Below are 144179 nucleotides of genomic sequence, written 5' to 3'. Positions count from 1 at the left end.
AAAGTAGAGATCTAATACAACCAAGGGTAACACTTAACAAAGTAGAGATCTAATACAACAAAGGGTAACACTTAACAAAGTAGAGATCAAATACAACCAAGGGTAACACTTAACAAAGTAGAGATCTAATACAACAAAGGGTAACACTTAACAAAATAGAGATCTAATACAACCAAGGGTAACACTTAACAAAGTAGAAATCTAATACAACAAAGTAACACTTAACAAAGTAGAAATCTAATACAACCAAGGGTAACACTTAACAAATAGAAATCTAATACAACCAAGGGTAACACTTAACAAAGTAGAAATCTAATACAACCAAGGGTAACACTTAACAAAGTAGAGATCTAATACAACCACGAAGTAACACTTAACAAAGTAGAAATCTAATACAACAAAGGGTAACACTTAACAAAGTAGAAATCTAATACAACAAAGGGTAACACTTAACAAAGTAGAAATCTAATACAACCAAGGGTAACACTTAACAAAGTAGAGATCTAATACAACAAAGGGTAACACTTAACAAAGTAGAGATCTAATACAACAAGGGTAACACTTAACAAAGTAGAAATCTAATACAACCAAGGGTAACACTTAACAAAGTAGAGATCTAATACAACAAGGGTAACACTTAACAAAGTAGAGATCTAATACAACCAAGGGTAACACTTAACAAAGTAGAAATCTAATACAACAAAAAGTAACACTTAACAAAGTAGAGATCTAATACAACCAAGGGTAACACTTAACAAAGTAGAAATCTAATACAACCAAGGGTAACACTTAACAAAGTAGAAATCTAATACAACCAAGAGTAACACTTAACAAAGTAGAAATCTAATACAACCAAGGGTAACACTTAACAAAGTAGAAATCTAATACAACCAAGGGTAACAATTAACAAAGTAGAGATCTAATACAACCAAGGGTAACACTTAACAAAGTAGAGATCTAATACAACCAAGGGTAACACTTAACAAAGTAGAGATCTAATACAACAAAGGGTAACACTTAACAAAGTAGAGATCTAATACAACCAAGGGTAACACTTAACAAAGTAGAAATCTAATACAACAAAGAGTAACACTTAACAAAGTAGAGATCTAATACAACCAAGGGTAACACTTAACAAAGTAGAAATCTAATACAACCAAGGGTAACACTTAACAAAGTAGAAATCTAATACAACCAAGGGTAACACTTAACAAAGTGAAATCTAATACAACCAAGGGTAACACTTAACAAAGTAGAAATCTAATACAACAAAGGGTAACACTTAACAAAGTAGAAATCTAATACAACAAAGGGTAACACTTAACAAAGTAGAAATCTAATACAACAAAGGGTAACACTTAACAAAGTAGAAATCTAATACAACCAAGGGTAACACTTAACAAAGTAGAGAACTAATACAACAAAGGGTAACACTTAACAAAGTAGAGATCTAATACAACAAGGGTAACACTTAACAAAGTAGAAATCTAATACAACTAAGGGTAACACTTAACAAAGTAGAGATCTAATACAACCAAGGGTAACACTTAACAAAGTAGAAATCTAATACAACCAAGGGTAACACTTAACAAAGTAGAGATCTAATACAACCAAGGAGTAACACTTAACAAAGTAGAAATCTAATACAACAAAGGGTAACACTTAACAAAGTGAGATCTAATACAACCAAGGGTAACACTTAACACAGTAAAATCTAATACAACAAAGGGTAACACTTAACAAAGTAGAAATCTAATACAACAAAGGGTAACACTTAACAAAGTAGAAATCTAATACAACAAAGGGTAACACTTAACAAAGTAGAAATCTAATACAACAAAGGGTAACACTTAACAAAGTAGAGATCTAATACAACCAAGGAGTAACACTTAACAAAGTAGAAATCTAATACAACAAAGGGTAACACTTAACAAAGTAGAGATCTAATACAACCAAGGGTAACACTTAACACAGTAAAATCTAATACAACAAAGGGTAACACTTAACAAAGTATAAATCTAATACAACAAAGGGTAACACTTAACAAAGTAGAAATCTAATACAACAAAGGGTAACACTTAACAAAGTAGAAATCTAATACAACAAAGGGTAACACTTAACAAAGTAGAGATCTAATACAACCAAGGGTAACACTTAACAAAGTAGAAATCTAATACAACAAAGGGTAACACTTAACAAAGTGAAATCTAATACAACCAAGGGTAACACTTAACAAAGTAGAGATCTAATACAACCAAGGGTAACACTTAACAAAGTAGAAATCTAATACAACCAAGGGTAACACTTAACAAAGTAGAAATCTAATACAACAAAGGGGTAACACTTAACAAAGTAGAGATCTAATACAACAAAGGGTAACACTTAACAAAGTAGAAATCTAATACAACAAAGGGTAACACTTAACAAAGTAGAGATCTAATACAACAAAGGAGTAACACTTAACAAAGTAGAAATCTAATACAACAAAGGGTAACACTTAACAAAGTAGAGATCTAATACAACCAAGGGTAACACTTAACAAAGTAGAAATCTAATACAACCAAGGGTAACACTTAACAAAGTAGAGATCTAATACAACCAAGGGTAACACTTAACAAAGTAGAGATCTAATACAACCAAGGAGTAACACTTAACAAAGTAGAGATCTAATACAACAAAGGGTAACACTTAACAAAGTAGAAATCTAATACAACAAAGGGTAACACTTAACAAAGTAGAGATCTAATACAACAAGGGTAACACTTAACAAAGTAGAAATCTAATACAACAAAGGGTAACACTTAACAAAGTAGAGATCTAATACAACAAAGGAGTAACACTTAACAAAGTAGAAATCTAATACAACAAAGGGTAACACTTAACAAAGTAGAGATCTAATACAACCAAGGGTAACACTTAACAAAGTAGAAATCTAATACAACCAAGGGTAACACTTAACAAAGTAGAGATCTAATACAACCAAGGGTAACACTTAACAAAGTAGAGATCTAATACAACAAAGGGTAACACTTAACAAAGTAGAGATCTAATACAACCAAGGGTAACACTTAACAAAGTAGAGATCTAATACAACCAAGGAGTAACACTTAACAAAGTAGAGATCTAATACAACCACGAAGTAACACTTAACAAAGTAGAGATCTAATACAACAAAGGGTAACACTTAACAAAGTAGAGATCTAATACAACAAAGGGTAACACTTAACAAAGTAGAGATCTAATACAACCAAGGGTAACACTTAACAAAGTAGAAATCTAATACAACCAAGAAGTAACACTTAACAAAGTAGAGATCTAATACAACCAAGGGTAACACTTAACAAAGTAGAGATCTAATACAACAAAGGGTAACACTTAACAAAGTAGAAATCTAATACAACCAAGGGTAACACTTAACAAAGTAGAAATCTAATACAACCAAGGGTAACACTTAACAAAGTAGAGATCTAATACAACCAAGGGTAACACTTAACAAAGTAGAGATCTAATACAACCAAGGGTAACACTTAACAAAGTAGAGATCTAATACAACCAAGGGTAACACTTAACAAAGTAGAGATCTAATACAACAAAGGGTAACACTTAACAAAGTAGAGATCTAATACAACCAAGGGTAACACTTAACAAAGTAGAGATCTAATACAACCAAGGAGTAACACTTAACAAAGTAGAGATCTAATACAACAAAGGGTAACACTTAACAAAGTAGAGATCTAATACAACCAAGGGTAACACTTAACAAAGTAGAAATCTAATACAACCAAGGAGTAACACTTAACAAAGTAGAAATCTAATACAACCAAGGGTAACATTTAACAAAGTAGAGATCTAATACAACCACGAGTAACACTTAACAAAGTAGAGATCTAATACAACCAAGGAGTAACACTTAACAAAGTAGAGATCTAATACAACCAAGGGTAACACTTAACAAAGTGAAATCTAATACAACCAAGGGTAACACTTAACAAAGTAGAGATCTAATACAACCAAGGGTAACACTTAACAAAGTAGAAATCTAATACAACCAAGGGTAACACTTAACAAAGTAGAAATCTAATACAACCAAGGGTAACACTTAACAAAGTAGAAATCTAATACAACCAAGGAGTAACAGTTAACAAAGTAGAAATCTAATACAACCAAGGGTAACACTTAACAAAGTAGAGATCTAATACAACAAAGGGTAACACTTAACAAAGTAGAGATCTAATACAACCAAGGGTAACACTTAACAAAGTAGAAATCTAATACAACCAAGGGTAACACTTAACAAAGTAGAAATCTAATACAACCAAGGGTAACACTTAACAAAGTAGAGATCTAATACAACCAAGAAGTAACACTTAACAAAGTAGAGATCTAATACAACAAGGGTAACACATAACAAAGTAGAAATCTAATACAACCAAGGGTAACACTTAACAAAGTAGAGATCTAATACAACCAAGGGTAACACTTAACAAAGTAGAGATCTAATACAACCAAGGGTAACACTTAACAAAGTAGAGATCTAATACAACAAAGGGTAACACTTAACAAAGTAGAAATCTAATACAACCAAGGGTAACACTTAACAAAATAGAGATCTAATACAACCAAGGGTAACACTTAACAAAGTAGAGATCTAATACAACCAAGAAGTAACACTTAACAAAGTAGAGATCTAATACAACAAAGGGTAACACTTAACAAAGTAGAAATCTAATACAACCAAGGAGTAACACTTAACAAAGTAGAGATCTAATACAACCAAGGGTAACACTTAACAAAGTAGAGATCTAATACAACCAAGGGTAACACTTAACAAAGTAGAGATCTAATACAACAAGGAGTAACACTTAACAAAGTAGAGATCTAATACAACCAAGGGTAACACTTAACAAAGTAGAGATCTAATACAACCAAGAAGTAACACTTAACAAAGTAGAGATCTAATACAACAAAGGGTAACACTTAACAAAGTAGAAATCTAATACAACCAAGGGTAACACTTAACAAAGTAGAGATCTAATACAACCAAGGAGTAACACTTAACAAAGTAGAGATCTAATACAACCAAGAGTAACACTTAACAAAGTAGAGATCTAATACAACAAAGGGTAACACTTAACAAAGTAGAAATCTAATACAACCAAGGGTAACACTTAACAAAGTAGAGATCTAATACAACCAAGGAGTAACACTTAACAAAGTAGAGATCTAATACAACCAAGGAGTAACACTTAACAAAGTAGAGATCTAATACAACAAAGGGTAACACTTAACAAAGTAGAAATCTAATACAACCAAGGGTAACACTTAACAAAATAGAGATCTAATACAACCAAGGGTAACACTTAACAAAGTAGAGATCTAATACAACCAAGAAGTAACACTTAACAAAGTAGAGATCTAATACAACAAAGGGTAACACTTAACAAAGTAGAAATCTAATACAACCAAGGGTAACACTTAACAAAGTAGAGATCTAATACAACCAAGGGTAACACTTAACAAAGTAGAGATCTAATACAACCAAGGAGTAACACTTAACAAAGTAGAGATCTAATACAACAAGGGTAACACTTAACAAAGTAGAGATCTAATACAACCAAGGGTAACACTTAACAAAGTAGAGATCTAATACAACCAAGGAGTAACACTTAACAAAGTAGAGATCTAATACAACAAGGGTAACACTTAACAAAGTAGAAATCTAATACAACCAAGGGTAACACTTAACAAAGTAGAGATCTAATACAACCAAGGAGTAACACTTAACAAAGTAGAGATCTAATACAACCAAGGAGTAACACTTAACAAAGTAGAGATCTAATACAACAAAGGAGTAACACTTAACAAAGTAGAAATCTAATACAACCAAGGGTAACACTTAACAAAGTAGAGATCTAATACAACCAAGGGTAACACTTAACAAAGTAGAGATCTAATACAACCAAGGGTAACACTTAACAAAGTAGAGATCTAATACAACAAAGGGTAACACTTAACAAAGTAGAGATCTAATACAACCAAGGGTAACACTTAACAAAGTAGAGATCTAATACAACAAAGGGTAACACTTAACAAAATAGAGATCTAATACAACCAAGGGTAACACTTAACAAAGTAGAAATCTAATACAACAAAAGTAACACTTAACAAAGTAGAAATCTAATACAACCAAGGGTAACACTTAACAAAGTAGAAATCTAATACAACCAAGGGTAACACTTAACAAAGTAGAAATCTAATACAACCAAGGGTAACACTTAACAAAGTAGAGATCTAATACAACCACGAGTAACACTTAACAAAGTAGAAATCTAATACAACAAAGGGTAACACTTAACAAAGTAGAAATCTAATACAACAAAGGGTAACACTTAACAAAGTAGAAATCTAATACAACCAAGGGTAACACTTAACAAAGTAGAGATCTAATACAACAAAGGAATAACACTTAACAAAGTAGAGATCTAATACAACAAAGGGTAACACTTAACAAAGTAGAGATCTAATACAACCAAGGGTAACACTTAACAAAGTAGAAATCTAATACAACAAAAAGTAACACTTAACAAAGTAGAGATCTAATACAACCAAGGAGTAACACTTAACAAAGTAGAAATCTAATACAACCAAGGGTAACACTTAACAAAGTAGAAATCTAATACAACCAAGGAGTAACACTTAACAAAGTAGAAATCTAATACAACCAAGGGTAACACTTAACAAAGTAGAAATCTAATACAACCAAGGGTAACAATTAACAAAGTAGAGATCTAATACAACCAAGGGTAACACTTAACAAAGTAGAGATCTAATACAACCAAGGAGTAACACTTAACAAAGTAGAGATCTAATACAACAAAGGGTAACACTTAACAAAGTAGAGATCTAATACAACCAAGGGTAACACTTAACAAAGTAGAAATCTAATACAACAAAGGAGTAACACTTAACAAAGTAGAGATCTAATACAACCAAGGGTAACACTTAACAAAGTAGAAATCTAATACAACCAAGGGTAACACTTAACAAAGTAGAAATCTAATACAACCAAGGGTAACACTTAACAAAGTAGAAATCTAATACAACCAAGGGTAACACTTAACAAAGTAGAAATCTAATACAACAAAGGAGTAACACTTAACAAAGTAGAAATCTAATACAACAAAGGGTAACACTTAACAAAGTAGAAATCTAATACAACAAGGGTAACACTTAACAAAGTAGAAATCTAATACAACCAAGGGTAACACTTAACAAAGTAGAGATCTAATACAACAAAGGGTAACACTTAACAAAGTAGAGATCTAATACAACAAAGGGTAACACTTAACAAAGTAGAAATCTAATACAACTAAGGAGTAACACTTAACAAAGTAGAGATCTAATACAACCAAGGGTAACACTTAACAAAGTAGAAATCTAATACAACCAAGGGTAACACTTAACAAAGTAGAGATCTAATACAACCAAGAAGTAACACTTAACAAAGTGAAATCTAATACAACAAAGGGTAACACTTAACAAAGTAGAGATCTAATACAACCAAGGGTAACACTTAACACAGTAAAATCTAATACAACAAAGGGTAACACTTAACAAAGTAGAAATCTAATACAACAAAGGGTAACACTTAACAAAGTAGAAATCTAATACAACAAAGGGTAACACTTAACAAAGTAGAAATCTAATACAACAAAGGGTAACACTTAACAAAGTAGAGATCTAATACAACCAAAGTAACACTTAACAAAGTAGAAATCTAATACAACAAAGGGTAACACTTACCAAAGTAGAGATCTAATACAACCAAGGGTAACACTTAACACAGTAAAAATCTAATACAACAAAGGGTAACACTTAACAAAGTATAAATCTAATACAACAAAGGGTAACACTTAACAAAGTAGAAATCTAATACAACAAAGGGTAACACTTAACAAAGTAGAAATCTAATACAACAAAGGGTAACACTTAACAAAGTAGAAATCTAATACAACCAAGGGTAACACTTAACAAAGTAGAAATCTCAACCAAGGGTAACACTTAACAAAGTAGAAATCTAATACAACAAAGGGTAACACTTAACAAAGTAGAAATCTAATACAACAAAGGGTAACACTTAACAAAGTAGAAATCTAATACAACAAAGGGTAACACTTAACAAAGTAGAGATCTAATACAACAAAGGAGTAACACTTAACACAGTAGAAATCTAATACAACAAAAAAGTAACACTTAACAAAGTAGAGATCTAATACAACAAAGGAGTAACACTTAACAAAGTAGAGATCTAATACAACCAAGGAGTAACACTTAACAAAGTAGAGATCTAATACAACAAAGGGTAACACTTAACAAAGTAGAAATCTAATACAACAAAGGAGTAACACTTAACAAAGTAGAGATCTAATACAACAAAGGAGTAACACTTAACAAAGTAGAGATCTAATACAACCAAGGAGTAACACTTAACAAAGTAGAAATCTAATACAACCAAGGAGTAACACTTAACAAAGTAGAGATCTAATACAACAAAGGAGTAACACTTAACAAAGTAGAAATCTAATACAACAAAGGAGTAACACTTAACAAAGTAGAGATCTAATACAACCAAGGAGTAACACTTAACAAAGTAGAAATCTAATACAACCAAGGAGTAACACTTAACAAAGTAGAGATCTAATACAACCAAGGAGTAACACTTAACAAAGTAGAGATCTAATACAACAAAGGAGTAACACTTAACAAAGTAGAGATCTAATACAACCAAGGAGTAACACTTAACAAAGTAGAGATCTAATACAACCAAGGAGTAACACTTAACAAAGTAGAGATCTAATACAACCAAGGAGTAACACTTAACAAAGTAGAGATCTAATACAACAAAGGAGTAACACTTAACAAAGTAGAGATCTAATACAACAAAGGAGTAACACTTAACAAAGTAGAGATCTAATACAACCAAGGAGTAACACTTAACAAAGTAGAAATCTAATACAACCAAGGAGTAACACTTAACAAAGTAGAGATCTAATACAACCAAGGAGTAACACTTAACAAAGTAGAGATCTAATACAACAAAGGAGTAACACTTAACAAAGTAGAAATCTAATACAACCAAGGAGTAACACTTAACAAAGTAGAAATCTAATACAACCAAGGAGTAACACTTAACAAAGTAGAGATCTAATACAACCAAGGAGTAACACTTAACAAAGTAGAGATCTAATACAACCAAGGAGTAACACTTAACAAAGTAGAGATCTAATACAACCAAGGAGTAACACTTAACAAAGTAGAGATCTAATACAACCAAGGAGTAACACTTAACAAAGTAGAGATCTAATACAACCAAGGAGTAACACTTAACAAAGTAGAGATCTAATACAACCAAGGAGTAACACTTAACAAAGTAGAGATCTAATACAACAAGGGGTAACACTTAACAAAGTAGAGATCTAATACAACCAAGGAGTAACACTTAACAAAGTAGAAATCTAATACAACCAAGGAGTAACACTTAACAAAGTAGAAATCTAATACAACCAAGGAGTAACACTTAACAAAGTAGAGATCTAATACAACCAAGGAGTAACACTTAACAAAGTAGAGATCTAATACAACCAAGGGTAACACTTAACAAAGTAGAGATCTAATACAACCAAGGAGTAACACTTAACAAAGTAGAAATCTAATACAACAAAGGAGTAACACTTAACAAAGTAGAAATCTAATACAACAAAGGGTAACACTTAACAAAGTAGAAATCTAATACAACAAAGGGTAACACTTAACAAAGTAGAGATCTAATACAACCAAGGAGTAACACTTAACAAAGTAGAAATCTAATACAACAAAGGGTAACACTTAACAAAGTAGAGATCTAATACAACCAAGGGTAACACTTAACAAAGTAAAATCTAATACAACAAAGGGGTAACACTTAACAAAGTAGAAATCTAATACAACCAAGGAGTAACACTTAACAAAGTAGAAATCTAATACAACAAAGGAGTAACACTTAACAAAGTAGAAATCTAATACAACAAAGGAGTAACACTTAACAAAGTAGAAATCTAATACAACCAAGGAGTAACACTTAACAAAGTAGAAATCTACAACCAAGGAGTAACACTTAACAAAGTAGAAATCTAATACAACAAAGGAGTAACACTTAACAAAGTAGAAATCTAATACAACAAAGGAGTAACACTTAACAAAGTAGAAATCTAATACAACAAAGGAGTAACACTTAACAAAGTAGAGATCTAATACAACAAAGGAGTAACACTTAACAAAGTAGAAATCTAATACAACAAAGGAGTAACACTTAACAAAGTAGAGATCTAATACAACAAGGAGTAACACTTAACAAAGTAGAGATCTAATACAACCAAGGAGTAACACTTAACAAAGTAGAGATCTAATACAACAAGGAGTAACACTTAACAAAGTAGAAATCTAATACAACAAAGGAGTAACACTTAACAAAGTAGAGATCTAATACAACAAAGGAGTAACACTTAACAAAGTAGAGATCTAATACAACCAAGGAGTAACACTTAACAAAGTAGAAATCTAATACAACCAAGGAGTAACACTTAACAAAGTAGAGATCTAATACAACAAAGGAGTAACACTTAACAAAGTAGAAATCTAATACAACAAAGGAGTAACACTTAACAAAGTAGAGATCTAATACAACCAAGGAGTAACACTTAACAAAGTAGAAATCTAATACAACCAAGGAGTAACACTTAACAAAGTAGAGATCTAATACAACCAAGGAGTAACACTTAACAAAGTAGAGATCTAATACAACAAAGGAGTAACACTTAACAAAGTAGAGATCTAATACAACCAAGGAGTAACACTTAACAAAGTAGAGATCTAATACAACCAAGGAGTAACACTTAACAAAGTAGAGATCTAATACAACCAAGGAGTAACACTTAACAAAGTAGAGATCTAATACAACAAAGGAGTAACACTTAACAAAGTAGAGATCTAATACAACAAAGGAGTAACACTTAACAAAGTAGAGATCTAATACAACCAAGGAGTAACACTTAACAAAGTAGAAATCTAATACAACCAAGGAGTAACACTTAACAAAGTAGAGATCTAATACAACCAAGGAGTAACACTTAACAAAGTAGAGATCTAATACAACAAAGGAGTAACACTTAACAAAGTAGAAATCTAATACAACCAAGGAGTAACACTTAACAAAGTAGAAATCTAATACAACCAAGGAGTAACACTTAACAAAGTAGAGATCTAATACAACCAAGGAGTAACACTTAACAAAGTAGAGATCTAATACAACCAAGGAGTAACACTTAACAAAGTAGAGATCTAATACAACCAAGGAGTAACACTTAACAAAGTAGAGATCTAATACAACAAAGGAGTAACACTTAACAAAGTAGAGATCTAATACAACCAAGGAGTAACACTTAACAAAGTAGAGATCTAATACAACCAAGGAGTAACACTTAACAAAGTAGAGATCTAATACAACAAAGGAGTAACACTTAACAAAGTAGAGATCTAATACAACCAAGGAGTAACACTTAACAAAGTAGAAATCTAATACAACCAAGGAGTAACACTTAACAAAGTAGAAATCTAATACAACCAAGGAGTAACATTTAACAAAGTAGAGATCTAATACAACCAAGGAGTAACACTTAACAAAGTAGAGATCTAATACAACCAAGGAGTAACACTTAACAAAGTAGAGATCTAATACAACCAAGGAGTAACACTTAACAAAGTAGAAATCTAATACAACCAAGGAGTAACACTTAACAAAGTAGAGATCTAATACAACCAAGGAGTAACACTTAACAAAGTAGAAATCTAATACAACCAAGGAGTAACACTTAACACAGTAGAAATCTAATACAACCAAGGAGTAACACTTAACAAAGTAGAAATCTAATACAACCAAGGAGTAACACTTAACAAAGTAGAAATCTAATACAACCAAGGAGTAACACTTAACAAAGTAGAGATCTAATACAACAAAGGAGTAACACTTAACAAAGTAGAGATCTAATACAACCAAGGAGTAACACTTAACAAAGTAGAAATCTAATACAACCAAGGAGTAACACTTAACAAAGTAGAAATCTAATACAACCAAGGAGTAACACTTAACAAAGTAGAGATCTAATACAACCAAGGAGTAACACTTAACAAAGTAGAGATCTAATACAACAAAGGAGTAACACATAACAAAGTAGAAATCTAATACAACCAAGGAGTAACACTTAACAAAGTAGAGATCTAATACAACCAAGGAGTAACACTTAACAAAGTAGAGATCTAATACAACCAAGGAGTAACACTTAACAAAGTAGAGATCTAATACAACAAAGGAGTAACACATAACAAAGTAGAAATCTAATACAACCAAGGAGTAACACTTAACAAAGTAGAGATCTAATACAACCAAGGAGTAACACTTAACAAAGTAGAGATCTAATACAACCAAGGAGTAACACTTAACAAAGTAGAGATCTAATACAACAAAGGAGTAACACTTAACAAAGTAGAAATCTAATACAACCAAGGAGTAACACTTAACAAAGTAGAGATCTAATACAACCAAGGAGTAACACTTAACAAAGTAGAGATCTAATACAACCAAGGAGTAACACTTAACAAAGTAGAGATCTAATACAACAAAGGAGTAACACTTAACAAAGTAGAGATCTAATACAACCAAGGAGTAACACTTAACAAAGTAGAGATCTAATACAACCAAGAAGTAACACTTAACAAAGTAGAGATCTAATACAACAAAGGAGTAACACTTAACAAAGTAGAAATCTAATACAACCAAGGAGTAACACTTAACAAAGTAGAGATCTAATACAACCAAGGAGTAACACTTAACAAAGTAGAGATCTAATACAACCAAGGAGTAACACTTAACAAAGTAGAGATCTAATACAACAAAGGAGTAACACTTAACAAAGTAGAAATCTAATACAACCAAGGAGTAACACTTAACAAAGTAGAGATCTAATACAACCAAGGAGTAACACTTAACAAAGTAGAGATCTAATACAACCAAGGAGTAACACTTAACAAAGTAGAGATCTAATACAACAAAGGAGTAACACTTAACAAAGTAGAAATCTAATACAACCAAGGAGTAACACTTAACAAAGTAGAGATCTAATACAACCAAGGAGTAACACTTAACAAAGTAGAGATCTAATACAACCACGAAGTAACACTTAACAAAGTAGAGATCTAATACAACAAAGGAGTAACACATAACAAAGTAGAAATCTAATACAACCAAGGAGTAACACTTAACAAAGTAGAGATCTAATACAACCAAGGAGTAACACTTAACAAAGTAGAGATCTAATACAACCAAGGAGTAACACTTAACAAAGTAGAGATCTAATACAACAAAGGAGTAACACTTAACAAAGTAGAGATCTAATACAACCAAGGAGTAACACTTAACAAAGTAGAGATCTAATACAACCAAGGAGTAACACTTAACAAAGTAGAGATCTAATACAACAAAGGAGTAACACTTAACAAAGTAGAAATCTAATACAACCAAGGAGTAACACTTAACAAAGTAGAGATCTAATACAACCAAGGAGTAACACTTAACAAAGTAGAGATCTAATACAACCAAGGAGTAACACTTAACAAAGTAGAGATCTAATACAACAAAGGAGTAACACATAACAAAGTAGAAATCTAATACAACCAAGGAGTAACACTTAACAAAGTAGAGATCTAATACAACCAAGGAGTAACACTTAACAAAGTAGAGATCTAATACAACCAAGGAGTAACACTTAACAAAGTAGAGATCTAATACAACAAAGGAGTAACACTTAACAAAGTAGAGATCAAATACAACCAAGGAGTAACACTTAACAAAGTAGAGATCTAATACAACAAAGGAGTAACACTTAACAAAATAGAGATCAAATACAACCAAGGAGTAACACTTAACAAAGTAGAAATCTAATACAACAAAGAAGTAACACTTAACAAAGTAGAAATCTAATACAACCAAGGAGTAACACTTAACAAATAAGAAATCTAATACAACCAAGGAGTAACACTTAACAAAGTAGAAATCTAATACAACCAAGGAGTAACACTTAACAAAGTAGAGATCTAATACAACCACGAAGTAACACTTAACAAAGTAGAAATCTAATACAACAAAGGAGTAACACTTAACAAAGTAGAAATCTAATACAACAAAGGAGTAACACTTACCAAAGTAGAAATCTAATACAACCAAGGAGTAACACTTAACAAAGTAGAGATCTAATACAACAAAGGAATAACACTTAACAAAGTAGAGATCTAATACAACAAAGGAGTAACACTTAACAAAGTAGAAATCTAATACAACCAAGGAGTAACACTTAACAAAGTAGAGATCTAATACAACAAAGGAGTAACACTTAACAAAGTAGAGATCTAATACAACCAAGGAGTAACACTTAACAAAGTAGAAATCTAATACAACAAAGAAGTAACACTTAACAAAGTAGAGATCTAATACAACCAAGGAGTAACACTTAACAAAGTAGAAATCTAATACAACCAAGGAGTAACACTTAACAAAGTAGAAATCTAATACAACCAAGGAGTAACACTTAACAAAGTAGAAATCTAATACAACCAAGGAGTAACACTTAACAAAGTAGAAATCTAATACAACCAAGGAGTAACAATTAACAAAGTAGAGATGTAATACAACCAAGGAGTAACAATTAACAAACTAGAGATCTAATACAACCAAGGAGTAACACTTAACAAAGTAGAGATCTAATACAACAAAGGAGTAACACTTAACAAAGTAGAGATCTAATACAACCAAGGAGTAACACTTAACAAAGTAGAAATCTAATACAACAAAGAAGTAACACTTAACAAAGTAGAGATCTAATACAACCAAGGAGTAAGACTTAACAAAGTAGAAATCTAATACAACCAAGGAGTAACACTTAACAAAGTAGAAATCTAATACAACCAAGGAGTAACACTTAACAAAGTAGAAATCTAATACAACCAAGGAGTAACACTTAACAAAGTAGAAATCTAATACAACAAAGGAGTAACACTTAACAAAGTAGAAATCTAATACAACAAAGGAGTAACACTTAACAAAGTAGAAATCTAATACAACAAAGGAGTAACACTTAACAAAGTAGAAATCTAATACAACCAAGGAGTAACACTTAACAAAGTAGAGAACTAATACAACAAAGGAGTAACACTTAACAAAGTAGAGATCTAATACAACAAAGGAGTAACACTTAACAAAGTAGAAATCTAATACAACTAAGGAGTAACACTTGACAAAGTAGAGATCTAATACAACCAAGGAGTAACACTTAACAAAGTAGAAATCTAATACAACCAAGGAGTAACACTTAACAAACTAGAGATCTAATACAACCAAGAAGTAACACTTAACAAAGTAGAAATCTAATACAACAAAGGAGTAACACTTAACAAAGTAGAGATCTAATACAACCAAGGAGTAACACTTAACAAAGTAGAAATCTAATACAACAAAGGAGTAACACTTAACAAAGTAGAAATCTAATACAACAAAGGAGTAACACTTAACAAAGTAGAAATCTAATACAACAAAGGAGTAACACTTAAGAAAGTAGAAATCTAATACAACAAAGGAGTAACACTTAACAAAGTAGAGATCTAATACAACCAAGAAGTAACACTTAACAAAGTAGAAATCTAATACAACAAAGGAGTAACACTTAACAAAGTAGAGATCTAATACAACCAAGGAGTAACACTTAACACAGTAAAAATCTAATACAACAAAGGAGTAACACTTAACAAAGTATAAATCTAATACAACAAAGGAGTAACACTTAACAAAGTAGAAATCTAATACAACAAAGGAGTAACTCTTAACAAAGTAGAAATCTAATACAACAAAGGAGTAACACTTAACAAAGTAGAAATCTAATACAACCAAGGAGTAACACTTAACAAAGTAGAAATCTCAACCAAGGAGTAACACTTAACAAAGTAGAAATCTAATACAACAAAGGAGTAACACTTAACAAAGTAGAAATCTAATACAACAAAGGAGTAACACTTAACAAAGTAGAAATCTAATACAACAAAGGAGTAACACTTAACAAAGTAGAGATCTAATACAACAAAGGAGTAACACTTAACACAGTAGAAATCTAATACAACAAAAAAGTAACACTTAACAAAGTAGAGATCTAATACAACAAAGGAGTAACACTTAACAAAGTAGAGATCTAATACAACCAAGGAGTAACACTTAACAAAGTAGAGATCTAATACAACAAAGGAGTAACACTTAACAAAGTAGAAATCTAATACAACAAAGGAGTAACACTTAACAAAGTAGAGATCTAATACAACAAAGGAGTAACACTTAACAAAGTAGAGATCTAATACAACCAAGGAGTAACACTTAACAAAGTAGAAATCTAATACAACCAAGGAGTAACACTTAACAAAGTAGAGATCTAATACAACAAAGGAGTAACACTTAACAAAGTAGAGATCTAATACAACAAAGGAGTAACACTTAACAAAGTAGAAATCTAATACAACAAAGGAGTAACACTTAACAAAGTAGAAATCTAATACAACCAAGGAGTAACACTTAACAAAGTAGAGATCTAATACAACCAAGGAGTAACACTTAACAAAGTAGAAATCTAATACAACAAAGGAGTAACACTTAACAAAGTAGAGATCTAATACAACCAAGGAGTAACACTTAACAAAGTAGAAATCTAATACAACCAAGGAGTAACACTTAACAAAGTAGAAATCTAATACAACCAAGGAGTAACACTTAACAAAGTAGAAATCTAATACAACCAAGGAGTAACACTTAACAAAGTAGAGATCTAATACAACAAAGGAGTAACACTTAACAAAGTAGAGATCTAATACAACAAAGGAGTAACACTTAACAAAGTAGAAATCTAATACAACAAAGGAGTAACACTTAACAAAGTAGAAATCTAATACAACCAAGGAGTAACACTTAACAAAGTAGAGATCTAATACAACCAAGGAGTAACACTTAACAAAGTAGAAATCTAATACAACAAAGGAGTAACACTTAACAAAGTAGAGATCTAATACAACCAAGGAGTAACACTTAACAAAGTAGAAATCTAATACAACAAAGGAGTAACACTTAACAAAGTAGAAATCTAATACAACCAAGGAGTAACACTTAACAAAGTAGAAATCTAATACAACCAAGGAGTAACACTTAACAAAGTAGAGATCTAATACAACCAAGGAGTAACACTTAACAAAGTAGAGATCTAATACAACAAAGGAGTAACACTTAACAAAGTAGAAATCTAATACAACCAAGGAGTAACACTTAACAAAGTAGAGATCTAATACAACCAAGGAGTAACACTTAACAAAGTAGAGATCTAATACAACCAAGGAGTAACACTTAACAAAGTAGAGATCTAATACAACCAAGGAGTAACACTTAACAAAGTAGAGATCTAATACAACCAAGGAGTAACACTTAACAAAGTAGAGATCTAATACAACCAAGGAGTAACACTTAACAAAGTAGAAATCTAATACAACAAAGGAGTAACACTTAACAAAGTAGAGATCTAATACAACCAAGGAGTAACACTTAACAAAGTAGAGATCTAATACAACCAAGGAGTAACACTTAACAAAGTAGAAATCTAATACAACAAAGGAGTAACACTTAACAAAGTAGCAATCTAATACAACAAAGGAGTAACACTTAACAAAGTAGAAATCTAATACAACAAAGGAGTAACACTTAACAAAGTAGAGATCTAATACAACAAAGGAGTAACACTTAACACAGTAGAAATCTAATACAACAAAAAAGTAACACTTAACAAAGTAGAGATCTAATACAACAAAGGAGTAACACTTAACAAAGTAGAGATCTAATACAACCAAGGAGTAACACTTAACAAAGTAGAGATCTAATACAACAAAGGAGTAACACTTAACAAAGTAGAAATCTAATACAACAAAGGAGTAACACTTAACAAAGTAGAGATCTAATACAACAAAGGAGTAACACTTGACAAAGTAGAGATCTAATACAACCAAGGAGTAACACTTAACAAAGTAGAAATCTAATACAACCAAGGAGTAACACTTAACAAAGTAGAGAGCTAATACAACAAAGGAGTAACACTTAACAAAGTAGAGATCTAATACAACAAAGGAGTAACACTTAACAAAGTAGAAATCTAATACAACAAAGGAGTAACACTTAACAAAGTAGAAATCTAATACAACCAAGGAGTAACACTTAACAAAGTAGAGATCTAATACAACCAAGGAGTAACACTTAACACAGTAGAAATCTAATACAACAAAGGAGTAACACTTAACAAAGTAGAGATCTAATACAACCAAGGAGTAACACTTAACAAAGTAGAAATCTAATACAACCAAGGAGTAACACTTAACAAAGTAGAAATCTAATACAACCAAGGAGTAACACTTAACAAAGTAGAAATCTAATACAACCAAGGAGTAACACTTAACAAAGTAGAGATCTAATACAACAAACTAGTAACACTTAACAAAGTAGAGATCTAATACAACAAAGGAGTAACACTTAACAAAGTAGAAATCTAATACAACAAAGGAGTAACACTTAACAAAGTAGAAATCTAATACAACCAAGGAGTAACACTTAACAAAGTAGAGATCTAATACAACCAAGGAGTAACACTTAACACAGTAGAAATCTAATACAACAAAGGAGTAACACTTAACAAAGTAGAGATCTAATACAACCAAGGAGTAACACTTAACAAAGTAGAAATCTAATACAACAAAGGAGTAACACTTAACAAAGTAGAAATCTAATACAACCAAGGAGTATCACTTAACAAAGTAGAAATCTAATACAACCAAGGAGTAACACTTAACAAAGTAGAGATCTAATACAACCAAGGAGTAACACTTAACAAAGTAGAGATCTAATACAACAAAGGAGTAACACTTAACAAAGCAGAAATCTAATACAACCAAGGAGTAACACTTAACAAAGTAGAGATCTAATACAACTAAGGAGTAACACTTGACAAAGTAGAGATCTAATACAACCAAGGAGTAACACTTAACAAAGTAGAGATCTAATACAACCAAGGAGTAACACTTAACAAAGTAGAGATCTAATACAACCACGAAGTAACACTTAACAAAGTAGAGATCTAATACAACCAAGGAGTAACACTTAACAAAGTAGAAATCTAATACAACAAAGGAGTAACACTTAACAAAGTAGAGATCTAATACAACCAAGGAGTAACACTTAACAAAGTAGAGATCTAATACAACCAAGGAGTAACACTTAACAAAGTAGAAATCTAATACAACAAAGGAGTAACACTTAACAAAGTAGAGATCTAATACAACAAAGGAGTAACACTTAACAAAGTAGAAATCTAATACAACCAAGGAGTAACACTTAACAAAGTAGAAATCTAATACAACAAAGGAGTAACACTTAACAAAGTAGAGATCTAATACAACAAAGGAGTAACACTTAACAAAGTAGAAATCTAATACAACAAAGGAGTAACACTTAACAAAGTAGAGATCTAATACAACCAAGGAGTAACACTTAACAAAGTAGAAATCTAATACAACAAAGGAGTAACACTTAACAAAGTAGAAATCTAATACAACCAAGGAGTAACACTTAACAAAGTAGAGATCTAATACAACCAAGAAGTAACACTTAACACAGTAGAAATCTAATACAACAAAGGAGTAACACTTAACAAAGTTGAGATCTAATACAACCAAGGAGTAACACTTAACAAAGTAGAAATCTAATACAACCAAGGAGTAACACTTAACAAAGTAGAAATCTAATACAACCAAGGAGTAACACTTAACAAAGTAGAGATCTAATACAACCAAGGAGTAACACTTAACAAAGTAGAGATCTAATACAACCAAGAAGTAACACTTAACAAAGTAGAGATCTAATACAACCAAGGAGTAACACTTAACAAAGTAGAGATCTAATACAACCACGAAGTAACACTTAACAAAGTAGAGATCTAATACAACCAAGGAGTAACACTTAACAAAGTAGAAATCTAATACAACAAAGGAGTAACACTTAACAAAGTAGAGATCTAATACAACCAAGGAGTAACACTTAACAAAGTAGAGATCTAATACAACCAAGGAGTAACACGTAACATAGTAGAAATCTAATACAACAAAGGAGTAACACTTAACAAAGTAGAGATTTAATACAACAAAGGAGTAACACTTAACAAAGTAGAAATCTAATACAACAAAGGAGTAACACTTAACAAAGTAGAGATCTAATACAACAAAGGAGTAACACTTAACAAAGTAGAAATCTAATACAACAAAGGAGTAACACTTAACAAAGTAGAGATCTAATACAACAAAGGAGTAACACTTAACAAAGTAGAGATCTAATACAACCAAGGAGTAACACTTAACAAAGTAGAAATCTAATACAACCACGAAGTAACACTTAACAAAGTAGAGATCTAATACAACCAAGGAGTAACACTTAACAAAGTAGAGATCTAATACAACAAAGGAGTAACACTTAACAAAGTAGAAATCTAATACAACCAAGGAGTAACACTTAACAAAGTAGAAATCTAATACAACCAAGGAGTAACACTTAACAAAGTAGAGATCTAATACAACCAAGGAGTAACACTTAACAAAGTAGAGATCTAATACAACAAAGGAGTAACACTTAACAAAGTAGAGATCTAATACAACCAAGGAGTAACACTTAACAAAGTAGAGATCTAATACAACCACGAAGTAACACTTAACAAAGTAGAGATCTAATACAACAAAGGAGTAACACTTAACAAAGTAGAGATCTAATACAACCAAGGAGTAACACTTAACAAAGTAGAAATCTAATACAACCACGAAGTAACACTTAACAAAGTAGAAATCTAATACAACCAAGGAGTAACATTTAACAAAGTAGAGATCTAATACAACCACGAAGTAACACTTAACAAAGTAGAGATCTAATACAACCAAGGAGTAACACTTAACAAAGTAGAGATCTAATACAACCAAGGAGTAACACATAACAAAGTAGAAATCTAATACAACCAAGGAGTAACACTTAACAAAGTAGAGATCTAATACAACCAAGGAGTAACACTTCACAAAGTAGAAATCTAATACAACCAAGGAGTAACACTTAACACAGTAGAAATCTAATACAACAAAGGAGTAACACTTAACAAAGTTGAGATCTAATACAACCAAGGAGTAACACTTAACAAAGTAGAAATCTAATACAACCAAGGAGTAACACTTAACAAAGTAGAAATCTAATACAACCAAGGAGTAACACTTAACAAAGTAGAGATCTAATACAACCAAGGAGTAACACTTAACAAAGTAGAGATCTAATACAACCAAGGAGTAACACTTAACAAAGTAGAAATCTAATACAACCAAGGAGTAACACTTAACAAAGTAGAGATCTAATACAACTAAGGAGTAACACTTGACAAAGTAGAGATCTAATACAACCAAGGAGTAACACTTAACAAAGTAGAGATCTAATACAACCAAGGAGTAACACTTAACAAAGTAGAGATCTAATACAACCACGAAGTAACACTTAACAAAGTAGAGATCTAATACAACCAAGGAGTAACACTTAACAAAGTAGAAATCTAATACAACAAAGGAGTAACACTTAACAAAGTAGAGATCTAATACAACCAAGGAGTATCACTTAACAAAGTAGAGATCTAATACAACCAAGGAGTAACACTTAACATAGTAGAAATCTAATACAACAAAGGAGTAACACTTAACAAAGTAGAGATCTAATACAACAAAGGAGTAACACTTAACAAAGTAGAAATCTAATACAACCAAGGAGTAACACTTAACAAAGTAGAAATCTAATACAACAAAGGAGTAACACTTAACAAAGTAGAGATTTAATACAACAAAGGAGTAACACTTAACAAAGTAGAAATCTAATACAACAAAGGAGTAACACTTAACAAAGTAGAGATCTAACACAACAAAGGAGTAACACTTAACAAAGTAGAAATCTAATACAACAAAGGAGTAACACTTAACAAAGTAGAAATCTAATACAACCAAGGAGTAACACTTAACAAAGTAGAGATCTAATACAACCAAGGAGTAACACTTAACAAAGTAGAGATCTAATACAACCACGAAGTAACACTTAACAAAGTAGAGATTTAATACAACAAAGGAGTAACACTTAACAAAGTAGAAATCTAATACAACAAAGGAGTAACACTTAACAAAGTAGAGATCTAATACAACAAAGGAGTAACACTTAACAAAGTAGAAATCTAATACAACAAAGGAGTAACACTTAACAAAGTAGAGATCTAATACAACAAAGGAGTAACACTTAACAAAGTAGAAATCTAATACAACAAAGGAGTAACACTTAACAAAGTAGAGATCTAATACAACCAAGGAGTAACACTTAACAAAGTAGAAATCTAATACAACCAAGGAGTAACACTTAACAAAGTAGAGATCTAATACAACCAAGGAGTAACACTTAACAAAGTAGAGATCTAATACAACAAAGGAGCAACACTTAACAAAGTAGAGATCTAATACAACCAAGGAGTAACACTTAACAAAGTAGAGATCTAATACAACCACGAAGTAACACTTAACAAAGTAGAGATCTAATACAACCACGAAGTAACACTTAACAAAGTAGAGATCTAATACAACAAAGGAGTAACACTTAACAAAGTAGAGATCTAATACAACAAAGGAGTAACACTTAACAAAGTAGAGATCTAATACAACCAAGGAGTAACACTTAACAAAGTAGAAATCTAATACAACCACGAAGTAACACTTAACAAAGTAGAGATCTAATACAACCAAGGAGTAACACTTAACAAAGTAGAGATCTAATACAACAAAGGAGTAACACTTAACAAAGTAGAAATCTAATACAACCAAGGAGTAACACTTAACAAAGTAGAAATCTAATACAACCAAGGAGTAACACTTAACAAAGTAGAGATCTAATACAACCAAGGAGTAACACTTAACAAAGTAGAGATCTAATACAACCAAGGAGTAACACTTAACAAAGTAGAGATCTAATACAACCAAGGAGTAACACTTAACAAAGTAGAGATCTAATACAACAAAGGAGTAACACTTAACAAAGTAGAGATCTAATACAACCAAGGAGTAACACTTAACAAAGTAGAGATCTAATACAACCACGAAGTAACACTTAACAAAGTAGAGATCTAATACAACAAAGGAGTAACACTTAACAAAGTAGAGATCTAATACAACCAAGGAGTAACACTTAACAAAGTAGAAATCTAATACAACCAAGGAGTAACACTTAACAAAGTAGAAATCTAATACAACCAAGGAGTAACATTTAACAAAGTAGAGATCTAATACAACCACGAAGTAACACTTAACAAAGTAGAGATCTAATACAACCAAGGAGTAACACTTAACAAAGTAGAGATCTAATACAACCAAGGAGTAACACTTAACAAAGTAGAAATCTAATACAACCAAGGAGTAACACTTAACAAAGTAGAGATCTAATACAACCAAGGAGTAACACTTCACAAAGTAGAAATCTAATACAACCAAGGAGTAACACTTAACACAGTAGAAATCTAATACAACCAAGGAGTAACACTTAACAAAGTAGAAATCTAATACAACCAAGGAGTAACACTTAACAAAGTAGAAATCTAATACAACCAAGGAGTAACACTTAACAAAGTAGAGATCTAATACAACAAAGGAGTAACACTTAACAAAGTAGAGATCTAATACAACCAAGGAGTAACACTTAACAAAGTAGAAATCTAATACAACCAAGGAGTAACACTTAACAAAGTAGAAATCTAATACAACCAAGGAGTAACACTTAACAAAGTAGAAATCTAATACAACCAAGGAGTAACACTTAACAAAGTAGAAATCTAATACAACCAAGGAGTAACACTTAACAAAGTAGAGATCTTATACAACCAAGGAGTAACACTTGACAAAGTATTACACTTTAATAGATATTTCTGATATAATCAACCTTCACATGTAATAACCATTAATCCTAATTATCTTAATAACGTGTCATACTACCCAGTCAAGAGGGTTCTACAATGGGTCATAACAACATTACAGGTGAAACTGTAGTTTCACGTATTATCTATATTGTTCTTATTTTAGTGATGCGTGTATTAAACCCACAAAAGTACTCGATGGATGTATAACAATGAAACATTTCTCACATTGTTTTTAACTGGATCTACACAGGCTTCGTTTAAAGGATGCACATTATTATATTATCTTCAATTTCTCACATTGTTTTTAACTGGATCTACACAGGCTTCGCGTAAAGGATGCACATTATTATATTAACTTGAATTTCTCACATTGTTTTTAACTGGATCTACACAGGCTTCGCTTAAAGGATGCACATTATTATATTAACTTGAATTTCTCACACACCTGGTTCACTCTCTAACATTTTGGATTTTTCACACTGGCATCTTTATTTCTCATAAGTTATATAAACAGAACATACTGTAAACTCAAGAGAACAAGTTGTTTGATCTAATTCTGTTGGTAGCATACTGAAACGGAAAAGACGTGCACGTATGCCATAGTATGCAATAAACAGACATAGCAATTAATCATACATAAATATACTATTTTTTGTATTTAAGAAATGTTCTAAAAACGAGTGCTTAGAATTGTAATTGATTAAATGAATAAGAGAATTATCAAAATCAGACTAAAATTATTTTTAAAATAATTATTAACCAAAACAACAACACATTTTAGACAATACTCAGAACTGTTATTTAAGCACATTTCACTGACTCCAGAAGAACGTATTTATCACTGTGATAAGGAGCTCATATACCAGAAGAATGATTTTAACACTGCACTGCTCAGCTGATATATCAGAAGAATAATTTTAACACTGCACTGCTCAGCTGATATATCAGAAGAATGATTTTAATACTGTGCTACTGAGCTGATATGTCAAAAGAATTATTTTAACACTGTTCTACTGAGCTGATATATTAGAAGAATGATTTTAACACTGCACTGCTCAGCTGATATATCAGAAGAATGATTTTAATACTGTGCTACTAAGCTGATATGTCAAAAGAATTATTTTAACACTATTCTACTGAGCTGATATATTAGAAGAATGATTTTAACACTGCACTGCTGAGCTGATATGTCAAAAGAATTATTTTAACACTGTTCTACTGAGCTGATATATTAGAAGAATGATTTTAACACTGCACTGCTGAGCTGATATATACGAAGACTGATTTTAACGCTGTTCTACTGAACTGATATATCAGAAGAATGGTTTTAATGGTGTGCTACTGAGCTGATATAGCAGAAGAATGATTTTAACACTGTGCTACTGAGGTGATATATCAGAACAATTTTAACACTGTATTACTGAGCGGATATATCTACTTTAACAACCAAGTAAGTAAGTACTCAGGATTACTGCTGTCACTTTCAACTGTGATGGTTAATCCCACTTATCGTTGATAAAGACGTAGCCCAGAACATGGCGGTGTTGTTGCTAACTAGCTGTCTTTCTTTAAATCCATCAAATTAGGAACGACGAGCGCGAATCGCCCTCAAGTAAATTTAAATTAAAAACAACAACAGCGAACTATTGACGTTAATGTAGAACCTTCAATTATTTGTTGTTTTATACATTTTTGATCAGTATATTAAATGAAAGTTCTTCCTTGGTGACTCAGCAGCAATCTTGTAACACTAAAACAACTGGGATCAAAGCTTCTAAAACGTACAACAGAGGGCCCATTAGGTAGCTTTGTGCTTAAGGAAGCGGATAAAACCAGTTCAAAGACTGCTACATAAATAATATGGTCAATCCTGGTGGAATTTCTGGCACTCGTTTTTTTTTTTTTTCCTTCTTTTATTCAGTTCTGGTTTCCTCCATATTTGTACATGTTTCGGCTTCACTAACTTTTATTTTTCACGGAACTACTAACTACGTCACAAGTATTAACTAAGCCGCCAGAATCGAAATAGTAAGTAAAACATCGAATCACATTTCTTTTACCTAACTTGTTGTTTTAAATTTTAAAAAAAGCAACTTTTATTTTAAACTAAATTACATTAGAGGGCGTCCAGCTTTAGTGTATGTATTGCATAATGTTTTAAACTGAAAAATGAACTACATCTAATATATATAAGATGAAATTATAGCGGTTTTACAAGATGGAAGTAAAATATGTGCCTCGCTAAACCAAACACTTTAAAGCTTCAGAATATATTAATACAAAATACACACACTATGAGAGATGTAGTTACTTTGGTTTGTGTTTGTTTTCTTATAGCAAATCCATGGGCTATCTACAGAGCCCCACGGAGTGGAATCGAACTTCTGATTTTCTGATTTTAGTGTTGTAAATCCGTAGACATACCGCTGTACTTGCGGAGAACGAAGTTAATTTGGTTAAAATAATAACATATGACTAAAGCTATGTTTTATTAAACAATGATTAAACTTTGTGTTATTCTTAAAAAAAGTTCAGTATTTCTAAGAATCGTGTATCGACATCAAACGTTTAGAAGGTTGAGTAAGTTACATTAAAACTATCTTAAATACGTAAATAAGTTAGTAACGTGGAAGGCATACCTGTATGGAGATGGGATGGAACATAATTTCAGGACTACATTTTGGCATCCTTTGGCGTCTTATAGGTAATATAACGCCCTCAAAGATTGGTCGCTTTTGGGAAAGGCATGTAAGAACTGTTTCTGACACAGAGCATTCCTCCGCTCATATCAATAAGATATATCTTATCTTATTCTTATTGGAAAACAAAGGAATATCCAGAGAAAGGCAGAAAGAAGTAATGGAAAAATGTACGGTGTCTTGTAATAGGTGAGGATATACGTACACAATGGTCAGTGGAAAAAGTACGGTGTCTTGTAATAGGTGAGGATACACGAAGACAATGGTCAGTGGAAAATGTACGGTGTCTTGTAATAGGTGAGGATATACGAACACAATGGTCAGTGGAAAAAGTACGGTGTCTTATAATAGGTGAGGACATACAAAAACACAGGTCAGTAATAAAAACTGTCCACATGTTCTATGCAACAGTATAAGAATAATCAGGAGGGATCATTATCTGGGAAAGTGTGTGTTTTTCTTATATCAAAGCCACATCGGTCTATCTGCTGAGCCCACCGAGGGGAATCGAACCCTGATTTTAGAGTTTTAAGTCCGTCGACTTACTGTTGTACTAGCGGGGGTGTGGGAAAGCGACACAACCAATTTGCACAAAAAATTGTTTTGAACCATCGCATACCTCCAAGTATCTAAATAGTAGAAAGGGTACGTATGCTATTCCATAAGAAAACATATGGATCTTTTGCGACCGTACTGTTGAAGCTGTTTCTTAAAAAACTGTCATAATTGTAAAGTACGCGTATTATTGAAAGTATGCAGGGGAGGGAGGGTATACTTTGAACAAGAAAACCTTTCGAGGAGTCTATTGCAATTTAAATAGGCTCGGCGTGGCTGTGTGGGTTAAGGTATTCGACTCGTAATCCGAGGGTCGCGGGTTCGAATCCCGGTCGCACCAAACATGCTCGCCCTTTCAGCCGTGGAGGTGTTATAATGTGACGGTCAGTCCCACTATTCGTTGGTAAAAGAGTAGCCCAAGAGTTGGCGGTGGGTGGTGATGACTAGCTGCCTTCCCTCTAGTCTTACACTGCTAAATTAGGGACGGCTAGCGCGGATAGCCCTCGAGTAGCTTTGCGCGAAATTCAAAACAAACAAGCAAGCAATTTAAAATACGCTGCAGCGCATCAAGATGCAGGGCCGTTAGACAGGTTATGACTTGAACAGACATGGTGACGTAGTCTATAATGACATTGTGAGGCTTACAAAAATGTCATGAAATAACGTACTCCACACACTGTTGTACTAATTGCAATCGAAAACATACAACTGTTTTAAATATAGCGAATTAATTTCATCCCTAGTGTTTACGTAAATATTACGATGTACATGATGTTCCGTATCTCATTTTCGTATGTAAAACGTATGTGTCAAAATAACATATTATGTATACGGTGTTTCTGAAACACACATGTGAGAAAAGGGTGTAATATGAAGTGATAAGTTTCTTACCTATGAGAAAAAACACATACATATAGTGATATATTTATTCTTCAGTATAAAATGTTTATGGAAATAGTTTATAATAAGTTGGATACATATAGTGATTTGCTTTAATGTAGCAAGTGTATCAAAACATTTGTAAGATCATTCTTGAAAACAACAGCTAGTTTCATCACAATATTATTGTTTTACTTCAGAACTAAAATGTTCACATATTTTTTGCTTCAATCTGTACATAGTCTGTTCGAAATGTATTACCGAGTAGAGATTTCGACATATCTAATATGTTAATTAAAAATAACGCATTCATCATACAATGTTACATCCAGGTTGTTTCATTTGCATGCATAACATGCATATAAAATTATCGTGTTACGTGGTGATATAAATTTACTGTGTTAGGTGATTATATAAATTTAACAAACAAATTATATTCTCAGTTGATTAAGCACAAATGTTAAAAGTTAACACTTTTCATAATTTATGTTGTATTTACGACAGTTGCGGCGCTAAGGGGGGGGCTTGAGCCCCCAAACAATGAGCCAAGCCCCCCTCAGCCCCCCAATATTGTTACCTACATATTTTCATAAACAGATTATTTTTAATTTGTAATAATGAATTATTAATCAGAGTACAAGTTTCCAATGAAAACTGCATTGAAAACACAGTTCAAAATAGCACACCTTTCTGAAATGTACCTTGGTATTTACATTATTATAATTTACCAACTATACTTCATATTGATGGCATTTTGGGAAGCCCCTCCACAGTTTAACTCAGCCCCCCCCCCCCAAACGAAAATATCCTGACGCCGCCACTGATTTATGAATAGCTAAGCAGTTATGCGAACGAAGTCTGTTTATCTTGTTTAAACATTATAAACAACTCGGAACAGTTGCCTCTGACATGTTGACTTAAGCTTATCTTGAAATTATGTACCTTAAAGGGTGCTTATTTTGAACAGTAGCTTGTTTGTTTGCCTGTGTTTGTATTTCACGCAAAGCTACACAAGCTGTTCCTAAACTACCAGTGTAAAACTAGAGGGAAGGCAGCTAGTCATCACCACCCACCGCCAACTCTTGGGCTACTCTTTTACTAACGAATAGTGGGATTGATCGAAACCATATAACGCCCCCCACGGCTGAAAGGGCGAGCATGTTTGGCGTGACAGCGATTCGAACCCGCGACCCTCGGATTACGAGTCGAACGCCTTAACACGCTTGGCCATGCCGGGTTTGTACAGTAGCAGATCGAATTTTAACACTTTAACCAACAGCAAACATTTTAAGTTAACATTAATATGACATAAGAAAGCTCTAAAAAGTGTAGTTTCTCAACCAGTAGCGCGGTGGTATGTCTGCAGATTTAGAACGCGAGAAACCGGGTTTCGATAGCCGTGGTGAGCAGTGAACAGATAGCCCATTGTGTAGCTTTGTGCTTTACGTCAAAACAAACAAGTTCAACATTACATCGAATGATATTAGAGTTGGCTGTACAGTCTTTATCTGTCATACATCGTAAAAGGTAATAATATCACGTACACATAAAACATTTGATGCAGACTTACAAAAAATAAAATTAGTTTAGAGTAGAGATAAAAACAAACAATGGTTGGTATGGAAGGGTTTCTAGTTTGCTTTTGGAAAATTAAAATTCAATACGTTATAAGAACAGGGAACAACCGATTCTGGGCAAGTTGTTCGTATGTTTGTTTCGTGAATTACTGTTCTTCCCGGATAAATTACTTTTAAATGTAATTAAACAATTCAAAGCCGCTCAAACAATTCAAGGGTGCAGTGAACACAACCAAGAGCCTACAGGAAATACATTCGTGTTTTTAAAATAAAACTGTGAGCTAAAAAATAATACGGGAATTACGTAGTATATCGTGAAATGAAACTTTAACTTCGTAGTGACATCACGTTCATGGTCTATAATATTATCTCACGTGTTATAATTTTTTTCGGGCAAATCTCTGGTCTATTATGCTACTTGTGTTACGTATTACCATTTCAAATAACCGGAAATTTTAAATTTAATTTAGAAATCAGTTCAATATTAATGACCCCCTCAGCGGTACGTCTGCGGACTCACACCGCTAGAGGCCCTACATGGCCAGGTAGGTTAAGGCGTTCGACTCGTAATCTGAGGGTCGCGGGTTCGAATCCCCGTCGCACCAAATATGCTCGCCCTTTCAGCCGTGGGGGCGTGATTATATTACGGTCAATTCAACTAGTAGTTGGTAAGAGTAGCCCAAGAGTTGGCGGTGGGTGGTGATGACTAGCTGTCTTCCCTCTAGTCTTACACTGCTAAATTAGGGACGGCTAAAGCAGATAGCCCTGGTGTAGCTTTGCACGAAATTCACAAACAACTAAACACTCGAGAGTTAGTATAGAATATTCCAGATACCTTAGCGTTGTCACAATGACCGTGTTCTATGCTTTATTGTAGCGTGTATGACGTATTGTGAAGTACTGAGAAAAAGGGAAAGAATTTTCATGGGTTATTGTTTAACTTCCCACCAAGTGACGTTTTTCGTATTGTAAATTAAACAATCACTAGCGCATGTTAGTGAAGTTTAAACATTCGCCTGGAAAACAGTTTTCTTTAAAACGTGGCACTTTCGTGAGTAAAGATTTCGGTGGTATAAATGAATCAAGTGAACCTGTGTCTAAAGGTACTACCTATAGAAGGTGTTCACTTCTCTTTAACGAGGCCTAATAATTTTCACCAATTTACTTCAGATCATGATAGCATGAAATTTTAGTAAATTTCGATTTTTCACCAATACTTATATCTATACAAATGTTACAAGTTTCATATCGTTAGAAAAGTAAAAATGAGGTAGCATTGATCTAATTAGGTAGATACTTAAACACACGAGATAACACTGATCTAACTAGGCACATAATTAAACAGACATGAGGAAACAATAATCTAATTACACACACAATTAAAAACACATGAGGTACCATTGATCTAATTACGTACACAATTAAACACACGAGGTAACACTGATCTAACTAGGTACATAACACGAAGAAGTAAACGGAAAAGTCACACACACGCCTAGAAAACTAAGGCTTCAGGTTTCGTCCATCACCAACAGTGTAACAGTAACTGAAGCTATGCAAGGTTATCTTATAAAACTGTAAGAAATCATCTTACCTTATAAAACTGTAGAAGTTGTCTTACCTTATAAAACTGTAAGAAATCATATTACCTTATAAAACTGTAGAAGTTATCTTACCTTATAAAACTGTAGAAGTTGTCTTACCTTATAAAACTGTAGAAGTTGTCTTACCTTATAAAACTGTAAGAAATCATCTTACCTTATAAAACTGTAGAAGTTGTCTTACCTTATAAAACTGTAAGACGTCGTATTACCTTGTAAAACTACAGAAGTCATTTTACCATATAAAATAATAAGAAGTTATCTTATAAAACTGTAAGAAATCATCTTACCTTATAAAACTGTAAAGAATTATCTAATAAAACTGTAAAAATTCATCTTATCTTACAAAACTGTAAGAAGTCACCTTACCTTATAAAACTGTGAAAGTCATCTTACCTTGTAACACTGTAGAAGTCACCTTACCTTATAAAACTGTAAGAAGTCATCTTACCTTGTAACACTGTAGAAGTCACCTTACCTTATAAAACTGTAAGAAGTCATCTTACCTCATAAAACTATAAGAAGTCATGTTACTTTGTTAAACTTTGGCCTGGAACAGAACTTTTTTATGTATCCTCGAAACCAGTAAGTTGAAACAGATAAGAACGTGAAATCTGTATTCTGAGTTCACTTCACAAATGTCTACACTACTGTAAGAACGTTGTTAACCAAGTTAACGAATAGAGCACATTGGTCTACTCGAATCTCCAGGAAGACTGACATGTCTGAACTATAAGCTCCTAATAATAGGTGTACTTTGCGAGAAGGAAAGATTTCCTAAGCGACTGCTAACTGTTGCTTTACCACTGCGAATAGCTGAAATCCGGAGTCCTACTGCGGAGAACATCCGGAGTCGTGGTACACCTGTGGTTCCTGGTGTCTGGAATACGAGTCCGCGCATTTTCATCGATCGGCTAAATGTGTAAACCTTCCTTCCACCTATACCGCAGTAGCCTTTACTGCGAGTTCGGCTTCTGTCGTCGCGTGATCCGTGGCGTCTAGACAAATGTCTAGACTATTTCGTCGAATGTGACACCGCGCAGAAACAATAGATGCGGCTGCAGCGAAGCAAAACGTTATAGAAAATATGCTAAAAAGATGTTAGTACGATAATTTATGTAAACTAAGTATATTAAATATTAAAGCGTTCTGAACATGTCTTGTATGATATAGCCAAATTCAACAATAAGGCTAATATACACCAATCATAACTACTTCGTTATCACATAGAATATTTTTAATATAAACAACATTATCTGAATACTAATTTAATCTAACGATATTCATTTTCTTACTTATAATTATGGGAAAACTAAGGAACCAGGAAAACAGGGTTTCTATTTACTGCATAGATCAAGTTTTCATTTGATAACATGTACATATTTTTCAGTCTTTACGAATAGTCTTGGAAAATGATTCCGAAGACTGAAGGTCATCATATTTGGTTTTAGATACTCACTGTACTACTTCCTCCATTGTTACTAAAACACATATATTAATTAAAAACAAAAACACAGTGGAAAATGCTGTAAGCGTTTATAGAAGTGAAAATCTCGTGTATATAAATTGCTGTTACATTGTGAAAAAGTTAACAGAAAATGTGTACTACACGTACCGAGTAATAATTAGGTATGCGAGTTATGTACGCGTATAAAATATTAACAATTACTGTTATGTTCACGTTTCATGACAGTGTGTATCTGTTACTACAATTGATTTATGCAGTACGACAATGTACAGATGTCTTAACGAAATATTCTATTCGAAGTAAAATGCAAAGTCTTGACTCATGAAATACAATTTTAACGACTTTTAAACCTACGCAGAACTAAAAGCAAGGGTGTGGAGACCACGTAAGACAGGACTTACGAAAATCTGAGGCTGGAATTTGTAAGGAAGAATCGAATAAGTAAGTAAAAACGTAAGCTTAAGGTCAGCGCTTTGCAGAAGGAACAATCAACACATTAAACACCAAGATAACGTAAAAAAATGTGAGCTTTTTGCCCTATAGGAAGAAACAATTGTGTATGTGTGTAATATCGCGTAAGAGAAAGTGTAAAAGTATGAAATTAGTGCATGTACAGAAGGAAAACTAAGACTAGAATTAGCGTAAACACCAGAAGGTAGTGGTAAGAACTTGAAATTACTGCAAAGATCAGAAGGTAGGGTTAAAAACCCGGAATTAGTGTAAAAATCAGAAGATAATGGTGAAAACCTGGAATTAGTGCACACACTAGAAGATAGTGATGAAAACTAGAATTAACGTAAACACCACAAGGTAGTGATGTAAACTAGAATTAGTGCAAACATCAAAAGTTAGTGGTAAAAACCCAGAATTAGCGTTAACACCAGGAGATATTGGTAAAAACCTAGAATTAGTGTAAACACCAGAAGATAGTGGTAAAAACTGTTTTTGTAGAAAGAGGAGACCATGAGTGACGCATCAAGCAAAACTTGATTAGATAAATGTTTTAAGTCTTTATCTCCATAGTTCAATAAGATATTAATGCACATAATTAACCATTATCATGATTTTACTCTCGTCTTTATGTATTTACATAAACTCATTGATACTGAACCATTTCTCTCTTTTATATTACAATTTACTGTTATATTTTTATTATCCAGTTAAAACTTGATATTTTTCTTCAAACTGTGCCCCCTATACCGGTTGTTGTGCCCCCCATACCAGTTTTTGTGCCCCCCACACCGGTTGTTGAGTGATGAGACTGACGGGCTTTTAACATCAAAAATCAGGTTTTTGTGCCCTCGATGTGAAGAGCGTAGGTAGATGTTTATGTAGCTTTCTGTTTAACAACATCTTCAGATTCTGTTGTTTTTAGAATCTGTTTATGTAGCTTTCTGTTTAACAACATCTTCAGACTCTGTTGTTTTTAGAATCTGTTTATGTAGCTTTCTGTTTAACAACATCTTCAGATTCTGTTGTTTTAAGCATCTGTTTATGTAGCTTTCTGTTTAACAACATCTTCAGATTCTGTTGTTTTTAGAATCTGTTTATGTAGCTTTCTGTTTAACATCTTCAGATTCTGTCGTTTTTAGCATCTGTTTATGTAGCTTTCTGTTTAACAACATCTTCAGATTCTGTTGTTTTTAGCATCTGTTTATGTAGGTTTATGTTTAACAACATCTTCAGATTCTGTCGTTTTTTGTGATTCAGTTTCATTACTACCAAAAAATCTCACTATAAAAGACTAAATACGTTATATTGTGAGATTCCACTCATTAATCCACATGTACAAATAATTAAAAATGATTATTCAACTTCCTTTTATTTTGATAAACACTGATTAATACGACAGAAACCGTTCCTCATAATTGAGTATAATAATTAAATAATTATCTCGCATTTATAATCAGATCAGAATCAGAAGGTTCTGATCTTTAAATCAGTACTCGAATGGCCATTACTTCACAAAGGAAATTTGATAAACATGGTGAAAGAAGTGTACTTTATATCGGTACTCTTGAATACATTACATGCATTTAATTAATCAGTCACAAACCATTGTACAAACGATAAGTTTGTACAAAACAAACATTAAAAACAACCTCAAAACCAGCTTTAATACTAAGTAATGACGTGGATAATGTTTAATAGAATGAGCATGGTTGTAGGGGTATCTCTCGTCGGCTGGTATGGGTAGGGGTATCTCTCGGCGGCTGGTATGGGTAGGGGTATCTCTCGTCGGCTGTTATGGGTAGGGGTATCTCTCGACGGCTGGTATGGGGAGGGGTATCTCTCGACGGCTGGTATGGGTAGGGGTATCTCTCGTCGGCTGGTATGGGTAGGGGTATCTCTCGTCGGCTGGTATGGTGAGGGGTATCTCTCGACGGCTGGTATGGGGAGGGGTATCTCTCGTCGGCTGGTATGGGTAGGGGTATCTCTCGACGGCTGGTATGGGAGGGGTATCTCTCGACGGCTGGTATGGATAGGGGTATCTCTCGACGGCTGGTATGGGGAGGGGTATCTCTCGTCGGCTGGTATGGGTAGGGGTATCTCTCGACGGCTGGTATGGGTAGGGGTATCTCTCGTCGGCTGGTATGGGTAGGGGTATCTCTCGTCGGCTGGTATGGGGAGGGGTATCTCTCGGCGGCTGGTATGGGTATCTCTCGTTGGCTGGTATGGGTAGAGGTATCTCTCGTCGGCTGGTATGGTGAGGGGTATCTCTCGACGGCTGGTATGGGTAGGGGTATCTCGTCGGCTGGTATGGGTAGGGGTATCTCTCGACGGCTGGTATGGATAGGGGTATCTCTCGTCGGCTGGTATGGGTAGGGGTATCTCTCGTCGGCTGGTATGGTGAGGGGTATCTCTCGACGGCTGGTATGGGGAGGGGTATCTCTCGTCGGCTGGTATGGGTAGAGGTATCTCTCGTCGGCTGGTATGGTGAGGGGTATCTCTCGTCGGCTGGTATGGGTAGGGGTATCTCTCGGCGGCTGGTATGGGTAGGGGTATCTCTCGGCGGCTGGTATGGGTAGGGGTATCTCTCGACGGCTGGTATGGGGAGGGGTATCTCTCGACGGCTGGTATGGGTAGGGGTATCTCTCGTCGGCTGGTATGGGTAGGGGTATCTCTCGGCGGCTGGTATGGGTAGGGGTATCTCTCGTCGGCTGGTATGGCTATTAACACTTTTGCTAATAAAGCAGGAACAAAGTTTCAACCTGAAGATGATCTAAGAAGTTTGAATCATTGTTCTCTGCTTTATTAGTAAAAGTGTTAACACCCATACCAGCCACCCTGAGATACATTTTTACTTCAAGTGGGTTCCTCGTCATCACGAATGGCTGTAGATGTATCATTTCCTCCATGGAGAAAAAAATCAGTCAGTGGAGTCTCATTCTTAAAACTTCTATTGATTCCATTCAAACAATTTTATTAAGGGGAGGAAAACTTACATTTAATTTAAAAATAGAAACGGTGTCTTCCTCAGTATCCCCTCAATAGAAACGGTGTCTTCCTCAGTATCCCCTCAATAGCAATGGTATCTTCCTCAGTATCCCCTCAATAGAAATGGTATCTTCCTCAGTATCCCCTCAATAGAAACGGTGTCTTCCTTAGTTCCCCTCAATAGAAACGGTGTCTTCCTCAATATCCCCTCAATAGAAACGGTGTCTTCCTCAGTATCCCCTCAATAGAAATGGTATCTTCCTCAGTATCCCCTCAATAGAAACGGTGTCTTCCTCAGTATCCCCTCAATAGAAACGGTGTCTTCCTCAGTATCCCCTCAATAGAAACGGTGTCTTCCTTAGTTTCCCCTCAATAGAAACGGTGTCTTCCTCAGTATCCCCTCAATAGAAACGGTGTCTTCCTCAGTATCCCCTCAATTCTAATACTTCTTTCATTTCTTTTCCTTAGTGGCGGAGACGGAAGAATCGATCTGTGCCGTTTATTACTACTATTACACACAAAGATGGAAGTTCACAGATTTTATGTTGCTCGGGTTTCCCGGTGTAATCGCTACAATCATATTTACATTAAAGAAACTACCACTGGAAAAAGTATTCTGTTTTAGTGATTCGCAATGCCACAGTTCCTCAGTATTAAAAGGTAGTTTGTAACATCAAAAATACGTTCAGTGAGTTACGTTATTAAATAAATGATAATTTTACAGCGTGTCGTTTTTGTCATATAGTTTTAATAAAATTTAGTTCACAAAAATTCATACGTAGCATTTCAAGCAGTACAATAATTACAAACTACAAAAGACGTGAAATAATAAAACGGCCAGGTGGATGATTGGTTTGAGAAATAAGATAAATATATTAATAAACATCAACCATTCTAGGAACTCAGAGTTCGTATATGACATCTACAACACCTCTTTGACATATAATTATCTCACAACTCTTACAAAATGTTTGGCCAGGTGGTTAAGGCGTTCGACTTGTAATCAGAGGGTCGCGGGCTCGAATCCCCGTCACATCAATTATGCTCGCCTTTTCAGTCGTGGGAGCGTTATAATGTAACGGTCAATCCCACTATTCATTTAGTTAAATAGTTTTGTTTGTTTGTTTGATGAATTTTGCGCAAAGCTACTCGAGGGCTATCTGCGCTAGCCGTCCTTAATTTAGCAGTGTAATACTAGAGAGAAGGCAGTTAGTCATCACCACCCACCGCCAACTCTTGGGCTACTCTTTTACCAACGAATAGTGGGATTGATCGTCACACTATAACGCCCCCACGGCTGAAAGGGCGAGCATGTTTGGCGCGACGGGGATGCGAACCCGCGACCATCAGATTACGAGTCGCACGCCTTAACACGCTTGGCCATGCCAGGCCAGTTAAATAGTAGCCCAAGAGTTGGCGGTGGTTGGTGATGACAAGATGCCTTCCCTATAGTCTTACACTGCTAAATACGGACGGTTAGCGCAAATAACCCTCGAGCAGCTTTGCGCGAAATTTAAAACAAACCAAACAAACCTTACAAACAACACAAACTTACCCTTCCAAATCATGTCATTCCAGAGTTATTAAAGAAATTTGACATCAAGTAAAATAAAAGTAGAGGTGAACATAAGAAAATAAAATGTGTCATCGAAAATGGGAGAAATCAGATTAAAAAAATATTGTTTACTTTGATTTTGGAGCAACATTAGATCTTGAAATAAAGAACTAGGACAGAAGTTGCTGAACCCTAGATCTTGACCGATTTATTTTAAAGATTAAAGAGGCTCAGACTGTTGTTGGTAGACATCAAAATTGATTTTGTGTCTCACGGTATCAGAATAAATAAGACAAGAATGAATTAACGTAAGTTAAAAAACAAAGATTACCTCTGATACTCGCGAGCACATTTAATATAAGATATAAATAGTCGGTGTTAACAGTTGAATATGTGACACATATATCAGTAGCCTAACCGATGGATTGTAAACAACTCCCCACATAAAATCTTATGTAACTAGAAGCAAACATGATTTCAGTTACTATTTATTTATGTGGTATACAACATGATTTCATCTCAACGCTTATGTAATAACGTAATAGTAATATCCACAGTACAAGTCATTTTACTTGTGTCTAAGAATAGTGTCTAAGAACTTCCATAAGTAAGAACAGGCCCCACCAGCATTAATAAAAAGAAACATCTGTAGAGATGTCTGGAGATGTGCATGTATAATTTTATTTTTTATTTTATATAGCGATTACGATTACGTGTGTAGAACAATGTCTTATGCAGGCAATCTAGGATTATGGGATACTGCACATGAGAAATACCTAGATTTTCTACAAAGTATGGTGCTACATCATGAAGGCCAACAACTTCACAATGGACCACTAACATTCGTCAAGTAATATAATATGGTGTGGTATGAGGTACACCTTCTAATGATGTGTACTGACTTATAATTTCAAAGTAATTATGACTTCCTGTCTTGGATATCGACAACGATATGTATCAAACCATCTATTTCTGATAGCGATATCCTTATAACCCTCATAATCTCCTAACACGCCTGTTTCGTCTGCCATATGGTAACTATGTAAAGATTCATATTTTCCTGTGATAGACGAGAACGAAAACATAGTTTTTTCGTCAAACTCAACTGCAACGTATATCGTTCGTTTTATTACTGAATGTTCTTTAGTCCATATCTGTCGTCATCAATTTAACATTTAAACCTAATAATTTTGATCCAAAGCGTTAATGCTAGCTCCAGAATCCACCATAACTTTCACAAAGTTCTGTTATACCTCTGGGTACACTGTCGAAATAATTTTATCTTCGGTATACCTCAGTAAATATTCATCGGTATACCTCAGTAAATATTCGTAGAACAAAAAACCAAAAACGTATTAGATTTCCAATTGTGACATCATAACTGTTTGTCTCTCTGCATTAGATAACATCGGAATAAAAGCAGTGTAATTTCTTTATAGTTGTTGTGTTTCAACCTGGAAACTTCTGTAAGTCTGTAATCGTTAAAAAGTACGTAGCTTATGATGTTATAATACAAGTTTAGTCGTTTGATGTCAAACCCTGGAAAAACTGTAGTATTACTGTTAACAGAATGAAGACCAAGAAAACTGGAAAAACTGTAGTATTACTGTTAGCAGAATGAAGACCAAGAAAACTGGAAAAACTGTGGTATTACTGTTAACAGAATGAAGACCAAGAAAACTGGAAAAACTGTAGTATTACTGTTAACAGAATGAAGACCAAGGAAACTGGAAACACTGTAGTATTACTATTAACAGAATGAAAACCAAGGAAACTGGAAAAACTGTAGTATTACCGTTAACAGAATGAAGACGAAGAAAACTGGAAAAACTGTAGTATTACTGTTAACAGAATGAAGACCAAGAAAACTAGAAAAACTGTAGTATTAATTTTAGCAGAATGAAGACCAAGAAAACTGGAAAAACTGTGGTATTACTGTTAACAGAATGAAGACCAAGAAAACTGGAAAAACTGTAGTATTACTGTTAACAGAATGAAGACCAAGGAAACTGGAAACACTGTAGTATTACTGTTAACAGAATGAAAACCAAGGAAACTGGAAAAACTGTAGTATTACTGTTAACAGAATGAAGACCAAGGAAAGTGGAAAAACTGTAGTATTACTGTTAACAGAATGAAGACCAAGGAAACTAGAAAAACTGTAGTATTACTGTTAACAGAATGAAGACCAAGGAAACTGGAAAAACTGTAGTATTACTGTTAACAGAATGAAGACCAAGAAAACTGGAAAAACTGTAGTATTACTGTTAACATAATGAAGGCCAAGGAAACTGGAAATACTGTGGTATTACTGTTAACAGAATGAAGACCAAGGAAACTGGAAAAACTGTAGTATTACTGTTAACAGAATGAAGACCAAGAAAACTGGAAAAACTGTAGTATTACCGTTAACAGAATGAAGACGAAGAAAACTGGAAAAACTGTAGTATTACTGTTAACAGAATGAAGACCAAGAAAACTGGAAAAACTGTAGTATTACTGTTAACAGAATGAAGACCAAGAAAACTGGAAAAACTGTAGTATTACTGTTAACAGAATGAAGACCAAGGAAACTGGAAAAACTGTAGTATTACTGTTAACAGAATGAAGACCAAGAAAACTGGAAAAACTGTAGTATTACCGTTAACAGAATGAAGACGAAGAAAACTGGAAAAACTGTAGTATTACTGTTAACAGAATGAAGACCAAGAAAACTGGAAAAACTGTAGTATTACTGTTAACAGAATGAAGACCAAGAAACTGGAAAAACTGTAGTATTACTGTTAACAGAATGAAGACCAAGAAAACTGGAAAAACTGTAGTATTACTGTTAACAGAAAACCACTACCGATTTGGTTCTCTTGTTCTTCTTCTTTTGCTCTTTGTTATTTGTTATAGCATGAAGTTGTTCATTCAAGTTTTAAAATGAAATAACAAAACACTTTATCTTCTAAATATTTATAAACTCGTAACTTTATCATAAATTCCACCAATGATATTTAACAATTTGTGAACTTTGTGCTACAAACTATTTAAGGTAAACGCAAAGCTACAGAATGAGCTATCTATGATCTGCTCCCTCTCTCCCACGTGTATTGAAAACCCGGTTAATAGTGGTGTAAGTCCGAAGACATATTGCTGTGCCACTGGGGGCGTGTTACAAATACAGTCGAATTTCGTGCATATTTGAACATCCAGATATTTCTTCAGTTGTAGCTTACCTAAAGGATACTTTATATTCAAACAAATTTGAATATACAAATCAGCACGTCACGTGACAACCAAACCAAAGTAAAGTCGTGGTGGAACAGAATGTATCACAAGTACATTTTGATTTGGCTGTCGTTCTGTACGTAGTGTAACGCCACCGAAACTTTATCGACTTTATACTGTAATATATACTTACCGATGCAAAATATTCAGAAATTCATATAACAAGAATGTGTTGATATTCGGGACTTAAAACTTACAAGGACGAGGGAAAATGTCCTCCCTTTTTAATGGAGTTAAGGAATATAAATCAAACAAAAAAACTGCAACAACTGTAATAATGAATTATGGCGTCTTGTAACAGATGAGAATTTATAAACACAAACATTAGTGCCAAAGGCCTTTCAAAATCCGATGGACATGTTATACACCATAATCAAGGAAAATAATCATTTGGAAAAACGACACGAGTCACATACTGTACATATAAGTTGCTTTCACGACATATCCGCTTAACACACACATACCTCACAAACCTGAAAAATAAAATGTGTATTCATGCCCTTCCACACGAAAACATGCCGATCAAGACGTCTATTCATTTTGTAAAGTATTTGAATATGGAAGACCTGCAGGGAAGAATAATGCACTTTGGACCTGACAGCTGTACGAAGGAGCCTTTATGCACTGGAAACTATGCTGCAAAGCTGTTGTTAATATAACTCTTATACTATTAACGTTAATCTTATTGTTGGATTCGTTTTGTACAGCTCTGGTTTTAACTCTGTTATACTTCAAACAGTTAGAATAATCGTGTCATTATTTAATGGTTATCATTACGGGTATAAATTGTGCAGCGTTAGTAGTGGAGAACTGATAGAAATAAGAACCTAAATAAAAATAATAAAAGGATTATATTAAACTAAATAAAGGAGATAGAATGAAATAGGCCCTCTGAAGGTTAGTGAAGCAAAACTGCAGAATTATTTATAAAAAAAATGAAAAATATACTTTATGTATGAAAAAAAAAATTTAAGGATAAAGCCATCTAGATGTTTTATATGAAAAATTGTACTTTTGGGCCTACGTTTGTTTATATACTCATATATAATTATAAATTAGATGTTTGTGTTCAATCTTTAGAACATTATACAACTAACGAATACACATTTAATGATGATTTTTGAATTTGCTAGATAACTTAAAAATTCACAGTTCGGTAAGAATGTTTATTTTATGTGTTTTGACGTGTAAAATTTGTACACTGGTATTCCTTTAAAGAAAACTTTAAAGCTAATAGCTTATCTATTATATCAAAACGAGAATGCTACATGCTTCAGAAAGTATCAGGACTTGCACAAGTAATTATAATTTTTATTCAATACCAATATAATGGTCATATTGATGGAATCGAAATGAGATAAAAATTGGCACCATTTTTACCAACTTGTTTTTTTGCCGTTATGGAAAGAAAATAGTTGAAAAACTGTCCATTTAATTTTTACAGTACAATATTATCGTATATACGTTGATGATACACTTGTCATCCTTAACGAGTCTCTTCACGTATAAAACGTTTTCACAATTGTTTTAATAATGAACATAATAAAAATATAAGGTTTATTGTGGAACATCAAGAAAAACCCGAACTTGCTTTTTTTCATGCACTAATAGTCAATAACAATGATAGTCTTCAAGGTGAACTCCTTCACAAGAGATTTATATTTTCATTTTAACAATTGGACACAAGAGTGCGCTGTTTAAAATAAATATAAATAACGTAATAATAAATCGTGAACGTAAAATAGTTAGCACATATCAACATTTTGATAATATTAAAAGGTTTTTAATTCAAAACAGTTTTCGAAAAGGTATGTTTGACAGTACAATACACAATTATTAAGATAAAGCTTAAACAAGTACAATTTAACGTCCTAAAACAGATGGACTGAGCAAGGGTATTACTATTAGTGTTATAAGAGTTATGTTTGAATGAATGGAAGATAAGGTTTCCAATTCTATTCGTGTTGCACTTAAAAGCACTTTTGATACTTTGGGAGACTTTCTTCTAGCATTATTTTCTATAAATATTTATATTTTTAAATTAAAATAATGTACTGATAGTGAAATTTTTCACATATACTTAGGTCTTTTATTTATATAGAACAATATTATTACAATAATATTAATTCTTACTACAATGGAAAACATCCTTTCTTGTTTCTGCCTCTTTTATTACTATAGCGTATAATACAAAGCTCTACTCCAGTGACGGCGCTATGTCTGCGGACTTACAACGCTAGAAATCAGGTTTCGATACCTGTGGTGGATATAGCAAAGATAGTCCCTTATGTAGCTTTGTATTTATCTACAAACAAATAATGAATAATACTGACCGCATATTGCGTAAGATTAACACTCATTAAGCTCTGGTAACATGAATCCCCTGAGAAATAGAGCCAGAAAAGACCTTAATACAGATGTGTAAGAAGCAGACCTGTATACAATTTATTTGTTACCCAAACTTTAATTGCAGTTGAAACACAAATCATTGATGGCAACATATCTGTCTCTTGACAACTAAATTTACTTTAATTAAAATAGTATAAATATTCTTCATGTGGAATATATAACGTACAAATGCTTCAGCATACTAAACTTGACTCTCTAGTGTACGTATTGCCTGTAACACAGTCTAGTCTTCAGATTATTCCACAATGTGGAAGCACAACTGCGTTTGTGCGTATCTTAATTAAGATTTAACCAAATTATTTATCAATGTGCTATTTTTTATATGTAAAACAAACCAATGTATAAAAATGTTGCTTGAAACATGAATTATTAACATGGAACATCACAGTTATATTTAGAAATCATTTGCATAATTCCTCCCTCTACTTTTGAAGATATGGTGAAAATAATGCTATGCTCAAGCTTCCTACGTGATGTCTGCTGTCACGTTTGTTCACGCTTTATACAGCAACAGCTAACTGGAACAGAATACTTGTTAAACACATGCATTGTATAAGTTATCACTCAAAACAAATGCAAACGTGCACACGAGCTGAAACACTACAGGTTGTCTAAATGAATTAGAACGTATTTGGTAAAAATATAGCTACAAACAAGGTTAGAACTGTCATTTGATAAATATAACAATTATCAATGCTAAAGCAACACGTGAACTTTAGATGGTGGTAAGTTGGAAACTTTATGGAAGTGATACACAAGGCTTAGCTGGATACGGATTCAGCCTCTCAGATACGTTTCTAAAACTTTGACTAATAATTTAAATCTGATAATTGTTACGAATTATGAAGTAAAATAACCCGTAAGTGTGATGTTTAAGAATCAGAAACATATTTGAATTTATATTTATTTAAATTATATAAAACGTTCATTATTTAACTGTTTTAATGTAACAGCAACATCCTTGTAAAACACCCCCAAGTGGGTAATATGATAACAATACAAAAACTCCATTGTGAATTTTAAATATGTATGTTATACAACTGCGATTCTAGGAAGTAATAGAAGTTTCGCTTGGTTGTTGTTAAGCGCATAACTACACAATAGACTATATGTGCTCTCATTGCCAATGGTCATCTAATCCCGAATTCTAGCGTCATAAGACTGAAGACTTACTGCTAAGCTACGAGAAACAACTCAGTCTGTTTGTTTTTGAATAAAGCTACACGAGGACTATCTGCGCTAGTCGTCCCTAATTTAGCAGTGTAAGACCACAGGGAAGGCAGCCAGTCATTACCACCCACTGCAACTCGTGTAATACTCTTTTATCAATAAATAGTTGGATTGATCATCACTTTATAACGCCCTCACGGCTGAAAGAGCTAGCATGCTTAGTGTGACGAGGTGGGATTCGAACCCGCGACTCTCAGATTACAAGTTGAGTGCCCTAACTACCTGGCCGTGTCGGGCCGGACAGTTCAGGAATCTAAAATTAAAACCATTCCCATGTTTTGTTTTGGTACACTCCTAATACATTTTCAATATGAATACATAAGTGTATTTCTAAAAACTGTATACTTCAGTTTTGAGCTTTGTGTTCCCTGAAATATCACGGTGTTCTGTCCACACTAAACACAATAAACTCGTATCTGCTTTACATTGATGTATTTTTGCTTTAAAACAGTTTGGATACTACGGTCAATATAGAACACCTTAATTATTTTAACTAGAACATCAACCGATGTAAATAACACGATAAAATACATGAATGAAAATATATCACTAGTTAATTACATAAACGTAATAATGTAAAAACAAAAGCGCTTTAGGAATATAAAAAAATGTACTTTTGTTGCTGTTTTCCAGTTCAGCCTTAAATCAGGATAGAAAATTATTTACGTTTTGAAGCAAATAAACGCATCATTATATCATTACAGTTGAGAAGTCACGATAGAAACAGTTTAAAAAATCAAATCAATAGACCACGATCTTCTATAAACATGTGTAATTACCATTAATTTGTTATGTTAACTTACCTGATGTTGGTATTCTTCAGAATAAACGGTTTCTTATTGCAACTACTTTCAAAATAATCAAATTCTATTGGGTTTTTTTCTTATTAATCTTCAGTCTATAATGTAAATTTGTGGACTAGAACATGGACAATGTTTCACTGCAGTGTTACTGCATCGCAAGCTCTTCACATCTCGTAGGTCCACGTTCAACTAGCGCCTCCTGCTTGGTTGATGCTGTATATATGCAGCTTTTCTGCCAAACACAATAGACATAACAACATTAGTTTGTCACAGATTATTTGGCATGACATCAGCTAGGAGCCAGAACTATTATGCAGCGCCATCTGCTGACTAATATAAAATTTTCCATGAGTCATACTTTTAGTTTTAAGTTACCAAGTGACGTAACACTAATGCTGGGAAATACATTCTGAAGACGTTTCAGACGTGTTAAGATGTTTCTAACAAAGTGATGCTAATGCTGAATTAATGAATAACATGTCTTCAAAGCGTTTCATTTATTTTGTAGTTTGTAGAAAAGGTTCAGAATATATTATTTTAAAGCTATCTGCGACTCTATCTAGTCATTTGCACAAATCTTTCTTCTGTTCAAAGATGTTAGTCGCGTACAGAGTTAGATGGCCTTACAAAACAACTATAAACAAAAATATTAAAATATTTCAAATAATTGCGATAAGCAATACGAAAATAATCGAAACTTGTTTTTTAAACGACTTTATTTAGTCAGTAAGGTTTGAAGCTCTGAATTTATTTGGATATTATCAAACAAAGTGAATTATTCATTCATATAATGTTACCAGCACAAAGAAGAGAATGAAGGTTATTTTTAGTATAAACAACATATTTCATGTTGATTATAAGTCTCACCGTTTCACCTATTTTGTATTATAAGTATCGCCAAGGTGATGAGTTCTTAAAATCAGTCAAGTGCTCTGTTTTTAGCAACATGTAGAAAATTAATTGAAAATTATAGTAACATTTTAATAACATAATTTTTATTCTACAAGTGATGTCAGTTTCGAATCCCCGTCACACCAAACATGTTCGCCCTTTCAGGGCGTTATTATGTTACGGTCAATCTCACTATTCGTTGGTAAAATAGTAGACCAAGAGTTGGCGGTGGGTGGTAGTGACTAGCTGCCTTCCCTCTAGTCTTACACTGCTAAATTAGAGACGTCTAGCGCAGATAGCCCTCGTGTAGCTTTGAGCGAAATTCAAAAACAAACAAACAAACCGAAGCTAGTAATCAGAAAGAAAACTGGCATATGCAGCCACTAATGTGTTTTGGCTTTTTTTTCTTCACTATTTTGAAAATAAAATTGCCTAGCCTGTACCTACTTCAGTACTGAGTAAAGGAATTTATGTTTCAAGCTGGTACTATTACCGGAACTAATTTTAGCTGTTTATAGTTTTTATTATGTAACGGATTTACCGTTATATGTTTATTTTAATACCAACGCTTTTTTCGGTATAATTTTCTTTTTTCACGTGACGTATATATTCTGGACTTTATATAGCGCATGTACCGCCTGTTCTCGAAATTTGTAGAATATTCTTGAGAGTAAGAGTCAACACATTTTGTTTTACGAAAACGCGCCAAAAAATCGCGTGATTCGTATAAAAGCAGCTTAGTAGCCGAGAGACAGTAGAAATATAATATTATTGGATGGCTTCAGTCATTACACTATGGGCCTAGAAAGCTATAATTGTGATTAACGTCTATTTATGGGAAAACTACAGAATTTGACAATGAATGTTATAAATTTTGAACATTACAAACCGTTCAACTTCAGTGAATTACTTCAAACATTATGATTTCTCCAAGGACATTAACTATCTTCGCCGATAAAAGTCAGCGGTATGAGCTAACCAAGCTAGATAGCTTGAGCGGCATGTGTGTTTCTTACAGCAAAGCCACATTGGGCTATCTGCTGAGTCCACCAAAGGGAATTGAACCCCCAATATTGGCGTTGTAATACGCGGGATGTGACAATATTAACTCAGAATTAATTGGTTCGTTATGGTTTGTTTCTTTTGAATATCGCGAAAAGCTACACAAGGTTTATCTGCACTAGTCTTCCCTAATTTAGCAGTATAAGACCAGAGGAAAGACATCTAGTCATCAACACCCACTGTCAACTCTTGGCCGACTGTCTTACCAACGAATAGTGGGATTGGCCGTCACATTATATCGCCCCCACGGCTGAAAAGGCAAGCATGTTTGGTGTGACGGGGATTCGAACCCTCGACCCTCAAGTAACGAATCGAGTGCCTTAATCATCTGGATTGTCAATACAATATTTAGTCCTAGAACAGATATGAGAATCAGTATTGTCTGAAAACCCTTGTATACGAACCATCATTACATCTGTTTAACGTATATTTTATTATTTTTTCATAAAACAGTTCCACTTCACCCAGCTGATTACGTCTGTTTAACGTAGATTTTTTCCTTCTTTTCAAATACAGGTCTACTTCACCCAGCTGATTACGTCTGTTTAACATAGATTTTTCCTTTTTTTCAAATACAGGTCTACTTCACCCAGCTGATTACGTCTGTTTAACGTAGATTTTTTCTTTTTTCATAAAACAGGTCTACTTCACCCAGCTGATTACGTCTGTTTAACGTAGTCAGGTCCACTTCACCCAGCTGTTTAACGTAGATTTTTTCTTTTTTTTATAAAACAGGTCCACTTCACCCAGCTGATTACGTCTGTTTAACGTAGATTTTTTTCTTTTTTTCATAAAACAGGTCCACTTCACCCAGCTGCTTACGTCTGTTTAACGTAGATTTTTTTTTTTTTCATAAAACAGGTCCACTTCACCCAGCTGCTTACGTCTGTTTAACGTAGATTTTTTTTCATAAAACAGGTCCACTTCACCCAGCTGCTTACGTCTGTTTAACGTAGATTTTTTTTTTTCATAAAACAGTTCTACTTCACCCAGCTGATTACGTCTGTTTAACGTAGCTTACGTCTGTTTAACGTAGATTTTTTTGATTTTTTTCATAAAACAGTTCCACTTCACCCAGCTGATTACGTCTGTCTAACGTAGATTTTTTTATTTTTTCATAAAACAGTTCCACCTCACCCAGCTGATTACGTCTGTTTAACGTAGATTTTTTTTCATAAAACAGTTCTACTTCACCCAGCCGATTACGTCTGTTTAACGTAGATTTTTTCTTTTTTTCATAAAACAGGTCCACTTCACCCAGCTGCTTACGTCTGTTTAACGTAGATTTTTTTTCATAAAACAGTTCTACTTCACCCAGCTGATTACGTCTGTTTAACGTAGATTTTTTGATTTTTTTCATAAAACAGTTCCACCTCACCCAGCTGATTACGTCTGTTTAACGTATTTTTTTTATTTTTTCAAAAACAGGTCCACTTCAACCAGCTGATTACGTCTGTTTAACGTAGATTTTTTCTTTTTTTCATAAAACAGGTCCACTTCACCCAGCTGATTACGCCTGTTTATTTTTTATTTATTTTATTTTTGTAAATTTCATCCTTGGTTCTCTCTGAGAAAATCGTGGATTTTTAATATATACCTCTATATGTGCACCAGAAGATAAATCATGCTGTTATTATGAAGAAGAACCCCATTCTCTCTTATCTTTACGTGTCGTATATTTAAATAAAATTGAATTGTAGAGCTGTATTTGATCGATAGATGACAGGAGCTTCGCTAAAGATATCAATCGTAGATTAAACCTCTTACCAGTTGAATCGATGTAGAATGAAATACGTGAACACGAAATATAAAACAAAATGAGCAATCTTAATTAAAGCACTAAACATAAACACTGTCTGTGTTTTTGCTTGAATAATCACGACGAGCCATCTTATCTAAAGGAAATTGGTGGAACAGCATCATAGTTAAGCTATTTTCTTTCTTTATCTATTGAACACCCGAAGAAAGTGAAAGAAAACAAAAACAGAAAAACCTTATCGTGTTGTTTGAATGAACAATTTAGTCAGTAAGCCTATCTGGAAGTTTTGATAATCAGGTGAAATTAAATTGTGATTATTGTGTGTATATTACAACAATGGAACACTATTGCATCAGCCCAGTACATTTTAGGTTAGAAATGGAAAATTACTCACATCTTTAGTATTTGAATAATCCAAGTACTAGGAAATTCCAAGTTTTAATGTCTTCATCTAATAATCGCACCCTTTGGAAACTTGCAAAAGTTTCTATATGAATTATGAAGAAATTAATATAATTTCCGTGGCTTTTTTCAATGAAACTTAATCTCTGAATGCACTGATTTTGGTCACCTTTTACATAATATACAGAGGAAATTTCAATTTTGGTTTTAATTTTAAAAATCCTTATTTCCTATTAATTGTCCACTCTTATTATTCAGTTGATGTCAGTTTTGATGAACGATGTAAGTTACTATTACTTCACTTGATCGTGTGTGTATAAATAATTAATTTTCTGCTTTACAATTTTAATTTTAATCAATAACACTATTGTTATTTTAATTTGTTGCTACACGTTGTGGATTGATCGTTTTTTCATATTACTGGAGTTCACCATTGGATTTGTTTCGACGCTTAACTTGCCCGCATTACTTTTCACTTAAGTGGTAGAATAACCTAAATAATCAAATTCAACGTTTCACTTTACAATTACAGCTCCTTCAAGAGCGCTCCACTAAAACACAATTACAGAAAGCTTTCATCTTAGGGAACGAGTTACCTGCTCTAATTATATCAGAATACATTCATCATTACTCTAGCACGTCCCCCGCTAGTACTGCTGTAAGTCTACGGACTTACAACGCTAAAATCAGGGGTTCAATTTCCCCTCGGTGGACTTGGCAGGTAGCCCAGGGTGGCTTTGCTAAATAAAAACACACACACACATTGTAGCACTGAGATTTAAGTGTAGTATGTATGTACTGTACTAATTAACAAGAGAGAGTTGTTTATAACCGCAACACTTGAAAGTCTTTTAGGCAGTAGTACAATGGATTAGTCAACGAGACGTTTTATTTTTTATTTTTATTAGCTGTATATTTTGCACAAAAATACCAAGTGTAGGGCGCGGATAGATCCGGTTCAATTTTATTACTCATCAGTATATATACCAACCTACCCTCAAATTGACACTTTAAAACACAGGATTAGAGTTAATTAACTTATGAGACCTTGTGCATAGCGGCTCACAGAATTGCTTTGAGTTTATATATTATCAAGTACAAAGGTTTAGCTCCATTGTCTCTTGACAAGTTTGAGGTCTAGTTACAGCTAGGAGCTCAGAAGATCGAACATTTTTATTGATACATTTGATTACGCCCAGGGTATCATAGATTAATTTACTCTAATCTTGCCTAAAAGAATTTCAATTTGAGGGTAGATTGGTAGAGATTCTGATGAATAATGAAATCAAATCGGGTATACGAATGTCCTTGGCGTACAAAAATCTAGCTAATGAAAAAGGTAAGTCTCATAAATTAATTTAATCCTGCCTAAAATAATTTTAAGTGTTATCGCTATTGAAGATTCCTTCTTTTTAGATCTCAAATCGGCCAAGATATGACAATGTGAAAAAACTCGGAGCCCTTATATGAGCTATTATGCCACGGCTAAAAATTTATTAATATAATTCAGTGTATATACTTTTAATATAAGCTAAGCTACAAAACGTTGAAGTTTGTGGGCAATAGTGAACATACCAAGTCATGTCAGGCCTCTTTTTCTGAAGCTAAGGTAGCTCCCAAAACTGCCACATCGTCTATTACTTGTTTTAATATAAAGACTAACACTAACTCTTTAATTCATAGTAATAAGTGGTAATATAAATGGTGCTACTGATGCATATTTTTTAGTACTGAGACATGTCTTGAGCAAATTAAATCCGCTTATAACTACAAAATACTTTTAATCGTGTTTTATAAGTCTATTATTTTTATCTCAATGAAATAATGAAGAATAATGACGTTAGGCTACCTTCTAACCGTTCAAGGATATGTGAAGCCTAATTGAGAGGTGGATGTTGGTTTATCTTGGTAACTATTAAATAATAATTCCTGTCAGGTTATGGTTCTGAATAAGGGAAAAACGCTACATCTGAAACGTTGACTCTTAATGGTTGTTTTGTTTTTATGAGTGTATTAAAAATCTTAATACTACAACTCAGAATTCTTGTTTTTATGACATTTCAAATTTTACGTCTATTGATTTGACAAAGATACACAAATATTAAATTAAATCCTATTCTTTGTTTAGCCTATAAGTATAATCACAAAACGTAAAGTGTTGGCTTACCATTAGATCTAACTGTTGAGGATTTTGTTTGTTTTGTTATTACGTCTGTCGTAAGATATTAGTATTGAGCCTACTGTATCTTTCAGCCCGACATTGCTTATTCAGTTCCTTATCGTAAGGTATGTTAATTTTAGGCCTAAAGTTACTTTACTATGAACATGCAGTTATTCTTAATATATTTAGGTCAAATGTTTAGTAATTTCAACAAACAAATTATAGCATTACTATTTAAGGCTAGCATATTTTACTGTTCTTAGTGTAATATTTTAATAGCACTTATTGGTTTATTAATCAACTTTTACCTGGACTCTTAACACTAATAACAGAAAACAATAGAAAACTTAGTTTTGCTTAAACTTACTTAACAACTCAAGTTTAAAGTTGAAATTAAAATAATGGTAGCAATATGAACAGTACAATAAAAGTACAAGGCTTATTAACAACAATAACAAAAGTAATACCGCAAGACAAGCCTTTTTTCGGTATGTGGGAGGAGAGGTTGTCAGAAGAGACTCTTGGAATCGTGGATTGCCTCTGGTATACATAGGATAAAAATACATAAGCTGTAAAAAGATAAGTTATACCTATCCAGTTGATGTTATAAACACTTTTATGATCTAACAGTGATTTTTTTTATGTATTTACACTTACTATGATATTACAATTATTATTATTAATTTGGTAAACAAAAACCATGTTTCATTTAATTTATAGCTGAAATCCTTTTTTCTTTCCTAATAACTTGTAGCAAGCGAGGTATATAATCAGATGTATATTGTCGTAGTTGTAAACAATTTTTATGACAGAGAAAAAGGGCTCTTTAGTGCATAAGAGCAGTAAGGCAGGGGCTTGAGGCCATGCAACCCTTATCCTCATTCGTTCCTGAATAATGGGAGGTATTTTCGCCTTATAGCTTCATATGAGACATATGGTCCCATTGTTTAAAAACGTAAGTTACGTTTATTTTAACATAATGAGACAGTACTTTGAAATTTAACTAACTTAGGTTAGTGCTAACGGTGTTTTTATAAAGTACGCTCAACTTATTTCTAACTTGATAATTCATAGGGGGTGAAGCTGCGGAGGAATTAATTACAATTCGACAAAATGAAAAATACTCTACTTCAGGGGGGGTGTACATGAAAAATACCCCTGTACACCACGTGATTTCAACACTGTCCACAGATAAGTGTGTGTGCATTATTTGAAGTGCTTGATTTTCCCAAGAAAAGTCTCAGTATCCAACGGTATACTAAATGCCATATTACACACATATAACTAGTAAAGTTTTATGACTAGTGTGACCGAAATGTGAATCTTGTTTCACCTTCTGTTGCTACAACAAATCACGCTCCGCACTATTCAAATACGCCATAGTCGTTTAGGAGTTGGCTGAGGGTGCTGTTGACTAGTTGGATTCAATCTAGTCTATTAGTTCAAACTTAAGGAATACTTTGCGCATGTAGCTTTTGTGTGGTTTTATGGGTAAAATCCGAAAACAAACAAAAGCTTCATTTCATGCTTAATTTAGTGCTGTGAAATCAGACAAATAGAATAACTTCATAACAAATTTGTTTATAAATTTGATTCGTCATGAACTTAAAATAATTGAACGAATTTAATCCATTATTTTACAAAATTCATGACTGTTTCATACGATTCCAAAAGCAATTCCACAAAATAAAATTATATTCTTTAACATATGAAAATTCTTATTTTATGGAGCATAATTATATGGAAGGAATCGAACATTTGTCCCTCCTCTTTCAAACCCGAGGTAAACAGACCACAGATTGTGTAGTTTTATGCCTCACAATAAAATACAGATATCACTACAAAAATAATTTCAGTCATTTCTCATGAATAGGCCCGGCATGGCCAGGTAGCTTAAGGCGTTCGACTCGTAATCTGAAGGTCGTTGTTTGAATCCCTGTCGCACAAAACATGCTTGCCCTTTAAGTCGTGGGGGCGTTATAAAGTGACGGTCAATCACACTATTCGTTGATAAAAGAGTAGCCCAAGAGTTGGTGGTGGGTGGTGATGACTAGCTGCCTTCCCTCTAGCCTTACACTGCTAAATTAGGGACGACTAGCGCAGATAGCCCTCGTGTAGCTTTGCGCAAAATTCCAAAACAAACAACCAATTCTCATGAATATTATACTGTTTATGAAAATAATAATTTAAAATCACAACAGTTATACTAAATTAAAATTAATAAATAAGTATATTTATGTAAATTATTTCTTATTAAAATACTAAATATTTATCGAGACATGCTATCTCCCTGTGAAATTATGCAATAACATCAGCTGATTTATAACGGCTTGACTCATAGTATATTCCACTCTTACTAATTTATAAATTGAACGAGTCTAACCTACTGACAGTCATGACAGCCAAAAAATACCGAACTTATTTACTATTGAAGGCACGGTAACATAGTTTGTGCCAGGAACGTATTTAAGTGGGAAGCCACACAGCGAGTTGTCTGTGATTTGCCCACCACGAATATTAAAATTCGGTTTTTAGTTTACTAGTAAATAATCTACGTTTAGTATTAAGTAATTATAATATTAGTACAAGTTCATTTCATGTAATATTTAAATGTTACGTGTGTTAAGTATTTTTTCTGAAATGAATATTTTTATATTAATTAATTACGTGATTTCCCTTTTGTATAGTGCTTATTAAAATATCAGAAGTTGACTCGGACGAACTCGAGGAAGGTAATGAACTTCCGAAAGTTGGCGCTAGTTTGTCTTACAAACAATTAAAATCCAAAGTGTTATTGAATTTATACACAAATATATTTGTATAAAAGAAAAGTGCTTCTTGAGTATTGCCTTTTTTATTTTTAAAATGTTACTCACATATTTTGAAAACAAGCATATAAGCTAATTAAATTCTCTAATTAATTTTTATAGTACCAATTCCTAGGCCTAATGAACTATGGACGTTTTATATCGTAGTGAATAAATTAATATTATTTAATATATACCACCTAAAACTTATCTAAGGCTTACGAGTGCAAATTAGAGACTTTTTTTTCAGTTTTCGTGTTTGGTAATATGTAAAATGTCTAGGATCAAAGGTGTATTTTTTGTATGGAAACGGGCAGAGGTACCGAATATTTCCATATGATAACATATTTCAGTTATGTTGTCACAGTAGCATTAACTTTACTAATAACACTATAATTAAATACAATTAAGAAAGTAACACACAGTAGATTATATGTTACCTACTGGCAAAAATAATACATTGAAGCAATTATTATAATATATAGGATTAAGTACTTAGAATACACACATAAATGATTATTTTGAAACGATACCATTACCTGGATTTGCTAAAACACAACGAAAAACATAACGTGAAATACATTTTACAAATAACCTCTGCATAGGCTTCTTAAAGGCTTGGCATGGCCAAGCGTGTTAAGGCGTGCAACTCATAACCTGAGGGCCGCGGGTTCGCATCCCCGTCGCGCCAAACATGCTCGCCCTCCCAGCCGTGGGTGCGTTATAATGGGACGGTCACTCCCACTATTCGTTGGTAAAAGAGTAGCCCAAGAGTTGGTGGTGGGTGGTGATGACTAGCTGCCTTCTCTCTAGTTTTACACTACTAAATTAGGGACGGCTAGCACAGATAGCCCTCGAGTAGCTTTGTGCGAAATTAAAACAAACAAACAAAGCTTCTTAAAATTTTCGAAAGACAATTTATGACCCATATCAAAGTCATTATTAATAAGGTGTTATATATCAACACATTATTTATTTCTTGTTTCGGTGTGATGAAACGTAATGTGTACTATGTTTTAAACCAATCAAATATTATGTTACCACATAATATCTTTAATATGCCAACACAGGAATAGTAATGTATAAATATGTTTTCGTTATTAGTCTCTTGTTTATAAATTATTTTGGGGTATTAGTCCTTTTCTGCCAACTCCTCTCCCCCTGATGTTAAATATCTGAAAAGTACATTTGTAAAGTTTTACTGATGTGTTTCTAGGTGAAATTATTATTATTATTAGAAATATAACATTCATAATTATGAATTATTTTAATAAAACTCTTCATCATCATCATCTATTATTTAAGTCGCTGAACGAAAAAAATGACGTCATCAGAAGCAAGAGAATCAGTTCCATTTTTAAGTTGAAAGGTAAGCATGACTGCACGTGTCGCATTTAATATACACTGACTGCACGTGTCGCATTTAATATACACTGACTGCTCGATTTACTCACGATGTAAGCAATTTGACCCATTCCGTCACCAACGTCTATGATTCTGTCTTATTTATCATTTGACCAATTCCGTCACCAGCGTCCATGATTCTGTCTTATTTATCATTTGACCAATTCCGTCACCAGCGTCCATGATTCTGTCTTATTTATCATTTGACCAATTCCGTCACCAGCGTCTATGATTCTGTCTTATTTAATGAGAACATTACAAAATTTGCCCCTTCAGAAAATCACTTATCTCATGTTCAGATAATGCTGTTAGAAAATGAATTGTGTATACAGAATGACTGGAAGTATTTAATGTTGTTTGTTAAGTCCTTGTGCTGATGGTAGAATATAAAAATATGAAGGAAATCACAAAGGATATTTGATGCCGTTTGCTTTGTTTCGGTAGTCTACAGCTACTAGATGTTTCGAAATGGTTAAAAGAGTTTGGGTACTTGGATATTTTTAAAAGGACAATAATCATCTAGGATATACCCAAACGATATGTCTATAATATTCACACTATGCTGCGCTTATTCACTCTAACATACCCCCCCCTACCCGCTGGAACAGCGGTAAATCTTCGGATTTATAACGCTAAAATCAGGGGTTCGACTCCCCTCGGTGGACAAGCAGATAGCCTGATGTGGCTTTGCTGTAAGATAACATACCCACATATTCTAACGGAAAAGAGTTCCTCCAGACATCTTTCTCAGTTATAATAATTATTATATGTGAACAATTCACTTTAATCAATCCTTTATTATGTTAGAACTCTTTGTAATTCATACGTCTCAAAGAAATAGCTATAATCGAACAAGACATCATTAAACATGTTGTTCATGTAACACCGATTCCACCTAACAAAAATGACAAATTAATGTACAAGTAAATGATAAATATCATTATATCAAATGTAAGCATGTATATATAACTTAATCATGTTAAAAAGTTGGCATTTATCTTTTAATATATGTAAATCACACGATGCATGACGTAAGACCTGTGGAGCTTTAACGTATCCTTTTAATGCATATTATTGTAGATAAAACAGTGAATTTTATTTTCTACAGGGAACACTGATGTTTGTGGTACCCTGTAACTCAGCAGCATGTCTAAGATCTTACAACGCTACAAACTGGGTTTCGATATCCGCGGTGAGCACAGTACAGTTAGCCCATTGTGTAGCTTTGTGCTTCACAGTAAAATAATCAAAGTAAAGTTTGGTTCATGTTACATGTTTTACGATTTAAGTGTTATCCAGATGAAGGGCAAACAACCATCTTATGCGGTTACTCTTAACCGAATTTCGAGATTGTCTATCACAGATATAAACTTTCTCACGGTTAAAAGTGTGCATCTATAGAGACATATCACTGCTTGAATTACAACCCTTATGATGCGAGACCCAAAAACCCGCACACTAATAACTGGGTCACACCATTTGACTCGGAATGTCTGGCTTTGATAAATAACGTGCCATTTTATCATCTCGAACTTTAGACTTACGAAGGTGAGAGAAATGAACTCGAGGAACGTCATGGTTTTGGAAGTGCCCTTCTTACAAGAGATATTACATCAACGGTAAAAGGAAAGGAGAAGGAACTTATCTCTTCGTAAATGGTGCGCGCTATATCGGTAAATGGAAGATGGGGAAGAAACATGGAAAAGGGCTGTTTATATTTCCAGATGGCCTCAGGTACGAAGGTAAGGGTAATCCGTAATAAAAATTAAGGTTAGGAATAGAGAAATATAACTTTTATAGTTAATACGTGGAAAAGGGATGTTTATATTTCCAGATGGCCTCAGGTACGAAGGTAAGGGTAATAAAAATTAAGGTTAGGAATATAGAAAAAGAAAAGAAATATAACTTTTATAGTTAATATACCGTAGTAAAGAGTTCCAGTCATGATTGTCCACAAAGAAAAAAAACAAACCCTATAGTCTTACTCATAAGTGTTTTCTCCAAATATGTATACAGTATCAACGATTTTTATACGTCTAGGAACTGTAGTTAGACGCGTATTTAAGTCATTACGGAAATCAGTGTAATAAAATACAGAAACAATAATATTGTAAGGATATTCATATACTGTTTTACACATCTGAGTTCCTTATTTATTTGTAACAAAATACTTCAAACACTCGTAGCCAAACATTATGGTAATAATTAATAAAACAATAATTTCATACAGAAACATTTTATTTTTATATGAAATGCATTTTTTAACACTTTTACAATCAAGCTGACCGCAAATGTGTATCTGTATTTTGTGTTTTTGTTAAAGCTGATAAGGTATTTAATTGACGCCATGCCTAATATTGAATTACTGACCAGAGGGAGCCACGGCATAGCCAGGTGGTTAGGGCGCTTGACTTGTAATTCGAGGATCGCAGGTTTGAATCCCCGTCACACGAAACATGTTCGCCCTTTTAGCCGTGGGGAGTGTTATAATGTTACGATCAATCCCACTTTTCGTCGATAAAAGTGTATATCAAAAGCTGGCAGTTTGTGGTGATAACTAGTCGCTTTCTCTCTAGTCTTACACTGCTGACTTAGGAACGGCTAGTGCAGATGGCCCTCGTGTAGCTTTGCGCGACATTCAAAAGCAAACTGACCAGAGGGATAGCGTATCCTTTCATCCATTATACAATATTACGGACTAATTTTGAATCTTATAATACAATCAAGTATTAAAGTGCCTTGAATATTTTGTAGTGTATGTGATGATCTACCACAGAACCGTCCAGTGCCTCCTCTCCAGATATGAACCACCCAATGGTTTTTCTGTTTTGTCGAATTTTCTTCATACTTCTAGAACTCATTAGCTCTGAATATAAGATTGAATTCATATCTAATAATTAAGAATTAAGTTTAAAGACAACTTGATGACATATGTTGTTACATTCTGCTATTACATGTGTCTAACAAGTATACACTTTAACTGTTCCTTTGTTAGTCTGAAGATGACCTAACAAGGTCGAAATTTTGTTCTCTGCTTTAATTTAATCAGTTTTAATACCCATATCGACGCCTTGAGATACATAATTGTTACTATGTTGTCAGATTTTCTGTTTTTAATTCAATTGTTAAAGTAAAAAAAATGAAATTGTTTATAAGTGTGCACAGCATGTTTTGATTTCATTATTATACATTCATTATAAAGATTCTTTTCATTTATTAGTTCAGTCGATGTATATATGACTAATTTTACTCTGACCGGAAGTTAGTATTAATTTCCTTTAACGTGAGGTTCTTTCTCCTCAACTAAGCAATTATGAATTTTTTTGTACATATGTGAATATTTAGGTGAGTGTCATGAAGACAATGTTACGGTGTGTATACTTACTTTAATGGCGACGTATATAAAGGCGAGTGGAAGAACCATGAAAGAAGTGGTCCTGGTGTCTATATTTAGAATGCTGGTGGATTGGTACTTCGGGGAACTTGGATTGAAGGGCAAATTTCTAATTATGTCAAGCTTAGTTATTCCAACTGACGTTTTTTGGGTAAAATTAAGGAGGGCGTGATAAGGTTTAACTCGTAATGGATTTCATTCTGGGCCCTGCATGACCACGTGGTTGTAACGGTCAACTTGGGTCAAAAGGGGCTTGCCCTTTCAGCCTTGTGGGCATTATAATGTTATCCGTCAATCACACAATTCGTTGGTAAGAGTAACCCAACGCTTGATGGTAGGTGGTGATGAATAGCTGTGTTCCCGCTAGTCTTACACTGCTAAATTATAAACGACCAGCGCAGATAACCCTCGTATAGCTTTATGCGAAGTTCAAAACAAACAAGTCAGGTAAGAGTTATATAAAGCTCAAATTAACGTAATCCGAAAATAATTTAATTTCTAAAACACTAAATAGCAGTGTTCGTACAGCGAAATGATCACAAACCAGTTGTAAACATTTATCACACATGTACAATGTTATCATTAACAAAAGGTTATACGTCGTCAATACACTTGTCCTTCTGTGGCTGGATCTACTCGCATCACGTAAATACTTATATTATATAACTTTAATAATATTTATCCAAAATGAGTATTAATATGTAGTTTAGTTCAAATGAATACTTTCATATCTAATGAAATTGTTGTTTCAAAATTTAATTGGACTTTATAGTTCAGTTTAATGTGATGAGGATTGTTTTTTCTTTTTTTGAATTTCGCGCAAAGCTACACGAGGGCTATCTGCGCTAGTCGTCCCCAATTTAGCAGTGTAAGACTAGAGGAAAGACAACTAGTCATCACCACCCACCACCAACTCTTGGGCTACTCTTTTACCAACGAATAGTGGGATTGGCCGAACATTATTACGCCCCCACAACTGAAAGGGTGAGCATGTTTGGTGTGTGCAATAAGGAAACAGAAATATAGACAACTACAGGTTGATAATTACTTTTGTGTCCAAATACTTTATTGTGCTGAATCTGTGATGTTTCTGTAGCAAACTTCATAACCTTGAGGGCCCCCTAGTGGCACAGTAGTATGTCTGTGGACTTACAACGCTAAAATCCAAGTTTCAATGTCCGTGGTGGGCAGAGCACAGATAGCCCATTGTGTAGCTTTGTGCTTAACTTCAAATAACAACAAGCATAACCTTGAAAAAATACTTAAATGTCTATAGTCTAAAGAATAGTTATGAAAGAAGTAGAAATAATTCTTTTTTCTGTTAAAGGAATAAATAATTACTGATAAGATGTACTGAGTTTAGTTAAGAAACGTTGTTGAGTGATTATATAATTATTTCATTTGGTAAAGAAGGTATACTGTAAACATTATGCATTACAGGCCAGTATCCGACATGGTTTGACCCGGCATAGCCAGGTGGGTTAAGGTGTTTGACTCGTAATCTGAGGGCAACGGGCTCGAATCCCGGTCGCAACAAACACGCTTGTTCTTTCAGCCGTGGGGGCGTTATAACGTTACGGTCAATCCCATTATTCGTTGGTAAAAGAATAGTCTAAGAGTTGACGGTGATTGGTGATAACTAGCTGCCTTCCCTCTAGTCTTTCACTGCTAAATTCGGGACGGCTAGCACAGATAGCCCTCGTGTAGCTTTCCGCAAAATTAAACAACAACAAACAAACCAACATGGTTTTATAAACAAATACCAATTACGGTAAAGGAACGTTGAATATAACCCAATAGTTATCAATGTAATCTAGTATAGAAATGGTACGAATTATCGGGCGGTGTATACGTATAGTTTCTACGTTTTTATTATATTAGTTATGTGTGTGTGTGTGTGTGTGTGTGTGTGTGTGTTTCCGATAGTTCATCGGAAGAGGGAAATATATTTTTGATCCACAAGACAGCTCAGACTGGAAGCTGTCGATTCTTATCATATGATCAGAAGGATAACCCAGAAGTTGCAAAGCCTGCATGGATACCTGAGCAGCTAATTTCTCGTGTTGATAGTGATATGGTGTTTCTTTATGATCTCAAGGATAGAAACAACCTGAGCTAATAGAGAGAGAATTTGAAAATAAGGATTGTGATTGTACTGAAAAAGTCGACAGTATTGACCTCACGAGGTTGAATGAAACAACTGCGCACGAGACGTATTTGGAAGATCCAAGTGTTGGCTGGACTTTAAGTGACAAATCCGAAAGTTTAAAATGTTAAGAACGGTAAGTATTTATAAAGTGTTTTCTTCTAATGATACTGAGGGAATTTTCTCAAGTTTCGCGCTGTGTTTTTCATGTTATTATTGGTTTAGTTTCGAGATGTTTAAACTTTTGCTTGAAAACTTAAATTGTCATTTATACTGTTTAAGTTTTATGTTTTTCTGTGTATTTTTCCAGTAAAGTACTGTTAAAGATTGTTATGGCGTGACGACACGTTTTATAAACAAATAGAATTTCTTCAAAATCGGGGAAAATGGTATTTTAAAGCATTTTAATAAACATGCGAGTCAGTTAGATTTTCCAAGATAGATGTGAGATTGCATGTTTAAACAGAAGTCCATGTGTTTTAAGATTACTAATATTTCGACGAAGTAATACTCAGGCTAATTAGTTTCCTTACGTTAACTTTTCTTCTTTTTTGGTTATAATTTTGTAAACCTCCACGATAAAGTAATTAATAAAGTAGAAATAAAACTACCTTTTTTGTTATACACAATCTGACACAAACCATTCAAGTGCTGACTTTATATCAAATCATCATTCAACATATATAATGACAGCAGTTATTGGTGAAGTTAGTTGAATAGTATTTATATTACTAAATATTTTATTATGTTTATTTCAGTTTCTGTTTTGGTTTCTGAAATGAGATGTTTTTTAACTAGATCTTTTTAACAATGTAAAATTCACGTGTTTTTTTGGGGGTTTTTTTTACCCTAAAACTTCACATACGTTTTGAGATTCATCTGTATGTTAAACTATGGTAACATATAATGTGTGTTTAAATTTGTTAATAAAGTAACCTTCATAAATAATTTCATTATTTTCGCAAAAATACCAAAATAGGAATATTCCTGTAAGTTGTAAAAGTTTTTTTTTTTTTTTTTTTTTAATAAGTATTATGAGGAAATATATAAGATGTGTCTATGTCCGTTGTTATCAACTGACGAGAATTATTTTTGGTTTATCTGTTGGGTTTCGGTACAAGTCAGTATGTAGAACGCCAAATTTTAGTTTTAGGGTTACATTCCAATAAACTTCTTTGGGTAGTCAAGTAGTCTATAGTAAAGTTAATAGAACTGTGGAAGTTGTTGGCATGTCTATAAAAGGACAGTAAAACGGATAAACTTAAATACTTGACGGCCCGGCATGGCCAGGTGGTTAAGGGGCTCGGCTTGTAATCCGAGGGTCGCGGGTCGGAATTCCCGTCACACGAAACATGTTCGCCCTTTTAGCCGTGGGGGGTGTTATAATGTGACGGTCAATCCCACTATTGGTTGGTAAAATAGTAGACCAAGAGTTGGCGGTTTGTGGTGATAACTAGTCGCTTTCTCTCTAGTCTTGCACTGCTAAATTAGGGACGGCTAGCGCAGATAGCCCTTGTGTAGCTTTGCGTGAAATTCAAAAAACAAACAAACTATTCTGTTTAACATTACTTTTAAAAACTTATTGCTAAGCTATTGTTTACCTTTTTCTTGTTTAGCAAGAGAACATTGTCACCTTCAGTTGCTTTCTTCAGAATTCTTTTTTGCAATTGATACACATTCATCAATGGTATAACAACTAGAGTTTTACATAATAAAGCTGTCACCCTCCAAACACTATATCACATTCAATTAAGCACTTGGATTAAAGAAGGCGTGTTCTGATAATAAGAACTGTGACCATCACATTAATTCTGTGGAACATCCTATGACTGGAAGAAGTTATAAACAACACCATCACCCAACAAGTTTAGAACGCTAACAACATATCACGTACATCTGCCCTGAAACAATCACCCAAAATCAATTATTCTCGTGTTCCACTGGTTATTACCTGTCATCCAAAACTGAAAAACCTACCTCGGATACTAAAGAAACACTTTTATCTCCTTCAACTTAATGATCGATTAAAATTTATTTTTACCGAAGTTCCTGTCGTTTCTTTTAGAAATAATAAAACTAAAATCACACTTATTTCACGCTAAAATAAACTGTAAGCAGACACCAGGTGGAAATCAACCTTACAATAGCAAGTGATGTCAAAATTGTAAGTTCATGCAGGAAACAGATATATTTTTCGATAAAGACAACCAAAAACAGTTTCAAATCACTAATTCCATAAACTGATACACGAAAAATGTTATTTACTTAATCCAATGTATAAAATGTGATTTTCAGTGTATATGTCAAACCTAAACAACCATACCAAACGGGAAAGTTTTATTAACCATAAATCAACAACATAAACAAACTAAACACTTTAACATGCCTGGACCTCGCTTGAAGACATTAAACTTATGGGTATAGACATCTAAGAGAGACAGCTTATTGGATAGTTCTACTAAATACTGTAACACCAATGAGGTTGTTGACTTTCGGAAGTCTCTGAATATATTTCCAAAACTAAATTCATGATTCAACTTACTTAACGTTATTAATATTATCCATCCTAACAAATCTCTCTCTATATATATTGGCTTGACTATCTATATGTTCAGCTACATTATTATTTTCTATAGATACCACCGCCTTTTGTCATTTAATTTAATATTATTTATATTGTTTATATCGATTTTATCTTTATATAAATTAGTTAATTATTATAACTATTATAAACTTTACACACCCCTTTAGCCCCCCCAGTGGCTCAGCGTTATGTCTGTGGACTTACGACGCTAAAATCCGGGTTTCGATATCCGTGGTGGGCAGAGCACAGATAGCCCATTGTGTAGCTTTGTGTTTAATTCAAAAAAACAACACACCCCTTTGACACAAAACTAAACCTGACACAAACAGCTCTAGGTTATGATTGGCTAGTTCTCAATACTAACTTGTACTGAACATCCGGTTTACGTGACATCCAAATCTACGCATTTCATGACACTCATTAAACATCACCCTTTATTATTCTGAAGAACAGTCAACTATTCGAAAAAGCTAGAGTTTTGAGTCTCGTTTTGCAAATATTACAACTTTGATGTTCTGTGTGCTGACTACTTAACTTGTATTAATCTGTTTCACACTCGCAACAAATATTTATTGATAGTACAGGTCGTTATACAATCAGTAGCTAGTGAGGTTCGCCTTATTTCTGTATATTGTTATAGTAGATTACAAATGTTCACGCATCTTTTCGGGCCTGAAGAGAGGGGGCTACAGTTTTGGTGCCCTGGGAATCATGGGATAAAGAATAATGCATTCTCATTTTCATAATATACTTCAGGAAGTATTGCAGTACTGCAGGAAATCGCTTTGCCTCAAAAATGTAAATTCTCAACACATTTGGCTTCCGCCCACCAGAAAAAAAAAAATTCATACGCCCATGAATGTACCACGAATTTATGGGGCGTCGAGATGTCGGCGCCCCTGCATCTTATGATAGTGGTATTTACTGTAATGGGTTCTTTTTTGTGTAACTTGTCAGTCAGAACCACCAAATATCAAAGAATGTTTGTCAAACATTTAACTTCCATGAATCAAACAATATATCCTTCGAAGCTTATACAAATCAATTATAACATTTATCTAATTGTTTCATCAAATTGTGCTTTATAATGCTTACTTAATATAATTGTAGCTAGAATAATATATACTGAGAAACACAACAAATTATGATTTGTTGTTTTTGTATCTATGCTTTATTTACCGTAAATACTTTAAACATAAGTATAAACAGTAATTTACCCAAACCTAATGTTAGAATATCGTAGAATTTATCAATATAAAATGACATGATAAAACATTTACTACCATGTTTAAAGATAGTTGTGGATAATTCTTTTGGTGTTGTTAGTAATCGGGTGACATGGAAAAGAACAATTCATAAGATAAGTTTATCGACAAACCGATAGTTTAAAAACCACTAATTTAGAAACAACGCTGATAAAACCTTAAAATACGTTTTGTCTGTTACAGCTGTTAAGGGCACAGCATGGCCCGATGGTTAGGGCGCTCGACTCGTGATGTGACGGTCATTCACACTTTTCATTGGAGAAGAGTAGGTCAAGAGTTGGCGGTGGACGGTGATGAGTAGTTACCTTCCCTCTAGTCTTACACTGCTAAATTAGTGAGAGTTAGCGCAGACAACCCTCGTGTAGCTTTGCGCTAAATTCAAAACAAATAAAGAATACAGCTTTTAAAACATTTCTTATGTTTCAGATAGCTCTATACAGAATTTACTGGTTAAGAGTTTGCTGCTAAAACTAAGTGCTAACATCCATCCTATATGTGAGTTTCAGCTAAAAAAGTTAGTGTCACAACGATATATATATGTGACTGTGTAAAGTGTAATAAAACTTTACGATAATTTGAAGGTATATATGCCAATTCAAATATGTATACTATTTATAACACACAAGGAGAAAAACTTTTGAAACAACTCAGAATATATCACATCCCTAGTTATTTGACAAAAATTAATATATTAAGTTATAAAAAGTTTTATTATAACGCTTGATTCCAGACTAGCAAGAAATATTACTTAAAAATCAAAGTATGTCATTTTAATTTTATACTGGGCATTTCCTTACAGATTTTTGCAAATTTAAATATAGCATACTAGATCTTATAGACTTATAACACTTCCTTGAAAAACATGAGGTGTATGCTTCACATATAAAGATTTATTCTTGCCTCTATAATAACAAATACATTAAACCATCTAATTAAAACAATACATCGTGAGAACTCGTTATGCATTCAAAAAGTTATATATGAAATATCTATACATGTGGATAATAATTACTCAATAGAAACAAATATAAATTTTCAAACAAGCCGTGATGTTGTCCATTACCGATTCTTAACGGGAAAGCATTGTTGAATTTCAGTGCAACTAATCTAATACACATGTAATAATTTTTAAGTTAATCTTTGTTTATTGTAATACGACAATCCAGACTCAAAACACAACGTTATGGTCCCCAGAAGATATCCACACAGAAGTAAAACAAAAGCCATTCCGAAATCTTCAACAAACAGTGGTAGTTGTTCGTTAGTACCAGCACAATAACCAGTCAAGTGTGTTTCTGTAGATTGGAGAAATTTGCGATTCCAAAAGTCAATAAGCCCCATTCTTCTTAACCAGTCCACACTGAAAATAAAGTGACAAGTGTGAACTATAGAAATAGTTATATGTTAGTTGAATAAACAATTACATTTCATTAGTCAATACACTTCTCCTAATGAAGTTAACACTTACTTAAACGATAAGTTTCCAAATTACATTGAAGTTATATTAACTACACGGTCAATATAACTTGTTCCCAATTTATAAAATCAATCAACAACTACTTCGCTGTTATGGACATACAAACATAACTTTAACAACTGACTTCGTTTTTTTTCACAAAAGCTTACATTACACAATGTATGATATTATTATAACCTATAAATGTGTTATGTGGAATGTACACCTATCTCACAGAAGACAATAAGCTATTTCCTGGTGTTTGTAGATATATAAATATGATATTTTCTGATTATTATACTGATAACGGTTGTAAGTATCTAATTAGTGTGGTTAGTTTTACTTACTTGTGTTCAATTATTTAGTGGGTTCACTTTTCTCCCCGACTTTGTATGTTTCTTCACACTTTTAAGGTAATAAAATCATAACACTAAGATGGATAATGTATGGATATCAGATAATACTGTTCCTTCCTGCAGGCGTACGAATGAAACGGTGTACAGTGGTACCTCGGTTCTCGAACGTAATCCGTTCAAGAAGGCTGTTCGAAAACCGAATCAATTTTTCCCATAAGAAATACTGAAAATTAAATTAATCCGTTACAGACCTCCAAAAATTACGCATTGTGAAGCATTTTGAGTAAAAATATTGCTTATTTATACCTGTGTAATAATGCTTACATGTCAACCACAAAAACTATAAACACAATAAAAAAACAATAAATGAAAATGTAACTGCACTTTACCTGTGCTGAGGAGAGCTGATGACGTAAGTGAAAGGTGGTAAGAAACGTGGAGTGTAGGATGGTTATTATTGTTTGGAAGGGGAGTCACCTTCCATAAAAACGTCAGGTAACTCTCCTTCTGGGGTTCTTTCTCTTTTCTGTCTTTTTTCACCGCTTCAACCTGCTTGAGACTCACTGGACCTATTTCTCACTAAAAACTTGTTTAATGAGGTTTGTTTCTGCCTGCATTTTAAAATGTTTCTGAAGTAAGACATGACATTGTCATTGAAAAGGTTTATGCTGCAGTTTGCTACAACTTTGTCAGGGTGAAATTTTCCCACAAAACTTTGTAACTCTCCCCATTTTCCACATATTTCCTTGATTAGTGAACTAGGAACATCCTCCCTTCCTTCCTCCTCATCTGAAGACACTTCCTCAGTTGCCTTCTGTTGCTGGTCTTGGAGTTCTTCCGTGGTGAGCTCAGTGTTGTGGTCTTCCACCAACTACCCCACATCATGACCATTCACATTCAAGCCCATACACTTGCCTAGTGAAACAATATACTCGACAACAGACTCAGCCTCAAAGCCTTCAAAGTCTCTATCTGCTACTGAGTCTGGCCACAATTTCTTCCAGGCTGAGTTCATGGTCCTGAAAGACACTTCCCTCCAGGCTTTGGCTATGATCCTCAAGCAGTGGAGGATATTAAAGTGATTTTTCCAGAACTCTCTGACGGTTAACTTTGTGTCAGAGGTCACTTCAAAGCACCTTTTAAACAGTGCTTTGGTGTAGAGTTTCTTAAAGTTCGATATGACCTGCTGGTCCATGGGCTGATTAAGAGGAGTCGTGTTAGGGAACAAGAGCTTCACCGTAATAAAACTGTACTCCCCCTCCAAGTCTGGTGGGTGAACAGGTGCATTGTCCATCACAAGAAGGTCCTTGAGTGGCAACTGTTTTTCCGTGAGATAATTCTTTACACTTGGGTCAAACACTTTATGGACCCACTCTATAAAAAAAAAAAAAAAAAAAATTCCTGGCTACCCATGCTTTACTATTAGCCCTCTACATGACATTTAGTTTACTTTTCAGGACATTATTTTTCTTAAAAACCCTCGGGTTCTCAGAATGGTACACAAGCAAAGACTTAAGTTTTAAGTCCTCACTTGCATTACTACATAATAGAGTTAGCCTATCCTTCATTGGCTTGTGTCCCAGCAGTGACTTCTCCTCCTTGGTGATGTAGGTCCTCTTTGGCATTTTCTTCCAAAAGAGGCCTGTCTAATTACAGTTGAACACTTGTTGAGGAATAAATCCCTCAGATTCTACATAGTCCTTAAATTCCCTAACAAATTTATCAGCAGGGTCTTTGTTAGAACTGGCATCCTTCTCACTATGTATGCCATTTCTCTTCCTAAATTTTTCACTCCACCCCCTACTAGCCTTAAAGGCATCACTTGTATCAGCACTCGTTCCAGGGGTGTTTTTCAGGAGGTCAGCATGCAACTGCTTTGCTTTCTTACAAATGATGGTCTCAGAATTGCTATCATCAGCTAACTGTTTTTCGTTTACCCAAACCAACAGTTCTTCTACCTCTTCCATTGTTCGTGATCTTTGTTTCCTAAGCACTGTCACTACTTTTGCAACATCAGCTCCTTTGATGACCTCTTTATTTTTCAGTATGGTGCAGACTGTAGACTTCACCATACCAAACTGTGTACCAAGGTCAGACACGTGAACACCACTCCCATACTTAGCTATGAGATCTTTTTTAACCTCTATTGTGGCTCTAACAACTTTTCTTTTTGGTTTGCTGCTTTCATTATCCTTCTTTAACCCCATGGTGGCTTATTTAATCAGAATATTTAGAAAAACAACAACAAAAAAAGTAAAACGAGAACGTTCACATCAGATTTTAGCGGCGGTGTGGACTGAGCGACAGGTGCGGGTAAAATGTTTTGGGTAAGATTGGCGTGGGCCGAAAATGGTCGAAGGGTCGCTCGAGTCATCATTCGGGTTATTTCGGGGGTTCAGGCCACGACAGCTTGGTTCGGGAACCGAGCTTATGTTCGAAAACTGAATTGTTCGAAAAGGGAGTCATTCGAGAACCGAGGTACCACTGTATATTTATTTCATTCGAATAGTTTTTGTACTGGGCCAGGTGGTCAAGGTACTGGACTTGCAATCCGAGGTTCGCGGATTCGAATCCCTATCGCAACAAACATGCTCGCCTTTTCAGCCGTGGGGGCGTTATAATGTTACGGTCAATCCCATTATTTGTTGGTAAGGAGTAGCCCAAGAGTTGGTGGTGGGTGGTAATGACTAGCTGCCTTCCCTCTAGCCTTACACTACTAAATTAGGGACGGCTAGCACTGATAGCTCTCGAGTAGCTTTGTGCGAAATTCCAAAACAAGCAAACAAAATCTAGTGTTACACTACTAAATTAGGGCGGCTAGCGCAGATAGCCCTCGTGTAGCTTTGTGCGAAATTCAAAAAACAAACTTTTTATACTCTTTCGTTGTAAAAAGCATGTTTGAAGGAAGTTAAATTTTCAGGTACGTCTAACACTAAAGCCTAGATAAGTCTAACGCTAAAGTCTAGAAACGTCTAATACTGAGGTCTAGATACGTCTAACACTAAGGTCTTTCACCTTTAAGTGATATGAGTTACGGTATTAAATGAAATGAATACAAAGCTATCCGCTACATCTGAAAACAAAATAGTTATTCTGATAAACAATACATGTTATCACTCAAGAAATGGTTCATTGGATATAACTTAGTTTCCCGACTGGCCATAATACGATCAGCTTGAAACTGGTCATAATACGAGATTTCATATTGGCCATGAACATATAAGTTTCATATCACAAATTACAATTGTTTTATGCATTTGAAAGAAAATCGTACTTTTAGAAGTAACTTTCAATATTTTCTAATATTTATTTACAGTCTGTATCATAACATGTTTCGGAATACTTTCCGAGTAAGAATAATACAAACACGTACTTTCTAAGTAAGAATAATACAAACACGTACTTTCTAAGTAAGAATAATACAAACACGTACTTTCTAAGTAAGAATTATACAAACACGTACTTTCTAAGTAAGAATTATACAAACCCTTCACTTAATGGGTATGTCAGAAAACTCCCTTTATGCAATCCAAAGCTCTGAAAATCCAACAGTATATTCTCTGAGGCAATATGGAAAATGGAACAAGTCTGTTTTTCTTTGTCTTTGGGATTCGAGATGAGGTTTAACCAATGGCGTAATCCCACCAGAATATGTCCCTGTTTGACTTTCTCCAAATATTCGTCATTTTGTAACCGAGAATCAATTTTACTCTGTTTATTTCGCTTCCAAACATCTCTGAAAGTTGTGACGTTGGTTGTCTGTTTTAAATATAAAAATATATATTTCTAATTCAGAAAAATATTCGCAAAACAGGCATTTAAGAAATATAAAACATGTATTGTATTAAATTAACTGTTAGTATTTATTTGTTGATTTAATTTAAAACCATATTCGAAGGATATCTGCGTTAGCCGTCCCTAATTTTGAAGTAACAGACTACAGGGTTAGCAAACGTTCAATGCTACCAATCACTAACTCTTAGACTAACAGTTTGTTTGTTTGTTTTTGGAATTTCGCACAAAACTACTCGAGGGCTATCTGTGCTAGCCGTCCCTAATTTTGCAGTGTAAGACTAGAGGGAAGGCAGCTAGTCATCACCACCCACCGCCAACTCTTGGGCTACTCTTTTACCAACGAATAGTGGGATTGACCTCACATTATACGCCCCCACGGCTGGGAGGGCGAGCATGTTTAGCGCGACGCGGGTGCGAACCCGCGACCCTCGGATTACGAGTCGCACGCCTTACGCGCTTGGCCATGCCAGGCCCTAGACTAACAGACAACAGGGTTACCAAACGTTTAATGCTACCAATCTCTAACTTTTAGACTAACAGGCTACAGGGTTGACAAACGTTCAATGCTACCAATCTCTAACTCTTAGACTAACAGACTACAGAGAGCGCACCTCCCACCACCACTTCTTTCGCTACCTCTTCCTACATAGTTACCCTGACCATTGCACAGTGTATACCACGTTTTAGGTATATACATATTGACTTCTTGAAGCTTGTGCAACACTTCGGATGATTTAATAATGAATACTGAATACTTGTGTATAATTAATGATACAGATATTTTAATGCATGTTTACTTACCGACATAAAGTTAAACGTAGGAGAACCGGGAATGGCCAGGATCCCTAGCGTTGGTTTCATAAGAACTTGTTTCATGTTGTCTAACGGAGATTCTATCTTCTTGATGCTCAAAAACGCAAGTATGTTTCCACTGTACAAACACAGGATGACAATGCACACCAACCACCAACTGGCAAGAATAATTCTGGTCACGTTCCTCTTTGGTGTAGAGGGAGACCCTGTATATTAATAAATTTTTTAATCTTATATGTTCGAAAGAGTTGTAGGCTGATAAACAATGGGGGAACATAATTTTGGTGTTGTTGTAGACGACTAATATTAGAATAAAAAGTTTAATTCGGTGCTTTATGGATACATTTATACAAATAATTAGCCTGACTTGATGTTATGCAGGGATTCAAAATCAATAAGGATTTATTTGGTACTGTGCAAGTGCTGCATATAGTATTCTCATACACGTTGGTATCACAGTGATTATGGGAAAGCTTGGTGTTACTATATATTAATAATCTCATTGAGTTAATGTTACAGAAGGCTCTGTAAAAGAAAAGAAAAATTGCTGAATTACAGAAGTTTATTACGTTATATATAGACGGATTTGGAGACTTACCGCGTGGCTACTCTCAATATTGCTACGACTAGTCATGCTCTACCTGACGACCGAGCATCTTGTTGATATTCCTGCAGCGTAAGTGTAATTGCAAAAACACTTCGTCGTAAGACTGTCATGGACTTATTCAATTGGAAATATTCTAATTTTCTTTGAAAATCAATCTTAGTTACAGAGTATCAGCCTTTATCGGCTTTCTCAGATTGTGTAGATTTTAAATATAAAGTCTCATTTGAAAGTATCGTGATTACAATATCAGACAGGAACAAAATCTGAAAATTTGCAGGGAAGGTGGGAGCGAATACTTAGGCAATGTACTGTATCATTGCAATATACATGTTTTTATCTGGTTTGCTAACTTGCAAATAAAAATATTTTCAAAATACCACATTCAGCCCTCTGTAACGACAGAGTATGTAGTAATAAACATTGAAACATATTATATGGATCATCTTCATACCTGTAAACATACTAATATATATATATATATATATAAGGCAGAATCTAAATTTTATTTAACAAATTGATTTATTATTATGAAAGAACTGTATCTGAAAATCATTTTGATGTTAGATAACAACTCATGTATCACTAAACGTGTAAATTTGGTAACTAGAGGATATGGTGTCTTATTAGATCCATGCTTTGTGTTGTTTGAAAGAATAACTGTTTTAAAAAGGCGGTATGTCTTTGATGTCCACTGAATTCTGCGTGTCAGTAAATGTTTGTTTTCTCTAAATAAACAAGGAAGACAGACTGTAAACCGAAATGCTAAAGTGCACACCTATGATTCGGATTGTATTTTTACTACTTTCTACTTTTTATATTTGATGTTGACGTATCCAGTTTTTTGTATGTTACCGAGAATATTATTAAAAATTACATTCCACAAGTAGATTCAAAGTGTTAGTACTCTCTGTATAGTTTCATACTAATATGTATAAGCAACATTTATATGCAAAAACAGCTCGTTTGGGCTGAGAAAACACTTTTACATAGAAGAGCGAACAACGTTTCGACCTTCTTCGGTCCTCGTCAGGAAGAAGGTCGAAACGTTGTTCGCTCTTCTATGTAAAAGTGTTTTCTCAGCCCAAACGAGCCGTTTTTGCATATAAATTTCTCAACAAGTGGGTTTCTCGTCATCACTGATTATAAGCAACATTGTTCTAAACTATTAAATATAGGAAACAATGCATTTATAAAAGGTCTGGTCTAGATATTGTTTCATACTGTAATGAATGTTGAGGTTCGAGAACATGTTATCTCTTGTGATTATTATTTATAATTACCGTCGAAACTTGCTCATAGAAATTCGGTGAAATTTGGAATATAGAGACAAGATGCACAATTACGTGAATACTTATGTGCCTTCTGAAAATATTTTCCTAAAATTTATTCGGATGGTAACTTCATGTAGGAGTCTACATGGAATCCCCTCTGAATAAGTAAAACGGTCTAACCTAATTAATTGTATTACAGACTTTAAATAGATGTAGTGAAACTATCTCCTCAATAAAGTATTTTTCATCGATTCCCATAAAATCACCCATTAATTATCAAATAAAATATAACAATGGTGCAACTTTTATGAAAAATTATATATACGAATAATATATACCTTGAAGCATCCCGGTTCGTAAAACCAGCCACCAAACATTGATTTTCCATGACTGTGTGATTGTAGTTTTTATATCTCTTTTCATTTTTGAATACTCGAACCAGTTCGTTAAACTAATCGCTATTCCTGCGACAATTCCACAAAAGAAATACAAGATCCATATCTGAAAAGAACAATAAATTCATTATGTGAGTAACAAACTTTTTAATATCGTTTGATGTAAGAATTTAATAATACCACCTGGATATGTAAGTTTTATTACCTGCTTTAAAGGTTACACTTTGGAGCTGGCATTGTTTTAAACCATTTATTACATGTGTTTGGATTATAATAAAATCAACATATTCACTGCATTTAATTGCATTGTAAAGATAGTCTGGTGCTTATGGGATTTATTTTTGACTACCAATGATTGCTGATCCACATGGTTTCTTAGCGTGAAGAGAAACATCAGTTTCTGAGTATCCTGGGTTGTCTTTCAGGCGCCAAATTCTTTGAAACTTGAAAGATATTAAGATAAGTCCCTGCCACGACTTTTGATCTGATTCATTACATTGTTTCTTTATGAATTTCTTTCTTTAAAAAGCTTTGGAACATAATTGGATGGTTATAACCGAATAAACTATATTGTTGTGGCCCGTACATTGGATTAAACATTACAAGACAGAAATAACATTCTTGCGCTGATATTACTATAAGTTTTAATATATTATATTTCTTAGAACTTAAAATATAAATGGGTAGGAATTCTAAGCTTGTTTTTTTCAGTGTTAGGAATCTTCATTAGAGAGAGAGAGAGGATTGTCTACTATTCAATTATCATTTTATGTAATTAATATAAAATAATGTCAATACTACGCTTACCTCTATCTTAAAGAGAAATAAAAGAGTCCCGAAAGGCCTCTCTGCTGATGCTCTCTTCGATATGAATGTGACATCATCAACTGAAATACACTTTACATAGTCAATTGCATTTTCTCTTTCTAGTGTCCAGGATAATAATGCAAGTCCGATGTCTCTCTCCTAAATTTAAAATAAAGCAATATATATTAACCTGAAAGCAATAGTACTTAGGTTGAGACCTTCAAGTTCTAAAAGTTGGTCAAACTCTTGACCGGTAAACTTTGTGTAGAGCTACCTAAAACATAAGAACTGTTTTAATAATTTTATTGTCTGTTTGTTTTGAATTTCATGCTAGGCATCCCTAATTTAGCAGTGAAAGACCAGTAGGAAGGCAGCTAGTCATCACCACCCACTGCTAACTCTTGAACTGCTCTTTTATCAATGAATAATGTAATTAACCGACACTTTATAACGTCTCCACAGCTGAAAGGGTGAACATATTTGGTGAAAGAGGGATTTGGACCCACAACCCTCAGATTGCGATTTAGGCGACATAATCACCCAGCCATGCTAGTTGAACTTGCATATCTAAATGCTGAAACATGCGATATTTTAAATTTTGTTTGTTTAGAATTAAGCACAAAGCTACTCAATGAGCTATCTGTGCTTTGCCCACCACGGGTATCAAAACCCGGTTTTCAGTGTGTAAGTCCGCAGACATACCACTGTGCCACTGGGGGACGATATTTTAAATACGATGAAAGTAGCGTAAACGTAATTAATTTTCATTACTATTAAAGTGAAAGGTTCCGGCTTCTAAAAAAACTATAGGTTCTATTTGTTTATTAGCATCGATTAACTATTTAGAATGATGCCATCTCTATGGTCGACTGTGCTCAGTTTGGCGGCTGTGTCTGACATCGCAATTTCCAATGTTACAAGCTTTTTTTGTTTATATTATAACAATTGTAATAGTATAAAATATCAGCAAATTATCCATATTTTAATAATATGTAAATTTTATGTTCTTAGTTGTACAAAGGAATATTTTTTTCATCCTGAACTTCCCCATGTGTGACACACGTGACACATTTTTCTTGGCATGTCATGATCCCTATTTTACCCATCATCCCTCGAGAAAGTAAGAAATGAAACGTAAATTACTCATCATTGGTCAGATAAATCACACTTATTATTGTATTCAGCTTTGTTTGGATACAGAACTATCAATAAGAAACTCAGATCCCTTCATTGGTCAGATAAATCACACTTATTATTGTATTCAGCTTTGTTTGGATACAGAACTATCAATAAGAAACTCAGATCCCTTCATTGGTCACATAAATCACACTTATTATTGTATTCAGCTTTGTTTGGATACAGAACTACCAATAAGAAACTCAGATCCCTTCATTGGTCAGATAAATCACACTTATTATTGTATTCAGCTTTGTTTGGATACAGAACTGTCAATAAGAAACTCGGATCCCTTCATTGGTCAGATAAATCACACTTATTATTGTATTCAGCTTTGTTTGGATACAGAACTACCAATAAGAAACTCGGATCCCTTCTGCCACACCCACCTGTCACAACTTATCTTTTATAATTCGTTAATAGTTTTCTTTTACTTTTAATTATATATCACTGAAAAACCAATACAAACTCAAGATTTTCATCTATCAAATGATCTGTTGTACAGTGTTATGTTCCGAATGGTTAAATGTCAGTTTGACTCAGAGTACCAGCATCTTCCTGTTAACAACTAGCTTGGATAAAATTGTAACGACTCTTGTCACAGAGTTAGAAAGCCAGAAAATGTTGAGAGGTAAGGGAATTTGTCTACTTTTTGGATGTTATTACTCTATATTATTTGGTTCATTATTTAATTAAATAAGAAATATTAAATGCAGTACTATGAGTAGTGTAAAATATTAAGGCTAGCTATTTTATTTCTTGTTTTACATGTTTATTTTTTATGTGGAATTATAAAAGTAACTTAAGTGCATAAAAGGGATATTTTAGGTTATTCAATGTTATATTAAGTAACATTATTAATAATAATAATATAATAAAAATGTTTCACGAGTTACTCACGCGAACTCTTTTTACTAGTTGTAGTTGCTCGTAGGTAATGTAATTCTATAGCGTAACATAAGATCTACATTTTTCGAGTAAGTTACAACTTATAATGGCGCTGACTATTGTAAGACAGGGTTCAAAAGTCAATAACATTAAGTTATAAATAGATGTACACTGTTATGAACTTAGAGCAACTTAAGATGAACAAACGTAATTTCATGTTACTACATGAAATTATTCTAGAAAGAAAACAGGGTAATTTGTATTTATTTCACTATTTTGGTGGTTACGAGGTGAGTCAAATTTTACTGAAGAAAGGTTTGAAATGCATTTAGGAGGTCTTGAGGATTACACAAAGGAAGTTTGAGATATTTGAGATGAGGAAAGTATTTTTAATTTTAACATGAAAATTAGTTTGTACATGAACTATTCAAAACAAATAATCGATATATTTATGGATAAATCTATTTTATTTTATTAAAAATACTTCACTAAATATTTTTATATTTTGTACGTTCAAGACTGTACATGAACTATTCAAAACAAATAATCGATATATTTATGGATAAATCTATTTTATTTTATTAAAAATACTTCACTAAATATTTTTATATTTTGTACGTTCAAGACTTATAATAGTAACTGAAATACTGCTAAATTTTGTGAAAATATATTGAAAGTTAGAAGTATTAAGTCTTAAAAGACGTTTAAAAATACAGAGAAGTTGATTATGCTCAGTTTGGGAGCTATGTCTGATATCGCAATTTTCGATGTCTCAAGGACAGAAGAGCCAGCTTTATGTCCATATGTCTTAACAAGACCACATAAGTAAGCAATAGCCATACACAAAATACTATTGTAATTGCACCAGGAAATTTGACAAATACCTGATCGAATGAAGTTGTTATGAAATCGGCTCCATGATCCATATTTTATGACCACAAAAACAGCCAGCGTTTTTAAAATATGACTGAAATTGTATGGACTTTTAGCTTGTGAATCTTTGCTAACTTTAAATCCTTATTTACTATATATTTTTAAAATTTAACACACAAAATGTGCAATGTCATCACAAAAATTTTTTGAATCAGAAGGTTTTCTTGTTTATAACACAGCCTTCACTTTTTGAATGATTGCGTTTCTCCGGATTGGCTTGATCTGGTTGCTGTCCTAAACACTCTGTTGTGCTATATATTTTCGTTCATTGATATACTGAAGATCATTTCTTCGAAAACTGTATCATTTAGGTCTTAATTGCTTAACAATTTCTTAACACAAAGATTATTTATAAAAGTATCCAGTCATACGTGTAGCCATGACTGCATTGCGTTGTGAACCAATTATTTAGATAACATGATATCACCCGTGACACGCCACTGCAAATTATCAACTGAAGGAACCGTTTTTTTAACACTTGTTAACGACCTCTATATATACGTACAATTATTGAATATTGGTATATTAATAATTATACTTATATAAATATTTAAAATAGTGTAATATATACTTATAAAGTATATGTAAAGAAACATTTATATCATCTAGGTAATATGCTTTGTACCTTAGTTAAGAAGTAGGTCATATTTTTATTTACTTTGAACTATCTGTTTTTATAACACAAAGTCTTTAGTCGTGTGTTTATGTTAGTAGACGATAGGATTGCTACGTCTGTAGACCAAAAGGTTTCCAAACTGGTTTTTTTATTTTAAAAATCGTATACTTAAACCGTTACCGTTAGATCTAGTTTTACTAAGTCACATATGCTATAGCATAATTTGTCTATTTAACGATCACATTACACTAAGTTTGGTATTTTGATAGTAAACGTCTCTAGGTTATAAGGAGTTCACTTGGTATTTCTGTCTTTATAGCACACTTCCTCTATTATAACTGTGTTTAACTTTAGCTCGTTTTCTACAGATAGCCAATTTGCTTTTCAATTCCTATTTCATGGTTTTAGCTTGAATCTTCAACCACACCAACTCTACCTCGAGTTTTCTGTTTTTTTATGGTATTCTTAAGTACACTAATTTCCCCTCTGGTGCTGCAGAAAAGCAAAAACTTTGGATAGGAATTTACTGTGGAATGAATATGAAATCCTAGGCCTTTATTGGGTTTGGAGCAACGAAAATAACTGGATAATGTAGAACATAGTAAAACAATTTTCATTTAACACCCCAAATCAATGAAATGTTAACATTTGTATCTTTGTGTTTTCTTTATTGAAATGCATTCACTAATGAGATGGAATGGATATTGTCAGCTTTAGATATATATATATGGATAGGTAGGTTTCTTTACAGTAAGCACCTGTGACTTGTTGGCGATAAATTTTAACAACAAACGGAGAAAACACAATCCACTTTTTTTTTTTTTTAATATGGCATATTCAAAACAAGGAAAACTTATGTATATGGTACCCCAGTGGCAGAGCGGTATATTTGCAGACTTACAACGCTAGAAACAATTATTTCAATACCCCATGATGAACAGAGCACAAATGGGCCACTATGTTGCTTTGTAATTAATTACAAACAAAGAAACAAACTTGTGAAAAAACTCTTTACAGTACAGGTTATTGCAGTTTAATTCAGAGCTTTAAATAATTATATTTTTCATCAAAAGTCCACACGAGTACGCTGTCTAACTTAACTTTTATAACTTTTACTTTCATTAATTTACTTAACTTACTTTCTGTATCTGCACGTATTTATAACACATGATAGAAATGTCTATCTATTGTATTGACTATTTCATGTACTTCAAAATATCCTTTCTACTGTGGGGTAAGTGTTTTGTTGTTTATGGGTAGCAAAACTGAAACCTTAAAATATTAATCCCATTTATACTACCTGGTATGTTTTCAATCACCAGGTTGTATATTGGCGCCATCATTACATGGCCTTAAGGACTAATACGTAGTAGACAGTATTCACCTTTAGTTTTGCTGTGGGAAACATTCTCATTGTCCCATCAATCAGTACACACAGACGTATCTTGCCCATCATCAGATACTAGACTGGTTCTCACTGTTATACAACTGCGCCGAGTCTTTCATAGAGCTTTCACTTTCTTGTCCTCGACACTGCCTTCACTTACTAGCAGGTTATGATGTGTTGACACTTCGATATAGCCTTCACTTACCAGCATGTTATAATGTGTTGACATTTCTCGATGCTTGCCACATGCTACAATTGTCACTGACAGTTTCGATCGATTTGCTAACTTGAGCTGACCATCAGTCGAGTACTGTTTCATACTGGAGATAACACTTTCTTCTGTTGGTGAATTTATAGGGTTGTCTCTATTCTGTTTCTTCTTTTAGCAACATCTATGGTGAGAGTCGCTCTTTTATTGTTTCTTTCTAGTCCCAGCTTTGTGAATGCTTCATGGTGAGATTTCTGCTGTTGCTTGCTGGTGACACACTTGTTCTCTTTTGCAATGTGCCTGATTTTATAAAAAAAAAATACAGCATCTCTTCTTCTTTTTGTCTATTGAGTTCTTGTCACCTTTGATATCTTGTTTCTGACCAGCCACTGTAATTGGTTATTCTCAGATTTATAAGTTATGCTCCCCCCATGTGCTTCTGTTTTATTGTTTTGCGACTTTGATCATCTTGCCTACATATTTTGGTGCTCTTTTCTTTATGATTAGTGATATGTCACTTGAGAACTTAATCACGAAATGTTCATGTATTAGTACGTGTGTCAGTCCTTCAAAACTATTTTATTAGTACATGTGTTAGTTCTTCAAAACTATTTTATTAGTACGTGTGTCAGTCCTTCAAAACTATTTTCACACTTGACCATTCCACTCCATCTTGTAAAGTATCTTTGAACTACGGTTTCTCCGGTGTCAGATTTGCTTTCTCTGTACTTCTAACAGAACCTTATTTGGTAAGTACATGTTTCAACAAGACAACTTTTAACTTGTCGTGGTTCAAAATTATTTTTTTGTAGCAAAAGAAGCGAAACAACTCCCTTGAATAATGTTTTATCTTTACACTACACACACAGTGTTTACAAACATGTTACATTAAATAAATATTTATTATGTCTGCAAACAAACTTTTACATCATACGGTTTTCACTAGGCTCCCATTATGTAGACATTGGTAGCCAATTTAGTTTAAAACCATAGATTTAGTTCCTCTTTGGAAAAGGTTTCTCCACCTAATGTGCTTCTATACTACATGATCTTGAATAACATGGCACTAAAACATGTGTTATTTCCTTGTCATTTTGTCTTTAGGCCTTGTGGTGTTTACCTTAGCCTTTTTGACCCTAGTACATGTGACCTTCATTTTCACTCTTCTGTCTCACTCTCGTTTATTCCTAGGCCTAAATGCTGCTTCTATCCGTGGGCCCGGCATGGCCAGGTGGTTAAGACACTCGACTCGTAATCCGAGGATCGCGGGTTCGAATCCCCGTCACACCAAACATGCTCGCCCTTTCAGCCGTGGGGGCGTTATAATGTGACGATAAATTCCACTATTCGTTGGTAAATAAGTAGCCCAAGAGTTGGCGGTGGGTGATGATGACTAGCTGCCTTCCCTTTAGTCTTACGCTGCAAAATTAGGGACGGTTAGCGCAGATATCCCTTGCGCGAAATTCAAACCAAACCATTCTTTTATTCGTAAAACTATGATTTTAAATTAGTTCTTACATCTTTGACCACACCTATGATGTTTGTATTTCTAAACAATACCGTGTTCCTCTTTCTGTATTATTTCTGTTTCTTGCACAAAATATTTTCCATTATTTTTTCTTTCTGTCTGTTTACCAAGTGGTTTTACAAAAGTTTAGTTTGTTTGCTTTATACCATATTGTATGTTTATTGACTGTATCACAAAACCATATACTATTTACCTTTCTGACTAGTTGGCCCACAATTCCTTTCCAAGTTCCATTAGAATCCCGGAATCCATATGTTTCACCTAATGGTTCTTGCACAACATAACTATGAGAAAAATAGGCTTTTCTAAGCATACAGTAGTAATAATTGTATTTTGTCATTAATAAATACAAGAAAAACAATTCTAGTGTTCACATTTGTGATGAGCCATAGTATTGTGACTTACGGATTTCAGAAGATTATATTAAAATTATTTTGAATATGCAAGTCATAAAATGAATAGCTGATATAAAGTCCAGCTGAAATGGAATGTATCATACTGTATTTCAACATCATTTGTAGTGTATCAGATGTAACTAAAAATTGGTCACTTTTGGGAAGGGCATATAACAGTACTGCCTAATACAAGCCACCCGCTAGTACAGTGGTACGTCTACGGATTTACAACCATAAAATCAGGGGTTCGATTCCCCTCGGTGGGCTCAGCAGATGGTCCGATGTGGCTTTGCTATAAAACAAAAACAAAAAACACGCCTAATGCAAAATATTCATATACTCGTAACATAAAATGCGTTTAGCTTGTGAATATAGAATATTCGTGATATGTCTGTCCATTACATTTTATGGCATTAGAAAACAAGATATCGATAAACGTGGGACACCATTACTTTGTAAAGATTGAGCGGTAATAATTCCTACCATAGTCGTGGTAAGCACATCTTGTAACATGTGGGAATCCACGAACACAAAGTTCAGCAGCAAAAGACATTAAAGGTTTCCAGGTAACATTACACAAGAAGAGTATCCCTCTGGACATGAGACCAGATAAGGCTTCCACTCGTACCTCCTTTCCTAGCCACTGTACACCTCAAGCAGTTAGTGAATGACACAGGTATACACGCTATTCCATACAAAGAAATATTATTGAAATTGCTGGGCACATCACCTTTAGATTTCTGTGTGATCAAAGTATTAGAAGGTACTGAAAAGATCTTTTCTCTCATACACTAGTTGTATTATGGAAAACACATAAAAAGGTGTTGTCATTTGGATATATTACTGTATTGTAAGATTATACGTTCCCGTACCAAGGCTGTGGAAAGAAGGATTGTGTTTGGTTTGTTGTGACAACCCAAACAGAAAGACCATTTTTTTTCTTGCTGGAACTCCGTATAAGATCAAAAGGCGTAAAGATAAAGTATTGATATTTTAACTCTGGAACAAATTAAAAGCAACTGATTGAGAGTAGAATGCTAATAACTTTATCCTTATAGTACAGTCAAATAAAAACAACTAAATACGTATTATAACTCCTAAAACATTACACTAGTGTACGATTATTTGGTTTCTTTACATACATTGTTGTAACTCTACTATATAAACAGAATTCACAGAAAATGTTTATGGAAGACTCGTGTGTTTCTGCTCACAGTCAATCTTCTGTGAGTCTAAGAAGTTGTAGTGCTAAAAGTCTGGTTTCGATACCTGTGATGGATAGAACACAGATAGCCCATTTTATAGTTTTGTGGTTAAAGACAAACCTTTGTCTCCATTGCTTTCTAAACCACAAAATTCCTCTTAAGATGGTGACAATGTTTCTGTCCTTCTTATTCTGGTCAGATGAGTTTTTCTTTCTCACTTGTATTCATATTCCTTTATTTCTAGCATCTTTTCTCTTATTTCTCAGTTTGTAAGTCCACGAATTTACAACGCTAAAATCAGGAGTTCGATTCCCATCGGTGGGCTCAGCAGATAGCCCGATGTGGCTTTGCTATAAGAAAACACACACAAACACACTTTCTCTCGTTTTCTTTTCTCTCAATTTGTATTTTCATTATTTTCTTCTTTCAGTCTTTCTTTCTCTCTTCTGTCTCTTTGTTCTTGTTTTCTTTAATACATTTTCATACTTCACAGCCTTTCAGCCAAAGAAGAAATTCTCTTTTTATCCATTTATCAGAACCATCTGATGAGGTTGTAATACGTAATTGTACTCTCTACATTATATTCGTTACTACTACAGTTCTGCATACATTGGACTACTTATGTCTGTTGTCGTTCACGTTTTCTTCTGTGCGTCTTTACCATTGTCTAATCCTGGCTTTAGCTCACCAATTGTCAGGAACCCTATATTGTGTAATTTTTTGTACATTAAGTATAAGGGTGTGCTATGTTGTATTATATATTCTTCTCCATTAGGTTCCTGTGACTTGTTGGTGATAAATTCAAAAATCAACGAGCAGCACTCATTTCACCTGTTTTCAAAGTAATATATGTGTTCGGAACTAGTTAAACGAATGTACAACAACTTCTTTACACCATAGAAATCACAGGCATATCACAAACACTACATAATTCCCTTCTTCCTGCCAAAAGCTCACTTAGGCCTATTCAATTGTTTTTGAATTTCAGTTAACAAGTCAAACTATTTTTCTCTATAACTATCGCCAAACTTACAGAGTATAGTTCACTTACTTTCATGTAGTTACTACGGTTGTATCCTATTCTTCTAAAATTGTCTGCTCCTATTTGCAATAATCGTCTATGTATTTATCAAAGTCCACTGAAGCCTAATTCAACCACTGTAGATCTCTTTGACGAAATAAACTATTTGTCTGGTCTCTTTCAATACCATTAGTCTCACTCTAATGTATCAACTGTTAGGCATTTCATTCTTAGGACGATTAACTTTGCGTTTAACTTGTCTTTGTCTGTCTATTTATATGTTTAATACTTAATCGTCTTTCGCTTTGTCTTCGACATCAAAATATTTCACGCGACGTTACATAATCTCGACATCATTAAGTTAGAAACACAAACTCTTACCAAGTTACGTAACGAAATTGTCATAACATTTACTTTAGAATAATTACTTCTAATTATCTTGTTATGACCAAAACTAAACAGTCATTTTATATATTCTTTCACAAAATAAATAAATTAATATCTACCTTAAACAGTTTTATATGATGACACTTTCGATTATGCTGAATTAATCATATTATTTTAAAAAGTTATGTAAGTATTGATAGAAATATATGATTTTAACTTACGTGAAATCATAATATTTTGCTAGAGTATTAAGTATCTGAAAGATGAATCGTTTCGGAGCATCTTCAATACTATTCTGAAACGTAAAACACACATTCATCAGTTCGGAGCATCTTCAACACTATTCTGAAACGTAAAACACACATTCATCAGTTCGGAGCATCTTCAACACTATTCTGAAACGTAAAACACATATTCATCAGTTCGGAGCATCTTCAATACTATTCTGAAACGTAAAACACACATTCATCAGTTCGGAGCATCTTCAATACTATTCTGAAACGTAAAACACACATTCATCAGTTCGGAGCATCTTCAATACTATTCTGAAACGTAAAACACACATTCATCAGTTCGGAGCATCTTCAATACTATTCTGAAACGTAAAACACACATTCATCAGTAAAGCAGATTTCTTACATTCGTTAAACACAATATCAGTAAACGGAATTCAAGATTCAAAATATAATACAAATATTTTACATGTCGATAAAATATGAGTTTTGTTGTTGTTGTGTTGAACAGAATCAGGTTTAGAACCAGAGTGAAGTAACTTTGTTTGTTGGGTTGAATTTCGTACAGAGGTACTAGATGATGGTCGTCCCTAACTTAGAAGTTAGAAGTTTCACCGTCAACTCTTGGTCTACTCTTTACCAACAAAAATGGGATCATTAGACGCATTTTAACGTCTTCACCACTTAAAGGGTGAAGAGGTTTGGTGAAGAGACTGTAACCCGTGAACCACAAACTACGATACGAGCACCTACATGTAACTAAATGATGTACCACCTCTCGCTGAATAGATTCTACAGAGTTCGAATTTTCAAGAAGACACTTGCTTTAGTTAACTGCACATTATTTCAGTTTGCACTTATCGACAGTGTTTCAAAACTTCACTTTCTTTAGATAATTCATTTCTTTAACACAAAGTTTAACATAGTGAATACCTTATATGAAACAGAAGAATATTCTGAATACGGTAAAGCAAAATCCGTCATTTCTGACAAAACTTAGAACAATAAACGTGTCCTTGTATGTGCATTTACGAGCAGCTTTAATACCTTATCTATATCTCGGTTAAATCGGATTACATTTGGTAAAGGTCTCCTCGTCTTATTAAAGTGTAAATATGACAATGTAATCCGTATCACATCTTAATTTGAAGTAATTTATTTTTCATAAACTTAATAGTCAGGAGGCTCGAATTAGAATCTGTGGGTCGTGGGTTCGACTCCTTCACCGAATAAACTCGCCATTTTAAACGTGTGGGGATTATAATTTGATACTCAATCCCACTATATGTTGGTAAAGAGTAGTCCAGGAGTTATATATTTAAAAACGGTTGTGAACCTGACGATGACCGAAGAAGGTCGCAACGTTGTTCGCTCCTCTATTAGTGCTTTCTCTACCCGTATCAGCCGTTTTTAAATATATAATATTCTCTACAAGTGGGTTTTCTCGTCGTCACGGATTATTAGTTCAGGAGTTGGCATTGGGTGGTGTTAACTAGCTGCTTTCCCTATAGTCTTTCACAGGTGAATTACGAACAGATAGCCCTTGAACTGTTTGGCGCGAAATCATACAAGACAAACAGTTCTTTAAACTGGTTATAAAGTAGTTAATTTGTTTTTTATTTAACACTAATGTTAGCGCCCCGGTATGGCCAGGTATATGGCCGGTAATAACTATTCGTTATTAAAAGAGTAGCCCAAGGGTTGACGGTGGGTGGTGATGACTAGCTGCCTTCCCTCTAGCCTTACACTGCTAAATTAGGGACGGCTAGCACAGATAGCTCTCGTGTAGCTTTGTGCGAAATTCAAAAACAAACAAAATCTTTTACATAGTGTTGTAGAATCGTTACAAATATACTTTTCATGGTACTTTAGTATTAGTCCCACTACATCTTTTTAAGCACTATATGTTTTATTTATCTTCTCAAGAAGTTTGAAAAATTTAAAGGGTAAATAAAAGCTCCGACCACCACTTTGTTGTCACTTCGTCAAACAGTTTATTCCGATGTGGATTTACTTTAAAACAAACAATCAGAAAAGTAAATCTATCCAGTTTTTGTTTCCCAGCCGATATGATGAGCTCTGGATTGAACGAAACGCGTCGTTGGTTGTAATACTACTGTCATTATACATTCTTTTAATTCCTGAAAATTGTTGTGAAGATATTAAACAAAGAATGTAGAGTTTAAGGACGTAATAGGCCTAGTACTAATGTTTTATGACAGACATAATCCTAAGTTAGACAGAATTAGCGTGTGTTTGTGTTTTTCTTATAGCAAAGCCACATCGGGCTATCTGCTGAGCCCACCTAGGGGAATTGAGCCCCTGATTTTAGCGTTGTAAATCCGGAGACATACCGCTGTACTAGCGGGTGGCTTGCATCAGGCAGTACTGTTATATGCCCTTCCCAAAAGTGACCAGAATTAGTACTTGGAACGCCAGTATCTCTTAAAGTAATTAAATCGTGTGATTTGTTCTATAATAATTTGATTTTCATATTTAATATTTTGGAGATACGATTTGTTATACGAATGGGTTGGAGTTATTTGTACTGTTACCAGTTAATTATCTCCGAACACGTGTTTCAGTTATCCAAGAATCCTAAACAATCAGTTGAAAGCATAATGCATGAGAGTATATTTCGAAAAATAGAATTCAATCTCCATAGCATGTACCAGATACATCTAACGACAGTAATAATTTATGTGATTTCAATCTTGCAATTTCCTTGTTCAATAGCTTGCACATGAAAAACTCATTTCGCGCACACGTGTACTTAAATAACTGAACAGGCATACAAACACCAGCTCATTGTGTAAGTAAATCCTGATCTGCCTTCAAAACAAAATCTCAGATCAATAACAATAGCGTGCAGTTTTACACAGCATTGTATATCCTGTGTTTTATATCCCTGAAAATAATTTTATATGGGTTGAATTCGTATATATGAAACGGAGCTTTATCTTGTTAAAACATACAGTATCATAGATCCCATTTTGTTTTTCCTGGAATAATAGGTCAGCAGTTATATTGTTATATTTTTTAGTGTTGTTAGCATTACTGTTTGTTTGTTTGTTTTTGAATTTCGCACAAAGCTACAAGAGGGCTATCTGCGCTAGCTGTCCCTAATTTAGCAGTGTAAGACAACAGGGAAGGCAGTTAGTCATCACCACCCACCACCAACTCTTGGGCTACTCTTTTACCAACGAATAGCGGGACTGACCGTCACATTATAATGCCTCCACGGCTGAAAGGACAAGCATGTTTGGTGCAACCGGGATCCGAGTCCGCGACCCTCAGATCACGAGTCGAACGCCTTAACCCACCTGGCCATGCCGGGCCCTGTAAAAGATATACACACCATAACAAGTGTTATTTTTATTCCAGACATAATATATGAATAAAGTAACGCTTGCAAAGCCTTTATAGTTACATCGCTGATTTCTCATTATTCTCTTAAACATTCACTTCGTACATTGAATTCTGACACTGGCAGCTTTACTTTTAAACATTCACTTCGTACATTGAATTCTGACACTGGCAGATTTACTTTGAAACATTCACTTTGTACATTGAATTCTGACACTGGCAGCTTTACTTTGAAACATTCGCTTTGTACATTGAATTCTGACACTGGCAGCTTTACTTTTAAACATTCACTTTGTACATTGAATTCTGACACTTGCAGCTTTACTTTTAAACATTCACTTTGTGCATTGAATTCTGACACTTGCAGCTTTACTTTGAAACATTCACTTTGTACATTGAATTCTGACACTTGCAGCTTTACTTTGAAACATTCACTTTGTACATTGAATTCTGACACTTGCAGCTTTACTTTTAAACATTCGCTTCGTACATTGAATTCTGACACTGGCAGCTTTACTTTTAAACATTCACTTTGTACATTGAATTCTGACACTTGCAGCTTTACTTTTAAACATTCGCTTCGTACATTGAATTCTGACACTGGCAGCTTTACTTTGAAACATTCACTTTGTACATTGAATTCTGACACTGGCAGCTTTACTTTTAAACATTCACTTTGTACATTGAATTCTGACACTGGCAGCTTTACTTTAAACATTCACTTTGTACATTGAATTCTGACACTGGCAGCTTTACTTTTAAACATTCACTTCGTACATTGAATTCTGACACTGGCAGCTTTACTTTGAAACATTCACTTTGTGCATTGAATTCTGACACTTGCAGCTTTACTTTGAAACATTCACTTTGTGCATTGAATTCTGACACTTGCAGCTTTACTTTGAAACATTCACTTCGTACATTGAATTCTGACACTGGCGGCTTTACTTTTAAACATTCGCTTCGTACATTGAATTCTGACACTGGCGGCTTTACTTTTAAACATTCGCTTCGTACATTGAATTCTGACACTGGCAGCTTTGCTTTGAAACATTCACTTTGTACATTGGATTCTGACACTGGCGGCTTTACTTTTAAACATTCACTTCGTACATTGAATTCTGACACTGGCGGCTTTGCTTTTAAACATTCACTTCGTACATTGAATTCTGACACTGGCAGCTTTACTTTAAACATTCACTTCGTACATTGAATTCTGACACTGGCAGCTTTACTTTTAAACATTCACTTCGTACATTGAATTCTGACACTGGCAGCTTTACTTTGAAACATTCACTTCGTACATTGAATTCTGACACTGGCAGCTTTACTTTTAAACATTCACTTCGTACATTGAATTCTGACACTGGCAGCTTTACTTTTAAACATTCACTTCGTACATTGAATTCTGACACTGGCAGCTTTACTTTTAAACATTCACTTTGTACATTGAATTCTGACACTGGCAGCTTTACTTTTAAACATTCGCTTCGTACATTGAATTCTGACACTGGCAGCTTTACTTTGAAACATTCGCTTCGTACATTGAATTCTGACACTGACAGCTTTACTTTTAAACATTCGCTTCGTACATTGAATTCTGACACTGGCAGCTTTACTTTTAAACATTCGCTTCGTACATTGAATTCTGACACTGGCAGATTTACTTTTAAACATTCGCTTCGTACATTGAATTCTGACACTGACAGCTTTACTTTTAAACATTCGCTTCGTACATTGAATTCTGACACTGGCAGCTTTACTTTTAAACATTCGCTTCGTACATTGAATTCTGACACTGGCAGCTTTACTCTTAAACATTCACTTCGTACATTGAATTCTGACACTGGCAGCTTTACTTTGAAACATTCGCTTCGTACATTGAATTCTGACACTGGCAGCTTTACTTTGAAACATTCACTTCGTACATTGAATTCTGACACTGGCAGCTTTACTTTGAAACATTCACTTTGTACATTGAATTCTGACACTGACAGCTTTACTTTTAAACATTCGCTTCGTACATTGAATTCTGACACTGGCAGCTTTACTCTTAAACATTCACTTCGTACATTGAATTCTGACACTGGCAGCTTTACTTTTAAACATTCACTTTGTACATTGAATTCTGACACTGGCAGCTTTACTTTCTAATTTGTGAATCCAACATCATAGAATACATCAGTCAGAGACACTGTTTATTGAACAGTTATATGATGTGTTTTAAAATTTGTCACAAAAAATGAAATAAGAATATGGCATACTCCAATTCAGAGAAAACTGAATTCTTAGGTTTCTTGAAGAAATATACACAGTTATTAATCATTCATGAAGATTTAGTAAAATAATCTCTTACCAGTTGTAATTATACTCTAGCCTTTTGACTTCACGGTTCTGACTTTTTTCTTTTGACTTTCTGCCACATTATTATAAGTTTCTGGTTATATTCCTCATTCTAAGAGGCTTAAATCTACCTCTGAAAGCACCTGGAGATCACGTTGTGGTTCATTTACTGTTTTATCTTTTGAAGAAGGCTTAACTTGTCTGTTAGTTAACCAAAGATCTGAGCTTCTTCGTGTCTTTTCACATCTGTTAAATTGTTAAATTACAACTTCTGGACTAGTATTCATACGCTATGAAACATAACACATGTTTATTGCAGCACAAGGACTATAACAAGGTCGACTAGACCATAGAGGTCTATTATTTTTTACTTATCTGTGAAATGCATAACCATGTTATATTATTCTGCTGAATACCTGGCTTCCAAGCCTTAACACCTATACATATATTTGTCTTGCCATAAGATGATTCCATCTTCTTGTAGATGTACTTTCGAACTATATTGGTAGTGTACTTTAGTAAGACTTATTTTATATCATCACACTCGTGATTAAGCCCATGGGTGTCCTACAACACCTTCGATTCTTTACCATACATGAATAGTGCTTGGTTGTATCCTGCAACTTTGTCTTTTGGGGTTCAGAGCCACATTTTGATTGTAAAGTCAGAAACTCTACCATTGCGCATTTAACAAACAACTAGTTTTTATGAGTTATGCAACAATTTTTATTCTGTTATTTCTTAAATATCAGCTTAATTAACAGCATTAGATATTAATGATAGCTTTGTGTATTGTTTTCGTTTACTTATATGTATACACAAAGAGATATTCCTGAGTATTGTTTTAAACTACTAATTTAGGACTGATCTAAATCTTCTAATCTAATGAAACCTCAAGAAAGATTATTGAAATTACGGTCACAATTATTACTAAGAATGATGAGGTTCATCTGAAGAACCAAAGAATTAGTTCAGCTGTATTCATTATTGGTCTAAGTTTTTTAGTTTTGTTCTGTATAGGTAGATACCTTTCTATGTTCATAAATTTATGATATTCATTGTCTTCTGTCCTCTTGTTTCTCATTCACTCTTAAACTTCTGTTCCATCTAGAGATAGAATGTTGTTCTGGTTTTCTTCATTCTGCAAGGTTTGCTTATTTCGACATTACACCGTTTATTCACTTTACTATATTATATCCAAATGTAATCTTATGATAACTCCAAATCTCGACGTAAACTCATTGGCTGTTCTTTGTGTTTGCGTTTTTGGGTTTTACACGACATAAGTCTCTTTGTCAAATACATGATAATGTTTCCGCCATTAAACTGTGACAATTGATGTTGGATGCGAGCACATTGAAGGAGTACTTCAATGTTATTCTGATAGACCACGTTGTTTCCTTTTAGGTACGTATCTTTTCCATTTAAACCACAAAATATAGAACTACAGCCATACTAAGTTAAGAACAATTCATTATATTAATAGCTAGATGGTATGGTATCCATTTTTATACATTAATATGGCATCCATTTAATAGACATTCTGCTAATAATTCTATCGCTTTTGTTAATTAAATAAAATAAGGCAATGGCTGTGACTGTCATTTATTCCGCACTTTGAAATAAGTTATTTAACACGTGGCAAATCGTAATTTCTAATTAGATTTAAAAGTTGTTTGTTTACACTGTGTAATACTCTTCTGTGGATTCTCTAAATGACATATCATCTCATTAAGTAGAACAAACTGGTATATTAATAGTTTTCTTTACCCCACTTCCGCACTTGCACGTAGAAAGTTTGTACATTTTTAATATTACATCAAATGTCAAATTTCCTGGTATATTTGGAATTTCGTAAGTTATAGGTCCCTTCATATTGTTATTCTAAAGTTTTACTATTTTCTAGGATTGCTAGTTCCGTACGAGCATTTCTCTTGATTTATTTATATTTCTAATGGCACTGTTCCTCTTACATAGTCAAAACGATATAGGCCCACTCTATTTGTTCCTAGTGAGTTTTTCTAGGTAAAGTGAAACTTGAATAATCCTATAATAACTAATCACACAAAGGAAGCTTGCATCGTATTTTTAAAACCGGTTGTTTAGACTGATACAAAGTTGTTGGAGAAAGATTTCTTATCTTCTGTTTCGAGTTTGTTCTGGCGGGCCTGGCATGGCCAGGTGGTTTAAGTCGTTCGACTCGTAATCCGAGAGTTGCGGACTCGAATCCCCGTCGCACCAAACATGCTCGCTCTTTCAGCCGTGGGGGCGTTATAATGTGCAATCAATCCCGCTATTCGATGGTAAAAGAGTAGCCCAATAGTTGGCGGTGAATTGTGATGACTAGCTGCCTTCCCTCTAGTCTTACACTGCTAAATCAGGGACGGTTAGCGCAGATAGCCCTTGAGTACCTTTGCGCATAATTCAAAACAAACAAACAAACAATTGTTCTGGCGATTGTAAGAATGGCTTCCGTTTTCGGTAATTTGAATAACATAATTTGTTAAAAATTTGAAGATGTACATTTTCCACAGCGTTATGAATTGTATCAAAGTAGGATAAGTGTTATTTCTATAGTCAGTTCTTACATTCAGAAAGTGATCGTACAAGTTCAAACCTGTTTTAATTGTTTTGATGCTCATTGCTTATAGGCCTAAGGTATAAATACGTTAGTAGCCGATAAAGGATCACTTCTATTTTTATCACACACAAAAAAATTGGAACCTTGGATGTCATAAAGAAACAATAGCATTTGTTTGTCTTGGAGCTTTAATACAAGGTGTGAATACATTAATTTATTTATAGTGATACAGTAATTTCGTTTCTGGATCCATGTCTGTCTTTACCATTTCGTAACATATCTATATTTTATTTGTTTTTTCTGTGAATAATGAATAGATGAGGAATATTTAAAAATTCCTCGCTGTCTGTGACCAACTGAGATATGAAGGTTGTTTCTGTGAGTTACCAAATCAGAAATATATTTAAGATGATCAAGAACAACAATAACACTAAAACCACGGAATATAACACTCAGCCCAGCCATTAAGGCAGATTATTGAAAAATTTCTTAATACCTTTTGCTACATTAAAATATCGGACATCTTAAGACAGTTCAACTATCATAGGCAACAGAGAAATATCTCGAAGAGTTTTGCGAAGAAGGATTTTTGGATGAAAAGAACACAGTAAGTATATTCCCAGTAAAACTGGGATTAGAGCTCCAACTGAGGACCAACAGATAGTCCTACACAGTAAGTATATTCCCAGTAAAACTGGGATTAGAGCTCCAACTGAGGACCAACAGATAGAGTCCTACACAGTAAGTATATTCCCAGTAAAACTGGGATTAGAGTTCCAACTGAGGACCAACAGCTAGAGTCCTACACAGTAAGTATATTCCCAGTAAAACTGGGATTAGAGCTCCAACTGAGGACCAACAGCTAGAGTCCTACACAGTAAGTATTCCAGTAAAACTGGGATTAGAGTTCCAACTGAGGACCAACAGCTAGAGTCCTACACAGTAAGTATATTTCCAGTAAAACTGGGATTAGAGCTCCAGCTGAGGACCAACAGCTAGAGTCCTACACAGTAAGTATATTCCCAGTAAAACTGGGATTAGAGTTCCAGCTGAGGACCAACAGCTAGAGTCCTACACAGTAAGTATATTCCCAGTAAAACTGGGATTAGAGCTCAACTGAGGACCAACAGCTAGAGTCCTACACAGTAAGTATATTCCCAGTAAAACTGGGATTAGAGTTCCAACTGAGGACCAACAGCTAGAGTCCTACACAACGATAGATAATTTGATCTCAATTTTCAAATAGAAATTAACAATATTAGAAAAACTCTTTCAGGATAAGTTTTTCGCCTCTAGTATATATTGCCCTAGGTTGTGTTTCTAAAAAGAAATTTGGGCAGCTACATATTACTCTACAGAGGATACTGTGAATTTCTTTGCATTACCCAACACCTACTAGAAAGGGCATTACTAAGCAAATATTGGAAAGCTTCACAGTTAGTGCAATAGGACGAGACGTGGACTGTGGAACTGTCTACAACAAATTTATAATATTCTACCACAGTTCCTAAGGTCTACCTGAGTTGTAGGTAAAGAGTCCAATAATATATTGGTGTTCATTGTGCTTCTCTTGTCGAAATAATTAATAAATTAATTAAAAATTTAGAAATTCATTAATGACGAAAATCTATCTTGTTTGCTGAATGTGTTCTAGATATTACATTAAAGTTATGTATTGAAATACCTTCATTAATTTATGTTGACCATGTGTAATAAAGGACATTATAAACTCCATATACATAGCTTTTCCTAAAGCCTCGGTTACAAACTTAATTTATATGAGTATTATTCTAGTATCCAAGCCTTTCTTCTTACACTCTACTTACAGGATACGTTACTGAAAATAGACGTCCTTGAAATTTTCTTTTTTCTCTTGTTTTGATGATGTTATCACAATGTTTGCCTTTGAAACTCCACGTGCATGGAGCCGTGAAAAACCCTTTCCCACTCGGTGACCACTGCAGCGTCATGAGTGAGTAGGTTAGATAACGCTGATAAAAGAAAACAGAATTTAATAAGTAACTCAGGTGACGGTAATAATAATTTTAAACAAAAGCAAAGGGTTGTATTAATAAAGTTTTACGTATCGTAATTTTAGTAAAGCAAACGAAACTGATGTTTCTTATGTCATTCTTGAAAGTAAGTCCCCCGGTTGGTCGGTGAGAAATTTACAGACTCACAACTCTAAAATTTAGTGATCAATTCTCACCGTGGAAAGAGTGCAGATAGTCTATTTTGTGGTTTTGCGCTAAAATACGTAAAGAAAAAATTATAGATATATATGTCTATCTATCATATATGTAACATGTGTATGTTTTGGATAAAATTAATACTGATAAAGTTAAGTAAAAAAAATCACAAGGGAAGACTGCGTTAAAAACAACAAATTCAAGCCTCTGACTAATTACATTAGTTTGTTTATAATCTAAAAACAAATACAAACAAAAATAAATTAAAAAATAATAAAAAATGCTACACTAATTGAAAAGATCCCAGGGTAGAAGTTATAATGTGGGATATAAAATGTACCCTAGGTTTTGGAGGCAACTGTAGAAGTAGGACCCACATTGCGGTAGGGATATACCGTCTATCAGTCTTAACCTCCATTCGCTAGTCTCACATAAGAAATAAAGAATAACAATAGATATACAATTAAAAATAGAAATTAGGAGAGCGAAATGTGGGTGCTCAAGCCCTCAACGTCCCACGCCTATATCACCCTTCACTGCCTGCAGACAGTTGTGGGAAGGTGACTGCTCTCCCAAGTAAAGAAAGAAGAATTGAAAAATAAGGTGGGTTATCTGTGTAGTGCGAGCTATGGGTATCGAAACGCTGCTTTTTGCGTTATAAGCCTTCAGACTTATCGTTGAAACACTGGAATGCTTAGCGGTAAGTAGCTCAGCTCATACCGTTAAAAACTAGGTTTAGATCCCGGGGTGACACTGTACAAATGGCCCTCTGCATAATTTCGCACTTAACAACAAACCAACCATCCCTCAAAAGTTAAACGTTTCGGTATACGTCACATATATATGTATGTATAAACATACGTCACATATATATATATATATATAAACATACGTCACACACACACATATATATATATATAAACTCGAATATTTTCATTTTTTAACAAATTGTTTTCTATTAAATTTTTATTTATTTAACCTGTTTCGTAACATCGTTGGTTACGCTTCAGTATAAAAATCCATAAAATAAAAAAACACTTTTATCAACATTTTTAAATATAAGTTTTAAGTTGATATTATACATGTATGTGTGTGTGTCTGTAATTTGTTTTTAAGTTGATACTATACATGTATGTATGTGTCTGTAATTTGTTTTTAAGTTGATATTATACATGTGTGTGTGTGTGTCTGTAATTTGTTTTTAAGTTGATATTATACATGTGTGTATGTGTGTCTGTAATTTGTTTTTAAGTTGATATTATACATGTGTGTGTGTGTGTCTGTAATTTGTTTTTAAGTTGATATTATACATGTGTGTGTGTGTGTGTCTGTAATTTGTTTTTAAGTTGATATTATACATGTATGTGTGTGTGTCTGTAATTTGTTTTTAAGTTGATATTATACATGTATGTGTGTGTGTCTGTAATTTGTTTTTAAGTTGATATTATACATGTGTGTGTGTGTGTCTGTAATTTGTTTTTAAGTTGATATTATACATGTATGTGTGTGTGTCTGTAATTTGTTTTTAAGTTGATATTATACATGTGTGTATGTGTGTCTGTAATTTGTTTTTAAGTTGATATTATACATGTGTGTGTGTGTGTCTGTAATTTGTTTTTAAGTTGATATTATACATGTGTGTGTGTGTGTCTGTAATTTGTTTTTTAAGTTGATATTATACATGTATGTGTGTGTGTCTGTAATTTGTTTTTAAGTTGATATTATACATGTGTGTGTCTGTAATTTGTTTTTAAGTTGATATTATACATGTATGTGTGTGTGTCTGTAATTTGTTTTTAAGTTGATATTATACATGTATGTGTGTGTGTCTGTAATTTGTTTTTAAGTTGATATTATACATGTATGTGTGTGTGTCTGTAATTTGTTTTTAAGTTGATATTATACATGTGTGTGTGTGTGTCTGTAATTTGTTTTTAAGTTGATATTATACATGTGTGTGTGTGTGTCTGTAATTTGTTTTTAAGTTGATATTATACATGTGTGTGTGTGTGTCTGTAATTTGTTTTTAAGTTGATATTATACATGTGTGTGTGTGTGTCTGTAATTTGTTTTTAAGTTGATATTATACATGTGTGTGTGTGTGTCTGTAATTTGTTTTTAAGTTGATATTATACATGTGTGTGTGTGTGTCTGTAATTTGTTTTTAAGTTGATATTATACATGTGTGTGTGTGTGTCTGTAATTTGTTTTTAAGTTGATATTATACATGTGTGTGTGTGTGTCTGTAATTTGTTTTTTAAGTTGATATTATACATGTGTGTGTGTGTGTCTGTAATTTGTTTTAAGTTGATATTATACATGTGTGTGTGTGTGTCTGTAATTTGTTTTTTAAGTTGATATTATACATGTGTGTGTGTGTGTGTCTGTAATTTGTTTTTAAGTTGATATTATACATGTGTGTGTGTGTGTGTCTGTAATTTGTTTTTAAGTTGATATTATACATGTGTGTGTGTGTGTCTGTAATTTGTTTTTAAGTTGATATTATACATGTGTGTGTGTGTGTCTGTAATTTGTTTTTAAGTTGATATTATACATGTATGTGTGTGTGTCTGTAATTTGTTTTTAAGTTGATATTATACATGTGTGTGTGTGTGTCTGTAATTTGTTTTTAAGTTGATATTATACATGTGTGTGTGTGTGTCTGTAATTTGTTTTTAAGTTGATATTATACATGTATGTCTGTGTGTCTGTAATTTGTTTTTAAGTTGATATTATACATGTGTGTGTGTCTGTAATTTGTTTTTAAGTTGATATTATACATGTGTGTGTGTGTCTGTAATTTGTTTTAAGTTGATATTATACATGTGTGTGTGTGTGTCTGTAATTTGTTTTTAAGTTGATATTATACATGTATGTCTGTGTGTCTGTAATTTGTTTTTAAGTTGATATTATACATGTGTGTGTCTGTAATTTGTTTTTAAGTTGATATTATACATGTGTGTGTGTGTCTGTAATTTGTTTTTAAGTTGATATTATACATGTGTGTGTGTGTGTGTCTGTAATTTGTTTTTAAGTTGATATTATACATGTGTGTGTGTGTGTCTGTAATTTGTTTTTAAGTTGATATTATACATGTGTGTGTGTGTCTGTAATTTGTTTTTAAGTTGATATTATACATGTGTGTGTGTGTCTGTAAGTTGTTTTTAAGTTGATATTATACATGTGTGTGTGTGTCTGTAATTTGTTTTTAAGTTGATATTATACATGTGTGTGTGTCTGTAATTTGTTTTTTAAGTTGATATATACATGTGTGTGTGTGTGTCTGTAATTTGTTTTTTAAGTTGATATTATACATGTGTGTGTGTGTGTCTGTAATTTGTTTTTAAGTTGATATTATACATGTGTGTGTGTGTCTGTAATTTGTTTTTAAGTTGATATTATACATGTGTGTGTGTGTGTGTCTGTAATTTGTTTTTTAAGTTGATATTATACATGTGTGTGTGTGTGTCTGTAATTTGTTTTTTAAGTTGATATTATACATGTGTGTGTGTGTCTGTAATTTGTTTTTAAGTTGATATTATACATGTGTGTGTGTGTCTGTAATTTGTTTTAAGTTGATATTATACATGTGTGTGTGTGTGTCTGTAATTTGTTTTAAGTTGATATTATACATGTGTGTGTGTGTGTCTGTAATTTGTTTTTAAGTTGATATTATACATGTGTGTGTGTGTGTCTGTAATTTGTTTTTTAAGTTGATATTATACATGTGTGTGTGTGTGTCTGTAATTTGTTTTAAGTTGATATTATACATGTGTGTGTGTGTGTCTGTAATTTGTTTTTTAAGTTGATATTATACATGTGTGTGTGTGTGTCTGTAATTTGTTTTTAAGTTGATATTATACATGTGTGTGTGTGTGTCTGTAATTTGTTTTAAGTTGATATTATACATGTGTGTGTGTGTGTCTGTAATTTGTTTTAAGTTGATATTATATGTGTGTGTGTGTGTCTGTAATTTGTTTTTAAGTTGATATTATACATGTGTGTGTGTGTGTCTGTAATTTGTTTTTAAGTTGATATTATACATGTATGTGTGTGTGTCTGTAATTTGTTTTTAAGTTGATATTATACATGTGTGTGTGTGTGTCTGTAATTTGTTTTTAAGTTGATATTATACATGTATGTGTGTGTGTCTGTAATTTGTTTTTAAGTTGATATTATACATGTCTGTCTGTGTGTCTGTAATTTGTTTACATTTTTACAACACTCCTTTTCTAAAACTCGTGTTACAAAAAATATTTTTAACGTCATCGGTAAATTTACCAAAATGCAATACCCAAATTCACACTAAAATTCGGGATTCGATTTCCCGCTTTGGCCACAACAGATAGCCCCAAGTGGCTTTGTTCTAAAATATCCAACAACAACAATCCAAGAGGTTACGGATCATTTTTAAATATACTTTACTTACTTTACTGAATAACCTTACGTGGAAATTATCCGCATTATACTTAACGTACATCTAAAAGAGGCACCAAAACTATTTTAATAAAAGGCCCACAAAGCTGGTACCCAACTACGTCTTATATTTGTTCATAAAGAATAACCCTACTTTGTTATCTCAAGTTAGCTCTTAGGTTCAACCTTTCTTCGAACCAGAAAAGTAGAGAACCAGTCAGACTCCCAACTATAAATACTGGGTTTTGTTAAGAGATTGAGGTGACATTTTACACGTTTCTGGTCATTTCTCCAACTTCAACTGTATAATTACTAAACAGCTTTTTACTAGTTACATAAACATTTTAAGTGTATTGTTAGATAATTTCATTATACAATGTTTAGTCGAAAATCATTTTATCAATCGTCATTTCTAACTTAATAGAAATGAGTTGGTTTGTTATAAAAACAACTAAAAATGCGCTTACTGTAATTTTTCTTATTGCACACTAAACCCTTTTAGACTGTCTTGCGAAACCCCACCTGTCCTGAATTCAACCAGAAACGTTGTATACTAACCCGTTCTTGAACGCTAACCAAACATTAAGAATTAATGTATATGTTGTATTAATATACTGTTTAGGCCCAGCATGGCCAGGTGGGTTTAAACGTTCGACTCGTAATCTGAGGGTCGCGGGTTCGAATACTCGTCGCACCCAACAAGCTCGCCTTTTCAACCGTGGTTGAAAAGCATTATAATGTGACGGTCAGCCCCACTATTCGTTGGTAAAAAGAGTAGCCCAAGAGTTGGCGATGGGTGGTGATGACTAGTTGCCTTCCCTCTAGTCTTGCACTGCAAGTTTAGGTATGGCTAGCGAAGACAGCCCTCGTGTAGCTTTGCGTGGGCCCGGCATGGCCAAGCATGTTAAGACGTGCGACTCGTGATCTGAGGGTCGCGGGTTTACATCCCCGTCGCGCTAAACATGCTCGCCTTTTCAGCCGTGAGGGCGTTATAATGTGACGGTCAATCCAACTATTCGTTGGTAAAAGAGTAGCCCAAGAGTTGGCGGTGGGTGGTGATGACTATCTGCCTTCCCTCTAGTCTTACACTGCTAAATTAGGGACGGCTAGCACAGATAGCCCTCGAGTAACTTTTTGCGAAATTCAAAAACAAACAAACAAGCTTTATGTGAAATTCAAAAACAAACTATACTGTTTAACATTACTTTTAACAATTTATTGCTAAGTTATTGTTTACCTTTTTCTCGTTTAGCAAGAGAACACTGTCGCCTTCAGTCACTTTCTTCAGAATTCTTTCTTTCAATTGATACACATTCATCAATGGTATAACAACTAGAGACTTCACTGATATAACATGATTGTCTTTCAGCTTTGGAAATATAAAAATTTATACTTTTATTTCAGCATCACAACAACCACATTTTATAAACTTTACATTAACAATTTTCATTTGTTTCTAAAGCGTGGAATGTCTCTTATTCAGACAATAGTAATCAGGAACATAGTATGTATAGCATTCGTGTTACCTCATATAATAATATACATTGATAACGAAAATAAATTTACTTTGTTTTGAATTTCGCGCAAAGCTACACGAGAGCTACCTACGCTAGCCGTCCCTAATATAGCAGTGTAGGACCAGAGGGAAGGCAGCTAGTCATCACCACCTACCGCCAACTCTAGGGCTACTCTTTTACCAACGAATAGTAGGATTGACCAAAACATTATAACGCCTCAAGGCTGAATGGGCAAGCATGTTTGATGTACGAAAATAAGTAAAGACGAAACTATTTTAAACGATGGCTAGGTGGTTAAGGCACTTGACTCCTAATCCGAGAGTCGCTGGTTCGAATCCCCCCACACCAAACATTCTCGCTTTTTCAGCCGTGGGGGCGTTATAATATAACAGTTAATCCCACTATTCATTGGTAAAAGAGTAGTCCAAGAGTTGGTCCAAGTGGATGGTGATGACTAGGTGCCTTCCCTCTAGTCATACACTGCAAATTCAGGGACGGCTAGCGTAGACAGCCCTCGTGTAGCTTTGCACGAAATTCAAACGAAACAAACAACCTATTTAAACAGATATATATATATATATATATATACCTGCTTTAATATCAATAATACAACGTACACTCCACCATCACTATGAAAATGAACAAAGGAAGGCGAGTTAGTAAAGTTAATTAGTACTTATATATTTTTTTTAAATGTAGACAAATTGACACGAACTGATAAACAAATACCTGTTGTAAATCAGCGCTGAATGTCTGACTGTTTGGAATCCATATAATGAGCTTCTTTCTAGGATTAAATAGAATGGTGTGATCTGGTGGAGACAGTAAAGTAAGAGCTTTCATGTTAACGAGAACTGTGGGAATGTTAGCCTTGTGAAGACTGGTGAGTATGTCCCTCAACGTCTCTTCAGTTTCTTTGTCTAGATCTATATAAGAGATCTGTTAAGTGGCTACCCTCAGGTACAGTAGAAGAAAGGTGTAGTTTAAGTTTCGTCATTATATATATACAATATATATGAGATAATATTAATACTATTAGGTTGAGGAATAATTCGTGAGCGTTTTTAAATAATTTCATTCAAGCATTACATGCAAGACTATACAATACTTCAATGCATGAACACATTACACCCAAAACATTTATTATGATACTTTATTTCATGTAATACCTAGGTATATAGTATGCATTGTTTGAAACGAAATTGCAAGAAATTAAATGCGAAAAGCAGATGGTGTCGAAAATGCTCGATTTTTTCCACTTGACATTCCATTTAATGAGCTGAAAATGAAAGCAAAAATTAAGACATATGAAAATCAAACACACCATCTGTTAGAGCAAAAAATTATCTACCAAATGACATGAAATATTTTGCGAAAGCGTTTCATTTATGAATATATTTTGTTAACTTGAAAAAACGCTCACGAATTATTCCTCAACCCAATATATTTAGTTATGAATAAGGTCATTTAACAACTTAGCACTACTTAATGCGGATGTACATCTTGCTGCATATAAAGGCTTATTTAAAGTAAGATAGTCACAATAGACTTAATTAACTGGTGGTGGTTTGGTGTGAAACTAGTTTATTTAGATAACTGGATGGGACTCTTCTTCCAATATAAATTCGTTTACTGGGCTACAAATTAGTGCATTTCAACCATAATGGGGGTTGGAATGCTAACTTCAAGAGATAAATTTTTAACTTACTTATCACCAAATGGTATTACCTTATTTATTATTATTATTTAAGTTTTGTGTTTTTTTTTACTTTGGAGAGCAGTCACCTTCACACAATTGTCTGTAGGCAGTGAACAGTGATATAGATGTAAAACATTGTGGGCTTCAGCACTCACATCTCGCTCTCCTAATTTATATTTATATTCCTTTGATTATACCATAATTTTAATTATTCTTCACGTAAAACTGGCGAATGGTGGTTGAGACTGATAGACGGTGTATCCCCACCGCAATGTGGGTCTTACTTCTTCAGTCACCTCCAAAACTTAGGGTACATTTTACATCCCACATTATAGCTTGTACCCTGGGATCTTTTCAATTAGTGCACTGTTTTTGTTTATTACTTTTCATTTTATTTTTGTTTCGGCTTGTGTTTAGGATATAACAAACTAATATATATATACATTACGTGAATTCGTTTCAACCTTTTAAAGTCCAATAAAGACGCGGGTTGGACCTATATTAGAGCTATGGATTTCGGAGCCCTCGAGTCAAGGGCAAATACTAACGATGTCTCAACATGTTATCTAACTTTTAGCTGTGTGTTCAGAGCCAATCCGTTATCGTGAATGATGGGAGGAAACTAATGTTTTGATGGTATTATATCTTCATTTTATGGACCTGTATTTAAAAGTGTTTTTTAATGTTTAAGTATAGAAAGCCTATGTGTTATCCCAAATTAAAGTTTTTCAGCACTTGTATGAGCGGGAAAATGTCTGTAGACTGTGTTATTCGTTGTCGTACACAAATGCCCCCAAACATTTCTTAAATGCTTGTTTTTCATATCTTTGACAACATTAGAGTATTTTCACCTGTAATACGAAGTAATATGTATCTAATAATACTACCAAAATAATTTCACGTTTCTCTCGTATCTAATTAGACACACTTGAATTAATTTCAACATTCCGTTGTTTTTATACAAATAAAAAACCAAATTTTAAACCTGTCGACATGGAGTGTATATCATAATAGGTGTGTTAAAACTGTCGACATGGAGTGTATATCATAACAGATGTGTTAAAACTGTCGACATGGAGTGTATATTATAATGGATGTGTAATTCGTACAACCTTCCAACCTTCAGCCAAACTGCCATTTTCAGAAGTTTATGAATATCATATTTCGTTAATTTAGTTCAAACAGTTACCAGAAACATGGTAATTATCCTTTCTTATAAAACCCACGACACAAGAAATATTCCATTCCAAATGACAGAACGATCCAAGAGAAAACAATTTAAAATGGCCAAACGTAAATAATGAGTTATCTGTGATTCGTTCACTTTGAGGAATCGAATCACAGATCTTAGCGCTGTAAATTACAAAACTTCTTACTGACACAGATAATTAAACTACTCATAAGCCACTGTGGTTACCATATAATATCTGATATATAAACTTGGCTTCAGTTAGTGTAATATGTGAATCAAAATAAAGATTAATTAACATTATTTTGTGTTTTTTTTTCCAAGACAGTTTCACAAATGAAAGAAGTTGATAGTTGACTAGCAGTCGCAGACAATACGTATGAGGTACACGTTTCAGTGTATTTATTACTTTTGTGAACTAGGCACAAAGCTACACGGGTTTTAGTATTTTACGTCCCGCATACCTGTCGCTGTGCCGCTCTATGAGAAGGGATATTTTGACAAAGAAAGCAGCTGAAAATGTGCTTATCACAGTATGATTGTTTCTCACAGCTGAAAATGTGCTTATCACAGTATGATTATGTTTCTCACAGCTGAAAACGTGCTTATCACAGTATGATTGTTTCTCACAGGTGAAAATGTGCTTATCACAGTATGATTATGTTTCTCACAGCTGAAAATGTGCTTATCACAGTATAATTGTTTCTCACAGGTGAAAATGTGCTTATCACAGTATGATTGTTTCTCACAGGTGAAAATGTGCTTATCACAGTATGATTATGTTTCTCACAGCTGAAAACGTGCTTATCACAGTATGATTATGTTTCTCACAGCTGAAAACGTGCTTATCACAGTATGATTATGTTTCTCACAGCTGAAAATGTGCTTATCACAGTATGATTGTTTCTCACAGGTGAAAATGTGCTTATCACAGTATGATTGTTTCTCACAGGTGAAAATGTGCTTATCACAGTATGATTGTTTCTCACAGCTGAAAACGTGCTTATCACAGTATGATTGTTTCTCACAGCTGAAAACGTGCTTATCACAGTATGATTATGTTTCTCACAGCTGAAAATGTGCTTATCACAGTATGATTATGTTTCTCAGTGTGACTGACACTTAATATACATCAGTCATCCAGTGGCAATTAGTCAGAAAGTCAAGTTGAAATTTAAGAAAATAATGTATCTGTAACTGTTTTATGGAATTTAGTTAAATTTCTTGTGATTCTGTTAACAGTTAAAATACAGTCGGAAATAAAATTGTTATTTTCCTTTAATGAAAAATTTAAGAAAACATTATGACAAAGAATAGAAAATCAAAATTTGTAATTTCAAAGAACAGTTAATAATGTGACAAGTGAAAACAACATGAACATTCTATAATCAATATTGTGTACTTACCGAAGAAAGGTTTTAAAAAGCTATAATACAAAGGCAGTTATGCTTAGAACTTTGACAAATGTAGTTATCGAACTATGCGTTTTATATGCGTATTGGAATACCATAGTCTATAAAATGCTATTGTGATAGGCTAAGGTTTTTCGATTTTAGCCCGACATATTTACATGCACGTGCATTAGGGAAATATGTTTCCCGTAAGGCTGAAATTTTGTGTGAAAATATTCGATAGTCTTATAATCTAACTACTGTTTAAACTCTCTCGTGACCGACACTAACAATACGTGGTGCTGAACGTCACGAAACCACGCAAGTTTTGATATTTTGGTTATATCTGATTTGAGATAAATATTCTACCATTTTCTACACGCTTCTGTTTCAGCCTGAAATGTTTGTTAACATCGAATAAAATGTATCGTAATTCTCTTTTGCGGTTTCTTTTTTTTCGGTTACGGTTTCAGGAATATTCTTAGCATAACGCCTCTTGATAATGGGCAGTATATACTGATTTGTAGTTCAGCACATGTGTAAGAAGAAACACGATCTTTATATATTGGAAACCCATCTAGAACAAAGGAAATTTGTCTGGACACCAATAACAACCTTTCCCATTTTGACTCTCAGTATAGTTTTCAAAGTAAAACTAACATCCAGTGTTTGTTTCTGTTCACTTTCGTAACTGGTATCCGATAAAATAAACATGACACTTAAGTTTCATATTATAATATGAAACTCATTCGGCTGAAATAAATTCTATGAAATAGTTAAGGCGAAAGATTTTATAGAATGAAACTTGTGGTTCAATAATTCGAAATTCACAAACGACTAAAAAAGTCACTAGTAACCAGGATAATGAGGATTTGGAATCAATTAGAAACACGCAAAAATAAGGACTTTAGAAAACGTTTCAACTTTAGGATTTAATCGTGTTCTGACACAGTTTACTGGGGTTTTTAGAAGATATGATATAACTAAATGAGCTCATTTAAGTTTTCTTAAAACGTTGGTCTCTTAGAGTGCACGCGACTTATTAGAAGATACCACAGAGCTAAATGAGTTTTTATATAAGTTTTCTTAGAACGCTGGTCTCTTAGGCTTTTGTCTGCTTTAAATTAGTTTTTTATCAGTGATTTTGAAATGTTAAATGATACACATCTAATAATGTTACTTCATAATCAATTTTCTAACGTAATAATGTAAAGGAAAATAGCGGGTTGAATTTTTTTTTAAAGTCATGCTGTATATATGAATCCCAGTATTATCACAACGAAATTTCTTAAGACTTACAAAGCTAGAAAGCAGGTTTCGTTACTTGTGGTGGGCAGAGCACAGATTGCTCATTGTGCAACTCTGTGCTTAACTTCAAAATCAACGAACATAGTGTTTTATTGTATCACATTTTCCCAGATTATACTGTTGAATAAATGTTCTTGGCAGTTTGTCAAATTTATAGTGTCGAACATTGTAGTTCCTGATGGCTAATCCAGTTTATACTACGGTTCTCAGTGAACTGTCAATTGTTCCAGAGTTGAATATTGTAGTTTTCGATGTTTGTTTTTGTTTCATTTGTGAATACTGTACTTATTGGTAACTTGTCCATTTTTTATTTGTACAGTGATGAATATCTCATTGTTTTTATGAAGATTCTTTAGCTAATAGTATAATTTTCGTCGATTTACCTGAAAATAAACGGTGTATTTGATAAGTATACTCAGAATGGGGGGTCGTTTTACCTCCTGGTGGCAAGTACGTTTTCTTTGTTCGTTTATAATTAAACACAAAGCTACACAATGGTTTATCTGTGCTCTGTGTACGTCGGGTATCAAAACCCGGTTTTTAGGATTGTGAGTCCACAGATATACCGCTACGCCACTGGGGGACGGAAAGTACACGTTGATGTAGTTGTCTGATAAAGTTCGACTTCAGACGCCATTTTGTTGTGATCGTGTTTTCTGGAACTTCGCTTTCCTTTCAACTTTTACATTTGTACTTATTTCTATTAGAAACTGACTGGAACCAACTTTAAACGTAATAGGTTTCTACTTATTATTATATCAACAACACACAAAAATTTTATGTTTTGTTTTTTATCGGCAGCACATTTCTCCCTTAACCTCTCTCTGGCCCAGCACGGCCAGGTGGTTACGGCACTCGACTCGTAATCTGAGGGTCGCGGGTTCGAATCCCAATCGCACCAAACATGCTCGCCCTTTCAGCCGTGGGAGCGTTATAATGTTATGCTCAATCCCATTGTTAGTTGGTAAAAGAGTAGCTCAAGTGTTGGCGGTGGGTGGTGATGACTAACTGCCTTTCCCCTAGTCTTACATTTCTAAATTAGGGACGGCTAGCGCAGATAGCTCTCGTGTAGCTTTGCGCGAAATTTTAAAAAAATAAAGCTTTACAATAATGTTGTATACATGAAAACGGTTATACAAATAAAAAAGTCTCTCAAATACCGGTAGAAGAACCCATGATAGTTTAATTAGGTTTGTTTTGAATATTCACGCAAAACTAAACCAGGGCTATCAGCAACAGCCGTCCATAATTTTGAACTGGTTGACTAGAAGAAAGCAGCTAATTAATTGATAGTATCCAACGGCTACTCTCATAACACACACGCAGCTTCAAATTGTAAAGCTTTTTTGTGTTTTTGGACACAATCATGTACCCTTAACAGTGCTGTTTCCTAAATATTTGCTACTAGCTCCACACCTCTTGTAAAGTGAAAATATGTGTTTCTTATAGCAAAGCCCCATCTGGCTATCTGCTGTGTCCACCGAAGGTAACTGAACCCCTAATTTTAACGTTGTAAATCAGTAGATTTACCACTGTTCCAGTAGGGGACGTAAAGTGAAAGACGAGACAGTAGAGTGTGAAAATCATTGCAGATCAGCAACAAGCTAATTATATCAATAACTGGATGAATCTTTCCTTAACGTTTATTGGTGAGCCATTGGATACCAACAATTAGCTAATTATATCAATAACTGGATGAATCTTTTCTTAACGTTTATTGGCGAGCCATTGGATACCAACAATTAGCTAATTATATCATTAATTGGATGAGTCTTCCCTTGACGTTTATTTGTGAGCCATTGGAGACCATCAATTAGCTAATTATATCATTAACTGGATGAATCTTCCCTTAACGTTCATTTGTGAATCATTGGAGATCAGTAACTAGGTAAATGTATCATTAACTGGACGATTCTTCCCTTAAAGTTTATTTCAGTAACCCTGTCACACCAAACACGCTCGCCCTTTCAGTCGTAGGGGCGTTATAACGTGACGATCAATCCCATTATTCGTTGGTAAAAGAGTAGCTCAAGAGTTGGCGGTGGTTGGTGATGACTAGCTGCCTTCCCTCTATTCTTGCACTGCTAATTAGGGACGGCGAGCGCAGATAGCTCTCGTGTAGCTTTGCGCGATATTCAAAACAAACAATAATCTCTTGATTTATTCCGTTTCATCTTCTGGTCTTCATTTTGTTAAACAACTTTTCTTTAAACCTTTCTTCAAAATTACGCCAACAGATGTTTTCCTGTCCAACCTTGTACACCTGTTTTCCGTAATTAGTATTATACAGCTAGTAAACTCCACAATGGCTATACAAGAAAAGATTGTCCTCTAATTCCTTTATGGACTTACTAGAAGTTGGACATTTTCTCAGTCACAACCAATTCTTACACAAAACTTCGTAACATTACGAAATAGGCTTCTTGGACTTTTAATTTTAATTATTTGACACGTTTGTAGCCGACGAGTGATGTATTTCTGCAGGTCATTTAACTTATTGATCACTTGGGACTCAAAGATAGTTTCATTTTTATTTTCAACCAACATTATAGAATTAGTTAAATGATTTGCAAATTGCATTAATTATTACTCATTTTAGTGCCTGGAACTTTGGTTTCTTTTTATGCTGATTTTCTCTGGAGATTATAACATTATTTTTAAATTTCTGTTTCGATCGCCTGCTATTGAAACTCGCTCATGTATTTGTCTGTATATATATATATTATGTTTTGATATTTGTATCTGCCTCCTACATGTAAATTTTTATTCTTTCACCTTGACTTCGTTTCGTAGTTTGATTAGTGGTTAATGTCCAGCTCTGATTTAGGGTTAATCAGTAATAAGACACACTTTACACAAACCAACTGATACACTTCGTATTACGTGGCTCGTTATGGAAAAGATTAAATGTTCCATTTACAACGACATTTTAAAATATTTTTAGTATAGTTACGTTTAGTAGAGAAAGTTGATAATGCTATATACAACTATTTTGGAGCCTCACCAAGTAGTTACGGTCAGTGTTGTCATGTCCAGTCATGCTTAACATAACAGCCATGCATTTTTATCATAGTTCTACAGCATAGTTTGATTTAACAAAATGTTCTGTCATGAGATTTTTCTGAATGATGCATACCATTCCTCCCTACTTGCTTTCCATAATCTATGTAATGTATAGGGATGCCAGTTTTCCAGTTTTGGATTCAACCGTCCAATTGCACAGATATTCATAGGCCGATGTATCTTTCTATGAAATACCATAAATATACGTTTCATTTTCGCAGCTGCTTGAGGTAAGCAACAATTGAATACAAGGTATGACGAGAAGCCCTTTTTTAAAATAAACCCATACTCTACTGAACTCCCTTCCATATAAAGTCAATATTTCAATGTGCACTACATAAAGACGAGAATACTGGTCTGATATTTTGCAGGGTCCACTTTTTTTTCTTTTAGTAAAAGCCTAATCAATACCTTTTTCTCCTTACTCAGTAACCAGAGATCACAATAAATTCTTTCGTTAAGTTGTGACAAGCCATGTACCATATTTAGTTTTGTACCAGTTCACTGGTTTAAAATTGCATCATACTTGTTACAGATACCAAGATACCTGGTGTTTAAAACGGTCCATCTGAGGATCGGGGATTCAAATCTCTGTCGTACCAAACATGCTCGCCCTCTCAGCCATGGGGGCATTATAATGTGACAGTCAATCCCACTTTTCGTTGGTAAAAGAGTAGCTCAAGTGTTGGCGGTGGGTGGTGATGACTAGCTGCCTTTCCTCTAGTCTTACACTGCTAAATTAGGGACGACTAGCACAGATAGCCCTCGGGCAGCTTTGCGCAAAATTCAAAGCAAATCAAGCCAAATCAAGCAAAGCAGAAATAGCCCGTTATGAAACATTACGCTTAATAGAAAGCAGACCTGACTGAGCGTGACCAAGTTGTTAGTGACTCGAACTGTGAATTTGAAGGCTTATGATTCGCCGATAAAACGAGCTCCGAACTTGGGTCTTGAGTTAGTGACAGTTAATGTAGTTCCCATTATTCGGATGGCCCGGCATGGCCAAGCGTGTTAAGGTGTGCGACTTGTAATCTGAGGGTCGCGGGTTCGCATCCCGGTCGCGCCAAACATACTCGCCCTCCCAGCCGTGGAGGCGTTATAATGTGACGGTCAATCCCACTATTCGTTGGTAAAAGAGTAGCCCAAGAGTTGTCGGTGGGTGGTGATGACTAGCTGCCTTCCCTCTAGTCTTAGACTGCTAAATTAGGGACGGCTAGCACAGATAGCCCTCGAATAGCTTTGTGCGAAGTTCCAAAACAAACAAACAAACAAACCCATTATTCGGTCTAATACGAGCAGTCAATAAAAAGTGATCATTGCTCTAATCTAGCCTGTCATTTTAAATTTAGGCTTAGCTATGCATAGCTAGTCCTTGTATAGCTTTGCGTAAACTTATGAAAAACAAACAGTTAATCCCGAGATCCACGGAAGTGTTCTCTTTCAAAAGTAAATAAAACCAAAATTAAGAATAATAAATGTTTTTATTCATCGCTTTTGAGTTTTATTTGTCACACTATGTTGTAGCCTACAGAGTACATAATCTTTTAGCGTTACCACAGCAAAAATTACAACGTTAAGAGTCCTTTATATGACGCCATTCTAGTGTCTGCTGACTGAGTGACAGACAATACAGTGGTTAAGACAGGTGGCTTCTCCATACAAGGAAATAAAACTTTATAGTCAGTCATATCACGATATCTTCTTTTCAAATTATTTGAATAATATACATATATATACATATAATTTTTGGAAAGGAAAATACACCTTTATATCAAAACTGAATTTAGCAAGTCCACTATGGTATATGTCGTTAGGTTAGATTAACTTTTTTAAAATAGTCTGACTTTCAGTTATTCATTTACTTTGAGAGTTTAGCACAAAACCAAATTGTTCCACTGACGAACATAAAACATGTGCAAAAAATTAGAGCAGTACGCTTTAGGAAAGATGATTAGAACAGTATATCTCAAAATTAGTCCATTGAGAAACTAAAAAATAAAAATAAATACTACACTGTAACAACTTTTAAAAACAATACTATTCTAGCGTTTATATTACTAGAGTAAACTGTTTGTTTTTTAAATTTCGCGCAAAGCTACTCGAGGGATATCTGCGCTAGCCGTCCATAATTTAGCAGTGTAAATAAATAAGACTGGAGGGAAGGCAGCTGGTCATCACCACACACAGCCAACTCTTTGGCTACTCTTTTACCAACGAATAGTGGGATTGACTGTCACATTATAACGCCCCCCACGGCTGAAAGGGCGAATATGTTTGGTGTGACTGAGATTTGAACCCACGACCCTCGGATTACGAGTCGAACGCCTTAACACGCTTGGCCTTGCTGGGCCAGAGTAAAGTGAACCAATCGAAGTGCGTTTTATGATACATTATCACCACTTTTGAAAACAACACTATTTCTTGCGTTTATATTACTAGAGTAAAGTGAACCATCAAAGTAAGTTTCATAAATTATTTGTTTCGAGTTAAGCACAAAACTACGAAATGAGTTGTGTTTTGTATTCACCTGAATAATCCAACCCTTCTGTTTAACGTTATAAGTGTTAAAAGGTGCTACTGTATCATTTGGAAGGAGTGGATAAGGCAATTTAATAAGAGCATAAAAACAATATTAAATTAAAAGGATTTTAAAAATATGGTGGTCTGTATCATATATAACTAGGCTTAACAAATGAGGAAGACCAGAAAGTATTGCGAAGTTCTTAAGTGTGACGTAACAAAGTATATAAAGTATTCTTTTTGTTTGTTTTAAAACAAATCTACACTGAGCTATCTCCTTTGTTCACAGATTCGATTTGAACACCGTATTGTTTCATTAAGTCCATAAATTCATTGCTAACTCACCGAGGAGAACATGTAAAAAACACTGAGATAATAAGATATAAGTAACGTTAACCAGAACAAGGGGCTTGAAAAGCACAAAGACAAATTTGATTCATTCAGTGAACTCGAACACGTGAGATAGACAAAAGCAATATCTTGTTTTACGATATTTATATAACTAACATTATACAATAACGAGTTAAAGTGACTTAATTATCAGGACAAGAAATACAGTCCTATAAACGGGTATCTGTTTTGTTTTCTGTTTGTTGTTTTGAATTTCGCGCAAAGCTACACGAGGGCTATCTGCGCTAGCCGTCCCTAATTTAGCAGTGTCAGACAAGAGGGAAAGCAGCTAGTCATCATCACCAACCGCCAACTCTTGGGCTACTCTTGTAACAATAAATAGTGGAATTAACCATCACATTATAACGCCCCCACGGCTGAATGAGTGAAATGTTTGGTGCGACGGGGATTTGAACCCACGCCCCTCAAATTACAAGTCAAACACCTTTACCCATCTGGCCATGCCGGGCCATTTGTTTTCTATGGTTGTTTTTTATACCCAACATAAAGTAAAACTTTTGTCCATTTTAATTACGTTTGTGTTTCTTATTTTCTTACATCTAAATACGCAGTAACGTAATTATTTTGTTTGTGTAATATACCAGCAAAGTTTACTGATGAGACAGTCCCAAATCAACCATATATACACACAAACAATTCGTACATTCTGCTATTACCACAAGTTCGTTTGTGTTTTGTAGAACAAACCTATTCTTACTACTTTGTGAGCAAAAGAATTATTAAAAAAATTGCAGAATAAGATCCTTCATTTACGAAATTAATAACTTTTGTGATTTCATCTGTGTTATTAAAATAAATTGTACAAAGTGTTCTTCTAAATGCTATTATTATTATTATTAAAAATAGAGGACAAAGTTGTTCTATTTCCATTATAATTTAATAGTCAAGGAACTTATAAAGTGTCTTATTTCTGTTAAACAAAACATTGTAAAATAAATATATGCTGTGTTGTTTTCTTTCGGATGTTCGTGTAAAGAAATACAAGGACTATCTGTACTAGCCCTTCTTAATATGTGCCAACGAATAGTGGGAGTAACCGTCGAATTATAACGACCTCACGACTGAAAGGATGAGCATTTTCGGTTATGGGGTTCGAACACGTGACAAGCAGATTGCACATCGAGTTTTCACGCAATCACTAGTCACAAAGGAAAGTTTTTTAATAATAAATTTAAATACAAAAGGGGGCAAAGAACCAAAATGTGCTCAGATCGAGGGCTTCTCTTGGGGAAGCGATTACTTTCGAGACGATGGTATATTACTTTCCACACGATGCTAAATTGAGGGGTTCAATTCCTTCCGGAGGATAGGGCGCAGGTACTCCAATAACTTTTTTTTTGTTTTTGAATTTCGCACAAAGCTATTCGAGCTAGCCGTCCCTAATTTAGCAGTGTATGGCTAATTTATATGCAAAAACGGCTCGTTTGGGTTGAGAAAATATTTTACATAGAAGAGCGAACAACGTTTCGACCTTCTTCGGTCATCGTCAGGTTCACAAAGAAGGAGGTAACTGACCGGAAGCTGACCACATGTTTGAAAGGGGTTGTGTAACTGTGTGTCGAAATGTAGAGGGCGGTATTAGATGTTTGAATATATAATTTTATTTATTTTATTATATTAATATAGGTATAAAGGCGTTCCTTTATATTGGTTTATTTTGGGTTTAAATTGTTGTATAAGTAAGGCTTCTTTAATTTTGCGTTTATTTATGTTTGTTTCTTTATTTAGTATTTGAGTGTTTTCTATGGTTATGTTGTGTTTATTTGACTTGCAGTGTTCGAAAACGTGTGAAGGTGACTTTTTAGGTTCTTTGAATCTGGTTTCCATTTTTTCTACTTGTTTCTCCCAATATAGAAGTTGTGGCAGTTATCACATTGTATTTTATAAATAATGTTGGTGTGGTGTTTGTCAGTGTAGTTTTTACATAGTATAGACCTCAGTTTTGTGCCTGGTTTTTGAATAAATTTGGTATTAACTGGAATGTCATATTTTGTTACTAATTTTTGCCAAATGTTGGTTATTTGTTTGCTGATGTCAGGAATATATGGTATACAGCAGTATATGGTTTCTAGTTTTTTGATTCGTGAGCTGTATTTACTTTAGTTGGTGGTTGATTTTGCTTTTTGTCTAGGTGTGTGCGTATAATGTTTTCTACGGTTTGTGGAGGAAACTTATTGATGTTGATGAAGTATTGTTTTATTTTGTTTAATTCATCGTTAATTTTATCTGGTGAGCATAGTTTTATGGCTGTGTTTATTTGGTTTCTTAGTATGTTGAGTTTTTGTTTTGTTTCATGTGCTGAGTCCCAAGGAATGTATAGTCCAGTATGGATGATTTTTCGGTGGATTTCTGTTTTGAATTGTGTGTCAGTTCTTGTAATTTTGAGGTTAAGAAATGATATTTGATTGCTTTCTTCCTGTTCACATGTGAAGTTAATGTTGGGATGTATAGAGTTAATGTGATTGAAAAAATTAAGTATGTGTTCTGTAAATTTGAATCCTGCAACTGTGTCATCTACATATCTGTACCAGTATAGTGATGGATGTAATGCTGTGTTAATCGCTTGTGTTTCAACTTGTGTCATAAAAATATTGGCTAGAACTGGTGATACTGGGTTGCCCATGCTTAGGCCATTTGTTTGTATATCATTTTGGTTGTTGAACATGAAGTTTGTCTTTATCGTGGTGAATTCTATGAGGGTTTCTAACTGGTTACTGGGAATTTCTATAGTTGGTTTAGGGTCTCGGATATAGAGTTCTAAGGCTATCTTGCAGGCTTCAGTGGTTGGAACTTCTGTAAAGAGGGATATAACATCGAAACTGGCCATTAAGGCTTTATGATTAAGTTGATTTAGATTAGACTTGAAATTAAAAGAGTCTTTGATGAATGAGCTGGCTGATGTTACATATTTGGAGAATGCCCATGCTATGTATTTACCAAGATTGTAATTAAACGATTCATATGTGGACATTATTGGTCGTAATGGACAATCTGGTTTATGAGGTTTGGGGATGGCGTATATTTGCGGTGTGCGTGAGTCGGTTTTACGTAGGTAGGAATAAAGTGCTTGTGAAATTGTGTTGGCTTTTTCATTTGTAGTAGTAATTTGTTCAGTTGCGTCTCGTGTGTCTTTGTTGGATTTGTGTGTATTGGTTTAAATTTGTTCGTGTCTGATAAGATGTTATTCATTTTTTGGATGTATTCATTCATGTTCATTATGACTATAGCGTTACCTTTATCTGCTTTTAGAATTTTTATGTTTTTGTCTTGTTTTAGGTTTTTAATGGAATTAATGTCTTCTTTTGTAAGGTTGTTTTTTTTAGTTTTCTGTTTTGTGAAATTATGTTGATGGTTTTGTGAGAAAATTCTTTGAAAAATCGTTTAAGATGTTCATAAACCAGATTGTTTTAGGTGTTTCTGGAAAATATAAATTTTAATTTTAGTCTAATCTAAATCCTACAGAAGTTTGACCCTAACCCAACTATAGAAATTCCCAGTAACCAATTGTTGGATGTCAATAAAATTATCTAAGTTGTCTACATCTATACTTCTGTTGGTTGTTTTCTTAATTTTTTCAATCACATTTTTACATTTTCCGTAGAAAGTATCACAAGTCTCCTGGCTAGATCTTCTAAACATACTAAGAAACCAAAAATAAATACAGCCATAAAACTATGCTCACCAGATAAAATTAACGATGAATTAGACAAAATAAAACAATACTTCATCAACATCAATAAGTTTCCTCCACAAACCGTAAAAAAACATTATACGCACACACCTAGACAAAAAGCAAAATCAACCACCAACTAAAGTAAATACAGCTCACGAATCAAAAAACCACGAAACCATATACTGCTGTATACCATATATTCCTGACATCAGCAAACAAATAACCAACATTTGGCAAAAATTAGTAAGAAAATATGACATTCCAGTTAATACCAAATTTATTCAAAAACCAGGCACAAAACTGAGGTCTATACTATGTAAAACTACACTGACAAACACCACACCAACATTATTTATAAAATACAATGTGATAACTGCCACGACTTCTATATTGGAGAAACAAGTAGAAAAATGGAAACCAGATTCAAAGAACATAAAATGTCACCTTCACACGTTTTCGAACACTGCAAGTCAAATAAACACAACATAGCCATAGAAAACACTCAAATACTAAATAACGAAACAAACATAAATAAACGCAAAATTAAAGAAGCCTTACTTATACAACAACTTAAACCCAAAATAAACCAATATAAAGGAACGCCTTTATACCTATATTAATATAATAAAATAAATAAAATTATATATTCAAACATCTAATACCGCCCCTACATTTCGACACACAGTTACACAACCCCTTTCAAACATGTGGTCAGCTTCCGGTCAGTTACCTCCTTCTTTGTGAACCTGACGATGACCGAAGAAGGTCGAAACGTTGTTCGCTCTTCTATGTAAAATATTTTCTCAACCGAAATGAGCCGTTTTTTGCATATAAATTTCTCAACAAGTGGGTTTCTCGACATCACTGAGTGTATGACTAGAGGGAAAGCAGCTTTGACAACATAAAAAGTTTGTGCTTATAACTAAATTTAAATAATTTCAGAATTGTTTTTTTGTTTTTGCAAGTAAATATCCAGACAAGTACTGCAACTAATAAACAAATGGAAACCCAGCATTGTCACAAACTGGAGCTAAAACATCTCAAAATATACGAAAAAAGGGAAAAATTGTAAACCGACAGTTCTGGTGTTCTATCTTTTTTCAACGGTCTGTGTGTGGGGAGGACGTTATGCCAAATGAAGACAATCTGACCATTTTAGGTTAACTAACTGTAACATACGTTTAATGTAAGTTAGGTTCAAAGAAGAAAATGATAAATTATGCACTGTAGATTATTTCCCAGACTATATCGAACGTTTGAGCTTTCATCAACCATTGGATGATTTAACTTTCAGGAAGCCGGAAAACAATAAATGAAGGAAGATAAATAGAACTCTTCGTGCACAGTAATCAATACAAGAACCAGTTCCTCATTTTCCAAGTAGCGTAATTTATCCACTTTAAAATCCTAACCCTGCCACTGTCTTTTCAGATGTAACAAGAATATTAGATGTGTTTCACGAGTATCAACTTAAAATAAATAAGAAACAAGTGCCCTACCTTCACTGTATAGGACATGTATTTCATGAAACGACAGAATTTTCGTGATCTCAGTAATCACGAAACCTTCATTAAGATCTGAACTATGATTGGCCATCATATAAACAATGTTGAACACGTTACAACAAACGATTAGCTTTAGCATTTTATGCTGAGAACAGTTCATTAGCTGAGTTGTTATCAGAACTTCAGGGTGTGCTTCTCAGTTGCGCTGGATAACCTCTGATAAGTCGCTACATAGCAAGTGTTCAATAAGTTATATAGTCTTCTGTGCCCAGGTGAAATAACGGTCAACCAATAGCAGCTGCTAAAGACCTCTCGTGAGTAAAGCTGGAAGCAATTAAATATATAATCGATTGTAAGCTTTTGGAGATTTTGTTTAGTAATATATTCAATACATATAGTCCTCATGGACGTTTTTATAAATACCAGCTTGGTCAACACACAAAAATGTAATTAAATGGAAGGAAACGAACTACACAAAATTTATATACTGTATTAAGTAGCCAAAATGTGAAAACTAAACAAAACTTTGCAATAATGTTGTATACATGAAAACGTTTATAAAAATAAAAAAGCCTCTGGTATAGCAGTAGAGGAACCCATGATCAGGTTTGTTTTGAATATTCACGCAAAACTAAACCAGGGCTATCAGCAACAGTCGTCCATAATTTTGAACTGCTTGACTAGAAGAAAGCAGCTAATTAATTAATAGTATCCAACGGCTATTCTTATAACACAGACGCAGCTTCAAATTGTAAAGCGTTTTTATTTTTTCTAGAGAGGACACAATCATGGACCTTTAACAGTGCTGTCCGTAAATACATGGCGACTTGCTGCACACCTCTTGTAAAGTGTGTTTCTTATAGCAAAGCCACATCGGGCTATCTGCTGTGTCACACCAAGGGTAACTGAACCCCTGATTTTAGCGTTGTAGATTCCTAGACTTACCGCTGTCCCAGTGAAGGACGTAAAGTGAAAGACCAGACAGTACTGTGTGAAAATCATTGCAGATCAGCAACAAGCTAATTAATTATATCAATAACTGGATGAATCTTTCCTTAACGTTTATTGGTGAGCCATTGGATACCAACAATTAGCTAATTATATCATTAATTGGATGAGTCTTTCCTTAACATTTATTGGCGAGCCATTGGAGACCAACAATTAGCTAATTATATCACTAACTGGATAAGTTTTTCCTTAACGTTTATTGGTGAATCATCGGATATCAGTAAATAGATAATTATATCATTAACTGGACGATTCTTCCCTTAAACTTAATTTGAGTAACCCCGTCACACCAAACACGCTAGCTCTTTCAGCCGTTGGCGTTATAATGTGACGGTCAATCCCACTATTCGTTGGTAAGAGTAGCCCAAAAGTTGGTGGTGGGTGGTGATGACTAGCCGCCATCCCTCTAGTCGGCCTGGCATGGCCAAGCGTGTTAAGGCATGCGTCTCGTAATCTGAGGGTCGCGGGTTCGCATTCCCGTTGCGCCAAACATGTTCGTCCTTATAGCCGTGGGGGCGTTATAATGTGACGGTCAATCCCACTATTCGTTGGTAAAAGGCTAAATTAGGGACGGCTAGCACAGATAGCCCTCAAGTAGCTTTGTGCGAAATTCAAAAACAAACAAAATCCCTCTAGTCTTACACTGCTAAATTAAGGACGGTTAGCGCACGTAGCCCTCGCGTAGCTTTTGCGAAATTCGAAAACAAACTCTTTGTTAACCTGAAGATGACCCGAGAAGGTTGAAATGTTGTTCTGAACTTTATTTCAATTAAAGTGCTAATACCCATACCAGCTGTCTTTAGAATACATTTTTTACTTCAAGTGGGTTTCTCGTCATCACGAAAAATAACCCCAGTTAAACGTCGTGTTTTTCTCTACCACGGATGTAAGAAGACTGAAATATTTAGAAACTTTAGCACTCCCGGATGAGGGATCATGTATTTTACACTGTACATGGATTTATTATAAAGCTACTGAGTCCTACTGCCACCGACTCCGATTTTAAATTATGGACCAAATTTATGACAGCCAGCCAAGTCTACCTCCAACCATCCTTGCTGAGAAATTGACTGTCACACTTATAAGGCATCAACAATTTTGAGTACGAAGAACATTTCGTTGTATTGCACAAATTCGAACCCGGTTCTTCAGCTTCGAAATCCAGAACTTTTCCACAGGACACAACAGCACCCTCTCTTATAGTACAAACTAAAATTGTCACCAAAGCAGTCGAGCTGGAACTATTCGTACAGTCTCAAACATTTATACGAAATATAACAACAAACAAGGACGTATATACAGAATAAACAAATAAAATGATCATTGTAAGAAAAATTTAAATTTCTGATGAAGCCCTAAAGTCTTGACTATTAAAGGTACTGTACTAATGTTTTATGTAATCCTCATATATATGCAGAAATAGAACCACCACGTCTTAGTGTCTATATTTGTTTCCCTTGTTTAAGATTGTCTGAATACAACCATCTAATTACTATTTGATTTAATTATTCAATAATCCTCTGGTTTTGAAACATTCATTTAGTACTCTAGCATGTATAAATGTAAATAAATGGATAATTTTATAGCCACATGAAATAAAAAAATAAAACTTTATTGTTCACAGACAAGGTACAGAATTTCAAGCAGGGTTATAGAGAAAAAACATATGCACACATAAAAACAAGCAAAATACCAAATACTATACAAAAGCTGTTTTAGAACTAGCAAGTTTTATTCAGAATATTTCAATACACTGATAATACTTATTTCATCAGGTAGCTTGGTCTTTTGAACATATCTCTTATAAGTGTAATGAAACACATTCACACAATTAAAATAAAATAACAGTAAACAAAAATACAGCTCATTTTATAATTCACTGTAAAAATAATTTCATACATCTTGTAAGATGTATTCAAATTAGAGTAAACATGCATATAAGAACAATAAAAAGTCTTAAGAAACAAATTTGCTGTAATCTTCTTGCAATATGTTAGCTTCATACAATATTAAATGTTGATTTAAAATACTTTGTTTAAAATGGAAGGAAATTGAATAAACCTAAAACTTCAACTTAAGAGAAAAATATTTTTTTTGCCTCAAACACAAGCAGATTAATTTCAAAGCTGTTTTTTCTCATTTCTGCTTTTATATCAGTACATGTTTTAAAGTGTACAACTTAAGTATTCTATATTAGTATAACACAAGGAATGTTCATGTCCAAGGTCCATACAGCAGTCATAAACAGCTCCAAGTCTATCACTTGTCTAATACAGAAGAGGCAGCCTTTTCAATAAAGTTAGCCAGTCGTACATCACGATCTGAGAGTCCATTCACATCATGTGAACTCAGTGTGATCTGAACTTTATTGTAAACATTAAACCATTCGGGATGATGGTCCATCTTCTCTGCCTGCATTGCTACTCTGGTCATAAAACCAAATGCCTGCAAGGTTTGCAATTAAATAAATGTCTACATTTCTTGTCAAACACAAAGCTACAAGCTCTTTACTCTTCTGTGAAATAACCCAGTAAAAATCATACACAGCCACCCTTAAATATAAACTTTAGTAAGAAAACTAATACATGAATAGTTTAGCAAGCTAATCTATACTTCTCATGAATACTTTAAGTAACAAAATACGTCAACGTAAACTGTTTTATACTTTGTTTAATTTTAACCATTTACCCATGATCAGATCTAGAACTTAAAATTTGGTATTCTAAAACTTCTTGTACCTTAAGAACACCCTCTTTGAATGAAATGTTCAAAAGCTAATATGAACTATCACACTTTTACAATGTGTGCTGTAAAACTACAGTTAAAGCCTGTTTTAGGCCACATATTACTACACTTTCACTTCAATAAAATCTCTATTAAACTCAATCTAAAATAGCATTGCTGGTGTGGGCTTCGTGTACTTAGGATTTTTCAAAAGGTTCCACACAGAAATAAGCAAAATAAATTACAATGGTAAGGGTTTCAGAGAGAGTACTTATTGAATTGCAAGGTGGCTAGACAAACCAGTGTACAAAGTTATTAATGAAGTCCAGTCAAACTTCAATTTATTACTAGTAATGTCTTTAAGAGTCAGTACTGGAGTCCATTATTTTATAATAACTGAGACAAGATAATTATAACTTCAGTCGTAAATTCTGCGAATTACATTAAACTCTTAGAGTACTTCTGACTGTGTCTAAACTGTTGAAGTACCACAGACTGATGTGGACTAATTGGTAAATTTAGACTAGTGGTTGGTAAGATATTTACATAGAGTAAAAACAAGGTAATACATATATTACATTTGTAATACATATTTAACACAAATGAAAAAACACTCAAAGTGGCTAAAGAAAAATGATATTGGCACAGTGGCAAATGTCTTTCAAGTCACTAAACCAGTTCTTTGTTTTCTAATATTAAACTTATGGAATTTTAATGTATTTATAGATATAATGATCACAGGTTATAAGGGTTAAAAACCTCTATGTAAATCACTAATAAAGCCTCACTTGGAATACTGTTCACAGTTTTAGTCTTTTATCTGGATAAAGATATTGACTTGTTAGAAAAGGTTCAGTAAATGGCAAGATGAATGATACCATATTGAAGGGTATCCTTACTGGGACAGATTAAGTAAGATCTCTGGAGAAATGAAGGGTAAGAAAAGTCTAAATGATGGGATAAAGCTCTTTAGTTTCTTTATACTGAATTCTGAGGACAACAGAGCTAAATGACAGTAGTTTGAGGTCAGGATAAGACAGTCTAGACAAGTTAAAAACTTTATTCTTTCCTTCTAAAGGGTGATTAGCTTATTAAATCAGTTGCCAACACCTTTAATAGGAAATACATGATTTCTTACTATTCTGAGATACCCTATCCAGTTACTGTTTGTTTCTTGTAGTTAGTTTTTGAGTTTCATACCATATTCACTTGAAATATTACATGGAATAAATTTAGTACAAATATTTTACAGCATTATGAATGGACGTTAAATTTTTCTCATATATATGAGATGGGGAACTGTTGGAAACTAAATATCAAAAACACACACTTAATGGTGAGATAGTTCAGTCATTGTTTAACTTCAGACTAGGACAAGCTTTTTAAAGTCTGATACCAACTCTCCTGACAGGTTTTTAAGGAGAGCATTACTTTAAAAAATATAAGACAGTTTTATATGGAACTTACAAGTTCCAGGTCATTTTTTAAAATTTTCTATGCACTTTTAAAGGAATAAATTACACAGAAAAGATGTTGTATTAAACGCTGTGCCATTTGCTTTATTAACATGTTTAGAACAGATGGGGAAGTGTATGTTTAACATCATTAGAAAGTGTAATGGATGGTAATGAGGGCTGTCACTAATGTAATGTTGATTAGTGATATGCTAACTGGAAAGTTAAGATATGAGAGTCCTGTCTTTCGATTTTTATTGTCTCTAATAAACATCCACTAAAGTACTGCACTAAGTATTTCCACAATAAAAATAATTAATAGCATGATTTAATTAATTATTATTAAATAATGAGCAGTTCAGAGAAACATTATTACAGTCTGCACTAGTTGTGAACACTTATGTTATTAACCACATCACCACTGAGTGAGTGTTTCAAATGTACTTATTTAAAGATAGTCACTGTTAAAAAGATAATTAAATAAAAACTTAACATAGCCATTCAATCCAGTATGTAAACCAAGACTAACATGTTTTCTCAGCATGCGACTTGTTTTTCGTCTTGAACATTTAACACGGCTACACTTACCTGATTAAAATTTTTAAACATAAACTCCTTATAGATTGCATCTCTTCCTTCAGTCAGAGCCCAGCCAGCTGACTTAAGTGGGGACAGGTGTGTCTGTCTTTCTTCATCAGTCAGCTTTGCTCTCTTTGCTTCAGTAGCCTGAAAACGTAAAGCTGTTTAGTGATTTTTGAGCACAAAACTTGGAAGTAAATATGATGTCGTGTATTAGAATATTCAATTTGCATAGTGACACAGTGTTTTATGATCACATACTGCTTACCAAAATTCAGCTGTCTTTAGAACAAGTATTGCTTTACAAAATTTACCTGTGTTTTAAGAACACATACTGCTTACCAAAATTCAGCTGTCTTTAGAACAAGTATTGCTTTACAAAATTTACCTGTGTTTTAAGAACACATACTGCTTACCAAAATTCAGCTGTCTTTAGAACAAGTATTGCTTTACAAAATTTACCTGTGTTTTAAGAACACATACTGCTTACCAAAATTCATTTCAGATTCCAAAATTTTAACTGAAAACCAATAATAACAAAACTTTGCTACTTGGTATGTTAACATTAATACAACTTAAGAAATATATTTGATTAATTTAGTGAAATTACTTGCAAAATTAGTATTCAAATCATTGTAAACAATGTATATTAATCTCCAATTTATTATGACAAAACTCATCTGCCAGTTATTTTTCCAACTCACTGTGTAATTTAAAACCAGCAACAAGACCTCAAAATAATCAGTAAAGTTAAGCAAGTTATTGACTATTTATTGACTTACATCACTGACGTAAACCACAAAATGTAAACATTTTAACACTAAACCCTAGGGTACCCCACTTACGACATTAATCTGCTTTGAGTGAACTCCATTTATAAAAAAAAAAGAACATTAAGTTTTTCCATCTAGACATTTTTTAAACCAGCTAACCAACTAATCACCTATAAAGATAATTCTTTATAAGCACCATCCATGCAAGAGGATATCAAAATATTCTTAAGACAAGATTTTCACATAGTGAAGTCATGTTGACTGTCCAACAAAACTTCAACCTTTGTTAAATAACTAAAGCATATTTTATCAGACATTAAAAACTCTCCCTGCACTAACATGAGGCTAACAGGCCTACAATTACCTGAACAAGGTTTTTATCACTTTTATTCGAGTATTTTATTCTTACCATTCTAAATTCTCTGACAAAAAGAGATTTCTGATTCAAAAATAAGCTGTACCAATGTCTCGTCCTTTCGTGACCTTCGCACAACCGTTTAACAAAAATCAACCTCATGGCCTTCGTTTACTACTTAAGCTAGTGTCATCTTTTGTCAAAAACGCTAACTTTAATTGAAATAAAATATTCAGACAAGAAACTAAAACTTATATAAGAAACAACTATTAATTTAAGTACACAAAATATACCCATACGGGTTTTATCTGAGTGTAATTGGCTTTGTATCTGTGTTTCCATTATTGATTGCATCCCAACTTTCAATAAGTTTAAAAAGTGAAAAATAGAAAGCAGCAGGAAAGAAGGATGTTTGTCAGAAAATAGTATACTACAAGTTTAAGACACGAAAAAAATGCCTTTGTAAATGGAAATTTTCTAAATTACTTTATTATCAATTTCATCACACTTACATAAAATAATGACATTAAAATATGTTTAACAGCGTGGATATGCAGTTTATTTGTTTTTGAATTTCGCGCAAAGCTACTCGAGGGCTATCTGCGCTTTACCTTTATTTGCAAAGTTTATTTTTTCATATGATGTTTTATTTTTTTCAATGGAACAGCTCTTTCATAATAATATTACTATAATTAAATTCAAAATATATGCTATTCTAAATAACGTTCCGTTAATCATGTTGATTCGTAGAATAGAAAATTCTGGTTAACTTCACTTTCTTGAGCCAGATATTTATCACGTCTTTTAACGTGCTTATAAATTCGTACGATGAATTGTTGGTTTTTTTTTTTGTTTTTTGAATTTTGCACAAAGCTACTCGAGGGCTATCTGCGCTAGCCGTCCCTATTTTAGCAGTGTAAGACTAGAGAGAAGGCAGCTAGTCATTACCACCCACTGCCAAATCTTGAGCTACTCTTTTACCAACGAATAGTGGGATTAACCGTCACATTATAACGCCCCACGGCTGGGAGGGCAAGCATGTTTGGTGCAACCGGGATTCAAACCCGCAACCCTCGGATTACAAGACAAACGCCTTAACACGCTTGGCCATGCCGGGCCCGGGGATATGCAACTGATGTAACAATGAAATATAATCTTGATTATATTTGTTGATTTTCGTTCAAAGATATCTAATATTTATAAGTTTGCTTTGTTTTTGAATTTCATGTAAAACTACACGAGGGCTATCTGCGCTACTCGTCCCTAATTTAACTCTTGGACAACTCTTTTATCAACGAATAAAGGGATTGACCGTCACATTATAACACCCCACGGCTGAAAGGGCGAGCATGTTTGGTGCGACTGGAATTTGAACCCGTGACCCTCAGATTACGAGTCAAGCGCCCTAACCGCCTGGCCATGCTGGGCCATATTTATAACGAGGAACGGAAGATTGCCAGATTTATTTCAAGTTTTATTCTAAGTACGTAGCTTGCTTTGATCGGAAGCTAATATTATTGTAAGCTCGTGATGACGAGAAACCCACTTGAAGTAAACAAATGTATCTCAAGACGGTTGTACAGGTATTAAAACTTTTATTAAAATAAAGAAGAGAAGAAAGTTTTAATACCCACACCAGTTGTCTCGGTATGCCCTCCTCTGTTGGCTTAGCGGCAAGTCAGTGGACTTGTAACGCTTAAAATCGAGGCTCGATACCTGCGGTTAGCACGACACAGACAGCACATTGTGCAACTTCTTCAGTGAAAAATTGTCTTCAAATGGTCTCAAAGGAGTCCCAGTGATACCTTTTATTGACCGTTGCAGAATGTATATATTTATTTTAAAATATTGGTTGACGAAACTTTAACTTTTACTTTTGCAAAAATATACATTTGCCATATTCAAGTAATTTTATTTTTCTAATAGTTTGATAAACTTGTAAAAAGTAGCTGCTTCACCAATAGTGAAGGAAGACACCTTATTATAGTTTAGGAGAGGAATAGATGAATTCTTGAAAAATAAATGTTTGGTTTAAAGTATATATTTTTATTTTTCCCCTAAATATTGATATGCCTTCAAAAAAACGACCTAATGATTCCTTATTGTTAGGATTTTATGCTAAATAAGAATACATATTAAAAACAATTAATTGTGATATAAACCATTTTAGGTGGCGCTTTTATTAACAAGAGAGAGAAGTAGTGTATTCTGCTGTCACTAATTGTTTATCCTGATAATAATTTGAAAGTACTATCCATATTAAATTTAACGAAAGCAAGATACTACGTTAATGTTAAGAACACCATTATCCTTTGGCTAAAATTATGGATCTTCGAAAAAATGAAAGATGAAGACAAACTTAACCTGTGCAGATGGTACTATAAAGGTTTGTGCTATACTTAATGATGTTAGTCTTAACATTAGATGTAGTATCTAGTATTTAAAACAATATCTGTCATTTGACATTTAATGTATTGCTGTGTCAGATTGTGTAAAGAAAAAAAAAAGAAGACTACTTAGTCTCATATTTGGGCTTCTGACTACAGATGCCCAGTGGCAACGTCAATATAATTTGCACTTGTATTATATTAATTGTAATTGACTGTGAAATAGGCAGCAACTGCCTATCAGTATTACTAGTGTTACTATTTGTAGGGATATATTGGGGATTATACTATCTACTGAAGTTATGCTGTTCAAATGTAGAAGATAATGTTCCAAAAATCTCTTTGTCTTCAGGATATGATATTTGAATTACTGATTTACAACTTGGAAGTTTTATAAATTGTTCATGATGCATTTCAAGTTGTAGTAAATCATCTCAGTAATAATACAGATTTAGAACCTAAAGTTTTGAGATACATTGACTAACAATAATACTATTTGTGATAATTGATATCTGCATTACTGCCCTGACAGTGCTTTTTTCTCTTAGTGCAGGTGATCAGTTCTTGAGAATTTCAGAGTTGAGTTAAATTGTAAAAAGATTCTGATCTAAACATATTTATGTCTTTAATTTTGAGATTGTGTGGAATGGTTTTCTTAGGGGATGGAAAATTGCTGTACCAAAAATGAAAAAGTTTTGATTGTAAAGTCAATAGAACAAGGTTTAGTGAACTGGTTCAAGAATAGTTGATTTGTAACATCAGAAATAAGCTCTGTGGAACCATTCAACAAATGATTTAAGAATTATTTTCAAACAAAGAAGAAGGGATGTGAGAATTTTCCCATGAAAATTAAGGTCAACTATCTAATCAATATCTCAAAATAAATTGGAAATAACTAAATAGGCTTTTAGTTTTAGTGAACTGGTTCAAGAATAGTTGATTTGTAACATCAGAGTTAAGTTCTGTGGAACCATTCAACAAATGATTTAAGAGTTATTTTCAAACCATAATTAAATGTACACATATTTCTCATAAGCTGCTGCTGCTCTTTAAAAAAAAAATATTTGAGAATGACATGTTAAATAATATTGGATGTTCATTTTGTTAACTTATTAAATAACATTTCATAAATATTCTTGTGCACTTTCTAATTTTACATTTATGGTGCAGTAAATGTATCATATCTGTTATGCGTATGTCATTTCTCCATTGACTCATATTTTCAATAAAGTAATCGTATTTGGTGAAATTAATATTGTTTAATGAACTCTTTAGTTCTGCTATTTAAAAGCTTTTTTTTCTTTTTACCATTCAGCTAAACTTTTAAGAATTGTATACATCTGTTCTTGATAGGTGGGTTTTGTTTTCTACCCTTCCTGTGGTTTTTAAACAGTGTATGGTTTTTCAGTGAAGCTTTCAGGAGACCACATTTTGAACAGCAAAAGGAGATCAAATCATGTTAGTATTATTTTGCACATTATTATTTGTACAATTTACATTTAACTTTAAGATAAGTAATAGTACCCTTCAAATTTAATAGTGGAAGTAGATATTATAGTTTTCCTGCTGTTTTATTTGAATTCTTTGTATATATAAGATTTATGTTTGAAATGCTTCTACTATGTTCTTATACAAGTTATAATGACACTTTCAGGTCTACATGTATAATGAACTATTGTGTATATATATCATCTGCTACCTACACAAGGGAGATTAAAAACTGGATGTTTTGCTGCTTAATTTTAATGTTCACTTCTTTTATGTTGTACAAACTGGGATGCCCGTACCCTGGACGGAAGTTATGTAAATTCATGATTAATGAAAGGTTATTTTAGGACATGAAAAGTTTCTTCTTCTTTACATATAATTTTAAAAAACTCCCATAAAAATAGCAAAACACAAAAAGTGAAACTGTAAATGTTAATCTCTTTCTTCATGGACCAACAAACCTTCATGCCATATTTGGTGAAGAGATATCAACAGGGAAAAGTAGTGGTAAAAAACAAAACACTCATAAAAACTGTAATCTGCAAAATTAAAAATTTGTATGAATATCTCTATGGACCTAATGAACCTCCACAACAATTTTGGTGAAGATCCATCCACACCCTGCAAAATATTTACATGGACATAAAACAGACATTATATAGGTTGTGACAGTGCATTGGATTTATGTGTGATGTATTCATGAGTTCATATCTGCATGCTGAGTATGAATAGGAATAACTTTCTCCATATGAAATATAGGTGAAACAAGAAAACCATGACCTCTACTGCAAATGTACATGCACACAGGATGAAAAGTTTCCAAAGTTGGGGTTTGCAGATCATGAAGTAAAAAAGTGTTTCCAGTACAATATAAGCTAGAGTTCCATTACATGTGTGTGTGTGTGTGTATTTAAATTATTTCTTAAAACATAATTTTCAAAACTGAAAAAAAATGCCAGTCTCTATTACTAGAATTGCCATTGCTTAGTGTCATGGAAATATCAACTCATCAACTTATTACCAATTCAGATTTGTTCTGGCTGGCATGGCCTAGTGGTTAATATGTTTGACATGCTTGTTGTTTCAGCCTTGGGATATTAGAATATGGTGGTCAATCCAAGTGTCCATTGGTAAAAGAGTAGCCCAAGAATTGACTTTGGATAATGCAGATAGACCTTTTATGTAGTTTTTCACAAAATCAAAAACAAAACAAACTTTGTTCAATTTAATCATTTAAGTGTTTTTAACTATTCAGTATCTAAGTAAAATATTTTTTGATTAATTCAGTTTGTTCAGCTTTGGACTGGGAAGGCCTAATAATTATGGAGGCTTCCTTGTGATTCCAAGGTCTTGGGTTAGATTCCTGTTGCCACCAGATATACTCTCCCTTTCAACATGGTATTGATGTATTGAACAATTTGTGTTTTTCAGTCATGGTGGTGTTAGTAACAGAACAGCTGCACCCACTTCCAGCTACTGGTTTAATTAATATCTTACCAACAAATGCTTTCACTACTGTAAGTTCTATGTTATAAATTTCATAGGTCAAGTTTTTAAAAATCCTCAATTTTTCCCTTGTGTAAGAATTGTGACATTTGCTCTTAGGTATGCCCTCAAACGTGTGTGTGTGTGTATATATACATAAAGGTAATATAGATAGTTATTTTGTATCTAAGTTACTTCACAACGGTGATAAATATATTTATTTTCTTAGTAATTAATAGAGTGAAAACTTTTATAGTTATAATTACCCTTTGTTTACATAATATACAGAATCTGAGAAATTATTACAAAATATTTTGATATAATTTATGTTAGGATTGGTGTAATAAAACTTTTTTTTTTGTTTTTATTCACAGAACTCTTGGATAGCATTAGGGGTAACATTTTCTATACGAGATATTTTGCTCTGTTCCATAGCATCTCAAGTACATGTTTCACCACTTGCACAACTCACTACAAATTAAAATCTGAAGTTAATAATTTTTCATGGCAACAATTATACAATGGAAAGGAAAAAAAAGGTTCTTAATATTTTTTGCTTTAATTTTTAATGTATTTTATTTTGTTTGTAACATTACTTCAATGATTACAATCAGTCTGACATAGTATGAATAAACAATGCAGAAAATTTCCCAATTCTAAGTTTAAATGATAAACAACTCACTTTACATGTGTATATCCAGCAGAGTGGTAAATTTGGTCTTAGAGTTTTTATTACTCATCTTGTGTAGTTTCATGTCAAGCTGATGATGTGAATTACATGGCTGCTATAAAGTTAAAGCCACTATAATAGATGACTCTCATGTCAGTGGAACACTAAACATGTTTTAAAATTGAACTGTTACATTATTTAGTAAGTATTTGTTGGACACTTCTGATACCAACAATGATGGTTATTTTAATTTCATTAAGTATTTGGGTATTATATTTTATATTTGTACACACACTGCTGGCCAAAATCTAAAAAAATATGCATTTTTCGTTGTTAGACTCGACCACTTATTTGAGTAGAGCTTCAAAGGAGGAAAATAAGAAAAGGGAAAATAAAAATAAAAGACCTTTTTAGCATTTAATAGGGAAAATGTAAACACTATGAAATTAGCCTAAATACTAGCTGGTCAAAAGTTTAAGACCATACTGAAATGAAGTGCTAACCAGTAAACATTTAATGAAATTTAGTCATTTGTGTTCAAGCATTAGCGTTGTCAACATCTCTCACTGACATCTCCTGTGTTATATTGGGTAAAAACATGGCAAAGACTAAAAAGTTGACAGAGTTTGAATGTGGCAGAATTGTTGAGCTGCAAAAGCAAGGTCTCTCTCAATGTGCTATCGCTGGTGAGATTGGGCGTAGTAAAACTGCTGTTGCAAATTTCTTAAAATACCCTCAGGGATACAGAACAAGAATTTCAAGTGGTCGGCCCAAGAAAATTTTGCTGGCATTGAGCAGGAGGATTCCATGGGTTGTCCGGCAAGACACCAGCCAATTGTCGAACCAGATTAAGGCCCTTATGGATGCAGAATGCAGCTCAAGAGCAATAAGACGGCATCTACAAGAGAAAGGCTTTAAAAATTGTAAACGTCTTCAAAGGCCACGCCTCCTTCCTCACCACAAAACAGCTCGGTTAAACCTTGCTGAGAAGCACCAAACATGGGACGTAGAAAAGTGGAAGAAGGTTTTGTTCTCTTATGAGAAACAATTTAACCTGGATGGTTCAGATGGCTTCCAATGTTACTGGCACGATAAGGATATCCCACCGAAGACATTTTATACACGACACAGTGGAATAGGTTCCATCATGATCTGGGGTGCTTTCTACTTCCATGGGACAAGAAGCTTCAGGTTATATAGGGGCTTCAAACAGCAGCTGGCTACATTGGTATATTGGAGAGAGCATCTTTATTGACTGAATGCCCTCGCTTGTGTAGAAAAGACTGGATCTCTCAGCAGGACAATGCTGCAATCCACAATGCCTGCAGGACAAAAGACTTTTTCATGGCAAATAATGTGATTCTTTTGGACCATCCAGCATGTTTGCCCAAATTGAACTCTATTGAAAATATTTGGGAGTGGATGGCAAGGGAAGTCTATAGAAATGGACATCAATTCCAAACAGTGCATGATCTTTATGAAGTAATCTTCATTACTTGGAATAACATTCCAACCAGCCTTCTGCAGACACTTATATCGACCATGCCAAAGCAAATGTTTGAAGTTATTAGCAATGATGGCTGTGCAACTCACTATTGAGACCTCTTGTTGGGGATTTCCTACCCTGTTTAGGACTTCTTTATGGTATGGTCTTAAACTTTTAACCAGCTAGTATGTAGGCTAATTTCATAGTGTTCACATTTTCCCTATTAAATGTTTAAACAGTTTATTTTTATTTTCCCTTTTCTCAGTTTCATCTTTCGAAGCTTTACTCAAATAAGTGGTTGAGTCTAACAATTCAAAATGCATATTTTTTTCTTTATGTTCAATGGCCTTAAGATTTTGGCAAGCAGTGTATATAGTTTAGCAGACCTTTCTAATTACTGTTTTGTTAACAGATGTTATTAGGTCAGCTGTTGGGGCACTTCTGTGGATAATGATACTTGTTGCCTGGATTGTGCTGTTCCAGTTGAAAAGAGCAGAGTGGGGAGAATTTGCAGACAAAATTTCCTTTATTATCCCAACAGGAATTCCATAATTTTTATTAAAATATTAACTTCTCATGTATACATCAAATTTTAAGTTTTCTTTAACAAAAAAAGACATTTTAAAATGTATATCAATTTTTCATTGTGAAAACTTTAGTGAAATAGGAATAAATTATTTTTCTGTGAATTTTTATCTCTTGTATTTGTAAGAATAACTAAAATTTCAGTGATTTATGAAAACCCAATAATTTATAAAGTAATTGTTAGGATAAAAATCAGATATTGTTTCTTTGATTTTAAGGCATTTCTGCACACATAACAAATTATATTCAATATTTCTTTGTGTTTTTCACTATTATTTTTTTAACTTTAGAAACTCCATTGTCTAAATAATACAACTTGTACAAACAGTCTCTGGATAAGTAAGATAATGTACAATACAACCCTATTAGGGTTCCAGACTTTGATGACATGTGCATGTTTCTCTTGAGAGTATCGCCAACTAAAATTGTAATGATAATTTTACATACAAAATCATTCAGTTCTATATTATAGCATTAACTTACATATAAACCATCCATAGACTTGTGAAGTTTCATTTGTTTGTTTTCAGTTCAAGCTATATATCATGTTTAAAAGGTTTATAAAGTGTGACATCAGTGTATGTACTGTTACATCCTGTTTAATCCTGAAACATGTACAGTTTTTAACAGGAAGGCTTTTTTTATGCACACAATTGATGGTGTTTAAGAAAAAATTCTTAGGACTAAATCCTTCATTTGTTCATAAGATGAGACTTTTAAATAAAAAATTCCAATAAAACATAATTAACTTTATATATTTATAGAATTTTTAGTGTGTGTTACTTCACCATGTAGTAACTTAAGTTAATTATATCCAATCTTTAAACTTGTAGAAATTTTGTGTATCAATAAATTTTTTTACTTCTTGATGAACAAGATATGTTTCAATAAATGTAACTAGTTTTGCATTAAAAAATACTGAAAGTAGATCTGTCTTTGTTGGTTTATTCTTTGTCAAATTTTGTTACTGAATTTTGTATGAAAAGAGTTATTCTACATAACCTATTGCTCTGGCTTCTGAATATTTAATAACATCTGTGAAAGAATGTCTCCTACTCTCAGGTATATTAATAAGTATCATAACACAGATTCACACAAACTGTATAACATAATGTATACCATGTACATTAAGTGATTGCTCTATGGTTGTCATTTGCACTTTAATGAAAGTAACCTGCAAATAATATGAAAATCATTACTGTTTATGGTTTACAGAATAGACAAAATGTATTATGATAATATGAAAATCATTACTGTTTATGGTTTACAGAATAGACAAAATGTATTATGATAAACTATCGATGACTGCAGTTGGTTAACAGTAGTTTATACAAATATACAATAATGATTTAAGTTCATGACAAGCACTTGTGTGTACTTTCTTACTTCAAAAGAACAGCAAATTTGTATTTACTTTTATATAAAGGCTTAATCTAACTAAATTGTAACAAGCTTTTATATACTTCAGGCCATTTTCTGTAAATCTGTTATATGAAACTACTAATAAAATTCACTTTTGTATATCTTGAACTTTTGGATATAGAGTATATTAATGGCTTTTTAATAAGAGAAACAAACATTATTAATGGCTTTTTAATAAGAGAAACAAACATATCTAATAACATTGGTAGTAAAGCATAAAAAAGTAAATTATAGTTAAAGTAATATTGAATGTTCAACTACCTAGACCATACTTTGTAATCTTTGTTTTCATGAAGCAACACTGCTGAGATATTACCCTGAACAACCATGCATTTCAAGGAAAGTAAAGACAACAAAAGACCTGTTGACCCACCTAGGTCATCCCATTAACTTAATCTCAGATACAAACTTTTATCAAGTCTTCCCTTAAACTACCTAAAATTTACTGCATCTATCAAATACAAAGTCAATCCATTCTATAGCCCAACCACACTATGAGCAAAATAAAACTTAGCTGAAGATGACATTTATCCTGCTTAAGTTTATGTTTTTGTCTGTCAGTTCTACAATTGTCAAGTATGAAAAATATATCCATTTCCACCGTCGTCTGTATTAATAATTAACATGTCAGTCCCTTTAACTTTTATTTTCTTTTAGAAAGAAAATTTTGAAATATTTTAATGTGTCCTTCTATGACCTTTCCATCTCAGATTTCACCCTTTTAAACCTTTCCAACAATTCAATGTAATTTCATGGTAGGATACTCAAGACTGAAGAGAATGCTACAACTGTGGCCTAATCAGTAACATGTACAATGAAAGTTTTGGTTATTTTAGACTTGTGTTCAATATTTCTGCAAATAAACTTAAGATTATATTTAATGCTAGTCACAACATACTACTGTAATCTGAGAGTCAAACCCTCATCCCACCAACTGTGCTTGTTCTTTTATCCATGGGAGCATTAAAAAGCATTGATCAATTCCATTATTTGTTGGTAAAAGAATAGTTCAAGTTTTGGTGTTTCGTAGTGATGACTAGCTGGTCAAATTGGAGATGTGTAGTACAGATAGTCCTCGTGTAGTTTTACTCAAAATTCAAAACAAATACACTACTTTGATGATGTAAGAGAGTAATTAACCAGAACGTGTATTACATTTCATTCACAAAAACAGCATTTTATACACGCAGTTACTGTATGTTAGTCAAACTGATTTTCAATTAAGTACTTATTTTCACTAGTTTATTTATTATGTTGAAAAACAAACTAACGTTTTCTCATTTGTCTAGTACAAATTATAAAGCACTGGTATTGTTCGATTTTCGTATGTCACTAGGTTAGTTATTAAACAATTCAAACTAAACACACAATGCGTTGACTGATTTATTTTGCTGCAAATATTGGAAATATATTTAATATGAAAAATTAATTTACGGGCATTTTCTTTTTCACTGGCACACGCTTGAAACTTTTCCTGTCTGAACGTCTACAAAAGAGGCCCCTAATGGTGGTCTGCACACCTGTTTGCCTTCACAGCGTTGGCCGGATAAGAGGTTGCATTTCTGTCCTGAGCACTGTAATACGATAAAAATTGTAAAAAAAAAATAAATAAATAAATAACTTTATACTTATGGTTAAACTTTCAGTGCAGATACATTTTTTTTTAGAATTTAATACACTAGCGTTAATACTTATAGGGGTACAGCAACACATCTGTAGATTATAACGCTAAATATCAGCATTCGCTACCTGAGGTGGCGACACCACAGATAATCCATTGGGATATTGTGCTTAACTACAATCAAACTAATTTTATTAATATTAAAAATACAATTTTCTCTTAGAAAAGTGAGTACGATATTAATTGTTATAGTACATTTTAACAATAGGTCATAATTAACAGCAAATAAGATAAAAGTGTTTGCAATTTCGTATAACGTACATATACTGACGACATTATATCTTAATGAAGGAAGAGCTTCAGATTATCAAATGCATAAACCAAGCCTAACACTTGAAACGAAAAATAACACAACTACTGATTACCAAGGTGATTATACAGTAATTGGAACAATATTGGAAATGAAAGGCTGATATTTAGATAATATATAATCGTTACCACATTCTCTGCAGCAGTATGAGATAACCACTGTTTGCTTAAATATCAGTATAAAACTACAATATAATATATCAATCTCTTTGATATATTTGAGCACGTTTTCTAAACGACAATTTTAAAATAAATCACAGATCAGGTATTTCAGTTTACTTACACAACATGGTTTTATTAATGTAAAGAGATAAACTTACAGCGATGCAGAAGTCGCAACATCCACATTCATCCTTGTAAGTACCGCATGGACAGTTACTGCCATCTACTGGACATGAATGCTTTTCACACGGACCTTCACAGTGCATGGGGCTGGTGCTTGTTGCTCTGTTAATGAAATACGAGATACTTTGAAATCAAAAGAGGTCGATTAAAAGCTAAAAACCGGTTTTCGATACCCGTTGTGTTTACAGCACAGAGAGCCAATTACATAGCTATGTGCTTAGCAACAAACAAACTCATGAACGCTTTTAAACTTGTTTTGGTATTAATTTAAAAATTCAAAATAGGCTAAAAAATAACACTTTGGATCTAAGCTCTTGTATTAGATCCTAATTTACAACTGAATCTGATAAATTTTGAATCACATTGGTGTGATAGTTTTATATAAGTATCTATATATCTTTCATTAAAATGCATATTTTATGGTTTTCACCATTTATGGCATAACCTGGTTTTACTTGTCTGTCCTATATATATTTTATACTGTATTTTTTGACTTGCTGACATACCGTTTAATTTCACACTTTCATTTGCATTATATATTACTTTTATAAAGATGTTTGTTATTCGCAAACAAATAAAAATGCTTACACATACGCATGTATTTACTATTTGATATCGTTTTGTTGCTTTACGACCGAGGGTACTCGAGGGTAATCCGCGCTAGCCATCTAAAATGTCTAAGTACAAGACCAGAGGGAAGGCAGATAGTCAACACAACCCCCCGCTGTTTCGTGGGTTACTTTAATCAAATGCTGTGATGTGACTGCCACACTTATAACGTACCAATGGCCTCAAAGTACAGAATTTCTTTCTCTCTCTCTCTGATGATAGTCGCCCCCCGCTAGTACAGCGGTATGTCTCCGGATTTACAACGCTAAAATGAGGGGGTTCGATTCCCCTCGGTGGGCTGAGCAGATAGCACTTTGTGGCTTTGCTATACTAAAAACACACAAACACACTGATGATAGTTGTTCGTGAACTTTCGGTCTACAGTTCGGCACATTAACCATTTACTTTTTCAAAATGTGATAACATATTGCTTATTCCGGGTAAAATAAGAAATATAAATTTGTAAATAAATTTGTTTTTCACTTCTTTGCTCGAAGTCTATAAACTAATTTTCTTTAAATGATTTTTAATCATTCTAAGAACCAAGATTTATTCATCCGTTTCCAAAGCTCTGTCCTCTGTGGCTCAGTGGTAAGACTGAAGGCTTATAACACTAAAAATCGGCTTTCGATACTTGTGGTGGGCAGAGCACAGGTAGTTCATTGCGTAGTTTTGTGCTTAATAACAAACCAGAAGTCGAGGCTCCCTGGTGGCTCAGAGGTAAGCTTCACAGCTTATAAAGCTAAAATTCGAGAATTGATACCCGAAGTGGGCTCAGTACAAAAAGCCAATCGTGAAGCTCTGCGCCTAATAGCAAAACGAAACGTTCTCGAACATTTCACATGCCCTTTAATATGATCTTACATTACAGGTTAAACAAAAATAATATTTACATAAGTTGTTTTTCTACATCTGTTAAGATTAGTAGATATCATTATAACTTACCCATAAACCAGTAGAGTTAGCAGTAGGACCACACATATCAGCTTCATCACGATTCGTTGTCTAAAAGGGTTATCTACAAAACAGACATCATATTTTGTTCGAGAATTTCACCCTTGAATATCAGAAGATATTTTACTAAAAAATATCACTGAACGCGTATTATATGCAACTTGTCGTTTTGCGTTATTAAAGACATAATCATTATTCACTGAAGGGTTTAACTCAGTTCTTATAGTGAACCACCCATACCCCCCCCCAAAAAAAAAAACAAAAAAAAACACGTGAAGACAATTTATCAAGCTGTATTATATACCACCATAAGCATGTAACATTACCGTTGCTAACACCACTGAAAAATGTTCAGTATGGAAACATTATTTTCAACTCTACCGATTTGAAAACAAATTTCACTCTCCATTTGTATTTAATTTTTGCTTGTTGTCAGTATTAAAAATAAAACAATGACAGAAAGATTACGATGTGCAGGTCTAATTCTTCATAAAGGAATATAACAGTAGTCAAAGATCAAAGTAAAAACTATGTAAGTAGACAAATATAAATGTATATACTTATGGTTACTTTACTATATTGCTCAGGGAAAATATAATAGAAAGATACAACTAATTAATTTATTTACTCCCGAAATGCTGAGTACACTTATTTTGAAAACAACCTGAAAAAAATCCATAAAATTAATTATACATTGTTCAATCTTTGAATCCTGAGATACATAATACGTATTTACCTCGGTAAACAACTCTAACAATGAATGACTTGGAAATTAAGTATACAACATATTCACGTTCATTTAGATACGTTGAAACAATATAGTAGTTGGTAAAAATATTTTGGAATAATATAAACCTTACATTTAAGAACTTCACACCATGTTAGTTTATTTGAAAACAATATATTCTTAGTTTGCATTCCCATTAGTTGTTCTTAGTTAATAATAAAAATTCGGCATTAGCTAAGCCTAAAATAACATAATTCGTACAAACAACTTCTCACCTTTCGTATCTTTTGTAATAATTCTGTGCTGTAAACAGCTGTCGTTTACAAGAACCTTCGTTATCAGTTAATGAGTACAGGTACAAGATGCTTTGTTCACATGGAAACTTTATCGAAGTACGTTATGAAATCCAGTGTCATAATAATCTATAATTATTTATACGTTTTGTCTGAATTATAATGTCAGTTACGTTACACAATAGCGAGTGTTGATTATTACGTTTGTATAAGGTTAACAAATGATGGGTTTTAATTCGGTTAAACAAGTCACGATTGTTTCTGAACCTGAGAAACATATGATTTAACTTAATATTTCATATAATTTTTACTTTGTAGTTTATTTGTTCTTCTTAAAAGATTATTTTAAAACAATAATCCTATTCTACATTTTGAGAACATTAATTATTATTTGTGTCATAAACGTTTATCAAAGGATTAAAATTAATAACTTATAAAATTAAAATAATTCGCGTGGCTTTAATTTCTTGAAATATACAAACAGTTTAATTTTAACAATTTAACATTTCTCTTTGCTACATAATGTTAACAAGTTCATACATTTAATATTTTTTGTTTGTCACATAATGTTTACAAGTTCACATATATAACATTTGGCATATAATGCTTAAAAGTTCACATATTTAACATTTCTTTTTGCCACATAATTTTCACAAGTTCACACATTTAACATTAATCTTTGCCACGTAATGTTTATAAGTTCTGACACATTTAACATTTTGCCTTATAATGCTTACAAGTTCACATATTTGACATTTCTCTTTGCCACATAATGTTTACAAGTTCATATATTTAACATTTCTGTTTGTCACATAATGTTCACAAGTTCACACATTTAACATTTCTTTTCACCACATGATGTTCACAAGTTCATATATTTGACATTTCTCTTTGCCACATAATGTTTACAAGTTCATATATTTAACATTTCTCTTTGCCACATAATGTTTACAAGTTCACACATTTAACATTTCTTTTTACCACATAATGGTTACAAGTTCACATATTTAGCATTTCTTTTCACCACATAATGTTTACAAGTTCACATATTTAGCATTTCTTTTCACCACATAATGTTTACAAGTTTATGTATTTAACATTTCTGTTTGTCACATAATGTTCACACATTTAACATATCTTTTCACCACATAATGTTTACAAGTTCACACATAATATTAACTATCTGGTTTCATTGTCAAGTTTTTAAGGGTGTGAAGAGTTCATAATTTTGGTTGAGGTGTATAGACTTGTGTAATTACAGAATAATTATTGTAAGCTGCGTTTTAAAGGTTTACTTTAAAAACAAGAATATTTATAAGTTAATACAACATTTCCTACTCCTAATTTTAATTTTTAATAACAGTTATATATTGTTTGTTGGTACCTACATTTAAAAATTTGATTGATTTTGAAAACATTGCAATATCCATCTAATGATACACCCCATATACACTTACAAACCTGAATAACTATAAAGTTTATTTAAGATTAAATACTTACTCGATTGCTTTAATTTGAAATACTTCTTGGTAAAATGTACCTTTCAAAATTTAACTGGTAATTTGATGTTACTTACATTGAACAGTTCGATTATAATGTACATTAACAAGAGTTTGTGGCTATGGAGATTTTACAGTTTATATAGAATTAGTATTACTTGGATGGTGTTATTGAATAGTGATCATGAGTGCTTTTGTTTAGATGTTAAGTGTTAACTGGTTTGTTCAAACCAAAAATTTTTATATGGATTTCTGTTTTAGAGGAACGTAATATTAACTAACACAATCCAGGATGGTTGATTAAATACGGCCTACATTCTTAAGAATGCAAACATAAGAAACAAAGAAACCAAAGTTAACAAACGAAAAATTAAAGAAATTCTCCTAACACAAAAACTTAAATCCACATAGGCCCAAGGAACACGTTAATATCTATGCTAATTATTCCTTCATGTTAACTACCGTATAATAGATTATACCCCCTACAGTATCACATCTATTACTACTGTCGCCTCCACAATTAATGTTCAACATTCCTGAACACGGATTTTCTTGTACAATGTGTTAAAATTGTTGTGAGAACGAGACTCGGAATTTTAACGAATAAACAAACATTTTTTTTCATTCATTCTACCCATATTACAGCTATAAGTCATCAGGCGGTTAAATATATTGAGATCCACACACAAGTATAGCTTATCAAACCATATGTCATCAGGCGGTTAAATATATTGAGATCCACACACAAGTGTAGTTTATCAAACTATATGCCATCAGGTGGTTAAATATATTGAGATCCACACACAAGTATAGCTTATCAAACCATATGTCATCAGGCGGTTAAATATATTGAGATCCACACACAAGTATAGCTTATCAAACCACATGTCATCAGGCAGTTAAATATATTGAGATCCACACACAAGTATAGCTTATCAAACCACATGTCATCAGGCGGTTAAATATATTGAGATCCACACACAAGTATAGCTTATCAAACCACATGTCTTCAGGTGGTTAAATATATTGAGATCCACACACAAGTATAGCTTATCAAACCATATGTCATCAGGCAGTTAAATATATTGAGATCTACACACAAGTATAGCTTATCAAACCACATGTCATCAGGCGGTTAAATATATTGAGATCCACACACAAGTATAGCTTATCAAACCACATGCCATCAGATGGTTAAATATATTGAGATCCACACACAAGTATAGCTTATCAAACCACATGCCATCAGATGGTTAAATATATTGAGATCCACACACAAGTATAGCTTATCAAACCACATGCCATCAGATGGTTAAATATATTGAGATCCACACACAAGTATAGCTTATCAAACCACATGTCATCAGGCGGTTAAATATATTGAGATCCACACACAAGTATAGCTTATCAAACCACATGCCATCAGATGGTTAAATATATTGAGATCCACACACAAGTATAGCTTATCAAACCACATGCCATCAGATGGTTAAATATATTGAGATCCACACACAAGTATAGCTTATCAAACCATAAGTCATCAGGCAGTTAAATATATTGAGATCCACACACAAGTATAGCTTATCAAACCACATATCATCAGGCAGTTAAATATATTGAGATCCACACACAAGTATAGCTTATCAAACCACATGTCATCAGGCAGTTAAATATATTGAGATCCACACACAAGTATAGCTTATCAAACCACATGTCATCAGGCGGTTAAATATATTGAGATCCACACACAAGTTTAGCTTATCAAACCACATGTCTTCAGGTGGTTAAATATATTGAGATCCACACACAAGTATAGCTTATCAAACCACATGTCATCAGGCGGTTAAATATATTGAGATCCACACACAAGTATAGCTTATCAAACCACATGTCATCAGGCGGTTAAATATATTGAGATCCACACACAAGTATAGCTTATCAAACCACATGTCATCAGGCAGTTAAATATATTGAGATCCACACACAAGTATAGCTTATCAAACCACATGTCATCAGGCGGTTAAATATATTGAGATCCACACACAAGTATAGCTTATCAAACCACATGTCTTCAGGTGGTTAAATATATTGAGATCCACACACAAGTATAGCTTATCAAACCACATGTCTTCAGGTGGTTAAATATATTGAGATCCACACACAAGTATAGCTTATCAAACCACATGCCATCAGATGGTTAAATATATTGAGATCCACACACAAGTATAGCTTATCAAACCACATATCATCAGGCAGTTAAATATATTGAGATCCACACACAAGTATAGCTTATCAAACCACATGTCATCAGGCAGTTAAATATATTGAGATCCACACACAAGTATAGCTTATCAAACCACATGCCATCAGATGGTTAAATATATTGAGATCCACACACAAGTATAGCTTATCAAACCATAAGTCATCAGGCAGTTAAATATATTGAGATCCACACACAAGTATAGCTTATCAAACCACATGCCATCAGATGGTTAAATATATTGAGATCCACACACAAGTATAGCTTATCAAACCACATGTCATCAGGCAGTTAAATATATTGAGATCCACACACAAGTATAGCTTATCAAACCACATGCCATCAGATGGTTAAATATATTGAGATCCACACACAAGTATAGCTTATTAAACCACATGTCATCAAGTGGTTAAATATATTGAGATCCACACACAAGTATAGCTTATCAAACCACATGCCATCAGATGGTTAAATATATTGAGATCCACACACAAGTATAGCTTATCAAACCACATGTCATCAGGCAGTTAAATATATTGAGATCCACACACAAGTATAGCTTATCAAACCACATGTCATCAGGCGGTTAAATATATTGAGATCCACACACAAGTATAGCTTATCAAACCACATGCCATCAGATGGTTAAATATATTGAGATCCACACACAAGTATAGCTTATCAAACCACATGTCATCAGGCGGTTAAATATATTGAGATCCACACACAAGTATAGCTTATCAAACCACATGCCATCAGATGGTTAAATATATTGAGATCCACACACAAGTATAGCTTATCAAACCACATATCATCAGGCAGTTAAATATATTGAGATCCACACACAAGTATAGCTTATCAAACCACATGTCATCAGGCAGTTAAATATATTGAGATCCACACACA

At 33.6% G+C, this 144179-nt stretch overlaps 4 protein-coding genes and 1 long non-coding RNA gene across 8 annotated transcripts; 2 read left to right on the top strand and 3 right to left on the bottom strand.

Annotated features, from left to right (window-relative positions):
• Positions 1–25770: 25770 nt before the first annotated feature.
• LOC143233387 (uncharacterized) lies at positions 25771–37483 on the top strand. The gene is made up of 3 exons (XR_013018115.1): positions 25771–26198; positions 33308–33390; positions 36856–37483. It is a non-coding gene; the product is annotated as an uncharacterized LOC143233387 (long non-coding RNA).
• Positions 37484–66329: 28846 nt separating this feature from the next.
• LOC143235159 (glutamate receptor ionotropic, delta-2-like) lies at positions 66330–118413 on the bottom strand. Its single transcript, XM_076473042.1, has 11 exons — positions 118175–118413; positions 102151–102347; positions 101142–101273; positions 95126–95290; positions 84998–85071; positions 81962–82052; positions 75033–75191; positions 74169–74331; positions 71941–72158; positions 70832–71103; positions 66330–66892 (listed from the first exon to the last, which is right to left on the bottom strand). The coding sequence occupies exons 1-11, from the start codon at positions 118338–118340 to the stop codon at positions 66661–66663; spliced, it is 1869 nt and encodes a 622-aa protein (XP_076329157.1). The 5' UTR covers positions 118341–118413; the 3' UTR covers positions 66330–66660.
• A 2367-nt stretch (positions 118414–120780) lies between these two features.
• Positions 120781–125285, bottom strand: Pcd (pterin-4a-carbinolamine dehydratase). Its single transcript, XM_076469585.1, has 3 exons — positions 125128–125285; positions 123955–124092; positions 120781–121633 (listed from the first exon to the last, which is right to left on the bottom strand). Exons 1-3 carry the CDS (start codon positions 125233–125235, stop codon positions 121448–121450), a joined length of 432 nt encoding a protein of 143 aa, XP_076325700.1. The 5' UTR covers positions 125236–125285; the 3' UTR covers positions 120781–121447.
• A 1940-nt stretch (positions 125286–127225) lies between these two features.
• pen-2 (presenilin enhancer, gamma-secretase subunit) lies at positions 127226–134103 on the top strand. 3 transcript variants are annotated; one of them, XM_076469588.1, is made up of 4 exons: positions 127226–127459; positions 128814–128918; positions 130380–130465; positions 130808–131506. In XM_076469588.1, exons 1-4 carry the CDS (start codon positions 127414–127416, stop codon positions 130913–130915), a joined length of 345 nt encoding a protein of 114 aa, XP_076325703.1. In that variant the 5' UTR covers positions 127226–127413; the 3' UTR covers positions 130916–131506. The 3 variants fall into 3 exon arrangements, with proteins under 3 accessions (XP_076325703.1, XP_076325706.1, XP_076325705.1); XM_076469591.1 differs by lacking the exon at positions 130808–131506 and adding an exon at positions 133002–134103 and having other exon boundaries at positions 127228–127459; XM_076469590.1 differs by lacking the exons at positions 130380–130465; positions 130808–131506 and adding an exon at positions 133002–134103 and having other exon boundaries at positions 127231–127459.
• A 1860-nt stretch (positions 134104–135963) lies between these two features.
• LOC143233393 (8.6 kDa transglutaminase substrate-like) lies at positions 135964–139687 on the bottom strand. 2 transcript variants are annotated; one of them, XM_076469587.1, is made up of 4 exons: positions 139497–139687; positions 138486–138558; positions 136907–137033; positions 135964–136170 (listed from the first exon to the last, which is right to left on the bottom strand). In XM_076469587.1, exons 2-4 carry the CDS (start codon positions 138530–138532, stop codon positions 136045–136047), a joined length of 300 nt encoding a protein of 99 aa, XP_076325702.1. In that variant the 5' UTR covers positions 138533–138558; positions 139497–139687; the 3' UTR covers positions 135964–136044. The 2 variants fall into 2 exon arrangements, with proteins under 2 accessions (XP_076325702.1, XP_076325701.1); XM_076469586.1 differs by lacking the exon at positions 139497–139687 and adding an exon at positions 139355–139433.
• Between the last annotated feature and the right edge of the window lie 4492 nt (positions 139688–144179).

This window comes from Tachypleus tridentatus, chromosome 12 (assembly GCF_004210375.1).
Source record: "Tachypleus tridentatus isolate NWPU-2018 chromosome 12, ASM421037v1, whole genome shotgun sequence".
Lineage (NCBI taxonomy): Eukaryota > Metazoa > Arthropoda > Merostomata > Xiphosura > Limulidae > Tachypleus > Tachypleus tridentatus.
Note: the sequence above shows the minus strand (reverse complement) of the source record. Positions and strands in the feature narration are given on the sequence as shown.

Coding starts and splice junctions, on each gene's coding strand:
- LOC143235159 (XM_076473042.1), bottom strand. CDS start 118,340: ATGAACTGTTCTCAGCATAAAATGCTAAAGCTAATCGTTTGTTGTAAC. Junction 72,159..74,168: donor ACGAACCGGGATGCTTCAAG/GTATATATTATT, acceptor ATTAATATACAG/GGTCTCCCTCTACACCAAAG. Junction 66,893..70,831: donor ACATACCCATTAAGTGAAGG/GTTTGTATAATT, acceptor CTTTATTTTCAG/TGTGGACTGGTTAAGAAGAA.
- Pcd (XM_076469585.1), bottom strand. CDS start 125,235: ATGAGGTTGATTTTTGTTAAACGGTTGTGCGAAGGTCACGAAAGGACG. Junction 124,093..125,127: donor TTGTCAGAGAATTTAGAATG/GTAAGAATAAAA, acceptor TTACGTTTTCAG/GCTACTGAAGCAAAGAGAGC. Junction 121,634..123,954: donor TGTTTAAAAATTTTAATCAG/GTAAGTGTAGCC, acceptor CAAACCTTGCAG/GCATTTGGTTTTATGACCAG.
- pen-2 (XM_076469588.1), top strand. CDS start 127,414: ATGAAAGATGAAGACAAACTTAACCTGTGCAGATGGTACTATAAAG. Junction 128,919..130,379: donor GCAAAAGGAGATCAAATCAT/GTTAGTATTATT, acceptor TGTGTTTTTCAG/TCATGGTGGTGTTAGTAACA. Junction 130,466..130,807: donor CAACAAATGCTTTCACTACT/GTAAGTTCTATG, acceptor TTTTATTCACAG/AACTCTTGGATAGCATTAGG.
- LOC143233393 (XM_076469586.1), bottom strand. CDS start 139,418: ATGGGAATGCAAACTAAGAATATATTGTTTTCAAATAAACTAACATGG. Junction 137,034..138,485: donor CTAACTCTACTGGTTTATGG/GTAAGTTATAAT, acceptor TTTCATTAACAG/AGCAACAAGCACCAGCCCCA. Junction 136,171..136,906: donor GTTGCGACTTCTGCATCGCT/GTAAGTTTATCT, acceptor ATCGTATTACAG/TGCTCAGGACAGAAATGCAA.